The sequence below is a fragment of the Abrus precatorius genome, unplaced genomic scaffold (assembly GCF_003935025.1).
Source record: "Abrus precatorius isolate BTA unplaced genomic scaffold, Abrus_2018 Scaffold8, whole genome shotgun sequence".
Taxonomy (NCBI): domain Eukaryota; kingdom Viridiplantae; phylum Streptophyta; class Magnoliopsida; order Fabales; family Fabaceae; genus Abrus; species Abrus precatorius.
This window is the reverse complement of record NW_020874428.1, coordinates 24027408-24153723: the sequence shown is the minus strand read 5'-3', so window position 1 is coordinate 24153723 and position 126316 is coordinate 24027408. Positions and strand designations below refer to the sequence as shown.

The 126316-nt window shown below is 29.7% G+C and overlaps 17 protein-coding genes and 1 non-coding gene across 22 annotated transcripts; 10 read left to right on the top strand and 8 right to left on the bottom strand.

Annotated features, from left to right (window-relative positions):
- The first annotated feature begins 5967 nt into the window (after window positions 1–5967).
- Window positions 5968–8487, top strand: LOC113845872 (ferritin-4, chloroplastic). Its single transcript, XM_027473533.1, has 8 exons — window positions 5968–6365; window positions 6500–6583; window positions 6801–6861; window positions 6965–7052; window positions 7659–7720; window positions 7842–7907; window positions 8061–8124; window positions 8258–8487. The coding sequence occupies exons 1-8, from the start codon at window positions 6067–6069 to the stop codon at window positions 8308–8310; spliced, it is 777 nt and encodes a 258-aa protein (XP_027329334.1). The 5' UTR covers window positions 5968–6066; the 3' UTR covers window positions 8311–8487.
- Window positions 8488–9321: 834 nt separating this feature from the next.
- Window positions 9322–11596, bottom strand: LOC113846342 (40S ribosomal protein S4-2). Of its 2 annotated transcripts, none has more exons than XM_027474476.1 (5): window positions 11452–11596; window positions 11123–11200; window positions 10863–11043; window positions 10386–10483; window positions 9322–10098 (listed from the first exon to the last, which is right to left on the bottom strand). In XM_027474476.1, exons 1-5 carry the CDS (start codon window positions 11452–11454, stop codon window positions 9664–9666), a joined length of 795 nt encoding a protein of 264 aa, XP_027330277.1. In that variant the 5' UTR covers window positions 11455–11596; the 3' UTR covers window positions 9322–9663. The 2 variants fall into 2 exon arrangements, with proteins under 2 accessions (XP_027330277.1, XP_027330278.1); XM_027474477.1 differs by having other exon boundaries at window positions 9511–10098; window positions 11323–11463.
- A 3549-nt stretch (window positions 11597–15145) lies between these two features.
- On the bottom strand, window positions 15146–17842 carry LOC113874499 (cell number regulator 13-like). The gene is made up of 5 exons (XM_027512721.1): window positions 17462–17842; window positions 15716–16050; window positions 15538–15635; window positions 15343–15425; window positions 15146–15193 (listed from the first exon to the last, which is right to left on the bottom strand). Exons 1-5 carry the CDS (start codon window positions 17840–17842, stop codon window positions 15146–15148), a joined length of 945 nt encoding a protein of 314 aa, XP_027368522.1.
- Window positions 17843–19381: 1539 nt separating this feature from the next.
- Window positions 19382–19454, top strand: TRNAK-CUU. The gene has a single exon. It is a non-coding gene; the product is annotated as a tRNA-Lys (tRNA).
- Window positions 19455–20421: 967 nt separating this feature from the next.
- On the top strand, window positions 20422–22432 carry LOC113847272 (peptide-N4-(N-acetyl-beta-glucosaminyl)asparagine amidase A). 2 transcript variants are annotated; one of them, XM_027476265.1, is made up of 2 exons: window positions 20422–21081; window positions 21151–22432. In XM_027476265.1, exons 1-2 carry the CDS (start codon window positions 20527–20529, stop codon window positions 22294–22296), a joined length of 1701 nt encoding a protein of 566 aa, XP_027332066.1. In that variant the 5' UTR covers window positions 20422–20526; the 3' UTR covers window positions 22297–22432. The 2 variants fall into 2 exon arrangements, with proteins under 2 accessions (XP_027332066.1, XP_027332065.1); XM_027476264.1 differs by having other exon boundaries at window positions 20422–22432.
- Window positions 22433–22461: 29 nt separating this feature from the next.
- LOC113847652 (probable methyltransferase PMT23) lies at window positions 22462–27414 on the bottom strand. The gene is made up of 8 exons (XM_027476882.1): window positions 26722–27414; window positions 25720–25869; window positions 24564–24834; window positions 24335–24445; window positions 23891–24062; window positions 23393–23647; window positions 22939–23133; window positions 22462–22850 (listed from the first exon to the last, which is right to left on the bottom strand). Exons 1-8 carry the CDS (start codon window positions 27199–27201, stop codon window positions 22658–22660), a joined length of 1827 nt encoding a protein of 608 aa, XP_027332683.1. The 5' UTR covers window positions 27202–27414; the 3' UTR covers window positions 22462–22657.
- Window positions 27415–31192: 3778 nt separating this feature from the next.
- Window positions 31193–32698, top strand: LOC113847805 (uncharacterized protein At3g28850-like). Its single transcript, XM_027477092.1, has one exon. The coding sequence runs from the start codon at window positions 31272–31274 to the stop codon at window positions 32001–32003; it is 732 nt and encodes a 243-aa protein (XP_027332893.1). The 5' UTR covers window positions 31193–31271; the 3' UTR covers window positions 32004–32698.
- A 7141-nt stretch (window positions 32699–39839) lies between these two features.
- Window positions 39840–44070, top strand: LOC113846698 (probable inactive receptor-like protein kinase At3g56050). Of its 2 annotated transcripts, XM_027475240.1 has the most exons (9): window positions 39898–39992; window positions 40077–40369; window positions 40662–40733; window positions 40845–40988; window positions 41085–41225; window positions 41376–41767; window positions 42340–42530; window positions 42630–42762; window positions 43145–44070. In XM_027475240.1, exons 2-9 carry the CDS (start codon window positions 40116–40118, stop codon window positions 43747–43749), a joined length of 1932 nt encoding a protein of 643 aa, XP_027331041.1. In that variant the 5' UTR covers window positions 39898–39992; window positions 40077–40115; the 3' UTR covers window positions 43750–44070. The 2 variants fall into 2 exon arrangements, with proteins under 2 accessions (XP_027331040.1, XP_027331041.1); XM_027475239.1 differs by having other exon boundaries at window positions 39840–40369.
- LOC113874498 (non-classical arabinogalactan protein 30-like) lies at window positions 43884–45396 on the top strand. Its single transcript, XM_027512719.1, has one exon. It carries the CDS (start codon window positions 44872–44874, stop codon window positions 45394–45396), a length of 525 nt encoding a protein of 174 aa, XP_027368520.1. The 5' UTR covers window positions 43884–44871.
- Window positions 45397–46105: 709 nt separating this feature from the next.
- LOC113846834 (sorting and assembly machinery component 50 homolog B-like) lies at window positions 46106–51781 on the top strand. 2 transcript variants are annotated; one of them, XM_027475514.1, is made up of 6 exons: window positions 46182–46822; window positions 47757–48242; window positions 50048–50560; window positions 51060–51118; window positions 51259–51404; window positions 51477–51781. In XM_027475514.1, exons 1-6 carry the CDS (start codon window positions 46298–46300, stop codon window positions 51524–51526), a joined length of 1779 nt encoding a protein of 592 aa, XP_027331315.1. In that variant the 5' UTR covers window positions 46182–46297; the 3' UTR covers window positions 51527–51781. The 2 variants fall into 2 exon arrangements, with proteins under 2 accessions (XP_027331317.1, XP_027331315.1); XM_027475516.1 differs by having other exon boundaries at window positions 46106–46822; window positions 51060–51774.
- Window positions 51782–52566: 785 nt separating this feature from the next.
- On the bottom strand, window positions 52567–54378 carry LOC113874497 (GDSL esterase/lipase At2g40250). The gene is made up of 3 exons (XM_027512718.1): window positions 53752–54378; window positions 52965–53238; window positions 52567–52760 (listed from the first exon to the last, which is right to left on the bottom strand). Exons 1-3 carry the CDS (start codon window positions 54376–54378, stop codon window positions 52567–52569), a joined length of 1095 nt encoding a protein of 364 aa, XP_027368519.1.
- A 2967-nt stretch (window positions 54379–57345) lies between these two features.
- LOC113874496 (U-box domain-containing protein 1-like) lies at window positions 57346–59406 on the bottom strand. The gene has a single exon (XM_027512717.1). The coding sequence runs from the start codon at window positions 59404–59406 to the stop codon at window positions 57346–57348; it is 2061 nt and encodes a 686-aa protein (XP_027368518.1).
- Window positions 59407–67722: 8316 nt separating this feature from the next.
- On the top strand, window positions 67723–68433 carry LOC113847693 (LOB domain-containing protein 21-like). The gene has a single exon (XM_027476933.1). The coding sequence runs from the start codon at window positions 67812–67814 to the stop codon at window positions 68334–68336; it is 525 nt and encodes a 174-aa protein (XP_027332734.1). The 5' UTR covers window positions 67723–67811; the 3' UTR covers window positions 68337–68433.
- An 8323-nt stretch (window positions 68434–76756) lies between these two features.
- LOC113848227 (omega-hydroxypalmitate O-feruloyl transferase-like) lies at window positions 76757–78167 on the bottom strand. The gene has a single exon (XM_027477640.1). It carries the CDS (start codon window positions 78163–78165, stop codon window positions 76849–76851), a length of 1317 nt encoding a protein of 438 aa, XP_027333441.1. The 5' UTR covers window positions 78166–78167; the 3' UTR covers window positions 76757–76848.
- A 16145-nt stretch (window positions 78168–94312) lies between these two features.
- On the top strand, window positions 94313–95329 carry LOC113874495 (ethylene-responsive transcription factor ABI4-like). Its single transcript, XM_027512716.1, has one exon. It carries the CDS (start codon window positions 94313–94315, stop codon window positions 95327–95329), a length of 1017 nt encoding a protein of 338 aa, XP_027368517.1.
- Window positions 95330–107926: 12597 nt separating this feature from the next.
- On the top strand, window positions 107927–108457 carry LOC113874494 (RING-H2 finger protein ATL66-like). Its single transcript, XM_027512715.1, has one exon. The coding sequence runs from the start codon at window positions 107927–107929 to the stop codon at window positions 108455–108457; it is 531 nt and encodes a 176-aa protein (XP_027368516.1).
- Window positions 108458–116203: 7746 nt separating this feature from the next.
- On the bottom strand, window positions 116204–117251 carry LOC113874493 (transcription factor MYB77-like). Its single transcript, XM_027512714.1, has one exon. The coding sequence runs from the start codon at window positions 116945–116947 to the stop codon at window positions 116204–116206; it is 744 nt and encodes a 247-aa protein (XP_027368515.1). The 5' UTR covers window positions 116948–117251.
- Window positions 117252–121694: 4443 nt separating this feature from the next.
- On the bottom strand, window positions 121695–123211 carry LOC113847949 (transcription factor bHLH51-like). Its single transcript, XM_027477284.1, has 2 exons — window positions 122809–123211; window positions 121695–122325 (listed from the first exon to the last, which is right to left on the bottom strand). Exons 1-2 carry the CDS (start codon window positions 123124–123126, stop codon window positions 121849–121851), a joined length of 795 nt encoding a protein of 264 aa, XP_027333085.1. The 5' UTR covers window positions 123127–123211; the 3' UTR covers window positions 121695–121848.
- Between the last annotated feature and the right edge of the window lie 3105 nt (window positions 123212–126316).

Here is a 126316-nt window from a genome sequence, read left to right as displayed (position 1 = left end):
TTTTTTATAGTATTAATCAATTAAAAAACTGATTAATATATATTTTGTGATCTAATTCAAATGGCATAAAAATGAATAACATTAATTAGTAGTAAACAGAGACACCCCCAGCCCAGGCACCACCCCCAAACTACATTAATGAGATTCCTGACATGCAATTAAGTTGTAGGGATTATTATAAATGAAGCTCATTTCGATGGAGATTACTATTGAAACATGAGTTGTAGTGCTCCTGTATATGGTAGAAACCCTAAGCTATCCTTGCATTAATTGCCTCACATGATTCCAAAGCTTCCTTTTCATGTTTTTCAAAATCAAACAGCTCCCCTTTCATGGCATGACGTGTCTTGTATGTCTGTTTTAAATGAATTTTTAACCACTGTTTTTGAATTTATATATATATATATATAAAATAAACTTTTCATAAAAAATTATAAAATTTAATGTATATTAAATTTAATAAGAATTATATATACACAGGCACAATGTTGCACAGTTAAAAATAAATAAATAAACTATATATATTAGCTCTAACTTGTGACTATACTAAATACGATGAGGCTAAATTTAGAATTTCAACCCATCGGAAGGTGAGAGAGCATGGAAGGTGATGCTGAGAAGGCTGTCTTTTGGATTCTCTAAAATCACAAACTTTGAAAAGACTAAAACATGAGACCTTCAACGGGAACATTAAATGCGTAGTTGTTGTGGATTCATTTTCGAGATGCATGCTGTTTATTTTTCTATCAATGGTATACTGAATGGTTTCTTAGCAAATTTGGTCATTTCTATGTGTACTTAAATAACGTATAAAATCAGTAAATAATAAACAAAAATAATTATAATATATATATTTAAATATATATTAAAAAAAATATTTATTATCATAAAAATATATTTAATGTATATTTTATAACAATTTAAATTATTTAATAAAAATATATTTAATATTTTTTAACATGTGTGAATAGACATTAAAAGAAATATTAGTTAATAGATACTATCTTTAATAATATTTACAAAAAATTAATTGATTCGTGAAGTATATCATAAATTTATATTATATTTTATAAAATGTTGATACTATTAAATATTTAAATTATTACTTATATATTAAAATTTAATTGTAAATATTATATAATAAATTTTTATTAATATTAATAAGATATTATAAAATTTAATTCATTAATTATATTTAAAATTTAATAAAACATTACTATTTCCTTTTTTTTAGCATATTGCATTGGACCTATGTTAAAAATTAAAAACAAATCATATGTTACTTTAGTTTACAAATTTTTTTATTAAAAAAATATTAATTAACTTTATCTACAAAAATTTTATCTCTTTACACATTTGAGTGGATAGGAGAATTTGAAAGTTAAAATGGTTTAGTATTTTTTATATTAAATAAATAAATATATTTATTTATATAAATAATAAATACATATTTTATCAACATAAATTTTATAATAAATAATAGTATAATTTTTTTATCAATTAATGTAGTTTTTTTAAAATTATTATAATTAATCAAAACAAAAATATTGAAATTATTTTTTATATAAAAGACATGAATAAACACTATTTTCAGTTATATATATATAATAATTAGTATAAGAATTTTTTATTGTAATTATAATAAAAAAATCCATTTTTAGATACATTAATTGTTAAATATAAAAATGTTAATTTTAATTATTAAAAATAAGTTTAAGTACTTAAAAGTGATTATTATATTTTAAATAATAATTCATCACACTTTAATAATATGTGTTTTTTATTTAAAAATTAATATTTTTAGATAATTAAACTCATTCTTAAAAATTAAAGTTAAAAAATCTTTAAAATAAATTATTAATTTTAATACTTAATATTGTGAATATTTTAAAATATAATATAAATTTATGACATATTATTACTTGATATATATATAATAATTTATTTTTTATAAATAAAATTAAATATAACAATAAATATTTTTAAAATTTTAATATTAAATATGATCAATATAATAAACATGGTCATGTAAATTATAATAAAATTTATTATTCATATATTCTTGTTATCTACCTTTAAGCACATTATAAAAATGTAATTAAGTTTGAATAACATGCGCATTTTATATTTTAATGATCTTTTATTATACATATGAGTATATAAGACAAATGAGTAAAAAAAATATTTTTTATTAAGAGGTATAACTTATTGCATTCAAATGGAAAACTATTAATATTTTAAAAGTTGTTAAAAATATCTAAAAGTAAAAAAATTAAAAAGTGTTATTAATACATTAATATCATAATCTCTTTTGCTTATATATTTTAAAATATAATACATATTAAACAATATAATTAACGTATTTATGTATATTGAAAAATTAACTCCCTAGATGACTTATACTATCATTTATTTATAATGAAAGTGTATAATTTGTTTGAAAATTATGTAGAGACAAGAGTATGATAAAAACAAATTCACAATTACTGTATTTTTTGACTTTTAAAAGGATAAAATTAAATACTTTTTCTTAAAAATAGACAGATGAAAATATATTATCTAATAATGATTGAATGAAATAAAATAATTATATAACAAAAAAATATTATTTAAACATTTTATGATAAAATAAAAGAACTCGTATATCATTTGAGAAATGAATAAAATATTGAAGATATTAGTAAAAAAATAAGATGGTCATCCCATATCTCAACGATATGATTTTGTATTAAAAAATTTTAAAAACAGAAAACTGTTTTAAAATCAGAAATAAAACCATGAAGTTTTGTTTAAAAATCAACAAACCCAAAAACTAAGCCCAAAAGCAATAAAGAAACATGCCCATACCTATTATAAAGTACAGAAATTCCATGCCAGTTTGTTCCTTTCAACCACCGCATGTTTTTGCCCATAGTGATATGTGCTCTATTTTTGGTCTACTTTATTTCTGCATTACAATTTACAATAGCACTATTTGTCGCATCTGATTTATTTATTTATTTTCAAAAACACTTCATTGGTAAGAGTTGTAACATTTGTGAAAGGCATCATTAAAAAAACAGGCCCAGTCAAAGTTTTGAATTGTATCTCAATGCTGCCCATCAAATAAGCACTGGGTTCATTTGATCCAGCCTGATAAAAAGATGATAAAAAAAACCATTTAGTAACAGCTGATGACCCTTCACAATACTATATTTTCAAAGTTAATTTTCAGCTTTGATGGTTTTATTTTATCCTCTATTATCAGTAATGTATTAAAATATGTGTTTCATAAAATATATAATTATTTGACTAAAATTTAATAGGTTGAAAAGACAAAAATTAAAATAGGGTAAAATTATAAGAATTTAAATTATGATAGAATAAAATTATAAAATCCAACACTTAAATTTGTAAAATTATAAAGATAAAAAATTTAATTTTTATAGTAAAAAAATTAAAATTAAAATTAACGACAAATAACTCAATATTATTTAAATAAAATTGAGTTTAATTTTTTTTATATATAAAAATATTTTAATAATAAATTTATTACCATGACTAAATTATGACTGGAGTTAAATATAAGTTAAATTAAATAAAAATAAAAAAATATTTTTTTTAAAAAAACTTCATCGATCATTTTCTATATATCATTTGAACATAAAATGGTTTTCCAATAGCAGCTTTACCTCACATCTCATTGATAGCACTAGTATTACTAATTAATGATGTGATGATTTGATTGCTTTCTCATCCTGCTTTTAGCTTTTATCGTGACACTGATCCGATAAGCATCAATCCAAGTCAATAGTTAGACTGTGGCGCTTTTATACATATATTATTGTGTTACTTTTAAATTTAAATGTGAAAATTAATTGATTCCATGTTAGCACACAGGACATTTATCCATATGTATCTTGTTATAGTATTGAGTCCTTTAAGTGAATAGTATGAGATAACAAAATTATTATTATTTTTTAAACATAAAACTACTGTTATGAAATAAATTTTAATTTTAAAATGTATATGATAAGATGCAAAATTATTTTGTTAATTTAATATATATTAAATATAATAAAATATATTTTATTATATTGTTATTTAACTCTCATGTTTTATGAATTTTTTATTTTATATTTATCATACAAATTCTTAAACGATAGCAAATTATATAGATATAATTATGGTAACAATTGCTTATGAGATTAAGATAAAATAGAGAATTTTATTTAATATAATATAAAGTAACTACGAATTTTCATTGTTGCTGTTATAAAATTTAATTATTTAGGTTTGTTATATAATTCATTTAAAGGTTTAAATTTTAAAAAATTTAAAAAGTGACAGGCTAATCAACTGATATACTCAATTCATTGCGTATCTTCTTTTAAACATATATTTTAATAAGTTTTTTTATGAATAATTAATTTTTAAAAATTTAAAATACTTGTGTTGTACGTTAATTATTTTTAAAATTTTTACTTTAATTTAAAAGAATTATCCACTCACAAAAATATTAAAAATATACATTACTAACAATTATCTTTAATTAAATTATAAAAAAAACATTTTCTCGAAACATAATAGGCTAGGCAAGAAAATGGTCCAACCCTCTTAGTGAATAAGTATCGTACCTCTTGGGGCAAAAATATTTTTCGACCACCCCTCTTTAAGTAAATCAATAAATATTTCTTTCAAGTTTCATTAAAATTGTATTATATTTTTAAAATATTTACAACATTAAATAATTAAATTAATAATTTTATATTACATATTAAAATTTTATTAAACATTATATAATATTATATATTATAAATTAATTTAAATATATTATCAGTATCAAATATTTAATTATAAATTACTATATCAGTAAAAGTTATTAAATTTTATAATAAATAATATAAAAATTATATTAACAATGTATTTTTATTAATTAACAGTGTAAACTTTTTTACAATAATAATACAAAAAAATTAATTTTTATATTATTAATTGATTTTGAATATATAAATTTTATATTTTAATTAAATAATGTTTCATTATATATCCTTAATATTTTAAAAAAAATGTTATTTGAATGAAGCAAAAGAGCAAAAAATCAAACTTGCACAGGCTTATTCCACTATTTGAAGCTCACTGACGAGGCGAAGATCGTCATTAGACCACGCTTTTCTTCTCTTTCAGCTCATTGGTCCTATAATTTAAAAAAAAAAAAAACGATGATTCTGAAATTAATAGTTGTCTTCATGTGTGTATAGATTAAATAAAAAACTAAAATATCAATTATTTAAATAAATAAATTTATTTATGATTAGTTGTCATAATAATTGATTATATAAAATAAAATTTGTATTTAAATATGTAAAATAAAAAATAATTTATTACATTTAAATTATACAAAATGATTAATTTTTATATTGAAATTAAAAGATATTAGTTCATGCATAATAATTAGTTTTATATTTAAAATTATTATTATTAAATATAAAACAAAAAGGCAAATATATTATTGGACCCCTTTTAAATTACTTGACACTGATCCAATATTTTGGTATATTGGCCTTTTCGTCGTGTTATGGGGATATACAACACCTGAAAAAGGCAACAGCAACACAACAAGAGGTTCCCTTAAAATAATGCAAATGAACCAAAAGAATAATAATTGTGATTTTTTTAATGTATATTTGAAAAAATATATTAAATAAATTTCATTACATATTTTAAATTATCACCAAAATATATTAATTAGTTTTCAAATTTTAATATAAGAAATAAATTCATTTTACATTTTTAAAAGATGATAAAAGAAAAAAGATTCTAGATATTTGAAGGGACAAGCACATTGTTCCCAGCTAGACCACGAGGACGCCACGCGCCCAACCCTACCTTTTGATCTGATCCCTCCACGTTTCACTCCATCCAACGGTTATAACACCGCCAACCTTCCCATATAGCCCCCCACACAGCACCGATCCGTCCATCCCTATCCGGTGCCACTGTCACCTCCCTCAATCAATAAGCCTTTTCCGTTCTGTTTTCATCTGTTTTCAATTTTCTGGTCCGTTGAAATCCCACAGCAACACCATGCTTCTCAGAGCCGCTGCCACTGCTTCTGCTTCAACCCTGTCTCTTTTCAACTCGAACACTGAACAGTCGCGTTCATTTCCCGTTCGTTATTCATACTCCTTTGGAAAAAAGGATAGTGGATTGGTGGTTTGTGCCACCAAGGGATCCACCAACAACCGTGTCCTAACCGGTGTGGTTTTTGAACCATTTGAAGAAGTGAAGAAGGAGCTCGATCTCGTTCCCACTGTTCCGCAAGTTTCTCTCGCTCGTCAGAAATTCGTTGATGATTCTGAAGCTGCAGTTAACGAGCAAATCAAGTTGCTCTCTCTCTCTCTCTCTCTCTCTCTCTCTCTCTCCCCTATGTGATTTATATATAATTTTTTTTTTATCGATTTTGTTTGTTAATTTTCGTTCTGATTATTATTTTATTTTATTTGTTTATTGGTTACAGTGTGGAATACAATGTGTCGTACGTGTACCATGCTATGTTTGCGTTCTTTGATAGGGACAATGTTGCGCTCAGGGGTCTTGCCAAGTGAGTAACGGTTTTGTTGTTTTCAGGATTTTTCATTTAAGGTGTGTTTGGATAAATAGTTTGATTAATCACTTATTGAAGTTCTTATCAAATGAAAGCTTATTAGCTTCTACATGAAGCTTATGGAAATGAGTTATTCCAAATATTCCCCTGTTTTGGTTTGATTTGTTTGTTGTGTGTGATTATTGGTTGTCAATGGTTGCGATTGTTTTTGTAGGTTTTTTAAGGAATCGAGTGAAGAGGAAAGAGAGCACGCTGAGAAATTAATGAAGTATCAGGTGTTTGGTTTTGAATTATTTCGTATAGTGTGTTTTCTCAATCTTGTAAGGTGATGCTGAATTCTTATTTTGTCTGTGTTACTGAATTTTGGTTTGGTTTCAGAACAAACGTGGTGGAAAAGTGAAGCTGCAGTCTATAGTGATGCCGCTTTCTGAGTTTGATCATGCAGATAAGGGAGATGCGCTGCATGGTTAGTGTCTCTGGCCTTCTCCTTTTGAGTATTTTGAGTTCATATTTTGGTTTCTATAATTGGAAATGGAATTTGTTTCTTTTTCTGCGATGTCCTGTTACCAATTCTCATCATTGAAATTGAAAGGGTAGATGAGTTTAAATTGTTAAATGAAAAGGAATTGAAGAAACTATTAAGGTGAAGGTCAATTTATTTGATTACTCCACAAGTCACTCACTCAGTTTATTGCTTTGTTTTCATTTTTGTGAAATAGAGGCTTCACCCCCTTAATTTTGACTTGGATTGTGTTTGTGACCTGTGGTCAAGTTCTTTTGTCATTACTTAATTGAAAATTATTACATTGAGTATTATACGTTGTTTATATTCTACAGTCAATACAATAGTTACCGTGTCTTACTTTAAATCTTGTGATTCAATAGTCATACAACAGTTTTAACGACTCGAAAACCTCCTTGATCTCACGATTTCTATTTGTTAATTTGATACCAGCAGTTATTTGGTCTTGTTTCTGATAATATCTGCATCTTTACGATTTTTACTTTCTGCAGTTCTCAAATGGATTTTCTATTTGTCAGAGAACTAAATATGTTTTTTCTCTTATTGCAGCAATGGAACTCGCTCTGTCATTGGAGAAGCTAACGAACGAAAAGCTCCTTAAGTTGCACAGTGTAAGATAAGTTTGTTGGGTCTTGATGCTGCATGTGCTATGTTTCACTGGTTTGATTCATGTCGACAAGAGATTGTTAAAATGAAAAATTCATTCGTTTTAACTTGATTATTGTTTGACAGGTTGCCACAAAGAACGGTGACGTGCAGTTGGCAGACTTTGTGGAAAGTGAGTTTTTGGGCGAACAGGTATGAATAACTTTGGTGTTGTAACGAATATATTTTTTTCTCTTACAAGTGTAAGAAATTGTACGTATTTATATTTTATGCATTGCATTTGGCAAAGACTGCTAGGAAACTCAAATCGATCCAAATTCTGATATTGAATTGATTATTTCGTAGGTTGAAGCCATCAAAAAAATGTCCGAGTATGTTGCTCAGCTCAGAAGAGTTGGCAAAGGACATGGTAAAAATTTATAATTCTGCTAAGAAACTTTTCCTGGATTTTTTCTCGTGAAAAAGTTGGTCTAATTTTCTTATGCACCAAAGTAAGATATTCTATATGTTAAGTTAGTGTGTTTCTTTTTTGGGACTTTCAGGTGTCTGGCACTTTGATCAGATGCTGCTCCATGAGGAAGGAGCTGCAGCTTGATGATTATATTCTGCCCCCCTCCCTCTTCTAGTCATTGTTTCTTTTGTCTATCTAAGAGACCTTTAAGTCTTTTTTGCTAGTAGTTGAAACTGAACTATGGCTGAATAAAATCAACGTGGATTGGTTTCGGTCATCTTGATATTTTGCAGTTCATTTACTAGTCGATGCATGTTTTCTACGAATCTTCCATCGAAATGCAACTTGAGTAGTTTAGCTAACACTGAATTCACCAAATGCCAGATAAAAGTGTTTTGACATGACGTCACTAATATCAGGCTTCCTAACACTGAATTCACCAAATGCCAGATGAAAGTGTTTTGACATGACGTCACTAATACCGTGCTTCCTTTTTGTTCAATTAGTTTCATGGCTCGTAAGGTCATTCTTATATATGGGTGAACTATGTGAGCGTTGCATATCGTTTTCTTATTAGCGGGTATTTGGAAATAATTGAAGTTATATATCATTGCTTAGAACTGTAGTTACTAGCAATTACGATTGAGTTTTGAAATCAAATAGTAGAATATGAAAGAAACATACTTTCGTTTCGGTCAAAGTATTGCCAAGCTGATGTCCTGAAATGCATGAACCCATATAATACTAAGCTTCGGTTTGTGTAGTCCCCTACATTCAAGTTGATTTTTTTTTGTAGTCAATCTGGCTATTTACTAAAAACATTCTCATTTTAAAATTGAACTACAAAGAAATGACAATAACCAGTTAATATAGTTTGTAACATTTCGTTATGGCCTGAGCAGTACAACTGATATTTATCCTCGTGAGAAAATACGTTTTTATTCTTTAACAAATGCGGCACACTTGGATTAAGTTGCAAATATAGAACAATTCTTTCCATATTAACTACATGTGAAATAAATGTACTTTTGAACCGAATTTTTCGATCAATCGGCCGCCAATGTTACGAGACATTTCATGAAATGAAAATATAAAACTTCCGGCAAAGCAAATGCCGCGAATGTGTCGGACTGAAAAAAAAATCAATGCCATGAAAATAGTCATGGCAGAGAACAACTCCAAGACTATAATGCTATAATGTGTTGGATTGAATCATTCTACACAAGTACGCAAATAACCTCATTCAATTCGACAGTAGCACGATCACCCTCCCAAGGGTTACGCCATTGCATTAGGGTAGACTTGACTCTGATTTAGTACGATTAAACTACATCGAAACTAGGAAATGAAAATAATACTTGAATATAGCATCCACAATAAAAGTTGTATGGTCCAAGAGTCAAAATTCAACGGATAAAATCTCGCAACAAGAGAAATTGGAAACCAAAAACATTGAATAAAACTACCAAACATTCAAGTCTAATAATCCAAAGGGTTTTAAGCAGTAGCTGCTTGTTGGGCAGCAATCCTTTTCCTAGCTTCCTCAATGATTGATAACTTAATACCTTTACCCTTGGGAAGTGATACCCATGGTTTTGACCCCTTGCCAATAGTGAACACATTACCCATTCGAGTTGCAAATTCATGTCCAGTAGCATCCTGAACGTGGATTGTCTCAAAGCTTCCCTTGTGCTTCTCCCTGTTCTTGATCACTCCAACACGCCCCCTGTTCCTTCCACCTGTCACCATAACTACATTCCCAACATCGAACTTGATGAAATCAACGATCTTGTTTTCCTCCAGATCCAGCTTAATGGTGTCGTTGGCCCTGATGAGAGGGTCTGGGTAGCGTATTGTGCGACCATCATAGGTGTTCAGGTATGGGATACCTTTCTGCCCAAACTGCACTGATCGAACCTTGCAGAGCTTGAACTGCCGTACACACAACATGCAAGGAGAACCCATGAAACCATAATCATTGAGCGGGAAAAATCAACAATTTATACATGTTGAAACTCAAAAATCAAACAATTAACTACACAAAATCCAGAAATTGATGTTTAAGGGGTTTACTAGCATAGTAGCATCAACACCAATTTGTTAGCTAATATATACTATAACTTGACACAATGAATTCAGGCTCATCATACACTGATATGACTGTAATCGCACCAAGGGGAAAGACATGTGGAAAATACAGAGTCAACAAATAAAAGTACCTTTGCCTCGTCATCCCTGACTGAGTGAAGACGGAATCGGCCTTTAGTGTCATATAGCAGGCGGAAATTCTCGTTTGTTTTAGGGATTGATACAACATCTGTAAAGAGATATAAATATAAAAGAAAAATTATGCCACCAGCCACATCTTTTAAACTATATAAGCATTTATCGAGACAAACAAACACACTCGAAGCAGGCAGGGAAAAGAACATGTATCCCTGGGAATCAGTTAATATCTAAACACCTCTTCAACAACCCAGATTTTACAATACAAACAACCAATATTCAAGAGGGCTTGCTCAATTAATCACAACTCATCGAGTTATACAACAAGTTTGCAGGGACAAGGCTGAGTAAATATACCATGGCACTAACTGAGAGCTTCATGCACCAACTACATCACCCTCCTATTTTAATATAGACTTGATAACATGATGTGAGCAATTATTCTAAAAATTAACAGGCTACATACATACCCATGAAACCAGCAGGATAAGTCTTGTCTGTCCTAACTTTGCCATCAACAAGGACATGTCGCTGCATCAGAATAGCAATGACTTCACGGTATGTCAGAGCATATTTCAGCCGGTTTCGCAGAATGAGTATGAGAGGGAGGCATTCCCTGGATTTGTGTGGTCCAGATGAGGGCTTTGGCGCCTATACAGGATGAAAATAATTCATGTCAGTCTTTTAAACCCTAGAAATCTGGTAAAAAGATTATGGAACTTTCACTTACAAATGCACCACCCAGTTTGTCAAGCATCCAATGCTTTGGGGCATTGAGCCTCTTCAAATGCTTCTTCAATCCCCTGGCCTGTTACAGTCACAAACAACCAAGTTTAAGGCTCAAACACGAACTAAAAAGGCGTTTAAACATAAAATCTAACAAAATGAATAAAAACGGGGTCATATTATATGGATCGCAATGCACCGAACTTAGAGTTCAAAAATAACACAGTAGATTAGAACGCGCCATTTCATGAAAATGGAAGATTAGATTCGAGTGAAATATAAAAGATGAAGACGAGGATCAAACACGTAATGAAGATAGAAGATCATACGAACCATTTTGGTTTGCGAACCAAGCTACTGCTCCACCGCGCACGAAACTGAAGAAACTGAATGATATGCTGCGGCCACCGCTACGAGGGAGGTTATGTCAAAACCTAATATGTAAGTGAATGCTGGATCATGGGCCTGGCCCATATTTCCATTATCGGGTCTTATTTCGGTCGGTCATTTTTTTATTTTTGACAAAAATATACTTTTTTTTTAATGTTTTAATCTCAAAAGTGTTTGTGCTCCCCGTCAAGCACTCACTACACTTGCAAGAGATTAATTGTCCTTTTTAAAAAAATAGAGAAGAAAGAAGATATACGTAAGAATATATTTTTTTATTTAGTTGAAAAAATAAATAAACAAAGGATAAATTCAGATCTTAAAATTTTCTTCCTCTCTTTCCATGAAAGTAAACAAAAGATAAATTTGGAAGACAAGTATATGTTATAACTTTTGTTTAAAAATTAAACATTAAAGTTATGATAAATTACGCATTTATACAATAAAATTATGCAATTAAATTTTTAACTATTATTTTTTATCAATATTATCTAAAATGTATCATTAGTTGAAAGCAAACAAAACTAAAAATTAAACTCCATTATGTGTTCATTGTTTAGGTTATTTTGTTTTTATTTTTTTAAAAGCTGTGGTATCATTGAGCTTGGCCTTTTTATTTATCATACATTAGGGGTTAAGTTACAAAATAATCTCTAATTGTATGAGGTAAACAACGACAATAACATTTTACGACAACAAAGAGCAATTTTTTTAACGAGAATTTAGCCTTTATCTTTTATGTTTGTAAATTTGAATTAAAATAAACTTAAATTTATAAAATTAAAATTTTTCAACCAACTATAAAATGAACATAATTATGTAAAAACTTATCGTAACAAAAAAAAAATACTAAGTTTGTAGAAAGACAATTGTCATTAAATATATTTAGTATAAAATTTTATAGATTTATCAATCAATTTATAATTGAATTAATATCATTGACATATATTTTTTCTAGAATATATAATAAATTAACTAATACATTAACATAAAATTATATAAAAACAAATAAATTAGTATAAAAGAATAAATTACATGTTTTAAGAGATATAAAAGTAATAACTGAAATTGTAAATAAATTAATAATTACCAATATTTTACTAATAAAATTAAATGTACTTTAATGTAAATATAACTTATAAGTAAATATTACAATTACTATTTTTAGGGGTATGCATGGATTATGTTTTTTAAAAATTAATTTAGATTTATTTAAAATCTAATTATATAAATTGGATTTTAAACTAATCAATTTTCATTTTTTTTAAAATAGTTTAAATTTATTTTAAAATTGATTTAAAATCTAGTAAAAACATATTATAAATATTTTTATATTATTATTAAATTAAAAAATATTTAATTTTTATAATAACTAATATAAATTTATATTTACATATATTTTAATCTATTAATAATATAATTTTTTTATTTTATATTATATTAAACTAATAAATATTTACATATATTCTTTTTTTTTTATCATTTATCTACCATACAAACTAATTATACAGATAAAATTTTAAAATTTTTATTTTATTTTTTAACTAGTTTAAAAGTAGTTTTAAAATTTAAATTTAATTTAAATTTTTTTATTAAAACTAATTTTAAATTTAATTTTTAAGAAAAAACTAGTTTTCAATACATTTATAAATTTAATTATTAAAATAAAACTAATTTATTTTACTCATCGTTATATTAAATTAGTGCGTTTTAAAAAAAAATTAGTAATATTTATTAATTATATTATATTTCATAAAAGTTTATAAAATATTTATTATTACTTTTAACTTATTTTTAATAAACGGAGTTGATAATGAAAGTTTAAATTAAAACTTGTAAAAATAAAAATTAATGATATAAATAATAATAAAATTACTATGTGATAATATTTTAAAAATTAAAAATAAACAAATATAAAAGTAATAATTGTTATTAATTTAAAGATATTTATTATATTTTAATATCTTTAATATAATAAATATATTTTAAAAATATTATTTTAAATATTTATTTTTAATTATAAAAATTAAAATTAATAAAAAATTATTAATCATAAAACGTAACAAGAATAAAATTTTATAATTTGATACAGTGTAGAGATTTAATAAATAAATATATAAAATAATACCTCTCGTATATATGAATTTAGATAAATTTAATAAATTTTAATTTTAATTTGAAAAAATATATATTCAATTAAAAAATATAATAAAAAACCAATTTAATTCAACTTAATTTTTTGCCTGGCCAACTATTTTCAGTGTGCAACAAATTGTATTCTGTATCTTTCCCTGCCTGTACTGCTCAATACATGTCATTTCCACAGACACCTTTGCGAGCAACTAATAATTGGACTTCAATTTTTCTGAACAGTCACCAATAAGTTAACAATCCGTGTACTTGTATCTGGGATTCTGGACTCTCCAGTCACCGATCGAAATGAATTTGGCAGCCATCAGTTCATATCATGCAGTGACATAGTTAATGCAAATCAGAGTCGTAAGACGAAGATTGATTGAATAATACTTCAAATATGCATTTTAGTTTAGTTTGATTTGCTGAAAATATCTGAACTATCCAATTTTCATCTAATTGCTCTTATTTATGTGAAAGTGTGAATGCGTAATTTCCAAACTGCAGTGAGTGACTGTATAAACACACGAGGAAGAGAAAGACAGACACAGAGAGAGAGAGAGAGAGAGAATTCACGGCTTCATGCGCTGGTTCGGAGGGGGAAACATCTTTCTTTCTTGGCAACCTGCAAAAGTGGTTGATTATTTGTCATTAGTTGCAGGCACCTCTCTGTCCTGCTTCAACTTCATAGTCATGAGTCGCCAAATAGTAATTAAATAACGTTTTTATAACATGTCACTGATAAAAACTTATATATATTAATTTTTTTATTGAAAATCACAGATCTAATGCATTGATATTATTAAAAGATAGTAGTAATTTTTACTGAAAATTTATTTTTTATTAATTTTTATTGTGTGTCACCATATACATATTTAAAATTTTGTTAAAGCAAAGTGGCTTCTCATGCATAATTAAAAAATTTTAGATTTTCTTATGTTATTAAAACAGAGGAAGCGTGTTTCTGTATATTAAACACTAAACAATTCTCAAAATTTGTTTAGATTAAAAATAGTTAAATAAATTTGGATGATACATCGTATCAGGATAGTACTCCAACAATTAACATGGTATAATGTTAGAGAAAAAATGTATATTTTTCTCTTCTCATATCCATATATTATAGGCTCTCCTTGATGCTTCATCTTAAGGCACTTGGTCGATATTATTCTTGATATCTTCTCTATTTTATGTCAGAAAGTAAAACTTACTAGGAACAATGTAAAATTATTTATAAAATGTTATTCGTGAGCTTTGTTAGGTAGCAGTTTTACTATGACGATGCAAAGTCTATTAAACGTACCTCCAAAACCTCTCAGCTCAATCTCATGCCATTCTTGAACCATTGCACAACAGCAACACATTAGATGCGTTAAGAAGTCATCACATAGACCTCCCTACAGATATATTAATTTTGTATAGTCACTTCTCGGTTCTTGATATTTACAGAAGGGTGAAATGGAAGAGAAACAAACCTCAATGTTAAATTGTCTACGCAATTTCCTTCTTATGCAACAAGAATAACAGCAGCAGCAGCAAAAGATGGAGTAAGCCACTAGATCAATCATTGCACGCAGTCGAGCTGTAACAACTTCCAAGAGGCATCAATAAGTAACGAGACAATACACTACATCAAAACTTTGTGATGCTTTTTAACAGTTTTTAATGATGTATCATATCTACTAATAAAATCACATTATTCACCATAAACTTACAAGTTTCTCCTCTCGTAACCACGTTAGCTATCCAAGAAAATGTTCCACAAGGGAAGAAGCAGGTCTTCAAGCCTGCAATGAACAAGAATATTTGCTTGGTTTATCATTTACCCTCTATGAAATAATGTAAATAGAATATAATATACAAGTAAGGGGTTCAGGTATTTACATAAGCAAGGCTCACGACAGCAACCAAAGAGATCAGTCTTCCATTCTGATTGACTTTTATCTCCAGATTCCAACTCAAGGTCCTCAGAGCCTTTTGCATTATTAATTATATGCCTGTTCCAAAATATATGAATAAGTATTTACTATTAAGATGCTTACCCCATAAAAATCAATGAATGGTATCTTAATATTACCCTGAAACCAAGCAAGTTGGTTCACTGACTACAATTTTTGTAACCTTCTTCTTAGGTGACATGTTGACAACATTTTTTGTGACTTCAATAAGATGTTCAATTACCCTGCATTGTTCTGGGTCATTATTGGTTCTTGATCTCTGTAGTTTAGCGTGTAATTTTTCTTTCTCCTCATCAAGAGCCTCGTGGAACCCCAAATCTGGGTACCTACGGGACAAGGACTTCTCCAGTATATCTGCATCCTTTTTAGATCGATTAGTCTTCAATATCACGTTTTGGGCCTCCATATCTTCTTCATCCAGAGTGTATTCCCTTTGATCCTCTTCGCTGAAAGGCTGCATTCCAAATATCGAATCTTGTAGTAAATATGATATTTCTCGCACCAGCTAAACAGTAAACACCGTGTGACTTTCGAAAATTTATTACTCTTAAACTATACCTATATACTTTGAATCAGTACTCAATACTACTACTTGGATTAAAGATCGATAATTTACAGTAAAATAGTTAAAATTTAAGAATTTTAAGTATTAAGCCAATTTCTTAATCATAGCATCTAACTCTTATAAAGTTTCAAGTACTACCGTTCGATATCATTGGACATTGGGATGAGATCCATGCTACTCCCTCCGAGTAGCAGAACCGAGCATTTTACAATTCCTTTACTCTCGAGTCTTCATATTCGTCTACCATTTTCAAAAAGTAAACAGTGAAATTGACATTCGACAACTTTTGTAACTTTGTCCAAAATTAATCGAAAAAATGGAAATCATTTATTATATTTTATTTGCACCGAGAATCGCTTCACCAAACTTACAAGAATTAGGTTGTTTTTTGGAAAAATGATTTAAATAAGTACTCGTCTACGTTTTTACTAAATGAAAATTTGGGATATAAATTAATTATGAGATTTATAAAAAAAAAAATTATGTTAATAAGTTATTTTTAAAAATTTGATTGATATAAACTTTTAAAACAAATTATAGATATAAATTTCATAAGTTGTTTTAAGTGTTCTTTTATTACTATTAATATTAGTTTAAATAAATTTATTAATAAGTATGTATAGAAGTTAAAACTTAAATTATGAAATAAATAAAATTATTTTAATGAGTTAAAAAATTATGATTTTTTAAGAAGTTATCATTTTTAATTTAAAAATATAAATTATATGAGAGAAATTTTATTTATGTTTTATATTGTTTTTTTCTCTCTTATACTTAAGTTAATTCTATATTCAAATAAGAAAAATCAATGTTTTAAATTAAAAATAAATAAAATAAGTATTGAAATTCATTTATACTTGAGCTTTACATTTTCTAAATAAAATTAAATGTCACTAACTCACTAGTTTATTGAATATTTAAAACGGCTTTAAATGTTTTATAAAGCATTTAAAAACAATAGAAAAAAAAAGTATATAAAAGAATATAAAGAAAAGTGATCATAATTAAAAAAATCATTTTCCTTACATGTGTGTTAGATGATAACTTAAACAAAGAGTTACTAATATATGAATTTTTTTTATGTATTAATGCATGGAGGAGAGAGAGTTTAGTGTTAATGTCATGGCAAAGAAATGTAAAAAGAAAAATGTCGTACATTAGTTTTGTCCAACATTTTAAATAAAGAAAATACACAAAAACAAGTATATGATAAAATAATATGTGATAGAAAAATATAAAAAAATAATTATAAAAGGGATAAAAAAATTGAAAGAGTAGTAAAGGTTTACAGCCTACAAACCTGCGTACGATAGTGATATACAAGAGAAATGAGAGGCACAAGTCCAAGGTAGCGATCGATCTGGGCTTGGACTTGACGGAACTGATGCACCACGCTCCAACCCATGGCAAGCATGTACAAGTAACTCTTATCTTTGCAACTCTCCACCAAATCCAACGCATTCTTCAGAGCCTCTTCTAAACCATCCAACGGTTCCTTCGTCGCCGGCAAGTTCGCCACCTCCGTCGATTTCAGCTTCTCCAACAGCTTTCCTATCATCCTCACCTGCGCCGCCATACGCTCGCAGTTCCCGTGGTGTGCCCTCGCGTTACGCGCCGCCGATATCACCGTGTTTGCCACGCTCGCACCGCCGAACCCCGAGACCGGAGCTAAGTTCTCCATGCTGTTTTCGGTTTTTCAAAGTGAAGGGAGAGGAAAAGAGTTTTAATTGTTTTCTTGGGTTTTGCTTTTGCCTATGGAGTTTTTCAATTGTGTGAAAGCGACGCGCTCATTTAAGCCTTGGACAGTTGAACAGAAATGGTGCATATTTGCCTTGGAGGGATGGGTTGTATACGGAGACTCGAGTTATGTTCCCTTTGATTGCCTTGTTTATTTTTAGGTGAATGAGAGTGATCTTAGAAAATTTGCTAAGAAAATTAAATATGTAAAATAAAAAACACTTATCATGTTAAATATTGTTCTGTATTTATCTTTCAATAATAAAAAATTAAATATCATCTTTGTAAATACAATTTTTATTTTTATTATTAAAAAAATAAATATAATTTACATGACAGGGTTGTGAAACTTGGCTCTCAAACTTTAATTAGTATCATGGATGATGCTTGAAGTGCGGTCACAAAAATACCTTAAACAAAAAAAATATGTTTTTGTTTAAGCTTATTTTAGAAATTTTTCAAAGGGAGAGGGAAAGAGTTTTGTTTTCTGGGGTTTTGCTTTTTGCCTACGGAATTTCTGAAGTGCGTAAGTGCGTGACTTGAACAGAAATGGTGCATACTGCCTTGTTAATCTATGGGTGAATAACTGTGATCTTAGGATATTTACTACCATTTTTTTTCAAAAAATGTATACTAAAAATGGTGGATAAAAAATATTATAAAAATATACTTGTTGTTTATCATTCGTAACATGCTCATTGCATGCGTTCTTTTTTTACTTATATGTATAGAAATCAAATTTTGACATGACGTGAGTGTTTCATTATGCCATAATCAATTTTGCTAACTGTTTTAAATATTTTGTTAACATTTACTGAGTATATTTTGCACACATATTTAACAAGCAATGTTTCCATTTAAATTTATTACGATATTCCCTCTTATCGAGTAGGTAGGCACCTAGGGGACCTTGAAAGCAAATTTTAAGGTGAAACCAGTCATATATATATAACTGTTAAGAATTTAATGTAGAGTAAAATGAAAAATTCAATATTATATTAACTCGTAAGCCTAATGAATTGATTTCTTGCATTGTGTTATCTTTTATGTAATTAAATCATAACAACTGTTATATTTAAAATAACTTGCAAAACAAGTAATATTTCTCTAGTTATGCATTATATACTAATTTCATTAAGCTGTGGTAACTATTATATATTTTTTATATTAATAAGATTATTTAATACATATTTTAAATGCAATTAAACTAAAATGCATACATAGTAAGTAAAACTTAAAAATCTATTATATGTTAAATTAAATATATAAATTATCACATAAATAAATAAATATATAAATCTCTAAATTAAATTAGCATCTAAATCAACATGCCTTAAATAATAATAATAAATCATAATTCTTCTTAAAAAAAATATTCTTCTTATGTTATTGCCTGATGCCTACTAAGTATACAACTACTTACTGCTTTATCGCAAACCAAGTGAAATCATGTCAAAGATTAGTTAACACGTTCGAGCAAGAAGCCCGTCTAGCTCAGTCGGTAGAGCGCAAGGCTCTTAACCTTGTGGTCGTGGGTTCGAACCCCACGGTGGGCGTTTTCTTTTTCAACTTTTGTCTTGCCAAAACGACGTCGTTTCACCTCAATTTTAATCTTAAACCCTTTGAGAGAGAGAATGCTATGCATTATCTGGTTTAATTGGTCTTTTGCTATTGAATGTAAATTGTATATTTGTTATGGCCTGGACAGGGGCAAGGAATACTTGTCCTTAACAATGGTATTGGTGCTTGCACTGCATCAACAGTACAAGGGTAAACTTTGTGAGGAGGATCCAAGAGCAGTGTGTCAATATTTTCTATATTTGCTTGAATTTCATTTTTCTAATATATATCAGTGTTATCCTCAATATGATTTGCCCATCTACAGAACTAAACCTTGTTTACTTTTTAGATATTTGATGATTCATTGTGATTCAGGTAAGTGAATGTGACGATAAATTGCTTACTAAGCGCATGGCTGAACAAAGAGGAAATCAGTCGTCATGAGGCAAAAGAAAGCAATGCCTTTTACTTTTACTTTTTTCTTTTTCTTTTTTTTGTTTACTTCTTTTCGAACTCTCCTTTTTTTAATGTGATTTTGTAACACGAGCCATTAAGAAGTCTATGGAAATGGATGTTTAATTTCAATTTCTAACTCATTATTTTACAGTTAAGCTTATGTCACTGAATTAGGGGAATTGCACTTTTGTAGATTTACAGAAGTGCCACCAACATCCAACACTGTTCATAAAAAAATTACTTCCTGCTATTCATTATATACAACCTTATTCATACATTATAATGGATTAGGAAAGATTTATTATTATAACATTACATTAGAGCAATTATTTGCAAATAATTACATAATTAAAATTTGGTGAATTTCAGCGTTGCAAAACATACAATAGAATAGAAGTACAGTGTATCCTAGGATGCCGATAAGAAAAATACAACTGCTAGTAACGTGTCTTAGAACCAAGAAATTTCCTGAGAGAGTGGTATTCGAGTCTATTATACATATGAAGCCATTTTTACAAATTGCAAATGAAGCAATCCACAATTATCCAAAGTGTTGCAGTGCGTGTATTTTTAACCTGAATCAATCCAATTCCATTTCACGGATGGTTCGTTATGATTCCTAAAATGGCCACCTTTCTCTGTTACCTCCTCTTCCTCTTCACACCCTTGTCCCACTCTCAACCAGATCGAGTCATGAGAACCCTCCACAATGGGCACCACAATGAGTACTTCGAAGTGAGTTACCCTCCACCGTCACACGAACCCACACCCACGTGTTCCCACCAAATCATTCACCACTCCTTCGCCCACACCATAGATACACCTCCTTACACCACCCCCTATGCGCCTCCCCTTGGCTGCCCCGCACCCTGGTCGCGTGTGGTGCTTCACTTCCACGCGAGGTGCAAAGGCGAACAGTACGACCGCATCGCCGCCATATGGCTCGGCGGCGCCGAACTCTTCCGCACCAGCACCGCCCAGCCCACCGCTTCTGGAATTGCCTGGAACGTCCGAAAAGACATCACTAAATACTCCTCTCTCCTCGCCAGGTCCGACCTAGACCTCACTATGATGCTTGAAAACGTCATCAACCGCGAATTCACCGGCGTTTATCAAGTCAGTGTTACTCTCTGGTACTACAACAAGTTCGCCGTTAGAGTTCCGTTTGTCCCTTGCCCCGAGAGTAACATTTTGAATCCACAGTCTCGATCGAGGTCTCTTATTCAGGAATCACAGGTAACGGGTTTATGGGATAATGAATCACCGGCTGATTTGATTATTCCGATTTCCGACGACGGAAAACGAGGGTTTTGGTTCAAGGTGGAGGAAGAGAAGGTTTTGAGGTCCCGGAAAATTCAAATTCCGCGGAATACTCACCGAGCTGTTCTTGAATTGTACTTGTCTTTCCATGGAAACGATGAGTTTTGGTACTCTAACCCGCCAACTTCGTACATCACGGCGAACGGTTTAACGACGGGGCGTGGTAACGGAGCTTACAGGGAGGTGTATGTCACGATCGACGGTCAGGTTGTGGGGTGGGAGGTTCCGTTTCCGGTGGTTTTCACCGGTGGAATTCACCCTTTGTTCTGGGAACCCATGGTGGCGATTGGGGCTTTTAATCTTCCTTCATACGACATGGATTTGACGCCGTTTTTGGGGAAGCTTTTAGATGGGAAAAAGCATGTTTTTGGAATAGGGGTAGCAAAGGGCATCTCGTTCTGGCTCATCAATGCAAATTTGCACCTTTGGATTGATCATGAATCCTCGGTGGTTCATGCCAACCCAGTGGTTCACCACAGTCCTGAAACAAACATTGAACACCAAGAAGAGTTTAGTGGGCTTGATGGGGCGTTTGAGGTAGAAGCAGAGAAGGAAACACAGGTTACAGGGTGGGTTATATCCAGTGCTGGCAACATCACCACCACCATATCGCAGGGATTCTCCTTTAGGAACTTCATCAAGTTCCAACATAATGGAACTACCAAGATGGTTAAGCAGAAGTTCAAAGCCAAGAAGAAAGTGAAGGTGATCAATGGTAGAGGTGAATCAATTACTACCTTGAAGGTTAAGCGCAGATATCCTCTGCGAGTGATTACTTCCACACAACAATTTCAGGATGGAATGTATCGGCTTGTGGCCAATTTTTCTCATGCTCTCGTCGAGAAGTATATTAGTGGGTGCTTCATAAATTCTATTGATAACGTCCAAAATTCGAAGGGCTGGATGGAGGTAAAGGGTCACTCTGTCGTGTCAGGTCAAGCAAGCACCACACAAAGTTATAGTTACATTGATAGGTTCAATTGCTACAATCGGAATGTTGCAGCATCTAACGGCAGGATTGTTGCGGATAATTCAACTTTTGTGTGTGAAAATTCTTTGTAATTCCTTTTGCTGGTAGTACCTATTTGTAGTTTTCTGTATAGTGTGTTCTTTTGGGAGGAGGAATGTGCAGTACCTTTTAATGCTCCATCCTTGCATTAATCTACAAAATTACTTTTAACTATTGAGTGCTTGCAGAGGTTACGTAAATTATCAATCACACAGAGGAACATAAGTTTCCGGCAAAATTATATTAGAAAAACAATAAACTTCTGTACTCCTAACAAATTCACTATAAATAAATAAATGTCTCGAATAAATATTCCTTTTCTTAAAATTATTTTTTTCTCACTTCTAAGTTATATCTAGAAGATGCCGATACACCAGAAATGAAGAATGCGTCATGTTCATTAACCCCATACATTCAAGAGCTCGCAGGACGCCAGAAACTCTTTCTACCAACAAGAAACTGATTTTGATGCAAAAATGCAGACCAGTGAAGTGAACGCAAGATTGGATTGAGCTTGCTAAGTACTTCTTTAGAATCGTAAACTACAAAATATCCACCTGGTCTCAATATGCGATCTATCTCCACAACCACATCTACAACATCACATCTGACAAAGATTGTAACTTATCAGGATCATATCGTCACTTATATTCTTTCAATAATCTTATAGGTATTGGTTTATTCAATAAGCATACCTTTTCTCAAGATATTTAAAAAGAAAACTCGAATGAAGGAGATCATATGTGCGAGGATAGGTATTAAAGGACTCGCACCAATCATGATACATTCCTGCTAATCCCCTGTCCAATATAATAGAGAGAGTGTCCGGTACATCAATCGGTACCACATTCATCACCCAGAGTGGTAGATCAATGAGAGCTGTGGCAAATCTGAAAACACAAACGCTGTCAGTTTCAAATTTCAAAAAAGCTGGCGAGTTTGTGATGATGCAACAAAGATAATGTAAATGTAAATATCAAAGATGATTGGCATTAATAAAGCTATATGTACATCTGCACAGATCCAGTATACAGGTATGTAAGTATATGGATGTACCACTACATAGGCCCTCAAAACGACCCGTATTCTACAAAATAATGTAAAGGGAAAGAAGAAAAAACGACTATTTTGTATGTAGGTATACTTTACCCTGCATAACCAGCATTCATGTCCATAACGTTTCTAACACTTGTCCAGTTTATAGAAAGACCGTTCGCATAAACATCTGAAACTAATTCAGACCAACGCTTACTGTCCTTGAAGAACTTGTTATTGGCATCAGAATCAGCAGGTAAGCTAGGGGGCTCACTGGTAAGCCTCTGGGGCCAAGGCATGGGCCAGCTCTGCAGGTTACCCATACCATCAACTGGAAGAGGTGTGAGACAACTACTAAGTCTGGCGTACCTAAACATAATCGTGCAGCGAAAGTCAGCAAAGAAAGAAACTAAACTAAAAATAGTGTTTAAGCATATCATTGCCACCAATGGTCCATGCACAATTTATCCAATCTAGTTTTTTAGGGGGCCAATGTTTTTTAATTCCTTTCTTTCATGTTGGCATTTCTTGGAAAGAATGAATTGACGGAAATGTAAATGTCAGAGAAATAAGACACCCCCCAGCAAAAAATGAGAGAGAGAAAGTAAGTACCACGAGCTGTTCTTCCCATCCTTATTCTCACACAAAGGCGGATTCTTCTCTTCACGTTTCTCATAGCAAGAAGTCGAGGTTGGCTTCTGGTATATAACAAGCCCAATTCCAGATGAATCGCGAGCCTTAGCCACTACCTTCCAGCACATAGCTTTTGTTATAGCCACCATGGCTGCAGTTTAATAAAAATAAATAAATGAAGTTTACTTCTCTAACACAAGGGATAAGAAGCCAAAACCATTGATCTCCCATGTAATAATAATTTGTTTGGTTATTTGGGGCATGGGACATTATTATTGGATCATACAAAGTCCCAACATCTCTATGCAATTATGCATTAAATAAGATATATTTTCAATGCAGATAAAAATACTTCAACTACAATGAAAGGAGAGACAATAACGCAAAGAAACAGACATAAAGTGTAGGGGGTGAAAGACAAACCATTCCATACTCCTTGATCTCTTTCATCAGCACGGTAAACTGGTGTTGCAGACCATGCAAAGAAACCTCCGGGTCTAAGAATCCTGTTGAGCTCAAACAAGGGCTTCCCACCTAAAGTTGTGACCAGATTTATGAATTAACGTTTCTATCAGAGATCGACGTAAATAGGCCATGGAAGGAAGTTATAGAAGGCAGTCCTGACATGGAAATAAGAAAAGAAGAGAGGTACCATTTGCATCCCAATGAACCCTGCATCTTGCACAATGGATCAAATCAAACCCATTGTCAGGAAAAGTCAACTTTTGTGTTCCAATGACAGAAAGTGTTGCAGGAATTCCTCGCTCCAAAGCAAACTGTATCTGAGCTTCATGTTCATCCTTTGGGGCAAATGACATAGTAATAACATTTCTGTCCAGCAGATATCCACCAAAGCTAGCAACACCGCAGCCAACATCTAGAACAACCCTGATATGCTTTCCCCATTGAATTGCCGGTAATGTCTGGTGTGAAAACAAAAAACAATCAGCAAACCACAAAATGTAGCAAGTACTCAAAAACTCGTCCCACCAACTTAACACATGTAATGAACTTGTGTAAATCAATGCAAAAATTAAATGGAACATTGCTTGGCACTCGTTAAATCAAAATGAAACAAAATATCATCATTTTTTATTGGATAAAACAATAAACGGCGCTAACGGCCATGAGTTAAAAGACGCCAACTCCTTATGTGAGATGTTAGACAACTTCCATCCTATGTTGCAATATTAGAATATGAGTACGACAATATATTAAGTAAAATATATCTACATATGTCATATTAAATGTTTCATTACAATTTTGAGCAAATCTTAGTCAAATAATAACTTTCTAAAAGAAAATTTCCTAAAAACAAACCCTAAAAAAATCACTAAATATAAAATTATCACACTAATAGAGTTTCCATCAATCCTAGAGCAAAGCAACAAATGCTACTATATCCAACTGGACTACAAACAAAAAAAAAAATTCAGCCTCACTATTCTCTAATAATATATACCTACTTCTCCAGCCTAATATGCCTAATCATAAGCTCCAAGCTTTTTGAAGTGTTTACAAGATATCAATGCGTAGGCCAAGCAAAATACAGTTGCTCATGTTTTACGGCAGGCTGGTGGCTGGGATTCAAATGCCTTGGTTCTTACTTCTTAGATGTATTGTTAAAGGAATAATCCATATCAGAAGTAAAGTTCCTTCTCATTCCCTCTCCAACTCCTCCTAGATAGTTTCTTTTTTCAACAATTGATTACAGTTTCTCCGTATCTATATCAGTCATACATGGAGAGAAAATATTGATGTGCATATCATAATTATGGTAATTTATGTGAATCCAGATGACAGCATACCTTTTCTATGAACTCAATATAATGATCAACTCCATCTTTGAATTGAGTACCACCACCTGGAAAGACCAGATATTCCCCAGACTTCACTACCCAGCGTTGGTCTTTCTTGTATTCGACTAGCTTTGGATAAGGAACGTTATCATACCAAATCTGAAAATAAAGGAAATATAAAACTAATAATAACCACATATTTAAATAGATAAAAGTAGAAATCAAATATTTAACTAATAATAACCATGATTACTTTCACAAGCAAATAAGATTAAATCAGATATGTGACAATTCATAAAGCAAAACCTATGCAGAAACAGGTAGAGCTGTTAAGAGTCCACGTTTATTAAGTGAGCCTGCAGAGTATGTAACCGATTAAGTAGAAGAGTAATGTCCAGAATATAAGTGCTCAAGAAGATTATAAAATTTTACTCCATCAACTTCAAAACATAAAATAACATGGTAATTTATTCAAAGTATATTGGAGAAAGATTAAATGACATTTAAACTAGATGGTGTATCACACCCAAAAGTTCTGATAAGGAGCAAAAGGCACCTTAAGGTTTTCTATATATAACATTACTCTTTTATATGCTTAAGGGTATGTTTATGCAGAGAGGGAACAAATATTTAATTTTTAAATTAAGAGAATTATATAGTATTTATAAAATAAATAAAAGATTAATACATTAGTTTTAAGTTCAGTTAGGTAAAATTAGGTGAAATTTTATAATTTAGTTTATAATTCCAAACTTATAATTTATAACTAACTAATCATTTATCTGTATAACTAGATATTAAATGACGAAAAAAAGGGGTTAGAATTTTGTGTTATTTTAAATTAATTAAAAAGTTAAGAGTTAAACTGTTACTTGATGACAGCTACGACAGCGAGACCGAAATTGATTCTGAGATGTCCAAACAAGATAGAGGATTGAAACCACTTTAACATAATCAATCATATGAATCCATTATAAACCACAAAATTTCTTACCGAAGTATCAATCTCACCATGTCCCTGCTCTTAGGCCAAGGAACTGGCACTTTATACCCTTTGGGAAGGGAAAGCAAACAGTGCAGACTATTCTGAGGACAATGCCTTTCCCTGTGCTCCATGTGCCTCCGAGACTTAAGAGCCTTAATCGCCTTAACATTATCTAAACACGGAATATAATCAACCGACACTGAGTCCTCACATAGCTTCCAATCAAATGAATCCATAATCTCATCAACCGACACAGAACTCTTCTCGGCAGTGACATTGGTCACGTTTGGGGGTAGTTTTTGCTCTTTTGGAGAATCAGGAGGTGCTTGGGAAGGGTTGAAGTGTGGTTGCTCTTTGATATCGGTATAGAAAGCAACAGGGTTTGAGGTGGAGGTGGAGGTGGTGTTGGTGAAGAGGAGGAGCGTGAAGCAAATGAGCAAGACCAAGAGAGTCAAAATGAATGGATATTTTCTCTCCTTGACCAAGACTTCAACTAAATTTGCCATTCGTTTTTTCACTCTGCTTAAGGGAGACAGAGAGATACACGGGTTAACGAGGAACAAGGGAACATGAACAAGATGAATTGGATTGTAATCTCTGAATCGTGTGGTTTTCCCTCGGATCCTAAAGAACGCAGCCTCAACTCAATCCTAGGATCTCGCACCATCCAAGACACGCGTTGACACAGATAGTCGCCGGCCTGTGCTTTGTTTTACAGGATCCTGCGAAAGTATTAAAATTATTATATACAGTAAGTTTGGCCTTTAAACTTTAGTTGAAAATTATATCAAAATAATTATGTACAGTTATTAATTGTTGTAATAATATAATTTTAATTAATAAAAATAATTAATTTTAAATAAAATAATGATATTAAAATATTGTATCATATTTTTTATACAAATATTTAAATTTTATTAATTTCTCTAGAATGGGGTTATTTAACATGTAAGATAATCTGTACAAAACTATTGTAGTTCAGTGCCAGTTGGTTGCACGAGCTTCCGGTCTTCTCCAACCGTGCATAACTTAGCTCCCCATGTTATTATTTTAAGTTAATGTTTTTTGGTGAAATATTTTAAGTTAATGTTTGTCCCATCGATTGAAGGATTGTTATTGCAATTTTAACAAACCAAACGTCTATCTATCTATCTATAATCTATATATACACCAATTACAGGTATTAACATAAAAAATTAAATGATTAAATAATAAAAAAGACAATAGATCTCATTTATAAATAATTATAAGAGCTGTTATTAGAAAATAAATTATTCTAAAATTTAATAATTTTTAATGATATATTAACTCATAATTCAATGATAATAAAATATATTTACAGTGTTAATTTGTTTTAATTAAGTTCATTGAATAATTATGAAAGTCTACAGAATTGAATAACTAGGTATTTTCATGTGATACATTCATTAAAGTTTGTTTCGATGCAATTTCGAAGGCAAATGAAGAAAGAAAACAGTTTTTTATTTTTTCAACTTCCATTTTCTTTAACTCCCGCTGTAATAAGAAATTATCTATCACTGGTGAATAGACACATAATGTTAAAATTTAAATACAACTTATTAAAGATTTAAAATACTTTAAAACCTTTAAATATTTTTTATAATTTGATATAATAATTTTTTTAATATAAATATTATTTATATTTATTACTTTTTTAAGTTAAATTATATATTTAATCTTTATAATTGACGTGTTTACAAATTAATCTTTATATTTGATAAAATTATATTTTAATTCTTGTACTAATATTTTATTTTTTACATTTTTAATTTACACTATTAATAATATTATAACAGCAAGAATTAAAATATAACCAAGCACAATATAATTTTTTAATTATAAAAATTAATTTATAAACAAGTATTAATCATACGAATCAAAGATATATTTTAACAAAAAAAAATTATTGTTAGTACATTTTGTTTAAAAATAAGTAAAAATGGGATATCAAATAAAAAATATATAACCTTTTGAAATTAGAAACTCATATATTTAAATTAAAAATTGTTATTTGTAATTTAAGATCATGCATATGTATTAATATAGAATTTATTAATTTTGTAAGTACATAAATCAATAATTTTTTAATTATAATTATTAAATACTACAAATAATTCACGTAGAACAAAATTTTTTTATTACAATTAAAAATGACTATATATATGTGATATTTTGTATGGATAAAATATTAAAAAAATATAATAAAGATCAACTAATAATATTTTGAATCAATGTAATGAAAATTATTTATTATATTATAATAAAAAAAACTTATAAATTTATTTGTATAATAAAATTGGTTCTCTTAATTTAAAATAACAAAGAAAATTTATATTTTAAATGTAATAAATATTTTATTTCTTCTAATTTTTTCAAAAATTATATAAAAATAATGTATTATATAAGAAGCTTATTATATATAAATTGAGATAATTATATATTAAAATATTATAATAAAAATATTAACATTTTTTTTGTAAAATCAAGATAAAGAGTCAAAATATAAATTTATTTATTAATAAATAATAATATTATGAAAATAGGATTGAGTTATAACATTAGTCTTTTTTCATCTAATTTTGGTATAATGCATTTTTTTAAAATTGTAATTAGTTAAAAGATACATTATGTTCATATTTTTACACGAATTACTCATTATACTTACAAAAAATTATATTTAATTCCGGTACAAATATTTTGTTATGTTAGTTTTTTCATTTGTTAACAATATTATAACGACAATTACTACAATGTAACAAAACACTCATGACTAAAGTGTGTATCTTTAAAGTACATAGATTAATTTGTAAACAAATGTCAAGTATAAATTAAATTTATAATTTAACTCATTTTGTATTATATATTCACGTAGCTAGCTTTATATATTAATAAAGTGAACAAGCTTTATATTTTTAAACATTTTTCATAACGATGAATAATTGATTTTTGATGATTTTTTTCCCACTTACTTATGACAAAAGCATATATATTAAGTAAAAAAGATCTTATAATAAATAGACAGTACACTTAGTAGGTTTCTTCTTCTTCTTCTTCTTTTCATGACATGTTTAGGACTATCAGAGAGGAATAATACCATAAAATAAACCCAAGCAGACATCTGAAGTATTTCGATAATTAAAAAATCACAAACATTGAGATCAAATGATATTTACTATGGTCTCTTTATTGGGCAAGGTGTTTTACTCGAGTTTCTTCTCTATCTCGCTTTTCTTTGTCCGGTTTTTTATCCAACTATTGAAATAATTAAAATACAATTTTTATTTTTAATTTATTAATGCTCTACACAATTCTAATGGCTAAGATTTTATCTATTTCTTATTAAAAAAGGGAAAAAAATACATTCATATTTTACTTGGACTATGATCATCTTCATTTACTGTAGGGTCTGTTGAGAAAAAAAAAAGTCTTATGAATGTTTGTGATTTTTTAATTATCGAAATATAAAACATCATTTGATCAGATTACATAATATAAAACATCTATGACAATATAAAACGAGAGTGAAGCTAATCAATACATAAAACATCTATGAAAATTTTTAAGATCAGATTCAATTTTTTACACAAATATAAAGGAAAAACACACAATCTGTGAAACTTAGGAACTTCTCATCTATTTGTTATATTTTTTACTATAATAGGTTCTAGATTTGTATAATTTTTACTGAGATAGAAAATTAATTGACACGTAATGCTCTTAATTAACCTTATATAATTATAAATATACTGATATAGAAGATTACATATGTTGCCCTTCAAAATGGAAATATTCGTGTAAAGAATTACAATTATTGTTCTTAAAAAATGAGAGTGAAGCTAATCAATACATATCGCTTTCAGTCTTTCCCCAACAGAAATCTTAGCCGACTCGAAAATATTGCTCGAGTGGAAAATATCTGTGATATAAACAAAAAAATATCAACTAATTAGGAAATAATTTTAACACAAAATAATATTAAAATAAAATATCCGTTGTTATAATTTTTTTAATATTTTAATTTGTACTCTGGACCACTTGAAGTTTAGAATAAATTTATATATAAAAAAAAAAACTCAAAATAAGTTATACCCTTGATTCTCATTACTTGTTATTATTAAATTTATATCATAGTATCAACTTTTAAAAGTTAATTTTAAACACTTAAAAATAATATTTTATTAAAAACAAAATATTTATTACAATTCTATATTTTAATATAATAAATATACCTTTAAGAAAAGAAATCATTTTAAATGCATATATCAATACCAAAAATTGATATGAACAAAACTAAAAAATAAAATAAAAATCTTCCCAACAGAAACATTTTTAAAATGATTAAAAAAAAAAAGCAGAAAGCAAGAAAGTAAAACGCACATGGTGCACTGGGTAGGTTTATGATTAGAGACGATAATGGATCATGAGATGACACTTACCTTAATAATAATCCGTTTTCCATTTATAACCCCCACACACTTTCGCTTCATCTCTTTGCCCACCACCACCCTCTTTCACTTCCAAAAACCCTTTTTCCCCTTTCCCTCATTCCCTTCTCATGTGGCCACCGTGGTTGAACTCACCCAGCCGGTTCCGAAACACTCCACCGCCGTCACCGTCGCCGCCGCATTCTCGATCTCGCTCTTTCAGCTTCTCTTGCTCTTCCTTCAAAGACATTCAAAGCCTCCTCCAAGACAAACCCGATCCGGAACCCGCTTGCCCCAAATCCCCCTCCCTCTTTCGCCGCGTCCGCATCTCCACCGCCGTCCTCCGCGCGTGGGGCGCCTCACGCGCCTCCGTCCCCGCCGCATTGCCTCCCGGCCTCGACCAAGGCGTCATCGTCTACTACACCAGCCTCCGCGTCGTTCGCCGCACCTTCGACGACTGCAGAGCCGTCCGATCCATCCTCCGAGGCTTCCGCGTCGCCGTGGACGAGCGCGATGTGTCTATGGACGACCGATTCCTCGACGAACTCCACAAAACCCTCGGTCGCCGGAACGTGACGCTGCCTAGGGTTTTCGTCGGCGGCGTATACGTCGGCGGCGCCGACGACGTCCGGCAGCTCCATGAGAGCGGCGAATTTCAGCGCTTGATCGAACGGTTACCGAGGTCGAATCAGAACGGTTGCGATTACTGCGGAGGGTTCAGATTCGTGATGTGCGATGAATGCAACGGAAGCCACAAAGTGTTCACGGAGAAGAACGGGTTCAGAAGCTGTTCCTCTTGTAACGCTAACGGCTTGATCAGGTGCCCTGCATGTTTCTTCGTGCTCCCGCGCCCCACACGATAGCTACTCCCGCAGTTAGTTACAGCTCATACACAACTCACTCAGTGAAGACAGAAATTAATCATTTATGTTGATAAATAAACTCAAGAGTTTTTAATCTATGTTACATATATTTATTAATCATGTAGCGTTGAGAATCTTCCGGTTTGTCTGAATAGGCTTATGTTATTAAATTATATAATATTATATTATATGGTATATTAGGAGGTAGGTTTGATTTGTTGTAATGGCTTTTCAACATTAATGATTTTCACATGGAGCAAGCCATGTACTGACAGCAACACTGCTCGTATGATCTTTGTGGGAGGTTCAATGAGCAGGGAACATTGTTTGAAATTATGTGTCTGCTAGGTGCTGCCAAATTTGCTCCGAATCATCAATGTTATTCTCACCATCTTCGATTCATTTTTTGTTCTTGCTCATGCAAATTAATCATTGGGACAGACCCTAGACAATGTCGTAGGAGGTGGGAACCGCGTATGTTGGACTTTGTTTAGGGCCTCGCCCATTCACTACCTCCTTGCCTTCTTTTTTTATTTCTGGGCCCACTTCTTTTATAGCACAAATTTCTTGATTCTCAATTCTCGTATCCCCCATGGTAAAGTGACCCCATCTTGTCTCTCAATTTTCATTTATTTTTTTAGCGTATATGAGATGAAATGGACTTCGATAAGGTTTAAATTAAATGCTATATTTTATGTTCCTAAAAATGTATAGATTTTTAAAATTAGTTTTTTGTATTTGTTTTTGGTTTTTTAAAATTATAAAAGTTCTGTGCTTCTAGTCCCTTGTGAGAGAATAAAATTGTGTTATTTTTTTGTTAAATATGAATAAAGTTCTGTAGGGATTAAAGAAATTTATATTCAAAATATTATACTAACGATGCGTCGAAGATAAAGTTTTGTTGGGACTAATATCATTTAATAATTGTTTATCTTAACAATGCCTCAAAGATACGATAAGTGTTCATTGGATAGTTAGAAAACCGTAATTCATGAAATGGTGAGTGTTAAATGGATCGTATTCATGACTCTAGGAATTCATTATCCACATTAAATCAGAATGGAAATGTGTAGAAAGTTATGAACTAGGATGGACATTTATCCAAAAATTTCTTCGAGGAAAAGTACATTAGTGCCTTGCCGAGCTCGATAATAAGACATATATTAAATGGGTTTTATTTTATTTACTATAATCTGAATTTTGTCCAGTAATATTAGGATGTTCTGTATTAATTAGAAATATGAGCAAAATACTTTATATGGCAAGGAACTACAGGAATCATAGTATAATTTCATTGAAAGAGGATGATTGGTGTTGCAAACTCTGCACATCTTTTAAAATTTATTAAGCTTAGTTTTTTTAATAAATGGACTAATCATGTAAATGAAAAGTTGGATTTAATTCAAGGATTGCTTTCAATGAGCTTTCTTTTACTAATTCAATGTGTTTAGGCTTTGTATTTTGGTATATCTTATGCTTGTATCTAAATCCTAAAGAACACAAAATGTGGCCATCGTGTTACTTGCGACATAAAGCAGAGCTCCTACCCACTATACTTTTTGATGCTGTATCACTGCTTTCCCGACTCATTAGACAGGATGACCGGTAATTGATTGGAGTGAAATTAAAAGGAAAAATAATGCATTTACACATAATATATGTTATTATATTTTCTATTTTTATTTTTATTTTTATTATCAGTCTTACCCAACACACTCGAATCTGGTATTAGAAAAGAAAATGTTACAAAACATTTCGACATAATATATTATTTGACCAGCAAAGTTTCCACATAATAAGTTTTATTATCAGAAATTTTTTGACATAATAGATGTGTAGATATATTTCTTGTCATCGTCATCACTCTTTTTTTTTTTTTTTTTTTTCCTTTGAAATTATCCCTAACTCACACACTTTGATATTTTAAAAACCGTAAAATCTTCTTCAGACTATAAGGCGCTTTTATATATAATTTTTTTATATCATTCATACAATTAAATAGTAAACGGCTGGAACATAATTGCTTCTGAGTAGAAAAAAAATCATATATTTTTTCTGTTTGTATATATGCATATTACGCACCGCTTTTGATTTTCATAACGAAGTGAGGAAGGAACCACAGTATATTGCAATAGAATAGGATACAGACATTAACATGTATTGTTTATCTCACTTTGCTCATGGCTTGATGGAAACAACGTAGTGTGAAGTTTAAACGCAGGCTTTGGTCAACCTTTTTGAACGCTTCAACAGAATGTGCAAATTAAACAATATGATAAGGTTAGTGTTTTTTAAGTGGATTTTTTTTAATGTACATAGTTTCAACTTAAGACTTTTCATAATAAAAATTCAGCATGTGTCACTTAAATCAATCACTTTTTAATATTTTTATTTATATTTTAATAAAATATTTCAGTAAATTATTATTTAGATTTGTTAAAAATACTAAAGGAGTAGCTTTTTACTATACTCTTTCTAGAAAATAAGTATAAGAATATTATCATATTATGCATAATATAGTGATTTAAATTAATCGTTCTACAATTTTATCTTTTATTTTTTAAAATGTGTTTTACAATATTGATTTAATTATGTTTTTATCCTTAAAATAATTACACTTTTTATATTTAGTTTTTTATAAAAAAAATTGTTCAAATTTAGTTCTTAATTTTTTAAACTTATCAGAAAACATAAAAGTTAAATAACAAAAATTCAACTCATCACTCTAACATTATTTACTTATTTTTATTATTTTGTTCTTTAAAAGTTAATATTTATACCTCCCTTCTTATCTCTTTCCCTTTTCTTCTTGCTTTTGTAACATGGAAACTATTTTTCTTTCTCCATTGAAAACTCCATCATCACTCCAAGGGTGCTAAAGTTGAGAAGGAACTCGACCAATAAAAAAACAATAACACTCTCAAGCTTCTTTTATAGATTCTAACCTTGAAATCTTTTTACTTCATTTCCTTTTTCAGCTCTTCCACCACCTCTCCCTCAGGCAGCGATGTCACACCACTGCCACCACCATCATTCTTTCCACCCTTTCTCCTCTTACTGATGTCTTCACATCGTTGGAATCTCTCCTTCAATATTGGCGAGATTTGTCATCACCACTGCCATGTTAGCAATCTTCATATTTCTAGTATTCTACAAATATGCACTTCTTGCAACCTCTTCATAAACGACACTAGTTCAAACATTTCTTCCATTAAAGTCTTTATCTACTTCACCTTCAAAGCCTTGAATCTTACCATTTTTTCTTCCTCAAATTTGTTGCTCTCCTTTTCATAATTGTTGGGGTTGACAAAGTCACTATTCACTGTTAGAATTTGTATGCATGTGAACGAGATCAATATTATTCAAAACGGTTCCTTGTGCATGAAGAATGCTAATGTAGAGACAAAGCTTAACAATGTTTTGGGGTTTGATGGAGGAAGAGGGTGACTAGTATTTGAGGGACATTTTTTAAATAACATAAATATTTCTAAGGACTTTTTAATATTGATTTTTAAATAATAAAATATTAAAAATAATTATAAAATACATGTGATAAAACAGTGATAGTGATGAATTGATTTTTTATTATCTAGTTTATCATTTAAAAAATTTTAATTAACCGTAAGGATCCATTTTTAATGTGTTTAAAATATTAGAGATTAAATCTTAACAAATTTTTTATATAAAAACTAAATTCACGTAGTACAGATTTTTTAGAATAAAAAAAATAATTAAGCATACAATATTTCATGAAACGTTGAATTGAGTCAAATTGAAACAATTTAAAGTATAATTGAGCTAAAGCCCAGTATAAATATGTTTAATTTAAATAAATTTTGAGCAACCTTGTTATAAAAATGCTCCTGATTAAGTGCTTATATACATGCGATTTGAAACGAAATTCACTCAATAGATTTTTTTTTGTTTGACAATAAAACATTAGAGAATTTTATATACTTATATTACACAAAGAAATGTGTAAATTCTGCTTGACCAATTAAACAAAGTTAAGTTGTGCATATTTAAAAGAGTGTTTGACCCACACAAACGTGCTTCCTTAATCTATAATTCCCCTTAATACTTGTTATTTATACTTTTTAGATTGTTAAAAAATTTCAACTCTAAATGAAATCGTGTGTGTTTAGACACGTTAATTAAAGGAAACAAATGTTACAAAAGAAAGAAAAAACCAATGCTGTCTTAATCAATTTTTGATGACATATTACTGAAATGACACATAAGTAACCCTCATCTAAACGATATCGAAATAAATTTTTTATTTTATATTTTACTTTGTTTTAAAATATATATTAAATTACTTATTTACATATCGTGCATAAATTATTCATAATTTTTAAACTAAATTTTAACTATATCGTTTTAAGATGTATCTGGGATATTCTATGGCTTAAAATATATTTTATGTTTTTATACATGTAATATTTTTTTTTTAAAAAAAATAGTCTTCCAAATTTTAATTTTTTTAAAATCAATTTTTATTTTATTTTATGATAATATGATATATTTCTAATTATTTTAAAATATTATTTTTAAAATATTAAAAATTTGTAAACTAAAATTTAATTAAATTTATGAATATAAAAAATATATAAAATTTATATAAAATAAGCCACTAATAAAAGTAAAAATTATTTATTATACATTTATAACGTTGATATAATAAATATTTGTTATTTAAAATTATTTAATTTCAACTTTTAACAAAACTCAAAATATGTTATATATTATATATTTTATTTATTAGCCGCTTATGCCGAGAGAGTTTGAGGAAATCAATGTCCAAGAATGATGATGTGTCAACATCTATGTACAGAGTAGTTCTTTTGTCATAGTCAAGAGCGAGGTCAGTGATTTAACTTTCTAAGCAAAGGGTGTTCTGACCCTATTATAACATCAACATCCCCAAACCAAAGTCATGAGAAAGCATTTTTTTCCCCAAAATTCAACGGTCACGTCTGCTAGTAAGCACCAATTATTCAAATTAGTATCTCCACATTTATGCTCACTTTACAAAAATTCTACACATAAACTTAAGAGATTAACCAATTGTTTATATTCAACTGACAATTTGGACACAAAAAAATTAAAGCAACTCTCGAAGAAAATATGCTTACCTTAATGCGCAGCCTTTGTTTTTTTCCCATTACTTTTTTAATCACAAATGTAGGTAGATACATAGAATTTGCTGTAAAGCTAGAAAAGAAAAATATGATATTGCAAGAGGAAGAAGAGAAGACCATGTCAAATTTATCAAATTTGAACAAGTAAAATAATCCAACTTGTTCCATCAGGCACGACCCAAATTGTATTCTCATTCCCCATGTCATATGGCAGGTTGTAATTGCAAGTTAGTTTGCAACCCAATTGCATATCAAGAACATGCAACTGAATTACATTTATAATAACATGGATTAATGTAAATTTTGAAGAAAAATAATACTATAATTTATTGTGAATGATAAGTCTATACATTATGTTACAAGTTTAGGGTATGTAGTGTGTTTTTATATTTTAATTTAGATTAAAAATTATATAAAAGACACTTTAAAAAACTGCAATTAAATCTTATTATTAATTTTATAGCATAAATTATCTATAAGTAATAAGAATTTATCAATAACTTAATTAAACGATTTATTTAAATATATCTTTTTTATGTCTTGTTTAAATATATCCTTAGGAACAAGTATAAATTCTTTCAATAATAATAAAAAAAGATGTATATTTAACATTTTGTTTTTAAGTTCACAATGTGGCACAAAGGTCTTTTAACAATTCTACGATAAAGACAAACAAATACACGATGTTTTGATGTTCTAGTCGTCAAGCTAAGTCAAGTCACCAGAGCATATGAGCCATTCGTTAGAAAAATCTGTCATTTTGGATACATAATTTAATTAAAATTTTATTTAATAATTTTTAAACAATAACTTATGCTATAAATTTATTTATAAAATTTATTAAAATAAAAAAATATTTTATTTTGATAAATTATACTAAAGAGATTATTAAAATAAATATTAAAATCATAAGATATCTTCGTGAGCTATTTTTTCTCTTCTAAACGGATTTCCTTCTCAGATACATACTTTTCCTTTTAAAAGAATATATACTTGTATCTGTATAATTTTTTAATTTATCTTTTAAAATTGAAATTAAACAGATACTAAGTAAAAAATTACTACAAAAAATATGTATCTGCTGAATTATAAAAAAAATGTACATCAAAATAAAATTTTAATTTTAACAAATAAACAGCACTTACAATACTCATAAAACAACACTTAAAATTTCTGCTTCATCCATCCAATCGTTTTCTGAATTCATTACACAACGCTATCGTTTTCCCCTTCTCTGTCACCACTCAGCAGTCAGCACCAGACTTCTGCAATAACTGCTGTTTTATTTAAGACTCATGTTACTTGTACACAAGGTTTTCTGCGGACGAGAAGTGCTACTATAACATTCTTTATGGTCAATTTATTTTACAAGAAAATTATTTATTTTTTCAAAATAAATTAATTATTATAATATATTAAAATGTATATTTCAAAAACCGTGTTTATTAACATTCTTTTTTATAAACTCTTTTTAGATTCATTGTTTAAATAATTATAGCTATTTCCCCCTAAATTATGAGTACTTTATATAAGAAATTATTTTGTTTGAATTGAATATGATTATTATAAATTATAAAATTATCTCTTTAAATATTTAATCAAGTTATATTTTTATTTTTATGATGAGAAAATTAAAAAAAATTCATTTTGGTGTGTAGAATACAAGGAAGACTAAAAATTAACAAAGTTACATTTTAAAATTAATTTATTTATTTCATTTTAATAATTTTTTTATATTTTAATTAAAAATCAAAATATCATTTTCATAAAAAAAAATTAAGACGAACATAAGATCTCTTCTTCACAGTCAATACCAACTACTAATTTTAGCCAAAATTTATTATAAGATTTTAGAAGAGGTCTATAAATTTTTACTATAAAAGATCATGCAATTGGTATTAAAGAAAAAAAATGAACAATTTGTGAACCCCACTTACTGAATGTATTTAGTGAAAAAATTGATCAAATCGACCAAAATTATCTCACACCGTTTTTACATATTTTTCTGTTATTAATTTTTTTTTTATATTAATTACACAATACAGAGTTCATATCAACTTACAAATATCCTTATATCATACAGGTGTTTATGATTACAAGCAAAATATGAAAATTATATAAATTTTTTAAAAATATTTTTTATTAATAATAAAAAGTATAAATAAAAAATTTAATTTAGTACATTATTTATGTAACATTTTATACGTTATCAATTAACAAAAATATATCATGAATATATATATTAATGAAAAATTTATTTATTTTTATTAACATGACAATTTATGATTGAATGGCAGCCTAAAAATGTTTTCCACTGCTAATATATTTAAAATATAATAATATAAACATCTAAATCCTTTTTAAAAAAATATATTCACTTGATATAATATTAATTATATAAATTTTCTTAAATACTATATTATACTTATATTAATTAAAAATATGTATTACTTAAAATATTTTAAAAAATATTTTTTTGTTAAATAGTTAACTAAATTAATTAGTATAAAAATCAATAAATTTAAAAAATCATTTTTTGTCACATCAGCCTTTTTATTCTACATTTTCTTCCTTTTTGTTTTCTTAAATTATAATTATTTTGAAAAAAAAAATAGTTGTGTAAATGGCATTTCTCTTTTCCCAAAGCTGATAATAATGCATTAGAAAAGTTGTGTCAATGCATGGTTACCCTTCCACCGGTTACTATTATGACTTGTGAACTCAGCAACGCGTTTTTAAACCTTGCGGGTCCATACACCAATTTGAGTTGCAGGGGTCAGACCATGTTAGAAGAAGAAGCGGTCCATGGTTTGGTTTAGATATCACACCTTCTGCTCCATTTCTTTAGGTTGTCCTTTTCATCAATTACGTTATCAACGTTGTTTCCTTGGGATTAAACTCTGTCCAAACTATGTTTCTTGCAAAAAAAAAGATGGCTTCTGAATAGTGTTTACGTTGACAAACAACAAGAATGAGCAAGAACAGGAAACTCATTCGGTTCAGCAATCTTTGTGGGCTTTCGCGCTTTCTGGTGGTGTTCTTGTTGTTTCACAACTTGGGTTTGTGCTGTTCTTTAAATGATGAAGGTCATGTTCTTTTGAAGTTGAGGCAGAGAATAGTGAGTGACCCTTTTGGTGCTTTGTCAAATTGGATTGACGATGAAGCAGTTCTTGACCCTTGTAATTGGTTCGGAGTTGAATGCTTAGATGGAAGAGTTGTGGTCTTGTAAGTACTGATTCTTTCTGTTATCTTTTTCTCTCTCTTTATTTGTCATCAAATGAGACATCCAAGTTGTGAAAGTTTCCTTTATTTTCTCTTGGCAAAATCTTATGCTCACTTTGCTCTTTAGATTGTCATAGTAATTTAACTTGTAACTCAGAAGTTATCAACTACACTGACAGTGGCAGTTATGATAATAGTTTTGGAACATTAGTCTCTTATATTAAATTAAATTACTAGTGTTCATATTGTTAAATTTGAGAGATTTTTAATCAACAAAAAAATTTCCTTCGATCAGGAATTTGAAAGATCTCTGCCTTAAAGGAACTCTGGCACCTGAGATTATGAACCTGGTACACATAAAGTCTATGTAAGTAATTATTTGTTACTTAGTTGCATTGTCTCCGACTATCATAGTTCCTTCCTTAATGATTTCTATTTTCGCCTTCATTCTAATAACATTATGATGAATACGCTGCAGTATTTTGAGGAACAACTCATTCTTTGGGACCATACCTGAAGGATTTGTTGATTTGCAAGAATTGGAGATTTTGGATTTGGGATACAACAACTTCAGTGGACATCTACCTGCTGATCTTGGGAGTAATATCTCACTAGCAATCCTGTAGGATAATACTCTTAGGACAGTTATTTTCTTTTCTTTTTCTAGAAGAAAAAAAAGAACTTTTGCCTCTATGTACTTTGTTTATTCTTATTGCAGTTTGCTAGACAACAATGAGTTTCTTGTTGGTTTCTCTCCCGAAATCAATGAACTGAAGATGCTTTCTGAATGTCAAGTGGATGAAAACCATCTAACTAATGCTGCTAAAATGCCAGTTTGTGCAGAAAAATCCAACACATGGTATGTTAATAATCTGGATTTATATTTATATGTGATTTCATGTACTAACATTTGAGCATTTTGTAGTCTATGTTGTGCCTATTTTATGCTAGTATAGGTTAATCTTTCTGATTTCTTTTTTCTATTTTTATATTTTTCTCATTTTTGAAGGCATATTGGTCAAAGAAAAGGTTCTCGGGGCCTACTAGAAAACAATATACAATATCGTCGTTCTCACGAAGACCCTCGTAATCGTGAGGCTAATTCCCCTCTTACGAGCCCTTCTCCTGCTGCTTCCCCATCACCACAAGTTCAGAATTCAATTCCTCCTAAGGAAAATGCTTTTCATTCTCCTCCTTCTCTGTCTACACCAGGCTTTGAACCACTATCTAAAAGCACCTCCTCAAGAAATCATCGAGTCCCTATTTTTGTTGGAGTTATTGGTGCTGTATTACTTCTTATTACTTGCATTGGAATATATCTTTGGAAAACCGACAAGGTTGCTAATGTCAGACCTTGGGCCACGGGACTAAGTGGACAGCTTCAGAAGGCCTTTGTGACTGGTAAATCCAACATTTTATTTCCCGTATTTGGAAGAGCATATAAATAGCTTACGAAAATAGTTTATGATTTCTTGTAACTCTTTTTTTGCTTATTTTAATTAGCTTCTTAGTATAACTTTTGAACTTATTATAATCAAATTTATAACATAGACATTCATGTAAAACAGTAAAAGGATTTTCTTAATAAGCAGCCGTTAATTTACATTTGCATACTGGGCGATTTAGATTCTCTCTTGTTCTTGAATGATAAAATGTAAGGGGAAAACACAACTTTATCGTGCAAGGACTTGCATTGTTCATTACAAGGTCTAGTAGTTATCTTAAAAAATTTATGTCTGTTTTTCTAGACCATGACTTTTTATCAAGATACTAGATATAAATCCCATACTCCATACTGACTCAGATTCCTGAAACATGACAAACAATAGGAATTTATTTAACTTGTTTTCATTGGGTCCTTTGGTCATCCAATTGGTGGCTTTGAATGACTGCATTCCCATGTCTTTATGCTATGTTTCTAATGTTCATATATATGTTTTATGTACATGCATGACAGAGTTTTACATTTTCAGGTGTGCCAAAGCTAAAGAAATCAGACCTTGACGCAGCATGTGAAGATTTTAGTAATGTAATTGGCACTTCACCCATTGGTGCACTGTACAAAGGAACTTTGTCTAGTGGTGTGGAAATAGCTGTAGCTTCTATTCCGAAGACATCATCTAAGAATTGGTCGAAGACTTTAGAAGCCCAATTTAGAAAGAAGGTATCAATTATCATAACAAGCAAGACAAACAAAAATAACTGTAGATTTGCAATTTAATCGCTTTAATTATAGCTAACTTTTTAACCATGATGGTTTCAGGTAGATACATTGTCGAAAGTGAACCACAAGAATTTTATCAATCTTATTGGATATTGTGAAGAAGAGGAGCCTTTCACCAGAATGTTAGTTTTTGAATATGCCCCAAATGGAACACTATTTGAGCATTTACACAGTGAGTACCTATCACCAATTAGGATTTGAATTTCGTTTCCACGTGAAATTGCCATAACCTATCTCTTTAGGAAACAAGAATTCTATTTTTGAAGGATTTGAGTTTTTTGGCCTGTCTAAAAGGGTTGATGGATAAGTTATGAAAATAACTTATGACCCTCATAAGCTATTTTTAACTTATTTTAAGAAATTTCTTGATATAACTTATTAAAATAAGCTGTACTTAGTTTAACCTACCAAATAGATTTTATGATTAAATGTATGACATAAGTCATCATTTTAAAAGAGCTTATTGAATAAGTGGTTAACTAAGCATTTATCCAAATGCACCTTTTATTAGGTTGGGAAATGGCTGATGTATTTGATCTTCTTGTGAATTTCAGTAAAAGAAGCTGAGCACTTGGATTGGGGAACAAGACTTAGAGTTGCAATGGGTATGGCTTATTGCCTGCAACATATGCACCAGTTGGACCCTCCTAGTGTCCTTATCAAGCTGAATTCATCAACTGTTTACCTGACTGATGACTATGCTGCCAAAATCTCAGATTTGAGTTTCCCTACTGAAATAACTTCTTCAGCTGAGACTAAAACTGGTGACAGAAAACACATTAACACACCAATAGCAAGTCCAGAAAGTAATGTGTATAGCTTTGGTGTTTTATTATTTGAAATGATTACTGGTCGTCTCCCTTATACAGTGGAAGAAGGAGATTCACGTGAAAACTGGGCATCACACTATTTGCAAGGAGACCAACCCATCAAAGAAATCGTGGATCCAATTCTAGCATCTTACCAAGAAGATCAACTTGAACAACTTGTTGCACTGATTAAATCTTGTGTTCAACCTGATCCAGAGCAGAGGCCAAAAATGAAAGATGTCAGTGAGAGGTTGAGAGAGATAACAAAAATAACAGCTGAATCTGCATTTCCAAAACTTTCTCCACTTTGGTGGGCAGAGCTTGAGATTTCTTCAGCAGAAGCACGCTGAAATCAGTGAAGCAGATTGTAATTAGTTTAAAGTCTGAGAGCTTTTAAGCATTGTGATCCTTTTTTCTTAGGTGAAGGCACAAAAAAGTTCTCATCTCCTGTATCTATTATAGGACATGATGGCAAATGACATGTGGGAGACCAAAAAGCGTGGTGAAGTGCTTTTTCGTGCCTCGTTTGTTTGTAGCTTATGGAATTGCACCTAGATAATAGCTTTTGTATATCAGTTAATTTCAAGTCAGAATCAATGTATGTGGTGAATCAAGAGAGTATGCTATTCGCCTATTCCAACTCTTCTTTCAACGGACCATAATTTTTGCCGACCAAACTAATAGTTTAACAACCATACTCTTCCTCACGTTCATTGATCAAAACTATTAACTATTAACAAGGGTGTCATCCAACTCTCACGTTCATTTAACTTGAGGTTGACATTCACAAGAGAAAAAAAAAATTATTAAAAAACTAAGCCTAACTCATTCTTAAAAGTTTGCTCATAAGAAGAGAGTTGTTCAACTTTTATAAGGAATACTGTGGCTCTATTTTTTTAACATACTTCTTTAATATGTAGAATTGGATATTTTGTACATTAAGTTTGCATAAATAAACATTTGTGGGTAGCTAGCATTCAAATTGCATAGATTCTAATACCACGTTACAAAATTAAATTTAACTCACTCTTAAAAATTAGCTTATTGAAAGAAGGTTGTCTAACCCTTATAAAAAATAGTCTGACTCTGTTCCTAACTTATACATATAAAACAACTAAAATTTACAGCACAGCAGGTTGTTTGAGATGTTATAAACTTTCTATATTTGAGACATTCATAGGAATATAAATTGCTTTGACACGGTAGTACTTAAAATATCTTTTTTACAATATGTTTTCCTAAGAAATTTTTTATGTATAAATAATTTGGAAACATATTTATTGTGACAGGTGGCCTTCACGTAGATACATGAAGAATGCAATTTATTGGTGCTTGGCAAAGCATGGTGGAGAGCACGTTGAACTACATCATCATTTATCAACAAGCTATATAGATATATCAAATGCTCTTCAATTGGTATAACTAAGCTTTTGTATTTGAAAATCTTTCTAGTTCCGTTCCACCTCTTGGAAATGGGTGGCAATACCTTCATTCTCTGTGTCTTGCTTCTTGTGGTTGGTGTTCCTTACATAGAAGCTGGTGAAGTTACTTCAAAAGCAACAGAGAAGAAAATAGAAGTGGTGGTGGAAGCCATGTTGTACTGCCAGAGATGTGACAACTTTGGAACATGGTCTTTGAGTGGAGCCAAGCCTATTCCTTCAGCAAAAGTAAGTGTTACATGCAAAAACCATAAAGGTCAAGTGAGCTACTATAAGGTCTTTGAGACAGACCAAAACGGTTACCTATATGCTCAACTTGAAGGGTTCAAGATGCAGCATTATATATTGGATCATCCACTCCACTCTTGCTATGTAAAGCCAGTGTGGTCTCCTCTTGAAAGTTGTAACCTTTTGTCGAATGTCAACTATGCTCTCAATGGGGCTCCACTTCGTTATGAAAACAAGAGATTGCATGCAAGCAATTACGAGGCTGTTATCTACGCTGCGGGACCCTTGGCTTTCCGTCCTTCTGATTGCTCGCAAACTACTATTCATTAGTGTGCCACATCTATCCTTAATCAAGCTTTGAGATGCATCTAATCATTATTTTTTGTGCCTTAAATTTGTGTTGATGATTTTGTATTCAGTATGAAATCGTTTCTTTTTAGCTTTTTTTCCTCAATAAACTAAAATTGCTATAATCCCCCCCCCCCCCCCCCCGGTATTAAAAAATAAAATTGCTATGTTACTGCATTTTTTCTTTTTTGTTTTCTTTTTTAATATTTGGTAAGAACATATGTTTGTACAAGTCAAAGAAGATGTTAAAACAACAACCTTTATATTTTATACATACTTTCTCTTAATGTATATTTATCCCTGCTTTCTTGTTTATTTCTATTTTTATAACATTTTTATTGATTATTATTATTTCTATTACTTTGTTCTATCCGCATTTGTTTTTGAGTATCACATGCAAAAACAGACAAAGGTCAAGAAGAAGCCCATGAATTGTTTATCAGGCCATGGTTTCTTGATAGTGTGAGCCCAGTAAAGGTAGGACCAGTACATCCCTTGATGGTGTCAGACGCAGAGCCCAAAGTCCACAGTTGACCAAGAAAACAATTCCCGCACCCAAACATAAGAATTTTACAAATTAAAAAATTACAAACTGTTTTTAAAATGTTAGTTTAAACTAAAGCCGAATACATATTAAAGACAAAAAAAAAAAAAATTTATATGAAATTATTTTTTTGTCTAAATAAAAATTATAATGGTTCATAAAAAAAAAAAAAAGAAGATGAAGAAAAATGAAAAGAAAAAGAAAAGATTACCAACTACAATATACCTGCACTGCATCGCCGTCTCTCACAAAGCGTGTCTGAACTGAACCATTTTTACTCCCACACTCAATCTCTCTCTCTTATCGCAAGAAACACAACACAAAAACTCCCTCTGATAAATGGCTAACACGGAAGATCCCAACCCTAACAATGCCACTCAACGCTCCATAAACACCAATGGCGATGCGGAACTCGACGACGAAGATGACGATGACATCGACGACGACGACGAAGAAGAAGACAACGACGACGTCGTTCGGGAATCGAATCGTCGAATTCCCCAATCTGCAGAGTCCAAGTGGCGGGAACAGCGTTTCAAGGTGGAAACCCTGTCCCGGCGGTTGTCGTCGGAGTTGGTTCCTATCCGAGTCCACGACGTGTTTATTAACGGCAACACGAAGACGAAGGATTGGGTGATTGAGGCGGAACTCAAGGGCATCGAAAACGCCACTAGCATGCAGGAGCTTATGCAAGCTTCGCAAATCGCCATTGCGAGGCTTCAGGGGCTCGAAATCTTCGATTCCTGCAAGGTTAGGCTTGAGTCTGGTCCCCGAGAGCTCCCTAACACTGCCAATGTCATCGTCGACGTTGTAGAGACCGATAGCAAAGTTTCCGGCGAATGCGGCGTTTATACCAAACCCTCCGTGAGTGCACATATTTGCTCTCTTTTTTTCATTTTTCCTAATACGATGAGTCAAAGTGAGACTTGTTACTATGATTTTAGGCGTTGCATTATGTAGAATTGCAAATAGATGAGCCTATAAGAGTGAGAAATGAGATAACTCATCTTGATTATTCAATCTTACATAGATAGTCAGGCTAAGATTTAAGGGAAATGTATTTTTGAATCACCAAATGGGACACCTAAAGGTGTCTCCATTGTAAGTGGGATGTATTTTTGAAATGCATGTATATAGAAAAGATAAAAAATTATAATTATCAATCTCGAATACCAACAGCCAAAAATGCTATAGAAGGATATAGCGTACAGTGGAATGACTACTATTTAAAAAATTTATATACAAATTAAATAATTTATACTATATTATAAGTGCTCAAAAATAAATTTATAAATCCATAACATATTCATAATTAAAAATAAAAAAGTCACAGCTCTTAAGCAAAACATGCAAGTTCAAATTTTGTCATGGCTTATGGCTGCTCCACTCCACTCCACTATTCTGCTATAGCGATGCTCCGCCACTGATAACTACTTAAAAATACGTGAAAGATATAAACAATAACGGTTTCTCTAATGTTTGTTTAAGAGCATATGTTCAAAAATCAATAAATAGTAAGTTTTAATTGAAAATTGTAGTATTTAATGTAATCAATACATTGTATCTTGTAGTATCTTGTGATTTCAAATAAAAACTTATTATATGTACATTAAGTGTGTTGTTAGAAACATGTTAGAAAAACCAAAACAATAATATACATTGTTACATAGTATATCAATTTTTACTGGTACAAATAACGAAACTCTCATATATACTTTTTCTCTTAGGTCTGGGGTGTGAATGCAGGATATGGGAATCTAATTTTTTTTTTTCTGTGGAAATTATGTGATTCTTGTAGACTAGTTCTTGGACTACTGAAGGTACTCTTAAGTATAAAAATTTGTTGGGTTATGGTGATCTCTGGGATGCTTCCTTGGCTTATGGTGCCAACCAAGCAACAGAGGTGAGTGTAGGGGTGTATGCTCCGCGACTTAAAGGGTTATTAACTCCTATTGTGGCACGAATGTCCATGCTTTCCCAAGATTGGCAAGATTCTTCCTCATACAAAGAGCGGTTGCTGGGTGTGTCTCTTGGCTTAGTCTCTACAAAGCACCATGACTTAGCATACACTCTTGGATGGCGTACCTTAACAGATCCATCCCGAATGTCATCCAGGTCTATAAGAAGGCAGCTTGGGCACAGTTTAGTGTCATCTCTGAAGTATACATTTAAAATTGACAGGAGAAATTCACCTATTAGACCAACAAAAGGATATGCTTTTCTCTCCACCACTCACTTTGGTGGCCTTACACCAGATCACCGGAGCTCGCGGTTTCTGCGTCAGGTGTGATTAAATCCTTTTATTGCCCTTCTATTAATCTGTTACTCTGCAATTTTATGTGTAAAGCATAAAACATAATTGCCTTTCTATTGAATGATATTGATGTAAGAATTATTGAATTAATTTTGAAAGTAGCTAGAATTTCCAAATTGGTGCAGATGAGAAATTTTAAAATGATTTGGTGGAATTAATAAGCAAAACATTATATAACTTTAGATCTTTTGCATTAATGCGTCATTTCCTTTGTCTGAGATGACCTGTTTCATTAGAAGAGAAGCTGTGCATTTGGGTGAGCTTAAAAAAAAAAAGCAGTAGTTTTATGATATAGCTTTCTTTTAGAAGCTATTTTTTCGATTATAGGAAAAGAACTAAAATTACTTCTTCTTTTTTTGTAGTTTTTGTATTTTTTATATCTAAAATTATAAAAAGAAATATTTTATTAAAAATTACTTTTTATTTAAAAAAGGCATAAATAAATGACCTCGTATTTGTCATTTGTTATCATGTTGACATCATGCAGTTTATATTTTTGTTGGTTGTAAAGATTGAGTGGCTACTTGTTACTTTTCCTTGGATCAATGCTCATATGAATGATCTATTTAGTTATTTTTCATTTTCATAAAATTCTTGGTACTAGAACTTGATTAGTTGCTTATTAGTGAGTGTGAGATTTTGGGACAATTTTCCATGGAAGGCTTTCAGTCTTTCACAAGCATGAGGTTTGAGGAACAATTTACCATTCGCAGCCCATTCTGCATGATTTGGATGCAAATTGCTATTTAATAATTTAAGGTTTGGCAAATCAGTTCTACGTGATTTTTGTTTCCTGATTTAAAACATTGCCATATATGTGCATGATCATGGAGGTGCATGTGAGATTAGGCTATAATTGAAGACACTCAGCCAAGACAAACCTTGATGACTGAAAGAAGTATTACCTTTTCAACATTAACTTGGAACAGCCAAACAATTTTTTCATCAGGTTGACTCTTTCTAGAAGGTAGTAGGTTCCATGTGGGGAAGTATGATATCTGTTATGGTAATGAAGCCATACCATGAATGTGTTTTAGTTAAAAAATAGTTCCCTCGTTCCATTTCCAGTGTTCCTTGGATAATGCTAGCAAATTCAATTTTTGTCAGGCAGATTTGTCTTTTCTGTAAAGGTAAATCCTATTGATTGAATTTTGCTGCTATTATAATTAATTGAGACCGTGGGTAAAATAATGAAGAATAGAAACAGGAAATATGGAAAGAAATAATCAAACCACCTCAAAATAGATTATTTTATGTCATGTGTTACTGGCCATCAGTATAACTAGCATTTGGTAACTGTTTCTTCTCTTCTTCCACTTGTTTTTTTTAGTGGTTTCACAATATATTGAGTTTTTACCTTTATTTAGTTTTTCTTCCTTATGCTCTGCCTTTTTCTAATAGCTGTAACCTATGGTTTTAGCAAAAGCACAAGAGGAAAAAAATCATTTGGTGTAGGTTTTTTTTTTTGCATAATAGGCAACCTTGCTATTCTCTGAAGCAGGAAGTTAAGTCTGAGGAAACTCATTATAAATAGTTAGAAAGGAAGATAACTTCAATAACTCTATGTTTGCTGTTGTATCTGGCAATAGAATCAGAGTCACTAGATGCATGGCCTACTCTCTCTCTTTTCCCCTTGTTCTCTCTGTTCAGTATGGGAACCATAGTCACAGTAACACACTAACACATACATGTAACAATTGCTGTAAAAGTTCCTTTTGCATCTTATTTGAAATTTTTTTTTTTTACTTTGTTAACTCTTCCAAGTTTTAATGCAGGAGTTTGATGTACGCCTTGCTGTCCCTTTTGGGTTTTATAATACAGCAGTAAACCTTGGCATATCTGCTGGTGTTGTTTTTCCATGGGGGCATGGTTTCAAAACCAAGCCATCTCCCCTTCCAGAAAGGTTTTATTTGGGTGGTGATTTTTCTCCAGTTTGCACCCTAGGAGGACCAACAACATTATGGGGATTTAAAACTAGAGGATTAGGTCCTACTGAACCACGGAGGCAAGATAGAGAAGGATCTAATGATGACAATGGTGATTCCTCTGGATGGGACTTCATTGGAGGAGATCTCGCTGTTACTGCTTTTGCAGACCTCTCTTTCGATCTTCCAATTAGGTGGTTGAGGGAACATGGAATCCATGGGCATGTTTTTGCTGGTTCTGGGAATACTGCTAAATTAACACAGAATGAATATAAGCACTTCTCTCCTCAAAAGTTCGTAGAATCTTTTCGAACATCAGTGGGATGTGGAATTGTTATTCCTACTAGACTCTTCCGGCTAGAGGTCAGTTTCTGTTTTAATTTCTTTTTATTTTATTAAGAAACACGCCAAAGTAACCAAAAGTTGGGGGATGCGGGGTGTTTGGAGTGAAATGTCAATGATTGGCAAGATATCGAGGACTTTGGGTAACCTTGTGATATTTGGGCATTAAAAAATACGAAGGAATTAAAAGAAAATTACAGAACCTTTTAAGCTTGAAACCTTGTTTCTTGTATCGTTTTCCTCTTTTATTTTCTCTCGCTTATTTAGTTCTGAATTGGGAACTTAATCCTTGCTTTTGATATGGCTGCACGTATATCTGACCCAAGGTATGTATTTGTCTACACGGATATGTCTGCACTTAATTTAGGTGAACGGCCTGTTGAATTGATCCATTAGCATTGTTATTAGAAATAGTAAATCTCTTTTTAGCTGTGCCCCAGCCCTCGCTATTAGTTTGCTATTTATGTGTTTTGTATCAAATCCTTCTATGATTACTTCATCAACATAGTTCTTGTTTCAGGGTAATTACTTCTACGTACTCAGGAAGGATGAGCATGATCGTGGGAAGACTGGATTTAGGTTTAGCTTCTCAGCTCCTTCGTAGCAGCTGGGTTCTCAGCTGGATATTCTTTTCCTTTCTATGTAGTTCTTCAAGCATTAAACATTTTTGCTGTCTATCTCAGCATTGCATTTTCATTTTCTTCTTCCCTTAATTGCAGACAAAATAAGAGAGGGCATTGTTTTATTATATTCACAGCGATCTGGTTTTGGAGTGATATTATCCATTTGGGAATCAAATTCATAACATATCAGCCGATGCTCATTGCACTGCAAATGTGCATGAAATTCGAAAATCATGCACTACGTAAGGCATTACCCGTGAGAGTTCATTGCTTTTTTTTTTTTAGCCCGCTTGTATTTTGAACTATATACACAGCTCACTCTCTTTTTCTTGGGTCAACCACAGCTTCCTCTTGTATTGGTTGATAGTGATGGATCATCCACGTGGGGATTGCTGCGTATTGTGTGTGTATAATGTTTTATTTCTTTTGAAAGAGCATCAATCAGGCCCACAATATGCAGAAATTAGGGGACTAATGTGTCAAAATAAGGAAGCTGGTTTCGTGGTTGTTTGTTTAATCTTTAGAATTAATTTCTTACAATATGGCATACGTTTTATTATACAACTTGTAATTAAGATTTACTTCTAAAAATATTTCAATTAGATTTAGTAGTTCAAATTTAATTTTGTTTAGATTATTTTTTTATATAACTAAATAACTAAAAAAATATGTTTATAATGATAAGTGCAACCTCTTGCAATTCACAAGCATTTATTGAAATTTGAAAGCTATGTGAGGCCTAAACCAACGGTGGTTTGTTAAGGCGTCACATAATTTTATATCGAGGGGAAAGCATCTGGTGACCAAAACGGAAAAGTGAAAGCATCTATAAGTGCCAATAACTCCGAAACAACCTGAGATTGTGACTGATTTTAAACGACTTTGTTAAATTTAGCTGTTGAAAGATGAAAATAAATAGTTAGTAATAGTAAAAAAATATTTATTATATTTTTATAATTTTAATATAATAATTATATATTTTTTTAATAATTTTTTTATTTATAAATATTTAAACTTTACTTTAAGAATTGAGGTTAACAATTTTTTTTTTAAAAGTATAAACGTGAAAAAATAATATCATTTAGAAGTATATTTAACACTCAATTCGGCAGCTCTAAAGTTTTTTTTCCAAATTAAAGGAGAAACATTTGGACTGAGTTATTTATAATTCGAAAGAACAATTTAATCAAATGCTAATCAAACAATAACTCCTAAAACATTAATTTATTAAACTGAAACAATCTTTAAATTTTAAATAACATAATCTCAAGATAAAACGTAACTCCTAAATTATGTTGAATAAAAATTATAATTATCCTAAATGGATATGTAGATCCATTTTATAGAATAATTATCTAGCCTAAGGGAAAAAAATGCATGGGTAAAATATAAAATCATAATAGCCTAATTAGTAAGGTATGGAAGCAGATTATGTCGACCACTCTCGACAAGAATGTGGTATCCTGCTTGTGTAAGGTGCACAGCATCCCAAAAGAGGAACTTTGACGAATCGGGGCAAGTTAGGTCAAGTGCATTGCACACTGGACCCATCTCCATAAGCCCTGTCCCACAGCATCCTTGAAGTGTTTGCACAAAACCTTCACAAATTTATGAGCAAAATTAAAACGGGCAAACACATAACAGAAACCCAATGTATATATATATATATATATAAACATACAATCTAAAAGTTACTAAATTCAATATATTAATAACATTAAACGTTAGGATCTTCAATAAAAAATTACTATTTACTAATTTCTAATTAAAACTTGATAAAAAAAAAAAAGGAGAGTTTTTACCATATTTGCCTGGGTTATTGACCATACCCAGAATGGGCTTGTATATATCGAAATAAGCAACCTTAGCACCATGGAGTCTGGCTTGGAGTGAATGGATATGGGTTTGAAGCTTGTTATTGTAGGCTTCAGAATCTGTGTTTTGTTCGTCGTTACACACACGCTGGAGCCAGTGTTGGCTAGGTAAGATACTGCTTACTGTCACTTGCAGTGGCAAACAACCAACTGGGGGAAGACCCGCCACCAAAATCCGCCGAGCTCCTGCTCCGTACAGCCTCTGCATTACCCAACATTAATCAAATCCATGCATTATTTATTTTTTATTTGCTATCAAAATAATAATTTGAATTTACGTGACCAAGTGCATGTTTTCATTTTTGTGAAGCTTTGTATATTAATTTTCCTATATTTTTAGTAAACAGTTCATTCTATAGGATAATATTAAATAATAAGAATATTAATTGTTGTTGGTCAACGTCTTCGTTATGATTATATTATTTCAAAAGACGTGAACTGAAATGCCTTTAAATTGAAAAAAAAATTATTCGATAAATCTCATCTGCAGTTAATTGATGGCAATATATCATATCGAATATGGATCCTTAACCCTTACAATTAGCTCTTCACGATAAATGATTTTTTTTAAGAAAAAGAGAGGAAAATCCAAATCTAACACGTATAAAAAATTAGAAATAGAAACCATAACAAATAAAATTAATCCATGCACTTCAGGCTTATTTAAGCATGACTCAAATGTGAAAACACAAAAAACTATAAACATTACACAAACCTGAATAAAATCATGAAGATTATGGAGCAGAAAATCTTGGTAAGCCGAAATAGAGCCATAGTGAATCATCCTTCCTGGGAACAAATATGCATTGTACAACACATCATTAGTCCCAATACTGATCACAAACAAAGCATTGTGGACGATATTCTTAGCCCTTTCATCTCCAGCAACGTCTCTTATCCTCTGCAAAGCCTCTTCAAACAAGTCAAACTGTGAGGACATGTTCATAACCTTAGCCAGGTTCACGGTTTCGCTATCCAAGCCAGAACCACCAGAACCAAAACTAACCCCAGTGAGTAAATCACTATCACTGACAAGTGGGTCAAGATATGCGGGTAAAACATCCTTAATACCCAGCATGTGGGTAAGATAATCGGTTGCTATTTTTCCATTTGAGAATCTCCCCGTTGGCACGTGATTAGGAAAGTCACGACCATAGGGTAAGTGGTCACCACGAAAAACAGTGTTGAAGTGGTTGTTGTTGCCAGAATCAACGGTGGAATCACCAAAGGCAAAGACTGCGGTCACATTGCCAGAGGCAGTGACTGAGTTTTGTATGCAAAGGAAGAAGAAAAGAGAGAAGACAAGGAAGTTCGAGGATGCTATTTTGGTCATGGAGGCCATGGCCGTGTGATGTAGGTAAGTTTTCGCTTCAGAGAAAAATGTAGTATGCTATTTGACGAGTGTTATGAGATATATATATATATATATAGCTTGGGTGGTTTGAGAAGAGAGAAATCAACATAAACTACTGAGTTTCTTGAATTTAAATTTTAAATTTCTGTTCATGAAGATTTTGTTCAGGTTCTATCTATGTTGAAAAGTTATTTGTTTCTGTTATCAGTTTATTTTAAATTGCATAAATATCTTTTCTAATATATTTATCTTTAACCCTAATTAGCTTGATCTTTCTTATGTATTAACTTAATTTTGTTAGCTTTTAAATCTATAATTGAACCGGTTATTTTGAAAAAAAAAATATGTTTAAGGCTTGAACAAGATTTTTTTTTCGTTAGTTTAAATTTAATTTATCTTAAGAACTTTAATTTTATAAATGTAACGATATTTAAGTTTTAAATATTTAAATTAAAATAAACTAAATATTTAATATAAGAAAAGCACGCAGTATAACAAAATAAGAAAACTTTCTAAAAGTATTGATTTTAGAACAAAGATTTAGGATTAAAATGTATAACCAATTTGTATAATTTACAACATATAGTCTGTCTGAATCATAACAGAGTAACTAATATATTTTCTCAGCCTTTTTTAATAGTTTTTTTAATTACAAAAATATGATTTTATTTTTTGCAAAAAATACATAGATGAGAAAATTTGTAAAATTGTGCTTTAGAATATTTTATTATTATTTTAAAAATTACTTTTCTTTTGATTTTTTAAAATTTTTTAATATTTTTAATAATTTATTATTGACTATTTTTGACACTTCATAATTTTTTTTATTCTTTTATCTCTGAATCTGTATCTATACAATGACAACTTTTAAATCTCATTTTTAATATTTTTTTAAAAAAATACTATACTTTTTATAAATTAATTCAAAAATCATATATAAACAATAATCATATTTTCTCCCTTTTTATCTTTATTTTTCCAATGAAAATAAAGAAAAAAACATTGTTGAAACGTACTAATTATAATTTAAAGAAATTTTTTCTGCAAATTAAATTTGCAGAAAATTCAAAATTAAATTTGTTTAAATATACGGATTAAGTTATTTCATACATATATCCTAATTGAGTTTTTTTACTTCAAAATTTTGTTGATGAAATTCCTTCGAAGTTTTATCAGTGATGACTATAATTCTAATATGGTTTTGTTATCAGTTTATTTTAAATTATATAAATATTTTTTTAATATGTTTATCTTCGGTCCTTATCTTAGTTATTTGTTTTAATTAGATCCGACGGAGACGTATATCAACACTTACCGTGGTTTTGTGACGTATTAACGTTTTCTGTTTGCTTTTAAATTTATAACTGAACCAATTATTAAAAAAATAATATAAAATAATACACCACTTTAACGATTGAAGGCTTCAACAAGATTTTTTTTTTCGCCATCCATGTACACCATTAATTAACTGATTAAGACTATAATAATTTAAAATTTTAATTTATCTAAAAAATATATCTTCAATTTGATAAATATAACAGTATTTAAAATTTGAACTAAAACTAAAATAAATAAATGAAATTAAAAAATAAAATAAATATTTAATAGAAGAAAAGACTAATAATATAACCAAATGAGAAAGACTTCTAAACATATTTTTTTTAAAAATAAAGATTCAAATTTAAAATTTATAACAAATTTGTAAAAGTTACAAAATATAGTTTATGTTTAAAGATGAATAGTAGAAGATAACTAAGTGATAAAGATAGTAATTTAAATTATTTTTGACGCTATGTGATAAAATTATTAATTTAAAATTATTATAATTTTATTAATTTTTTATTATTTTGATTTATATTATTTATAGTTACAAAGTTAAAATAATTTTTAAATAAAATTTATTAGTTAAAATAATTTTATTTTTTAATTATTAAATTGAATATATATTTATTTTAAAGTAAAATATCTACACAAACTATCAACTAGTAATTATTAAGTTAACATTATTTTTCTCTTATTCTAATGTACAATTTAATTAAAGTTAATTTTTAAATTATAATTTTTACTCACGTTAAAATTAAATAATAAAATAATAATTTATCATGTTAAATAACATTATTTTATGTATTAAAGTAAAATTTTTTTATCACTTTCGAAAAATTACTTTCTTCCTCATTCTGTAACTCTATTTCCACCAAGAATCAACCATCTATTTTCCGTAATATTTTATAATATGTGTAATATTTTTATAATTTAAACATATGTGACGCTTAAAATTGACTTAAAATATATTTTCATCTTTGTAGATTAACTAATTTTAATTTTGACCCTTATAGTATTTCTTTTAATCTAATCTTCGATTTTATAAAGATACATGTTTTTAATTTTTAATATTAAATTAGTGTTGTTAAACAATGAAACACTTTTACACTGTGAATATAATATATTATAATTAAATTAAAAAGTTAAAAACATATATTTCATACAAGCAAAATTTGGTACTCCATCTCACCGGCCTGACCATTTCTTTTTGTCCTTTCATCGCTTTATTAATTTAAGAAAGTTCATCCCAAAATGACAATTCATCGTACCACTCGAATCATGGTTTTTGATTCGCAAACTACACTGGCTACTGCTACTTGGTTGAATACCTTTATCAAATCATTAACTGCACATGAAGCTAAAATTTAAGAGTTTAAAAGTTAGACATTGGTGCTAACTGATCCACATTCTTAAAAGTTCTAGTAGTATGCATGCATGTAAACAAGTGATAATCGACTCATCCAAGGATTATTTCCTAAGCATCAGCAATCATTGGACAAAGCTCCAAGCTTTTCACATAAAAAAATTGCAAACAACAAATGAACACCAATTTGCATGTATAGCATTCACAAAATATACAACTCTGCATCTGTGAAGTTATCATGTCATTACAAACCATACTTGCTAGTGTCATCAAAGAGAATGATGAGGTTGAGAGCAGCACCTATTGAGCAACCGAAGCAGTGCATCTGCTTTTCTTCTAGCTCTCAAAGAACCATCAGCAGCTAAGCTTTGAAGTGAAGGAATGCTCCTTGGATTTGCCAATAGACGCCTTGCCACCACTTCCCCTTCTTCTTTGCACAATCCTAGTAAAAGGGTTATTGAATTTTCCTTTCCTTTCACTGATCCAAATCTCAAAAGATCAATGAGAAGTGGCACCAATCCTCTACTGTTCCTTATCTCTTCTAGCCCTTGAGAGCAACCAAGGAGCAAAGCAAGCACGGCTAAGGCATCATCTGTTATGCTAGCCTTATCATCCATCAACAACTCAACCAACACAGGAACTACACCAGCTTTAACAACACTTGCCTTGTTAGGATTGTAAACTGCAAGATTGAATAGTGCAGTTGCAGCATCTCTTTTCCCAATTGGAGTACCTTCTTTCAAAAGTCCAACTAAGGCAGGTATTGCCCTTGGTCTTGCTCCAATTTGTACCTTGCATTCATCTACCATAGACAAGCTAAATATTGATGCTGCAGCATTTTCTCTTGCCTCCATGGTCTTCCCGGATTCGAGTACTTCTACTATGTTGTCAACCGCTCCAGCTGCCATGATCAAAATCTTGTTGTTGTCAAAGATGGAGAGGTTGAACAGGGCTGTCACTGCATGTTCTTGGATTCTTGAATCATGAGATCCTAGAAGTGTTACAAGGAAGGGAATGGCCCCTACCTCGGCTATGATTCTTCGGTTATCCATGCCTGTTTTTGCTAGTAACCGTAGTTCATATGCTGCTTGTCTTTGTATATCAGCGGAACCAGTTGCCAATTTTCCAACCAGAAATTCTGCGGTCATTTTGACAGCATCTGCAGCTGCTTTGTTTGCAGAAATATGGTCAATGGCATCCTCATTCGACTTCTTGTTATTGTTGTTTCCCTCGCTCGTGGGATCATTCACTGGGACATTGTTGTCATAGCACCATTGCTGTACAAGGCTTTTCAATGCATAGTTGGGTATTAGTGCAGTGTGAATGAGCCTTTGCCCACTTTTGGGGCAAGTGTGGTGTCCAGAGTTTATCCATTGAGCAATTGAATTTCTATCATAAGTGTGCCCTGATGATACAATCACAGGGTCCCTCATTAAGTCAAGTGAAATTGGGCAACGAAATTCATCAGGAATATTAGGTGTCATGGACATGGAGTGAGAGGATGAAGAACTATCATGGACTTTGTTATATAAAAATGCAGATAGTGGCTTACACTCTTCTTCATTTCTATCATTCTCTGATCCATCTCTGAATATCATGGATTTGGAATAAGAAACAAGGGATATGAGATTGTTTATATTGGACACAACAATTAGTCCTCCTGTGCCTGCTTGATTCTGAGCTTCGGCTTCTAATTTTGATATTTCTCCATCATAATCTGATGGAGTTCTTAAACCAATGCTACTTAATATCTCTTCCACTTTTCCAAAATCAATAAACCCTTTGTTCTGCTTATTTTGTAAACTGTTGTTGGCCATTACTTGTAGAAGCTGTTCTCTTCGTTGAAGCTCTCGAGGATCAATTAGTAACTCAGTCCTCTTTGCTTGTTTGTGAAGAAGCTCCACTTGTTCCCTTATATCTGTTGTTATGTTGAGCAATTTTAGAGGCAAGATATCAAGGGCCCTTCCCATCTCCTTCACAAGCACATAAAATTGGTTGGAAATGAACTCTAACTGGATGAGACCCCAAAGAGAGCTTCTATCCTTGCTCTCTTGGATCAAAACCTTCACTCTACTAATCACAGAGAAGAGTTCTGTGAGACACAGGATTGAAGGAGGAGGAAGTGGGGTATCTGTTACTTGAATCTCTTCAAACAATGAAGAAAGAAGCTTGATCCTCCTTATCATGGATGAAATGTTCCTTATGTTAATGAAGGGAAACTTCTCCATTGACCCAACTTCATTTGACACATGAATCAAAGAATCTAGCAAAGATCCAGTTGGTAACAAGCCTGGGGAGATCATCATTGTAGATAGAACATCATCATTCATTGTGGTCCTTAATTAAGAGTGTTTCTGTTCATTTTTATGGTGGACAAGATTTGCTCTCAGCAAGGATTTGGATTATTCTGAGAGTTCTATGGCATTTTCTTTTTAACTTAAAATAACATTAAATAATTGTCAAAGAGGCAAGCTGTTTAATTAAATGCATGGTTCTTTGACTCTTTCTATTTGTGCAGTTAGTGCTAAAGACAAGAAGAAAAATACTGAAGGAGAGTTGAGGATTTCTAGTGTGCTGCCATTTGGAGGATTTTCCTGGCTTGCAATATTAGTTGTATTCCTCACCCAGTTTTTTTATTCAAACATGAATATTTTTTGCTAATGGGCTCTGTCAAACATAATTTTCAGCTGCTAAGTATGTCCACATTTGAACATCTTACTTAAAGCTTGGCTATTGAGATTTCCAAATGAATATTTTTTAGTACGACTTGATATTTGATATATATCTACACACACAGATGAGTCCAACACCACCACCAACCAAATGCATAACATTTCATTTTCTTGGTATGTCGCTTCAGGAAAATTGAACATTACTTGAAGATTATGACTCCTGCCAACCTCAACGGCTGATTCTAATTCTAAATCATCGTGCCATTCTGCTATCATTTTGGATATCATATTTGTAATTTGTCGTTTCTGCAGGATTCATTGCAGCCTTATAATATGTGTTCAACTTTCATGCTCCAATTCAACTACTGTCCCTCTTTTTTGCTCATATTAAATGCCAAAAGCCACTAAATGGTGATTAACAATATTGGGTTTGGACATACATGACAATTGGTGATCCATTTTATCAACAATTGGACTTATCAGTGCTAACACTAATAGCGGTAGAATCCCTTATAAAGCTTGAAGCAACCATACGATTCTAAAGTCAGACCAACATAAAGTGGCTCTACAGATTATTATAACGAATTATTGGATTTGAATGATTAAAGGGTCTCCTTAATTGCAGCAAAACTTGTTTGTTTCTGGCCGGTTCCTCTGCTTGGTAGGTCAAACTTTTTGCGCCCGAGGGTTCCTTTGCATACAATTTATTAAAATTAGAATCTGCAATTTTAATATTTTTAGTATTATTTTAAAAGTGAGTTAATACTTTATAGTCACTTTAAAAAGTTTACTATCACTTCTCTTTAATTAATTTTTATTTTAAATACTCTTTCTTTTATTTGTTAATTAAATTAATTATAAAAAATTTAAATAAAAATTAATAACAAATACATGAAAGTAATAATAAATACTCTTACTTTTCAATTAAAATTGATAATCTATGATATCTTTAAATGCCTTTTTCTAAAAGCACCAAAAACATTTAAAGAATAATACTTAAATTTTGTATTTTATAATCATAACTTATCACAAACAAATGTAGCTAATGTGCTCGGGTATAAAATTATGTTTGTGCTGTGACAAAGATAGTTTAACAATGAACTTTATTTTTGGCACCTAAGACCACTTCACTTCACAATTTTTTAAGTATGCTTATCTCCAGGACAGGGAAAAAAATTTCAATTGCCAATGTTAAACTTTTTGTTTTTTTGGTCAACTCCAAGGCTCATCTTAACCCTCTATATTGGAAAATCAATAGAACCTTCCTTGAAATACTATATCTTGTTCCTTGCATTAGTATAACTTCGCCTAATTTTGAGATTTGGGCTAAATTATCCGAATTGCTAACCGCTATGCAATTCTGTCAATGGATAGCAAAGCTGGGTAGGATGAATACAACAAAGCAAGGAATGATGGATACGACGAAAAGGGACTTATTTTACATATATTACCAATTTGAATTATATTATTTACACAACATTTTTGTAACACAATACGAAAATTAATAAATTTAAAATTATACTAATCATCATAAACATAGTAAAATGTTATCGTATACTTAAATATATACAGAATTATTAAATTATAAAATGCATTTAAAATATATACGACAATTATAAAATAATAGCTATGGACAACTATTTCTCTTTTACCTTATCATTATCTAAAAGGAAAAATGAGGTAACCTCTTTCAATTTTTTCGATCCAAATTGGAAGATGTTTTCGCTTTTCGGAATGTCACAGTTGTTAAAATCAAACTCAACTCATTGCATACGTAAGAAATTCACGAGGCAAAAAATATTTATATAAAAAAAAGTATCTATCTTGGCCATTTGGACATATGTATGATGTCTCATCAGAATTTATATAGATTCATCATATTTCAACTCTTAATCATTTTAAAATAACCCTGAAATCTTGCATCGCTATATACTATTATCAAACTTTATTAGGAGGAGAAAGGATGGGTGTGAGTGTGAGATAGATTTTTTTTATTTTATTTTTTTAATGAAGGGAATGATGGCAAAGGGAAGTGGTTAGCAAAGGCTCTGAGCAGAGTTTGACCTTGAGGTCGCCAGAGATTTATGGTTTGACATGGCTGAGAGGACACCATTCATGGCCATGGTTTGTCATTTGTGTGTTTCTCTGTTGGTGAATTGTTGTTGGTTCAGAAGGGGTTTAGGAGGAAGAAATATATCTTTTTTGTGATTTTCTTTTGTTTAGGGAATAACCTGTAAAATTAGTAATAAGAATCTTGTAAAATAAATATTCTTTAAAATTTTGGGTTATAATAAATTTATAATGTTTTTTCTTTCTCTCACATCACTCACTTTTACTCCTTTTTTTTTATCTTTCTATTTCTCTGAGTTGTAGCAAAAAATTGTATAATTTTTTTATACAAATAGCATCTTCTAAAATTTGCAACTAAACACTATGTAAAAGAACAAAGCTTTTGATCTTTTTTATTGATAAAAAAATTAAACAATACTTACAAAATATAAAATGTTAAAATACAAGAGTATTACCATTATAATCAATAGATAGTAAAAAAATTAAGCATGTGTGCTCAACTCTAATTATAAATTAACATTCTTAAAAGTTAAATATAAAATCACGTAGTTTCTTACAATAGAAATTGGAAAGAGTTCCCAAAATATAATAAAGTAGGTTTTCTTTTTCTTCTTTTTTAATTTTTTCTGAATCAGGACATATCCAACAAAATCAAAGCTATAGCAAATATGTTCATTCACAAATCTAATGATGTTGCACTATAACGCTCTGACAATAAGATAGCGACTACAAAAGACTAATTCAATGAATTATAAGAAAGTGATATAATTAAAAAAAATAACGACAAAAAAATTGAAAGAGAGGTGATAATCAAATAAAATAGGAAGAAGAAGAAAAAGACAACTTCTCATGTAAACAGAGTTGAAGCAAACTTTGAAGTGCTCAACCTCGTGGATCTCTCTTTAGGCCACATCCCTTGGATCAAGCCTACTTTTGGAATTTCAATAGCTAATGGCTTACAATTGACTTGGGCTTAAACTTCAAAGCCCTAGCTGCCTCAATCCATAAGCAGCCGAAGTAAAAACGACAAAGTCAATGCCACCCATTTACAAGTATTTGACTTGAGGTCAATTCTCAATGATTTCCCATATCTTCATCTATCTTCTTTGTTTCCCATATTCATTCCTCTCTCGTCAACTTTCATAATTTTTATTATAACAAAAGAGGTATACTATTTCAGTGAAAAAATATTGTTTTAAGAAAAATCTTTAAACATGTCTCAACTAAATTCCTTATATTCATTTAAGAATAGCTAATGTGAGTCAAGTAAAACTACTGTCAACAATAAAACTCTAAATATTTAATACAATCGTATTAAATTAAAGCAATTTTTGACTTAAAATATACTTAAATATAGTGATTATTATTTATTTCAAAATTTAATTAACCAAATATTAAATAACAAACTAAAAGTTGTTTAAACTGAAACAATACCCACACGATCTTTTCAGTACTGTGTGATAGTCACTACTTTGTGCAGGTCATTGATTTGGTAAGTAGTCAAAAATTCATGATCTGTTTTTTTCACCTTTTAGTGGCACTTATGAACCAAGAAGAATCAGCACTAGGTTAATTTGATTGGGAGGAAGAGAGAGAAGAAAAGGGAGAATAGAGTGTGATTAGGGGAAGGGCACAGTAGGGGTTTTCCATAAGTAAACGGTAATTGGTCTGGGTTAGTACCATTCCCCTACCTCTTCTCTGGCTGCTATGTTTTTCCTGCACTGATTGAATACAACAGAAAGATGCTACTTCCCCCAACCAATTAATTTGCTATTTAAAAGAAACAATAAAAAGTAATAATAGAGAGGGAGAGGGAGAGGGAGAGGGAGAGGGAGAGGAGCTTTGGTACGTTACCACTCACAAGGGTATGACCGAGTCAAGCATAGTACAGAGAGAATCAGAAAATCTGAACTCTGAGCTCATCGCTTATTTGATATGTCTCCATATTTGCATTTAAAACACAGAGATTAAAAAAATAAAATAAAGAAAAAGAGATAGGAAAGTGGGACTCATCTTCATCTCCAATCATTCCTGGGCCGGCCCATTTTGCGGAAGCTATTATCCGTAGTTCCGCGATCCACTCGTGCGCGTGAGGATCACCGACCGTCGATCTGAATCCAACGGCTGGCATGGAAGGTTCCTTCCCCCACACTCAATTGTCCATTGTTTGTTTTAAGGGAAAACGACGCGCATTAAACAAGTGGGGTTTTGGGGTCTTGGAAGTTGGAGGGTGGGTGCATTATCATCTTCCATCCCTTTCCGCTCTCTACCACCATGACTTTGAGTTTGAAGTGACATTTATCTTCCCCTTTTTATCATGCCCCACTCCCATACCTAATCAAAAAGTTTCCTTCATTTATCTTTTCTTACCCTTTCTTTCTTCCATCCCCATCTTATCATCCTTCAAGGGTTCTATTTAATTATGTTTTTTATTCTTTTTTTTAATCATTTTTCAGTTTATTCAAGCAAGACATTCTTCCTATTCAGATCATTGCGTCAAGATCAAAATAAATAAATTATAATGTATTTTATATAAAATTTTTAACTTTTTTTCATTGAAAATTAGTAAACTTTTTTTTATTGTTCTTTAATGATTTCAGACAATAATTAAATTAATTTTAAGCTTTGGTATTATTTTCAAATAATATTTACCTCTTTTATAATTTTAATGTTTCATACCTCTTCAATCTTTATCCCCAATCGAATAGTATTACTTGATCAAATATTTGACAACGTTACATAAGAAGATGAAAATAAATAAATAAAAAGACTAAAGTAAAATTCTAAATACAAAGGATGAGTCCCAAAATCGAACCGATTATGATTGATTTGGTTTGAGTTTGATGTGAAACGAACAAATTATTTAAACTAATCTAAGTTGATTTGATTGGTTGATTTTAGACTTTTGAACTCAATTCATCAATTTGATTCAAAAATCCAACATGTCTCTTAAAATAGAAAAAAAAAAAGGTTATTTATTTTATTTTAACTTATATTTATTAAAAAAATATTAATTTTATAACTTTTTATTATTTTTAAATAAGATGATAAAAAAAATTATTTTTTTAACAAAATCTAAACACAAATAAAAAAAATTATCTTTAACGTCATAAATACATGCATATTACATAAAAAATTTGAAATTAATGTAAAAATTTATATAATTTTTTTTATTTTATAATCTTAAACTTTGAAAAGACAAAACTCTTGGCATAGTAACTTTAATTTATGTAAATTACATGTATATTACATATATGTTTTTAATGGATATTTGGACAAATTTTTTTTCAAAATTTTAATATTTTTTCCACTTTTCAAATTTTGTTATGTTTATTACTCTCATTAATTATTTTTTTATAATCAATGTTAGCAAATTTTTATAATTTTCAAAAATATCACTGTAATTTTTGTTAGATCAATTAATTATTAACTGATGTAAGTTTATTCTAAAAAAAATTATACTAATAAAATAAAATAAAATAAGAATAAAATGATATTTTAATTATTTTTTTATACCCAAAAGTGTTTTGAACTGATCGAAAATCATCAAAATGAGTTTTGCCTCTCTTAAAAATATGTTTTCAATATACAAAATGAAGAATAAAATTTTTGCTAACATGTTTAAAAAATATATTATTAATAAAAATATATTAATTGTTAAAAATACCATTTAGGACATGGTTCTTTTCCTCTCTCCCTTAAATCTCTTACACTTTTCTTTTTTATGTATATGATAAAAATATGAATTGGGTCCTTAAAACTCATCGATGTCAAAGTATCCCTCAAGTCTCAAAGAGAAGTTACAAAAGTACTTACATGTATTTAATTTTATTTAAGAAAGATCTCAAATATAAATTATATATATAATAGTATTAATCTCACTATATTATAATTATTTCTGAATTAAACTTAATTATCTTTCATAAAGAATAAATATAGTCCCATACCCTAAAAGAATATCATAACAATGAATTCAATGTTTAGATATAGAAAAAAAAATTAGGGAAAATGTTTTTTAAACCTCTATAAGTATGGCTTCATTTGATTTTGTGTCTTAAATTTTTTATTAATTTTTGTTTTATAAATTTAAAATTTCTGTAAGAATATTATAGCATGTAGTCAAATAATGTTATGTTATACACCAATTTAGAATTATTATTACATGTTATGATATCACTAAATAATGATAATTGTTTTTTAAAGCAATAAAATTTATGACCACTAAATTTAATGAAAAATTCAAAGGATTAAAATCAAATAAAATCATATTTACACAAATAAGAAACATATTTGAACCAAAAATGAATAAATTTAACAATTTAAAATTGTGTCAAAAGATTGTCAGAGAACCAAGAGATTGGTTTAACCAAGTGATGCAAGTCCCTCCAAATTTTGGGCTATCAGTCCACCTAACAATGAATCCTACAATTATTATATTAGATTCCATAACGAGATATGAAATCTTTACATCCACTCGCACAGTAATATGGAATGATAGAAGGTCGTTATATGAATTTACGACTAGGTTGAACCTTTGAATATGTTAATACAGTTTAAAGCCTTCTTTATCAAGTGATCAATAATTTAATGTTTTAATCCTTATCTTTGTAAGTATCAATTTGGGTATGAGTAAGCCTCCTAAAGATAAAATATCAAATCTATATACCTAGCATATCATCAACGTTTTTGAACTTAAACTATTTTTTTTTCCTCTAAGGCATTACTAAAGATAAAAGGATTTTTTTAATCCTTGGTTTCAATTTGAACTTTTGAATCTATGAATTCTTAATCTAATGATAAAGTCAGGTTTGTCCTTGCTTGCCAAAAATGGAAATCAATCAATTCATGATTACCACCAGGCTTTGCTCTTTGCTAAAGAAACAATTAATGTTCAAAATCTTGATAGATGGAAGTTTTAAAATGGCCTTTTTCATATATTATATACACATAGTTAAATCCCAATGAAAACACCATATTATAACAATTTAACACAATCATGGATCTGATAATACATCTTAAGAATTTAAAATAATAATTGAAATCTTGAAATGATTTTTTGTCTTCCACCAAAAACTATTCTAGCATTAAGGGTGTATTCCCACATTATTCATGTATATGGTGTATCATTTAATTCCCATAGAACTTAGTAATAATATGCAATTAATTTGGTAAATGTTAATAATAATAATAATAATAATAATAATAATAATACACCCCACACCTGCGTTGTGTATTTCTTCTTTTAGAAATGAAAACGTACTCATGTTAGGTTCCTATGTATGTCCAGAAGATGTTTAATTTGATGTGGTTAAATTGGACATGCACCCATTTTGTTTCCATATGCTATATAGCTTCACCTTAAACTTCCAGTTTCAGTTGTTAGAAAGCAACTACAATTGAAAAAATAATAACAGAAAAACGGAAATATCTAATGATAGAAAGCACAAAAACAACATCTCAATAGCTTTATTTTTGGCTCCACTATGCTGTACTGAAGATTCCAACTACATTTAAAGTACTCAATTTGATCCCATTGGTTTCCTTCTAGTGACCATACCTCTCTCTGCCAAGGGATAATTTTGCTTTTATTGAGAATATTTCTTTTCTCCAATCAATCAAAATATCCCCATCTTTATTCATGAACTATCATGTCTAACTTGAAAACTACCAACACATACCACCCACTGTCCACATGAATCAATTATTTGGACCTACTTTTGCACTCCCAATTTGAATGAATGATATAAATGAGAAATATATATAACTAGCTAGAAAAACCTAAATAATAAAAAATAATTAAACTTGTCAAAAGCAAATAATAAAAAAAATGCAGTAAAAAGACATCATTGGCCCATGCATGTCCCGAACCTACGACTCGAGCTAAGCTAGAAGGCAAGGAAATGTGGTTGCCCTTAAATAGCGATTCAGCAAAACACCTATAGAGAGAACCATACACTTATCCGTGCAAGAACTAAGGATAGAGCAAAGTTGATATGAAGGGTTACGAACCCCGTTCAAGCTCTTCTTGTGCAGCTTGCAAGTTCTTGAAAAGAAGATGCATACCCAATTGTATATTTGCACCATACTTTCGTTCTGACGAGTGCAAGAAATTTGCCAAGGTTCACAAGGTGTTTGGAGCCAGCAATGTGAGCAAGATCCTCATTGAAGTGCCAGAAGAGCAGAGGGAAGACACGGTGAATTCACTGGCTTATGAGGCAGAAGCGAGGCTTAGAGACCCAGTTTATGGATGCATTGGTGCCATAGCTCTTTTGCAAAGGAAGATGGTGGAGCTTCAACATGATCTTGCCATTGCTAAGGACCGTCTTGCTCGCTATGCTGCTGCTGCTACCACCCCTTCCACTACTGATATCTTGAATGCCCATGTTAGTTTGCCACCTTTCCCTGATATCTTCACTACCACTGATTTCAATGACAGCTTCTGCCACAGCTCTTCATCTCAATCATTGAGCAGACATGAAACGGTGGATGATTTCATTCAAATCCCATATATATTTTGATGTTATGACCCCACCCCTCTTTCTCTTTTGTTGTAATTGTTCTGAATTCTCATCAATCAAAAGTAGCTACTGTGTTGTATATGCTAATTAAATAAGAACTCCCATGAATGAATTGGTCTTAATTGAAAACTTTTGCTTTCAGAATTCCTATACTATCATAGGAAATAGGAACTGCGGGAAAAAATTGTGATTTTTTTGGCCTTATGAGTTTCACTTTTGTAATAGTAACATAAAATTTCAGGTTTGATGCTTCTCTTGATATGGTGACCATGAAATTTTGCTCCTAAACCATGAAATTCTTTTATCCCAATTCTGATTATCTCCCACAGGGCACAGGTGTTGTTTGGTTAGTAAAGACACGACCATATGGCAAAAATGAAAAGAAAAAAAGAGACCCCTATTGTGAATTCAGATAACCTATTTGTGATGTAGACAGTACACCAGATAAAATTCCGCATTCATTGCTATCAGCTACATGTGTGGAACACCGTTTAGTACCAAAGACAACAACGCTACTAGTTTGAACCTTGCTTATCTCTGAACGTTTCTGGCGAAGGCAGTGGGTCTAACCGTACTGTTTTATTGCATCCATTGTGATTTTCAGAGTCACGAACCCCACCAAAGTCCTTAAGCTTTACCGTCTCGTGGGAATCCAAAGACTAATGCCAAGACCATAAAGGTTGAACAGACAGTTTTTCTCCCGTATATAGCACATCAATTCCTTTATGCCATGGCCCAAAAGAAACGCTTGCCATTCAAGCTACATTAATCGTCTCTTACACCCCCATGTGTGCATTCTTCCAAACCCCGCAAACCATGCATGAACTTACCATATTAATTGATTTCGTCGTTAATGTTACTGTTGATATAGCAATTTCGGATTTTGTGCAACTGTATAAGATAACGCTTTAATATATTAACAAGCTACCGACAATAAAACAACGCATGAACTTACCTTATTAATTGATTTCATAGTTAAGGTTATTGTTGACTTAACAATTTCTAAAATTGCAAGTGTACACGATAATGCTTGAATACATTAACAAGCTACCGACATCAAAATCATGCACCAACTTACCTTATTTTATTTATTGATTTTATTGTTAAGGCTATTGTTGATTTGACAATTTTAGAAATTCCAATTGTATTAATGCTAGAATAGATCAAGAAGCTAAGATTTTAAGCAATTAAAATTTATTTTTATTAAGTTAACAAGTGAAAATAAAAAAAGTCTCATATTAAATAGAAATAAATAAGTTGAGTAACATATAAATATTAAAATCTTACAGCATAATAGTCTTAAAGTTTTGAATGTGATATTATTTATTTGTGTGATTTGTTTTTGATCCATTGTTAAGAGATTTCTTTGTTGTTCTGATCTTTTTGTATAACTTAACAATGGTATTAAAGACAATAGTTCATCTAGGTGACTAATCAAGAAAGACATTTAAATAAATTTGAAGGCGGTGAATTCATATAAAAGGATTATTGTATTAAAATTTTTTGGTGATGTGATAATAACTAATGAAAATACAAGTTAAAAAAGTATAGTAGACAGTAATTCTAGTGCTTTCTTTTTCCGACAAATTTAATGTTCATGTGTTATCTCATAAATGAAAAATTAAATAACATATAACTCACAAAGATCTTCCTTTCCTCAACTTGCCTAGAGCTTTGTTTGAGAATTAATTTTAAGAAAAAAAGAGAAATGTTTGTTTAATAGTAACTTTGATTTGCATGTGTTTAAAATGTGACCAGGTGTGTTAATAAACCCACCTATAAACTTATGTTTTAAGTTTTTTTAAATTGAGTAATTTTAATTAATTCTCTTTTATTAACACTTCTTTCTCTCCTCTTTTACCTTTTTTTCTTTCTTATCCCTCTCTTACCGTTCATATCATTTTCTTAGCCAAATCTACTTAATATTTTCTTAATTACTCAATGTTTAAGTAATCTTTTTAAAATTTTAGTTGCGTCGTATGACCCAACAACTTTATAGTTTAATATTTTTTGCTATACCTTACTTTTAACACTAAAGTTAAAATTGTTTTATATTCTTAACTATGTTTTAAAGCATAAAATTTATTTTTAAGTTAAATTTTTAGTCGTGTGTTTTTAATCTTGAGAGTTCGAACAGAAAAAGAAATAAAAAAGGAAAATTCTAGAATTATTTTGTCAAAAAGTTTTTAAAAACTATTTTTATTCTTAATAGTTTTTTTCTTAAAATTGCATATGGTCTAGTTCTTCCATTTAGTATGATTAAAGAGTGCAGACGTTCGTCTGTGTTGTGCTACATGCCACATATTAAACTGTCTAAATATTTGAAAAAAGAAAATTCTAAAAAAGAAAAGTTTGAGGACCATTTCTGATCCTAAATTCTTTTTGGAAAACAAGGCTAATCATCAACGCTATTTTTTTAATCAAATTTCATCTATCATCGCATAAAACAGGTGAATATATTATAGCACAGAAAGCATACAACAGGCAGTGATACATTACATCTCAGTACCGTCAAATTACAGCAAAATATTAATCCTACGCTGATCATAAAGCATACAAGATAAAAAGAAGTGGAAGCAAAAACAAGAAACACAAGAAAGAAAAAACAACGGTTGCATTGTAGACACATTAGTTTCAAAAACTTTGAACTGAAACTACAAGCAATCTGAAGGAAGACAATCTTTGAAGTGGCTTCCATGAAGTAAAGATGTCCAAACTTCTCCCTACTTCTTCCACACGTAAACTTCATCAAATTTCAGATTACACCTTTCCCTGTTTCAAGATAAGTATAATTCTTATAGAAAAAAGAAAAGTGAAAGTACAGCAATTTATTTTATCAATGTGTTTCAAGACACAAACACACGCATATAGGGCATGGTTAAAGGAGAAAAGGAAGAATCACTTGAGAGATACCCGCTTATGTAACCTCTTCTTCAAACTCATTGTAGCTAAGATTACCTTGAGGCTCTTATGCTACCTAAAGCAATTGAAATTTTCATAAAATAGGCTAGCCAAACAGAAGGTGATAGAAATTAAATGAATCCTAATGGGAATTTGAATCCTTCTGCTCACAAAGCTACCTCAAGCTTGGCAAAGACGGATGGGATGCAGTCATGGTTAAGCTCAAAGAACAGATAGTATCCATGGAAGGATATTTTTCATCCAAACTCAAATGTTTCAAGATCCAAGAACTAGATACATGAGATAATGCCAATCCAAAGAACTATATACTTCCGTTTAGAGTTGAAACTTGAAAGTTATTACAAGGTCTAAGGGACACAGTCAGATACTGATAAGAGAGAATTCCGATTAGAAAGTACCACTCAAAACCCAGCGAATAAAAATTTCCCCCAAAAAAACAACCACAGAGCCAAAAAATTTTAAAATGAAGGCCTAAAACTATGCAGAATCCAGATATTAGGAATATCACCACTACATACTGGTATCAGTTTAATACAACCCAGTCAGATAATTTAAGAAATTAGAGAGCAGCGATGGCAATTCACAGAGGTATTATCCTATATAACATTTCCACATCACTTTGCCACTGGAAGATAACAATTAAGTAAAGGATATAACAAGTTTTTCCATAGATCATATCTCCTATCATCTTCTATTATCCTTTTCAATCCAAAGGAGCAAACAATGTAACTGAATGGATTGCTTTTAATATGATCACCAATTTCCCCTTCTCTTCAATTAGACAGTAACAGAATGATGGGCATTGAACAAAATTCAGCGATACGGGTAGAAAAGTTATATAGGTCCATTTTGTGTATTCAGAAAGATGCTCAAGCTCTGCAACTAGCCTCCCCAAACCAACCCTAATTGTTCTAAGTCTGTTGTTATTCAAAGCAATAAGTAGTTTTCCCTAATGCTTCTCATCAGTAGCCAAAGCTTTCATTCTTCATAATCAAACTACAAAAATACAAGGTTTGATTGGTTCCTTAGTAATTCGGCTCAATTACGTTAGACATAGATGCTTAGCCAAAACTCATTGCATTTCATTGAGAACTTATGGCGTTATCATTCATTAAAAATTGATAATCATGGTTATCATTTTGGTCAGAAAATAACACCAAAGGTACCTTGAGAAGCGCCCTAGCCAATTGCTTGAGAACGTTAGGATGGCCGTTAATGGCAACTGAGATTTCCATTCAGTAGGTGTGACGGAGGTTACGGCCGACCTAACGATGGGCCGGCCCATTGGACCCATGGATGAGTTGAGATGGGTAGGGAAGAGGAATTGGGAAGCGAGGCGTGCATTGTGACCGGCGATGACGTAAGCAACCGTAAAGGACGGCAACGCCGTTTGTGGCTACTGGTTTTCATAACATCTTTGCTCCACCATTTCCTTCCAGTAACTCTCACTTTGATTCAATCCACACAACCCCACCATAGAGAGTTTAATTTTTTATTATTTTTATTTTTCAAAAATTAATAGTAAATTTGGTCTATAATATCATTAAATTCTTCTATTTAAAAATTATTAATTAATATAATTCTTTATATTTAAAACGATGTGCTTATAATTTCTATGGTGCCTCAAGATTAAAAAGGCATAGAATGAAATGATGTTGGGTTCAAATCCTCCTGAAGAAGTAATTAACCGCAAAGATTGACCTTTTCTTTCTGGACTATCTTTTAAGAAATTAAATTCTATAGGTTATTAATATCTTTTTAAATTTTACTTTTGAAGGATAAAAGAAGGGGAAAAAGAAAAGTGGTAAGTTTTTTCTTTTAGTCGTGAGAGTGATATGGTTTGAAAAACTGTGATGTAAAAAGTAAAAGCCCAATGATTTTTGTTCCAAGAACCTGGGCCATCATACATTGATTCAGGAAAAATTGATCCACTGTACTCGCTACACAACAGATGTTCACCAAAAACAGATATTGGTATAATGGTTATCACAAAGATGTTAACCAAAATCTAAAATTTAAGTCTAAATAATATTCGATAGATTAGCTTTTTAATTTACAATAATGGTATAATGGTTACTTCTTGTTTCTTGCATTCACTCTGCTTGACATAAAACTAATATTAAAACTATGTATCGACTATGGCAAGAAAGTTCAAGAAGTAAGGGTAAATTATTAACAAAGAATTTCAGTAAGAGAGAAATTGAGGATAAAAATCATCCGCTAGAAGATAAACACAAAAATATATTTCAAGATCATGGGAAACATTAAAACTCATATTTCATGTTTATAATTGTTGTTTTTATTTTAATATCAACAACAATTATTACGTAAAGTAATGATATATATATATATATATATATATATATATATATATATACTTACATTTTCTTAATTTGAATATAGTTTTTTGCAAGGACAAAATTTTGATGGTAAAACATAATTGTTGTTATAATACTAACGTTAACGATAGAATGTTAATTAAAAAATTATTGATTAGAAGTGAAGTATAACTCGGTTGAAAAAAATTTCAAAAATTATTTAATTTTTTAACTATAAATTGTTAATGGGATTATTCAATTTGATTAAAATTTACTGAAAAAAATAAAATATAATAAAAATATTATGCAAAGTACGATTAGTGTCATGCTTGTGATTTATTATTGAGTAATCTATAAAATTTTATACTTGTTAAATGTTATTTGAAGGATTATTTGGTATTGAAATAGATTTAGATGGAGTTTGGAATTATTCTTAAAAAAAAAAGTGAATAGTAACGCATGAACAGTGTCAATGAACAGTAAAACTGCCTATGAACAGTGAAACCGCGTACAAACCGCATATGAACAGTAAAAACTGTGTATATACAATGACCGCTGATGTCATCAGTGACATCATCCTGACATCATGGCTGACGTCACATACGCGTACAGTACACGTGCACAATATTTCCGGCATGAATAGTGTCCTGAACAGTGTTTCCAGCGTGAACAGTAAGGCGGTGAACATTGTTTTCGGCAGTGAATAGTAAATTTCAAAAAATTTCTATAAAAAGGAAGTTTCACACGAAATTTTTATTTCTTTACTCATATCCAAGGTTTTCAAATATTCCAAGGCCATATACCACCATTTTCTCTCATATTAAACTCTCCTAAACTTAGATTTCTCGCCAGATTTGAGATTCTACATCTATTATGAGGGATTTGAAGAGAAACTCCGTTCTAAAGCTAAATCTTCAGTGAATCTTGCTATAAAACAAGTAATATTCGGTAAATCTAGTGTGAATCATCGTTTTGAGGTAAGGAAAGTTTACTTTAACCTATGAATTACGTTTTGAACGGTTTAATATGCTATTTCAAGATGTTTTGATATGATTTTGTTAGATCTATTGAATAAAAGTTATTTTCTAAGCTGTAACTGTTATTAATTGATTTAAAATGCTGAGATTTTGGCTGATCTATTATAAACTTGCCTTAGTTGAGCTGTTAAAATAATTTTGACGGTGTGCATCATGCTGAGATATATGTTTTGCATCATTATAGAGCTGAGTTACATGTTTAGGTGGGTAGATGTGTAACGGTAAGTTCATGCTGAGCTGCTGTGCTGTGCTGTCTGAATCCAAATACCAGAATGGGTCGCTTCCGGACCGACTCGATTCTTTCTGGATTACTTAGGTTGTGAAACCAGTTGAAAACTGTTTTCATGATGTGCATTAGATGGGCTGAAAATGCATGGGGCTATTAATGTGAGAAATATTTTGCTCTATATATATGATTTTATTTTATTTTTTAGGTAAGTTCACCCTTACATTTCTTTCTATGTCATTGTGTGCGTGTGTACTGCGATGATCGTACGGTAGTACGTGAGCAGATGTAGCAGGTGTTGCATCTACTTCACAGGCTAAGGGGTCAGTGGAGAAATATTAGAAGCTGGAGTCGAGTAATATTGCATCAAAGTCCCTTTTTCTTTATATTTTGAGACCTCATATAGAGAGAGCTATGTAGTATAATTTGGGTATTTCAAATATTATGAACTAAATATAACATTATATTGTTCTATTGGATATTTATTGTAAAAAATTTTATTTTATTTTGAATGAGAAGTGAATTTTATACTTATATTCTCTATTATTTATTTATCTTAAATAAGTATGTGATGTAGAAATAATGTTCTCAGTTCCTTATAAAAAAGGTCGTGACAATTAGGGTTAGATATTGCATACAAATGCTTGCAAAATTTTTTTATAGTTATGTATACTTAGATTCAAACTTATTTGATGGATAATTTTTTCTTATTACAAATAAATTATTTAGATTCGTTTGTCATCTCTAAAGCTTACTTAATAGGAATGATTCTTAACTGTATTCATTGAGTGAGTTTAGTTATCACTCTTAAGATTGAAAATTTTTCTTTCCAAAGCTTAAGTTATATATGATAATTATTTATAGTTTAATAAAATTTGCATATTAGTTAATGATATGGTAATTGAGATGTATTATTATTGTTTATTTATGTATTGTCCTTTATCTAGTGCCTTTCTCAAACCAATCGACTGTGGGAAATTCAATAAATTCTTTGTATTGGAAAAAAAATTGTAAGAGTAGAATTATCCCGTTTCATAATCAGATTTTATAAAAATAAGTTTTATGTGATATATAAAAGAAAGAAATGAGATAAAAAATTAAAAACAAATATATAAAATAATTTGTACAGAGTATTTAGTGAACATTTTAGAATTGTATCATTAAAAAAATTACTTAAGTTAGATAAAGTATAAAAGAAAATGAATGATGTGTCATGATAAGATTCATAAAATACTATAAAAAAAACAAAACAAACTTTAAAAACTTCTGCTAATTGCACCAATAAATTTCTCACATGTCATGAATATATAAACAAGTTTATATATATACCGACATCATCATTGACAAGTCTAAAGTAATTAAAAGAAATTAATTATTAAAAAGCTACAATGTAAAAATGATGAATTTCCCACTCATCACCCAATTTCCTTTTTCTTTCTAATGCAATGTTTGTACTGTGTTATTTAAATGTTTTAAAGTGGAAATTACTTTAGATGCTTGAAATTGATCAATGACCTTAACCAAAAAAGAAAAATCTTCACTGATTAACTTATAATAGATTTAGACAGAGTTGGGAATATCCGAGAAATGGCGCATAAACGGAGTGCTTCATTGTTCCATAGGAAGAGTGTCACGGTGATGGGCATTGAGAAGGCAACTGAAGCTAATTCCAAATATGATGAGAAGGTTGATGTGAGAGACCGACGGCATTCGATGGTGGGCATTTCATTTTGCAAAATGCGAACGCTACCATTACCACAATGTCACGATTCTTATTCTCAAGAGGTGAAGCATTTAATTTAAATTTTGGTAAGAGAAGGCGCCACGTCAGTAACCTGTCTAATGAATTTTGGAATATTCGTCTAACAAAGGGCATATAAAATAACTTATTTACAGTGATGAGTTAGAAAGGAGGGTCAAAAGCTAAAAAACAAGCGACAAACAAACTTGTGAGGACACTGGAAAATGGGAACGGGAGAGATTCAGAATTTGGATTCTCTCCCACACAGTCACAGATGCATGAAAAGCTCGTAATTGTCAACGGCAGGTGTAGGGACAGCGAGCATGACATTCACACCCACACACTCATCTCTCACAGGCAAAAACAAACAGTACCTATCACAGCAAACGGGTCCCACATGAACGGCCTTCCCCATTCCCACGTCAACGCTCTCCAAACCCAGCCTTGACCACTGTGACACTATCAACACCCCAACCGGGTCAGGACACGCTCTTCTCTCCGACACCAAATCCATCACACCCCTCACGTGCTCCTTCCCCACTCTCTCCTTCGCCTGCTTCACCAAACCCGACCCGAACCCGATTCCCCTCTCCCCCAGCTCTTCCGCACTCGCTTCCGCACACCCCAGAACAAATGCGTTCCCATAATACCCCTCGGGTAAACACGGCTTCACGCGCTTCCGCACGTTTATACTGAACAACAGCTTCAACATTTGGTTCGGCGGAAACCTCAGTGCTCTCGCCCAGCTCCTCCACACGTGAGCCGCAAGAACCTCGAACGACGTGTAAACCACCGACTCGCCGGGCTCACTCGTAATGCAAGCGAGTCTCTTCAGCTCGCCGAGTCGCCTTTTGTCGAATGTTATAGAGGTTGGTTTAAGCCCGGTGGAGACCCGGTTCATGAAACCGCAGAGGTCGGGCACTCGTTTGAACTCGGGGTGACTCACCGGGTTAACTCGCGTCTGTTTCACTTGTGGCGGGTTCAGAAGGTGGCGGTCCCAGATAGGTTTGGGCCTAGGAGCTAACTCGTTGAGCGGCGCGTGTTTTTCACGAGCTAACTCGGCGAAATAGTTTAGAAACTCGGCACTCCCGATGCCGTCGCAGATGCAGTGGTTGATCCCCACGCCGATTGCGGCGGCTCCGTCGCTGAGCCACGTCAGCTGAACGACCAAAGTCGGCGAACCCTTGAGAACATCTGCCACGTGGAGCGACAAGAGAGTTCTCCAGTGGGTAACTGTTTTAGGTGCTTTCTCGAAGTCTATGGCGTTGTAACTGTCAGCAAAGGCTTCTATGAACACCGCGCCCTGGGCCCCACATGCCACCTCGAGGCCCAAGCAGTCGGGCCTGGGCCTAACCCTCCCGGCAAAGGGGTAATAGGGTACCAGTGCTTGCGCTAATGCTGCTTTGAGACGGGCCGTGGTGGCATCCTGGTCGACGGGAGGGGAAGGCTTGTAGAGGAAGAGGTACTCTATGGTGAAGCGAAGGAAGAGTTGGGAGTCAAGAGCCGATAGAGCGAGGACAGTGGATGGGGTGGTTTCAGAAGGTGTAACCATTGATGCTTCTTTCACACGCACACAACTTCCCATTGGTGAATCTTTCTCTGATCAATATGGGGCTAAGATGGGGCTGTTGATTGAGGTGCGGACAGTTAGTTGAGAGAGGCTTAGAACAAACAGGTTGTGTTCAAGGGTGAGTGCGGGTGCAGTGAAACTACAAAATGGATGATATTTGTAAGGACTTGGGAGTGAGGAGTATCATTTATCGTACCTTTTACCACCTTGATTTTATTTCATATATTAAATTTAAATTTTATTTTTTTTGAAGTAAAGTAATTTAATTTTTTTTATCTTAATTCAGCGTTGTTATTTTGAACGATATCACTATACATTTGAATTAAATTGTAGAAATTATTTCAGGTTAGAAATCTCAAGTTGAAGTACAACTAAATATAGTTGTGTTAAATATTTTCAAAGATGATTTGAATTAAAACACAAAATTAAACATGTTAAAAAAAATAGTAAAAACTTATTTTCACTCTTGCGGCTTTGAGTTTCTTTTCTAACACAAATTCAAACCCTCCATCGCATTGATTAATAAGAAGTAAAACTCATGTTTTTATATTTTTTATTATATTTTTCTTTTTTATCAAATTTTTACTTTAAAATAAAATGTAAAATAATTTTAGCTTAATTAAATATTTGATTCCTATAAATTATATAATTTAGACTTAATTTTTATAAATATTTGATCAGAATAAAATTTTTATTTTTAATTCATATAAAAATAATAAAAAATAAGTTTAAATTATGCAATTCCGATAGAACCTAATACTTAAATGAACTAAACAATTTTTGATAAAAAATGATTGTGGTAGAATGCTTTTTTATTCTGTTGTATTAAAAAGAAAAGAGGGATTTGTAAATTTCTAGAGCGAACAAATTGATGTGTGATTGGATTTTGTGTGTCTAATCGTGAAAGAATGGGGCAAGATTCTCCGGGCATATCGCTTTATCGAAGAAAATGAATATCAAAACAAATACAGTACACTGTAGAACAGATGTGCTCGCTTTGCTTTTTTGTCTGTGGGGTTGTACTGATAGCTTTCCCTCTCTCAATCTCAATCTCAATCTCAATCTCCACGTTGCCAAATTAGTTTTTAAATTTTGTCCTTTGCATCACTTTGATATTACTCATACTTGGTTATTTGTCCGTTAAATTTCCCATAAACTTGTATGGTGTAGTATAAAGTTAAGTGTAAAAATTTTGATTTACATACCCAAAAGCTTCTATATTTTTTTAGTAACGTTGGCACGTTTGTGAATTGTGATGAGGTTGACGTAAGTCGTTTTGCTTCACTGCTATCTGTCAGTCATTCTGTCCAATTCGTGTCCCCATAGGCTATACCTGGCAGAATTTTTACGAACAAAACTACTAAAATTCAAAAAAGTGAAAATTAAAGCACTCACAGAGGGTAGGCACAGATAAGGTTAAAAGCATTGCCTAAATATATACTATGTTAGGTTAGGTTAGGCATGCATATATGTGGAATTTGGTATGTACACATATTATAGTTGGAGTAAAAAGTTTCATTTTTATTTAAATTTTGAACACATAAACAATTTGTAAAGGAACTTAATATTAAATTATTTATAAAATCTAATAAAATTGAAACTCATGTCAATGTATTTACCTACGTGTTGATATTCCTATCGCTAACCCGGAACCAGAGTGAGACAAATCAGAGTTGCATGGATCCACATAATTGAGAACAACTTTGGGAGTGGGGCCCTCGGTGAATTTTACATTTTACCTTCATCTCTTCTATAAATATAGTTTTGAGCCAAAATTAGGGCTCGTGAATTTTTGGGTCATATCTCAAAAGTTATTCACACAATTTTATACAATTAAAAACTTTGTCAGAAACAAAATGATATATGTGTAATATAAGCTGCTTAAAAATATATGAGCCAACAAAAAAAATTATTATCATAATATTAATTTATTGTATTTACGTGTCATATATTATGATTGTAAATTATGCATAACGAGAAAAATGTTAGTCATCTGCATTTTTTATTCTCAGTATTCTCGTAAAAAAATATAGAAAATATAATATAACGTAATTCAACTCTTTTCATTTATATTTTATGTACTTTCAACATAATTTTATTATTTTATAGTTTTTAATTAAATTACAAATAATTTTATCTATATTTTTTATGAATAAAATTGTAAATTCTTTTTTGAAATAGATAAAATTATAAATTTTCATCGGACATACAACTGTCCAAACTTCTATTACCTACTGCAAGTTTGTTTATTTTAACAAAAAAAATGTATAATCCTTTTATAGAAAATTTATCTCCGTTATTTGAGTAATAATCAAGAAAGAATGTTGTTTATTACACATCTTTCACTAAGTGTAGCTTATTCTATTTTTATATGAAGACTTTTTTATATATAAAATACATATATGTATCCTTTATCAAATAAATGGTTTTAAACGAAAAAATAAATATACAATTATCATTTTTCTCTGTGAATTATGCACATGGATCTAAAAGGTATATTAATGAATGGTAAAAGTAAACAAACTTTAACCGACATAATAAATTATAAAATTATATGTTTTTTATTTTAAAGTATGTGTTGGGGCTGACACCTACCTTCACTTTTCACCTTGAACCCGTCTCTGGGTTGTAATATTGTTAACCTTGGTTACAACTCTGCTTTCTGATCACTCCGAGGGGAAGCTTTAATTTATTTTTTTGTTTATTTTAACAAAGTGTTCAATACAAAAACCAAGAAAACATAAGCTTTGAATTTTTAATTAAAATTTTTTAAATTATGTCTTAATAAAATATTTTATTTTATTTTTTAAAATTTTACTTTAATTATTGAAATATGTAGTATTTTTAAATTAAATGTTTTAAATTTAAAATTTTAATTTTTAAATTAGCAATCATCAATTATTTTAATTATTATTGTTAAATAACATTAATGTTAAATAACAGAATAATAATATTGCACATTGAGTGATACTTGACCATTTATTACAAAAATAAAATGATATAATTTTATAATTTTTTAAAATAATTTATTTTTCTTCACTAACTTTTAATATTTTTAAATAATAAAATATATATTTTTAACTTCTACTTCGCTCTTCTTTTATGTCATTCTTTTTTTCATTCGATCAATTCTCCAAAGACATTCACATTACAAAAGTTTTTTATTTTGAATTTTGTCACCTAAAACAAATTAGATGAAAAAATAAATAAGTTAAAGGCTAATTTATCAAAACTGGAAAATAATTTTCTATATTTGGAGGTAAAAAGGTTAAGAGGACAGTAAGAGTTTAAGATTTAAGGTTTAAAGTTTAATAAAAATATTAAATTTGAAAGTAATTTCAGTGAGTGTAACAGTTGAGTGAGAGATGATTAAAAGATAAAATTTAGGTTAATAAAAACTTGATCTTGTTCAATTGTGTTTATAAGAGAAAATATGAGATCTTAAGTTGAATGAAATAAAAAATTGTAGAGAGACAAAGAGAGTAAAGCTATTGCAGTAGAAAGAAAATAAAACATGCATCACGTTGTAACAGCGGTTGGAAGCAAAAAAATACCATAAAAAGAAACGAAACATAATATTTATTATTTAAAAATATTAAAAATAAAAGATAAAAATAAATTATTTTTAAAAATTATAAAATAATATTATTTTATATTTAAAATAAATTATCATATTTCACTTAATACGATAAATTATCATTCTATTGTTTAATCTTAAAAAATTTTAACGATAAAATTAATGATAATTAGTAATTTAAAAATTAAAGTTTAAAATTTTAATAACTAACTTCAATGGAGTTACATATTTCACGTACTAAAATAAAAATTTATCTTATTATTAAATAAAACTTATGTAAACTTTACTATAATTCCACTCTATAACTAGATTTAGATGGCTAAGAAATGTCAATTTTACATATTTCTTAATGTCAAAATGAATAATAAGTAGTTATACTGTGTATTATCCATTTTCGTATAGATTAGTTGAGATTTCATGATTTCTATCTTAATTTCATTAAAAAGATAAATTGTATTTGCTTAATACAAGAAGCTCTCAATGGAGAGAGGAAGGAAGCAATATAGCGGGTTCACCTGCGGGAGTAGTAGTGTACCCATGCGGCCATGGCAGACAAAAAAAAGATATGATAATTTTTCATGATTAATTATTTTCTTGATAAATAAATATTATATAATAATAATATTTTTTGGTGAGTTGACAGAAAACATTATACAATTATTTAAGTTACAAAAATATTTATTCTCAATATGTTATTATAAATTTAAGGTGTCAATATTTTATTTATTTTTATAAATATATAATTCTTTAAAATAAATTCAGAACCCAACTCAAGTATACTTTAAAGAAATTACTTTTGTGTCAATAGAATTATTATGTTCTTACAAAAAAATTTACAATAAATCCTTAAAAAATATAAGACAAAATGGTATTAAAATAAAAAATTCTCTAAAATTTAAAATTGCTTTATTATATTCTTATAATTTCATCTTACTGTACTTTTACATATTACATATACAAATCAATTAATTATAATATATTATCAATATACAAATTTCATATTACTGAGTTCTAATTTTAATAAATACAATTGCATTAAATATTTAAAGGGAGAATTTTGTTATCCAAAATAATACTACTTAGATTTAAACAAAATTATCTTAAATGAAAGATAGATGCAGTCTAAACCAAAAAAAATATAAAAAATGATTAAATGATAACAAATTTTAATTAAATTTATAATAATTTACAAATTTTTCATTTCAGCATTAAAAAATATTATTCTTAAAATGGCGCGAAACAATACTTTAAATTTAAATCACCTTAAAATAATCAAAGACGTCTTTCCCGATTTTCAGCAAAAAGTAAAGCTGAATCTATTATAAAAAGTTTTGCCAAATCTACTTTTGGCTTATGCTACCTGATTGCGGATGTTTTGTTCTCAAACTTCATTATTTACATGAAAAATACTAGGCAAAACAGATCAACGTTAACATTTAAAAATAACAATAAAAGACATAATATGATGTTAATGTGTAAAAAGATTGATTTATTTTCTTTTTTGTTTATTTTCTTTTCTTTTCTTTTCTTATAGAGTTTGTTGAGAAGTGTGATCTTGACCAACTTGCAAAATTCAATACAATACAAAAAGGCTAAACCAAATTTAGAAAGCTTCATACTCCTTGAAGAAGGTATTGAAGACAAGTATGCAATTAATCACAATTATCCTAAAACTTTCAAGGTGGACTTATATACTGACTTGAGCATAAAATAACTTTTGTAAGTTACACACCCAACCACCGCTTTGAGCTAGAACAAAGAAAGCTCAAACATGGCATTGAAGAAAATAGATGAACAAGCTTGGCATGTTGGGTTTAACCATTACAGTTAAATTGATAATCTTGTGCAAATACACCTTGTACAATTGGAGTCATCTGTGATAATTAGCCGATAAAGACAATCTCACTAGTGTTATTGCTAGAAACATGAACAAGACCACCAAAAGTTCCTCCAAGTGTGCCACACTTGCCATTGCCCCCCTTCTACGAAAAGCTATAGCTTATCAACATCATTGTAAGAGGTTTTGCTTAGTGGCCAAAGCACAACCTCAATAAAGCTGAGCCACTACATCATGTGTGCGCACTCTTGAGTATACTTCCCCAATGGGGCATACATGACAGGAGAGTTGTGTATTTGGGCTTGTCCCTTCAGAAAAAAACAAAATGTCCTTTTAATTAATTATTGAACTCTGATTTATACTTTTTACGACCATATGTCATTCGCGCATTTATTTTTCTTCCACTTTGCTTCTTAATTTATCATCATTTTGAAATTTCTAAACTCTTCCAACTCCTCCTCCTTCTTCCTTGATGAAGCCTTCTTCCTTGATCAAGTAAACCTTTTTTTTCACTATAATCATCCATATATAATAGGTAAATGATTTATTTATTCCTGTTGTTACAACATTTACACTCCAAGTCACATTTGAGCATACCATATACAATAAATCAAACGTTCTTGGCTATACTTTTAGTTTAAAGGACTTCCTTAAGTATTCTACATATACATAATCCTCACAAATACCATTTTTCCCTAAATTTGAAGTAGACCCAACACCATTTTCTGTCTACTCAAATCTTGAAGGTTGCTCTAATTCAAATATTCATATCTTAAATGCAACAACTAATTCTCATTGCTTACAAGCTATCAAGCACTTGTATTTGCTACTTTGTTTATGAATCTTGATAGTTTACCCATAGACAAAGGCACTTACATATTCATATCTTTAAAGCATTTAATAATGAATTGCACACTTAAATATCTGAAAAATTATCCTACATGTAATATATGTTTCTTTAATAAACAAATTAGAAAGTTAGCTGCTTAATATTTATGTCACATTTTGTTATACTTCTAAAATGACTTGATAGCATGATTAACTGTGTTCTTATGTATATTAAACACTTAACTTTCATGCTCTAACCTTTTCCAGCAATTGATCAAAAGGCTTACAAGACTATATACCTTATGGTAGCAACACAAAGAACATTACAGATAAAGAATTGTTTAGGGCTTTTATTGAAATATAATTTTTAAAAAAATTATATCTTTTACATGAACTTTGCTAAATATTTTTAAAATTTAATATATACAGATACTTAAAACATAAAATAAATCCAAACAAGCTTGGCTATTTCACATGGCATGGATTACCCGGCATGATACTGACAATGACACAACCACATCCCTTACCACATAGTCAAATCCTCAACTTAGCAATCACCGGCCAATTAATTCTCCTTCAGATTCTCTCTTACGTGGTCTCCTTCTTCCACACAAGACAAAAAAATGGCCAGTGCAGAGATAGAGATGCATATGGTTCTTAATTAGCACACTATAGAGGGTAAAATGTTCAAGGATTAGAATCATACGTACATAGGAAAAGTGAACTTTTTAAATATTTTGTTCATTCATGAATGATTTATAATTCAGGGGCAACGGGACCTCCCCTCCCCCCACTTGGATCCAATTTGGGATTAAGATGATGTGCATCTTTCTCAAAGGTCGGTCTAAATTAAAGTGTAGTTATATTTAAAGACCATAGGGCTTATCATAAAAGTGATTAAAATGTAGTTGGCTTTGGTTCTTGATGTATATGCATGTAAAACTTGGTAAAATTAGTTGCACTCTTTTCTGATTCCCGTGTTGCTTTGGCTACCTCTTTTGTCCTGCTTGCTGCATACCCATCAACGTCTATTCACAAAAGCAATGACAAGAAAGATAGAGATAAATAGATGTTCAAACTTATATTATATATTTATTAATAAAGAAACAATATTTACTAATCCATTTGTTACCATTTAGAAGAAGGAGAGTTCGAAACTTTTGTTCTCAATATTATTTATATACAATAATATATTGCTTAGCTTGGCAAAAGAGGATCATATATGAGGATGAGGATAAAGTGAAAGTCATGATAAATGAGAGATTAGCAAGGTATATGGGGCCCGAGAATCGAATTCAGATTGAATAGCTTCTCACAAAGGTTATCTATAATGGATAAGATTTTGCTATTAAACAAAAAGATCTGAGTATATCTGACAATTTTGCAAAAATGAATAAAGATACACGAGTAATATAATACTCAATATTAATTACTTATACTTGCATTATAATTTGTTATGTTTTATGATTATAATTTTGAAAGCTTTAAATAATTTTTAATCAAATTAATAACTACCTGAAAATTTTTAAAATTAATAAAAAATATTTTAAAAAATAAATATCAATCAAGTTATATATTATATTTTTAATAATATATATTTTTTCTATCATTAATGTAAATTATCATTTTAATAACATTTGAAATTTATTATTTTTTAAAAATAAACAATTTTTGAGTAATTATATTTAAATTAACTAAAATAGAAATAATGAGTTCTATTATGCTTGTATAAATACCTAACAAAAAAAAAATAAAGATTTAACTTGCTAGTCTAGTCATTAATTGTGATTTTTTATTGTTTTAAATATTTATGTTGAAACTTGTGAAATTTGAGTAAAATTAAGAATACAATCAATTTTTTAAAATTTTATAAATTTCAAAAATATGCGTTACATTAATTTTAATACATTTTAGTGAGTTGCCAATTAATTTTAAAATAATATAAAATTTTGTAGATATAATTAAAATGATAAATACTCGTCATCTAATAGTTGATTTCAGATACAACATTTTGGTTTACTGTCCACATTATCATCTAATTTTATTTTAACTTACGATAATTTGTTAAATGAATTTAAATTAGATATATAAAATATCAGATTAAGTGACGCGACAACGTATTACCAAACATAATTTTTATTATAATTGTATGAATGGAAAAAACTTTAATTTTTGTCTCTCAAAAAAATTAATCCTCAACTATGTTGAGAGATACCTTGTTTATATTTTACCAAAAACAAAAAAAAAATATATATATATATAAGTGAATAGTTGCATCGCATTTTGAGCATTTTAAAATATAAACTGAATTTGTATTCTTCTATGGTAAATAGCCATTTAATAACAAGTAATTTGCATATAGTGAATCGGAAGATACTAAAAACTTATTCGGGCAACAAAGGAAAGTATATAAATTTTATTTAAAATTGAAATTATTAGTACAATATACAAAAACTTGTCCGTCATTATTCACTTTCGTGAACTTTGTCTCCCTTTCATTTAGATTGGATTTGATTCTTCTGTAAGAGTTGCACTTCAAAATATGAAATACATTTACAACCACACATTAAAAAAAAATAAAAATCTTTGAAACAGTAAAAGAACTGCTGTTTGGTACAAGACAAGCATCACGAAAAGTAACAAACAACTTATATTTATATTTATATTGTTTATTATTTAATGATTAGATATAAAATATATGTATGATAAACTTTAAACTTTATTAAAATCTTAATTATTGATTTTTAATTTTTATCAATGGTTGAGATTATATTTTATCTTCTAAAATAATATAAATGAGTATATTACATATCTTTCTTGTCTGGACGAAAATGTAAGGGATATATTTTTAGTAAAAAACAAAAACTTACATTGTATTGGGCCTGACTCTGCGGAAGCCGATATAATAACTGACCTCTTCTTGGACCATGTTGGACCTACTACTTGTGGGCCATTACAGTACAGTACCACATCCATCACGGTAACATGACAACTTCGGCATAACAGTTTTATCCTGACATTGATTTACAATTAGACAAAACTTATGTGTAGGTACTCTTGAAATTTTTTAATTAAAATTAAATTTTATTTTATTAACGTTTGTTAACTTTTAATGTTGGTATATTATTTTTATTTCTGATTGAAAAATATTTTAATTCCGCTTTTTATTAAAAATTTTACACAAACAGTTTACCCTAAACTCAAATGCTAAATACTTAACTTGATTAAACCCATTTACACCTCCAAATTTACCCTTTTGTAATATATGGTCCTCTTTTCTTACAACATGAATTTTAAAGCACGCAATCTCGTGTGTTATTGTAAATGACAAACCATTAACGTGCAACTCAGTTTATGAAAGAAAGATAATATATATAATTAATTTTTCTGTCTCTCTTTTTATTCACATCCATAGTTTAGTTATTGAAAGAAAGAGAAATACTAAAACTCATGGTTGTGAAAATCGGATCATGTCAGTCAGTCCAATAAACTGAGTATAGCAAATGATTCAAGTTCAAATTTATGGTAAACCGACTCTTAATTAGATCTGAATGGTTTTTGTCTGAACTAACTCTATTCTTATTACAACAAATAAAGTATAGCAAATGATTCAAGTTCAAACTTATGACTATTACTAACAAATAAAATTTTTAAGGATTTTGTTAGATTAAGGATAAGTAATTAATAATAATAAAATTTTATTAAAAAAAAGTATTTATTATATTTTTATAACTTTAATATAATAACTGTATATATTTTTTTATAAAAAATTTTTATTTATAGATATTTAAACTCAGCTTAGGAGCTGAGATTAACAAAATTCAAAACTTTTAATCACTTAACAATTAATTTTTCTTATTTATTTGAATATAATGAAAAATAATTTAATATAACAAAATATTTAATATATACAAAAGTATATTAAAATAAATATATATAATAAAAATATTTACAAAATAAAATATAATTTGTTATTAATATGTAATTAATATAAAATTAAAATGTTACTCTATTATATTATTTTTTTAATTTGATATATTATATAAATTAAAATATACATATTCAATTATCATCAACTCAATCATACTTTAACCACGTTAAACCAATAAATTATAAACCAATATTTTCATTGATTCGATGACTGATCCAATTACAGAAACACCACAAAAAATACATATTTTAAAACACTATTTTTAATACTCTTTTAGTTAATAATCAAAATTTATTGAAGAGTATAAAAAATATGTAAGTTTTGCACGCTAAGTTAATAATTATTGTTCATAATTTTAATGATATTTTATAATTTTAATAAAAAGTTTTTTAATCTATGCAACCTTGCACGTAATAAATCTTAATAAATGCATTACATAATTAGTCTGTAGTAATTATTTTATTATAGTTTTTTCAAAAAAAATTAGTTTTTACTTTACTCTTATTGATTAAGTGGTTTAGGAATTGAGATTAATCTGTATAAGATTGCACAGGTTAAAAAACCTGTTTTAATAAATTAGAATTAATAATTAAAAAATGTTTTTAACACTGATCTAAAGAAAGTAGAGTTCACATGGGAAGCAAGCAAAGAGAACAGTGATTGGAAGGGGGAGGTGCTTAATTAACCAGTGGGATGCTGCTTTGAGGCTGAAGTGGAGGCATAGAGACAAAGACAGCAAATGCAAAAGGTTCCCACTTCTGTTCTGCTTCTGCATCACACACACTCTCTCCTCAGCTCGCTAGTGCTCCCATTTTCTTTTCTCTTTCAATTTCAATTTTAATTTTAATTTCAGTACTAAACTATAATTTGAGGATACTAAGAAGTGGTCGTGGCTACATCTAGTAGCTGTGTTGGCAGGCTGGGGTTGAAGATGAGTTCCAAGGCGAGGTCAGCTTCCCGCCCTGACACTTCCACATGCAACCTGTTCCAAAGTCCAAACTACATAAATCCTTTTTCAAATTTTATTATTTTCAAGTTAAGAGTTCATTTTAGAGAAAAAAAAAATAGTTCTAATGTTTTAAATCAATATATATGTGCACACTAAAGCTTATTAAAATATACTGTCTCTTTATCTTTTTTTAATCAATTATAGATTTACAAATTTTTGTTTTCTAAAATATATCTTTCCTGTTGCTTTAATTTTCTAACATTTAAGGATTCAGAGCGCGGCTTATCAAAGTTACTTAAGCCAAAATAAAATTCATATATATATATATATATACACTAGCTTTGTTCTTACTATTCATGTTAGAGAAAAAATTGTTTTTATTTATTTATTTATATAAAAGTTTAGAATATTACTATTAATGTTAATTAAATGATTTAAAAGTTTTATTATAAAAAATTTAATAAATATTTTTAATAAAATAATTAAAATTATATTTTTAATAAAAAATATTCTTCACAAAAATAAGTGTATTCGAATAAGATAGATGTATCGTATTCTTTCAAGTATTTTGCAAAATTACATTCATTGCACTTGAATTTGATTATCTAATTATATGCATTTAAAATTAAAATAAAAAGTAATATATTAGTGTTTATAACTTGCATTGTCATTCACTCTATGCACGTGGCATATTCTCGCTTTGCATGCATATAGAAAAGTCACTCATTACTTTTTCCGTGTGAGTGTGAATTTTTCTTAAACATACGGTATTTCTATTTCTTTAGTTTCTTCCCTCACGTATAGTACAATTGCCTGTTTATCTCGATAAAATAATTTAAATCAATGGAGCGACTATCTGTGAGATGCTAAAAAGTTGACTCATTATATGTTTAAATTGAGATGTTCAAAAATAATATCATTAATTTTTTGAAAAAAACTAAAAACTACTTTAAATGTATCAAACCTTATCCGTCAAAATTGGGTCTTTTTTTTTTCTGTATCTATAGGGAGAAAATAACACAGTAAACAACAAAAACTACTCCCTATAAAATGGATTTGGCCATTTGCATTTGCTAACGAGTTAGCAAGGATGAAAGGTGTCTCCAAAGGCCATCTTTTGGTCTTGGCTCCTTCTCTAGCCTACCAATCCGTGCAAACATTAAATTCATGATAAATGTGCTTAAATTAACTACCTAATTCGAAAAAAAAGAGACAAAACTAAAATATAGGATTATATACAAGTATTTTTAGTATTTTATTTTAATAATATATATAATAAAAATCAACGTTAAAAATTAATATGATTAAGGTGAAAGTTCAATCTGATCAATAAACAACACAAAATTTCTTAAAACACTCTACCAAAAAAAATGCTTGATGCTTTTAAGATAACGGTAGCTAGTGAGTCAGAGTACGTGGCCAATCAAACTTCGGAGGTTCCAATTAAGCGAGTTTCAGGCCACACTTGAGAGCCATGAATACAACATAAAGGATTACGGTTGTATATACACCAATGATGCTAAAAAAATCATTCAACTTATTCTCCAAAGTTATTCCGAAATAGGACTCCAAATTCAAATCAACTCTCTCAGGGTTCTCGAGAATACTTCCGTTAGTATAGCCTTAAAGTAGCTACATAGGTTCTATCGATTTAAATGACTGTTCCTGGCACAATGCATGTTTTTCCCATCATATGATAAATGTTTACGATTTATTAACTGAGTTTTTCTTTATACATCTGACAGTCTAGTGGTCACTACCAACGATGGAAACATTTATGTTTTTGTGGATCCACAAAACGATGGAAGGAACAAGGTTGTATTGGTGCCCTGCCCTATCTAGTGTCAAAGGCAGTTCTTGATGTTTAAAGGTTGAAGTAAATGAAGTCCAACCGTTAGCTAGCGAATGTGACAATCTCTATTGCAAGTGACAGGGGGATGCATCCTGGATTGGCCAAGCGCATAAAACTTGTATATATTTCTATGTCCAAACCCTCCCACGCATCCAAATTCTTCTTAAACAAAAAGGATATATAAATGATAAATAAAAATACGGTGATGATTTTATAATTAATTTTTTTAATTAAACAATTCTTAAATTTTTAAGCTGATACTGAGTTTCACAACCTATAAATTAACTTGATTATTAAGTACTAAGAACATCTTTAACAAAAATTGTCTAAGTTACTTTGACAGTCAGAAACATTATTAAATTGAATTAGAACTAGCTCAAGTGGCAGTTGCATACATGGGGTTATTTTTTGTTTAAGCAAATACTGGTCATCTTAAAAAGAAGTGATGAATGTGTCATAAATTATGAATATAAAAATTATAAAATTAAACTATACATGAATTGCACAATTAAGGAGAATTATGCAAGTCATTTCTCCTTTAATCTTATTCAAATTAAGAAGCATCCAAGCCAAGCCAGATCAGAGTAGTGGGAGACTATTTCTCATTGCATTGCATTGGATGGATAATATGAAAATCAAGCATGCTGTGGTTATGTCAAATGAGGCGTCTGGGGGAAGAATGGCTAGTGTTATCTAAAGTCCATATTACCGTGACAAACTTTATTGATTACATGTTTGGAAGTTGGAATGTGAGAGGAATAATAGCAGATGAATATTTTATTTATAAATTAAATAAGTTGTATAGATAATATTTATAAAAATAATAAAAACATAGTATTTAATTAAAAAAACAAATTACCTTCCCTTTCTTTTTTTTATTAAAACATAATTTTGATGCAAAACTTCGTTACAGATATTACTCACCTGGGGTGATAACAGAGATGGATTGGACTGGAGTCTTCCACCATCCGGTTACTCCAAGTTGAATGCAGACAGCACTTCTAGTGGTAATCCTGGAAAATCTGGATTTGGAGAAGGTTTGTTCCGAAACAGTATTAATGGTGATTGGGTCTCTAATTGGATTTTCGATTGAGCTTTATAGTAGAGGCAACTAATCTCCATGTAGATTTGAAGGCCATTTTCAAGGGGTTGAGGATGGCTTGGCTTGGAAGCTCATATATATATATATCATAGTGATTCTAAAATGGTGCTGAAGGTGGAAGAGGAGTCTCAATACTATATACATACAATTAAGCATATAAAAAAGCATTATACAAAGTAGAAGAAAGCTCTTAATGGCGCTTGATTGGGAAGTCACCTTTGAACATACCCTGCGTGAAGCCAGTTTGTGTAGATTGGCTGGCCAAGAAAGGTTCAAGCATTGAGAGTATTCCTATTGATAGGGATGTAGATATGGAAGACACTACTACTCTTTTTTTATACATCCTAAGGAAAATATGTTTATGTCTTTTGAAGTTTTTGTGTATTTTTAAAAGGTATATATAGAGTATCACATACCATGACAATTTTAATGATTGATCAAACTGGGACTGAAAAATGCCAATGACTCACTTTGTCAACGGTGACTTGTCATGTCATGTGCGAACTATCCAGTATAGAGAAAGATGCAATGTTTGTTGCTACAACATTCGAACTTTGTGGCTCCGACCTAGATGTACGATTCTGCAAGTGTTGCTGTTTCATGTGCTTCCAAGCTGTGTCATTCAATCTTGGAGTCTAGAGTGTAAAAATCTTAAGAAAGCTTTACTAAATTCAATAGTTTTGAATGGAAGCGAGTCACAAGTAGTAGATGTTTTATACTTGGGTGTGAAAAGTACTTGAACAGCTCAAGTGGAAAAGCTACCAATACATGCTTTGTATGAACAGGATTCAGATAAAACCCTACTTAATTTCCCTTCCCCTTGCCCCTCTCCCCGATGATTCAACAAAAAAAGAATCTTGGGTGTGAAAACAAACAGTATGCACGGGTCAAATTCGATTCGAGTTCATTTCTTTTAAAATGTGATCTATTATCGGATAAATATATTACGATTCTCTTTGTTGATATTTTTTTATCAGCTTAAAAATTAAATTGTTATTATAAATATTATTATTTTATATCAATAAATTCATATTTTGATGGACTGTTTTTTATATTAAAAATTCTTTAAAAAGTAAATATATTATGGTTAATATAAGTTTGTAACATCTATAATAATCTCTATTAAACAACAGTTAAATATAGTCATTATTTAATTTCGCTCGTAAGATATATTATAAAATCAAATGTGACAGACAAAGTCCATACGGATGAAATATTACTGTTCAGGCTATATTTGGTAAGATAAATTTCCAGTTTATTTAAAAATTTGTAATTTATAGACTTACTCGATAAATTAGTAAAATTATTTAATAAGTAAGTAATATTTAATCTTAATATTAGTTATATTAATATAATGTATTATTAGGATTATTTTTTTATATATGGTATTTAGAAATTTTTAACATATTTTAATTAATTATATATGACTAATTTTTTAAAATACCTCTGCTTAAATTAATTAATATAATAATTATAGACTTACAAGTACAACTTCTAATTAATTTTACATTTACAAGATTCAAATTCACAATTCTTAGCCTATTGAATCAAATATTCTAATTCAATCAATTAATTACACAAGCTTAGTGCAAATGCAGTGCATAAACCCTATTAGAATACCATGTACAGCCTGAGGTGGCAGTATCATATTATGATTAATGAGGTTGGTTGCCTGGGAAATGCTAGTAATAATTTTTGGTAAACGCCTAGGAATTAACTTATCCCAAATAAGCAGCACTACACTAGTCTCGAAACAAAACCTGACTAAGAAGGAAGAAACGAAGAAAATGAACAAAAGTGAGTAGTGATTCCAAATTCCCAAACCAATGTGCACCTGTGGTGGCCTGTTTCTTTATTCGCTGCACATCATCAACCCCTTTCTTTTCTCTCTCTCCTATTATAAATACAAATTGCATGTTAGCAACAACAGCACCGCCCTATTCAACCATTCACAGAAATGACATTGAAACCACTTCACCAGAGCCTCCTCTTTGGACTAATCAACATCAACACTGAACGAGGTAACCAAGGGTCTCCATCTTTCCCTTCACTCTTAACTTAAAAGCTCCACTTCAGGACCCAACCAATGGAGAACCAGCACCCACCCCAACCTTATCACCAGCCTCAACCCCAAGAAACCAAATCCACCGCCACTACCGCCATAACCACCACTCTTCATCAAACATCTAACAGTAATAATAGCAGTAGTAGCAGCACCACAACCGCTAACAAAAGTAATCGTAAATGCAAAGGCAAAGGTGGCCCTGACAACAACAAATTTAGATACCGTGGAGTGAGGCAACGAAGCTGGGGCAAATGGGTTGCGGAGATCCGAGAGCCACGTAAGCGAACCCGTAAGTGGCTTGGCACCTTCGCCACCGCCGAAGATGCCGCCAGAGCCTACGACCGCGCTGCCGTTATTCTTTACGGCTCTAGGGCTCAACTTAACCTCCAACCCTCAGCTTCTTCTACTCAATCTTCCTCTTCTCGTTCTTCTTCTTCTTCCTCTTCTTCTCAAACCCTTCGACCCTTGCTTCCTCGTCCTTCGGGCTTCGCCTTCACCACCGCTTCCCATCTTCCGGTGCTGTTCAACGCCACCTCCAACATGCCTTTTGGGGTTTATAACAACAATTACACCCCATCGGTGTTGTGCCCTTTTGATAATAATGTAGTGCAACTTCATCAGCATCATCACTATCTTCGTCCAGAGGAAATGGTGCAAGTACAACAACAGCAGCAACAACAGTGTCAACACTCGGAATCTGATGTGAGTGTAGCAGCTGGGATTATTATTGCAGATGAAAATTCTATGAGAACAACCTCGTACCAAAATCAAAGTTATCAGGATCATCTCGTACAACATAGTCATGTGTCGAACCAACAGCAGCATCAGAATTGCATGGTTGATGGAATGAATTCGGTGGTGGGGTCGGTTGGGTCAAGCTTGTCTTCTCAGGTGGATGTGGATGCAACGGTGGATCCGGATCCGTCGTTGGTGGGGACAGTGGGTCTTGGATCTCCGTCTATGTGGTCGTTGACAAATGAAGACGATTATTCTGGTAGCTTATGGGATTATAATGATCCTTTTTTCTTCGATTTTTAAGGATATTCGAGTTGCAATTGCTTGATACTTAGGTATGTTATTCGAAGTTATTTCACACTGCTTTAGGTCAATTGGTTTGAATTTAGTAATGGTTAGTATATGCCGAAGCAAGAAGATCGAATTTAGATCAATACTAATGTGAATAAATGTGTTGGGCAGAGGCTGGAAGTTGTTAGTATTAATTATTAATTAATTGTGGATAGTGAGGGTGGTGGAATTAAATAATTTTCCATTGTTGAGATTTAGTGCAGCTGAAGAGAACCCTAATCGATTCAGTTGGTGCTTTCTATGCTAGCAATCAACGAGCTATATATCTTGCCATTTGTCTCGTCTGATTGTGTGGTAAGTTTTTTTTCCATTATTTGGAGTTCAATGCATAGAAGATTGATTGATCTGTGATGGTCTGGGTTTCGTCAAATTTTAACCGTGGCAACTAGAATTTGGGAAATTGAATGTAGGTAAAAAACATAAATTGGATTATCATTTTTTTCAAACGTTATTGGTAATGTGTAAAATATTTACTTTAGGTTATCTTTGGATGGATGTAAAGGAATGAAATAAAATAGACTTAAATTAAATCGTTTAATTTTTAATTTAGATTGTTTAAATTATAATGAAATGGAATAGAATAGGAAGGAATATCTTATTCTGTTTAATTTTTAATTTGGGTTGAAAGAGATGAAATATTGTTTTCCATCATTCCATTATACATTTAAACAATGAAATGATATGTTCATTAATTTCATTATATTTCATTTTAATTTATTAATTATAATTTATCTCGGTCTATTCTACTCTATTCTCCATTTAAACAATAGAATAGGAAGGAATATCTTATTCTGCTTAATTTTTAATTTGGGTTGAAAGAGATGAAATATTGTTTTCCATCATTCCATTATACATTTAAACAATGAAATGATATGTTCATTAATTTCATTATATTTCATTTTAATTTATTAATTATAATTTATCTCGGTCTATTCTACTCCATTCTCCATTTTATGTCCAGAATATTGGCTTAGGCAATTTTGATTAGGTAAATCTTATATAATTACTAAATATCATAATCGAAATTCTATTTACTTTTTTTTTTTTCCTGATGAATTATCCTCTTAATGAAATCGTTACAAGTTTTTTAATTTGAAAGGGAATATAATGGATGTTTAAATTGGTACCTTTTTAATAAACAAAATTGAAATTATCGTCTTAACGATGTTGAAAAAAAATTTGAACTAAGTTATGAAATTATATTTTTCAAAAAATAAGAATCAAGTATTTCATTGTATTTGATTTTATGCTTTGACTAATATATTTCTTCATGATGAAATAAAAAAATGGAAATTGTTATAATTTGTTTTTGAAACACTAAAATGATGTGAATCGACAGGCACTGAGTAATTGTCTACACTCAGATGAGTTGGTATAAAAGTAGTATTTTACTCGAAATAAAGCTTTTTATTTTATTGTGGTATAGCCGCGCACTAGTTTTATCAACTATATTTCTTTACACAATTTAGATGAAACACTTGAAGTATTTTTATATTGTTTAATTAAAATCATAATTTTAGTTTACTAATCCATAAAAAGTCAATACTATTGTAGAAAAGATTCTAAATTTAATTAAAAATTGGAACTGTAATCATTCAGTGACGCAATATGTTAAAAATATAAGGCTTTTACAAGTTTTCTTATTTCATGACTAAATTATATTACACGATATATTACCTTTTTTAAAAAAAAAAAAAAAGTTGTTCTACCTTTGTCTTTATTAATTTATTTATTTTTAGTTGTCTAATTACGATTCAAAACTTCTCAATGTACCGTAATATGCTCTTTGTTGGCAGATGGCCCAATATTGATTAGGAAGCGTTTGAAAAAGATTTGATAGAATTACTGTAAGGCCTAAAAAAAATAAATTTACGAAACTAATATAAAATGGGAAATTTTTTATTCAAGTTAGTAATTTATTAAAAAAATTATAAATATTTTATTTTCTAAAATATTTAAAAATTATAACTCTTAATTTAAAGTGTATATAATATACCTCAGTTTAGAATCACTACAGCGAACATCTAAAAATAACTGTTGGTATTGCGAATTCATTGAGTAACAAACTCACTTTATAAAATAATTGCCCTTGATTTCCGTATAAAATTGTTTCGTATTATAAAGTATTAATGTTTTTAAAAACGTTTTTTTAACTTTTTAAAATCAATTTCTTTAAAAATTTTCAAATAAAATTTAGCATCAATAAATTCTCAAATAATAGTTTTATTAAATGAATGTTTAATTATACTTTTTATTTGAAGGTGAACTCAATGTCATAGTCTAAGCGTATCTTGTGCCTTGATAAATTGCATTTTATAAACTAACTCGTAAAAACCATAAGCTCTTATAAACACATTTTTAGATTTTTGACTAAAAAAGCACATTCGTTGTTTATTGATTATAAGCTAGCTATTAGAATAAATATATTTAATATTTAAAAATAAATAAATTTCTTGACCAAGACGCCGATTAATATTTATATTTAATTTTGATGTTGAGTCTTCGCTACTCAAAATTCAAATTTTGAGGCGATGGGTGCTTTCAATATGTATGCATTTCATTATATAAATTTTATAAGAAAATATGAAAACATGGTCTCTCATAAGACATTTCTTGGAATCCATTAATATGACTTTTCCATATCAATGAAAATCATGTTCACGTGAATCACATTCATTTATTTGTTTCTGTGCAGTGTATATATTTATAAAGCATAAAATGGAATGGCTATAATACTCATATGTTTAACACGGATTACTCAAAAGTTACATAAGGTGTCCCAAATTGAAGAACTGAATTTTTATTTTATTTTATTGGTCGAGGGAGAACATTATTATGTATTCTAAAGTTATTTAAATGTCCTATTTTAATAGTAGGTCTTTCTTCTTCTTTTTTGGTCAAAGGTTATTTTATTTATTTATAGTAGCTCTCTGATTTCTTAGGTTTATTTCAGGGGATGCTCATGGACCGCGTTGTATCAGATTTAACTTCATTTGTACCCGGTACAGTGTCTTTGTTAGGTTAAATTTTTACCGTTTCACTAATGGTATAAGGGTTTACTACCTCAAAAGGTTGTAAACCCGAAAGCCCCCTATGAAATAGGGGTCTATTTTGTTTTTTTAAGCCATAAAATCTTCGAGTAGGATGTAATGAAATATAGTTTTATAAATAAATTATGTTAATGTAAAAATATTAGAATGTTATGTAAAATATATTTATTTAAGTTGGTGTAATTACAACTATCTTTAAAAATATGAAAATGTTTAAATAGTAATCAACCTCAAATCAGGTTAAGTTGACTTTAAAAAAAATCAATTTGAAGCATTACTCCTATTTTTTAAAATCTTTTATCTGTTTTTCTGTGAGGACTCATAACTTGAAGATATTTTTGTTGGTCCATAAAGTGAAAACATTATTTAATTTTTTTGGTTGGTCAGAAGTTAACGCATTATTAAGACTCTAGAAAAAGGCAACTGAGTTTAATTTCTAGTCATAAGCTCAGCCCAAGTAACTTTGAACCAAACTGGATTATTGTGTGGGCCACATTGAATTCCATACTTGGTAAGGCACTTTGCTAAAGGAGTTTCGTTGCATTTTCTTATATATTTTAAAATATTTTTTATTATTTTTATAAGGTAAATAATAAATAAATAAAAAAGTGTGTATTTATTGTCTTAAAAATATAAAAATAATAATTTTTCATTTGATAATTGAAAGGATTTATATGCATATAAGATAATTTATTGGTGTAATTATGGAATGTTCTATTAGGCTTAAAGTCAACTACCAAGTCCTTAAACCAAAAAACAAAACAAAAAAAAACCTTGTCTTTATGCCTTGCATACCCATGAACAATACGTAAAGGTGTTTGTAGAAGAGTTGACAAAAGCTTGTAGGAAAAAGTTATATTTTCTTAATTTATTTTAACAAATTTTTATATAACCTATAAAAATGTTTTTTAAGTTCATTTAAAGCAAGTTTATAACTTAATATATTGTCTACCCGAATTTGATCCTAGCATGCATGAACCTTCCATCATACACTTATATATATGAATGATAGATAAAGATTTATTAAAAATTATGTAAATATTTTATTTCTCATTTTAATTTTAGTGTTTCTCAATCATACTTTTGTAGATTTATATGATTAGTCAAAAATTAAAAAAAATGTATTAGAAATGCATGGAGAGAATATTGTTAATATTTTTCATCTATAATAAATTACTTTATATATTTGTGTTGGATCGATATAATTTATTAATAAATTATAAGCTAGTATTAGTATAATTTTTTTAAAAGTCAAACCATTAATATAATATCATAAATATAAACTAATAATATATTATATTATACTAATAAATCATTTCGTTAATTAAATATTTAATGTATATTATCAATACATGTTAGTACAGTGTATTAATTATTTATTAGTATAAAAAATATATTAATAATTGTTTTTTTGTTAGACAAATATTGTATTAATAAAGATTATCTTAATATTTGATTTTTTTGTTGGTTTAGTAAAAAAAAATATTTTCTTGCAAAAGTCAAAAAGTAAAATACAACTTTTTTGTATGAGGGATAAGTTTAAAAAAAAAACATTTCAAAATTAAATAAATAATATTCCATGTTTTTTTATTAATGACGACCCATCTTAAGTTGAAGCATTCTTCACCCAAAAACTATTAAAACGTTAAAACTATTCCAAAATAAGGCACGAACCAATAAATTATTGTTGATGAATTAGTAAGTCGCTTAGTTTAAGAATCGTGTAAAATTTCTTTTTAGTTTTTAAATTTACAAATGTTGATTACTTTAATATCTCATCGATTAAAAACGTTCATTTAAATCGCCGATTTTATCAACAATCTATACTTTAATTTTTATTATTCTTTTCATAATTGTAAAAAATTAAAGAAAATGACTGTAAAAAGAATAGTCTAAAATAATAATTTTGTAAAATTTTAAATTTAATATCCATATGTATATTCTAATATTTTAGTGAGAATTTACTCTTGAAGAATTTGTAGTTTAATTGACATCAATTTTCGTGTAATCTTCACCTTAAATGTTCAAGTAGAATAAGAATAATGATTTCGTTATGTGAAAATTTTTAAATGACACGTGTTTGCTTTTATTAGGATCCATTTGGCGAATAAAATTATAATTTTTGTTTAAATTTATAATTTAAAATATAGTTATATGCAATTAGAACAAAATCACAATTTTTGCACTTGGGTTTAGAAAAAATAAATAAATTTCAGATTAAAATTTAATACAAATTTGATACCTCTAGATACAGTACTGAAAAGGTAGATAATGATAATGGTAAGACTGAAAATTTATAATTATGTGAATAACAATTAAATGAAGGGCGATAATGATAATAATCAATGGTTGTGAGATAAAAGAGTGACGGTGATAATAGTTATCACACATGTGGCAACACAATATAATTAGTAAACGTGATAAAAATACTGAAAACTACATTGATAATAACAATTACACTTATTAAAGTTAAAAAAAAGAAAGGAGAGAAATTATACGAAGATAACTGGAAGTTGTAATGTAGGCAATGTCATAAAAGGTAATGGATTAAAAATTATTAATTTTTTATCTATAAAAAATTTATAGAATTTGTTTGGCACGTCAAAATAATAAAAGGTCTAACTACCTATAAGAGTATTTCGTGCTTATAGCATTTACTAACATCTGAGTATTCAAACAAGCACGAAGATTCTTCCAAACACATAAACAATATTTATTTGAAGATTTTATTTTTTTACTAAACTATTAGCGATTGCATTTTCTTCTCTTAGGATATACTCGAAGGCTGCAATTTCTATTTTGAAATTGAATCTTAAATTACAATTTAAAATTTAAATTGGTTTCCAAATATTATAACTACAATTAAAAAATAATGTCAAAACTTCAATATCATATTATTTTAAAAAATAAATATTTTATTGAGTTATAAGGATGAGTACTAGACTTCAACTAAATACAGTGTAACTTCGATGTCTATATTTTGAATAGTTATGGATATATAGAAAAGACTTTGAATATTTGAAATTCTGTTTGAAAGAATCAACCTTCAACACGTTTTTATGTTAATAGATGAGAAATCTAACTCTATAAAAAAAAAGGGCATATTTCTATAAGTTTTTATTATTTCAGGAAACGCTTCAAATTTTGTCAAAAAGGAAACATTTCAATGAATTTTCTTTTAAGGTTAGAACATCAAACTTAAAGTTACAATATTTATCATTGGTTGCAAGATCAATAGTTATTGACAGTTATCATCAATTGAAAATAAAAAATACATGAAACAATTACCAGCGGTTATGATCAATTAGAGATCAAAGGTGTGGACAATAATAATTATGAAAAATGTACGATCATAAGTGGCAGCATTTATTAGAAAAATAAACTAAGGAGTTATCAAAAGATAAATGTAAAAGAAGGGGAAGTAATTAAACTTAATTTATCTATAAATAGTACTAAGCTTTACATTCTAAATAATTACATTTTTGCTCTAGATACTGACGCCTAAATTATCTGCACATTGAAAGTTCTGCACTAAGCTAAACATCAACAGCTAAGAGATTCACAGTTTTTGTTATTCTTAGCGGTAATCTACGTTTGCATTTCTGCAATTTAATTAACATTTTGTTTATTTCTTAATTTTTACTCTTAATATCAACGTGTTCTATCATTTTGCTTTTGTTTCTCCTGTCAATTTGCTTGCACGGTAATAGTTGTAATGTTACATTCCAATATACTTAAAAGAATTTAAAGAGAATATAAAATCTATTTTCATATTGTTCTTGAATTTAATTGTTTATTATCTATAAATTTTATCGTAAACACATATCTAACTCTATGCACTTTATTCGAAAGAGATTTTGACATAGAAGAAGAATAAGCTTTTTATTTTAAATAAAATACTTTAATTTCATATTTTTAAGATTAAAATATTAAATATTAAATTATCATAAATATAATATATCATATATTTATTATAATAAATAATATATAATTTTATTAATTTTAAAATATTTTATTCATCCTTTTTCTATCTTTCAAAAAATTATTCCAAACAATTCTTACAAAAATAATTAAAAAAATGTTAAAAATTGTCATGAAATTATTTTAGTGAAACAACGTCTTAAAAACCATAAAAGTGTGATGATTATAGCATTTTCCTTATTTGTTTCAAAATATTTATGTACATGTTTTTAGAATTTATTTAGAAGGTAGTTTTGAAAAGAAAAGAAAAAGAGAAGAAGAAATTTTTATTTGAAATTAATATTTTTAAAAATTTAAAAATATAAAATAATATATTAACATAAATTTAATGTATTAAGCCCAATAAATGAAAAAAAAACCTTTCTTAATTTAAAATATTTCTTAAATTTTAAAATGCTTAAATAACAAAAAAAAAATATCGATAGAACTGTATAAAAATGTTCTCACGTATCTGACCCCAATTTGTAAGAAATAATTCGTTATATTTACACCGAAGCGTTTCGATTTTATATTTTTTTGTGATACCATTCAGTTTTGTTTTTTCCCTTCTTGAAATCGCCAAATTCATGCATTCATAACAGATATTAATTAATGGATTTTAATAATGAATTGTGGATCAATATGCAGTTTAACATCAAATTAAACTGCATACATCGTTTTAAAATATCTGATTGCCATGTATCAATAGAAAATATCTCAGTTAAACAAGTTGTTCGACACACAAGTCATTCTAATCTAAATAATGACTTTTTAAAATAAAATTTGCGCCGGTTATTCCACGCAATCTAAAATTTACGGTGTTCAGTCAAATATCTCAACTCAATTAATTATGGAAATTCCACAATTTTCATACAATAACGTAAATCAACTGAGCGTGAAACTAACACGACTTGAACCTTTTAATTACACTTTGGGCCACTCATTAAATCTAATTTATGTTATTCAGTCAAATATGACATCTTATTTGATTGCTTAAATTCCCCGATTTCATGGAATTTCTTTTAAAAATAAAAAAAATTGTAATTTTTCCAACTTTGTTCTTGTTTTATTATATATCCAATAAATGAAACAACAGAAGGGTAGCAATACGAAAGTTCATGTAAATTAAAAAAAAAAACATATTTTTCAAACAGAAATGTTTAATGATTTATTCTTTTATTGAATTTTAAATAATAATTATTTTAAAACGAAAATAGCAAAATACATGTACGACTGTTGAAACCACATAAAACATGATTTTAGTCATTATTTTCTTTTTATTTGTTTTTTGGCCAGATAAGTAATTATTTTATTCAATTATCTTTTGTCTTCTTACTCCATCCTTTCATGCTCAATCAAAGTCAAAAGTTTTTTTTTTAAATTAATTCTGAAGTATCATATATTTTATTGTAACAATTCTCTTAATTACTAAGTAAAAGAGACATTGAAAAAATTTTATATTTTAAAAACATTAAATATATTAATTTTTAATTAATATTAAAATTATCATGGTTTCAAGAGGATACAAAAGCTTTATTATATGTTTGTGTATTTTCTGTTCTAAGAACAACACTGAATCATAATCCTCTCTGATTATAATATTTGATGTGCTAATATTAAGCTATAAATGAAAAATATTAAAAACCTTTGCAATTTTATAATATTGAATACATTTTTATCCATCGGTTATGATGTTATAAGAAAAAGTATAAAGGAATATATGATTCCCATATTGAAAATGTCTGTGTCAGTCACTGAGGAGCTTTTCCATCGTAGACAATAGTATCAGCTAAGGTATTACGCAAATCTAGTATATAGTACTATTAAATTCATCCCTCTAAGCCTAAAATTGCGTGTAAGACAAAAAAAGTTGAATGCAGGACGTAACACTAGATCCATTGGCGAGTACGAATTCATCCAGTAAAATGGTTGCATTGCATATCCGACATTGTTATGGATAAGCCACCCACGCTGTTAATGACCAAGTCCTAATGGACCGAAATCTCGTACGGTACATGCATATATAGAAATGGTTCAACTTTGGACGACGGTTGACCCAAGTTAAAATAAAATTACCCTCCCAATAATCTTTGATTAGTTAAACACAACGAAATTGCGAACGACAAGAATTTTCACCGTCCAATTTAAACGCGTAAATCGAACATGTTAATCTTATCTAAACTCGAACGTCATTTTCTATTTCGATTCAGATAAAGTTGAAGATTTTCTTTTAGCACATGCAACTGGCTATTAACAGTTGGAGGGGAAGAGTGTGATAGTTATTTATTGGTTAGGAGTTATTACTCCCCCGTTTTATAGAACTCCATACCCAAGAACTGTCGAGCCGGCCGCATATTGAACGCAACCTGTCCCTTCACTAATCAATATACAAAGACCAAGGAATAATCGTTGACCAAAAAAGAGCAAGTAATTATCCAAGAAGAAACACGTTGTTTATGGTATTAAAAGGAAATTTCTTTAAATATATCTAGTGTATTTATAAGATGTGTGTATGAAAAGATAAAATTAACAATATTATACACAATTTTAATCTTCAGTAATCTGAATAATAGTATTGATCGAACAGGTACTACGTCAAAAAATCCAACAAGTACAACAATGTCCGGCAGTGCTTTTTGCATTGAAATACATATTTTATTTCAAAATTTTACAAATTAGTTGTTGTGTTTAAAATATATATATATATATATATATATATATATATATATATATATTTTATCCGTGTATTTCTGTTTTAGTATCTAACTTTATAATACTGATGATAAAAAGTAATATTCACTGAGTTATACTTTTTTAATAATATCATAACGGCATGGACATGCACATAAATATATTGATACTGAGACTAAAACGTCATTCTTTATGTATAGAAATTAAATTATAAATAAGTTTAAATCTTAGCAGCTAAATGTATATTTTAATTATTTTTCCTTAATTTTTCAAGGAATAAACCTCACATTATTTGTTTTGTTTTGATGCATTTGTTTGGTGTATCTACCTCTGGTGAATTATTGTTAAAATAACATTTTTAAGAGTTTTTTTTTTAATTATTACATGTTATGATTTCTCTTACATTAATTTTTTTAATTTTTAATATTTTTTATAATTTATTTGTTAATTTTAAAAGTTTATCTATTTACTTTTAAAACATTTGTAACATTGTTCATTTAATTGCTTCTTTTGTTTTTCTTAATTTTCTAATTCCATTTGTATTTTTAAAAATTTTACATGTTTTGATCTTTCAAACTTTTATTTTAAATGCTACTTTTATAAATTTTAAATAAATATCAATTAAAGGCACGTTAAGTTTAATAAATTTAAAAAAATATTTTGGTAATTATCATTTTCGCTTTCTTTACAAAATTTATTTTCTTTCAACTTTCACGTATAATCTTCGAATTCTTCTTTTAATATTTTCCATGTTGTAAAAATATTCTATATTTTTAAATTGAAAATTAAGTTGAGCATGTTCTACTTCATTAATCTTTTTATACTTTTTAAAAAGAAAAGAATTTAACTCGATTGGTTGAGAACGTATTTAATTTTCGTTTTTCATGATTGACATATACATTTTGAATTACTAAATGCCTATTTGAATTTATCGTAAATTTAGAACCTTTATTTATTTTATTTTTAAATCAACAATTAAAATTTATTTTTAATATATTTTTGCATGTCATTAAATTTTACAAGTTTTAACACATCAATAACATTAAATGACACAATTTTCTAATAATAATTCGATTAAAGGTATGTTGATGATTTTCTCATAAGTTTGTGGGTTATATGATACTAATATGAGAATATATTGCATTTTTTGTGTACTGCGGTGTCTACATAAAAATGTAGTATATTATGTTTGAACGGTTTGGTATCAGTTTTTGCTTATTTAAAAACTTGTACAAGATATTACTAAGCATGTGCAAAATCTAATGTGGAAAAAAGAAATGAAGAAAAATTATAATGATATATTTTGTGATAGTATGAACAATTTAATTTTAGCAGAATAATATTCTTTTTAATGATATCATGTTAAATGTTAGTGAAATATTTTATTCTATAAAGTATCATTCTTATAAATGACCTGTAGTAGGACCTTTAAGAAAATTGATTATATATATATATATATATATATATATATTAAATTAATGATATCTTATCATGTATTGTTAATTTCTTTTTGAATTATAATAGTTAAAATATATCTCTTGTATTTTAAATTTATTCTTAATAAAATATTAATATTTAAAAAAATAAAATGACGCAATTTCAAATAAAATATACTATTTATTTAATTTTATTATATTTTCTTAAATATATATCAAAAAAATAATTTTTGAATTTATAATTTTGTTATTTTTTAATATAACGAATTTATTTATTAATAATATGTTAATTTCTTAATTATTTATCTTTATTCATTGATATTAATATTTTTCTTAGATTTAACTGCACAATTTAGAGACTAGTTTAAACAGTACAGTTATTCACAACTAATAATAACAATTGTGAGTTAATTATGAATACACAATAGCAATAATATTAATAATGATAATAATTATAAATAAAAATAATAGCAATAATAATAAAAATAATAATTGATTTATATAACATTATTATTTTCTTTATGTTTTTATAATTTTTTGTTTAAAACTTTTACATATAAATTAAGATTGTTTTAACTGGTGCAGTATATTATCATATTTTAATTAAAATATTTTTATTTATGGTTTTTACCATTTTATTTATTTTCAATAAAAATTAAAAAGTGACTATTAGGTAATGTTCAGAGAAAAAGAAAAGAATTAAACCCCTCCCTATTCATTGGACCTTCCATTATAAGTGAAAAATACAATTCGCTTATTAAATGAGTCTACAAAATACATATATTTTTCTTTCTCAGGAAAGGTCTTGTAAATAAAAAGATATACATTAAAAAAAAAAAGATAACTAGTTAAATTTAAATTCATCAATATTCATTCATTAAGGTACAAATAAAAAAATAAATCTTAAAAATTATTAAATAGCAATAAAGATGACAAGAATGATAAGTAAATCTTTTAAAACGATAAAAGTTAAATAATTCAAAATTATAGATAAAAAATTGAAGTAATTTGTAATTTATAAATCAAGGAAAAAAATCTAAAAAATAAACTAAAAATTAGTTCAACTTCACTTTAAATAAATAGACATTGTTTTAAAATTTAGTACATTAAAAACCCCAAAACTAAAAAGTGGATAGGTTCCACCATTGGGATCAATGCTACATCTAAAATAAAATTTCGACCATTAATTGGCCTACGAGGCTGGGACTATACCTAATTACTAAACGTAACTATAAATAATGTTGGATCGTCATTTCAAGTATGCACTCCTACTAGTCATAGCAACACCACCCACTCAAAAAGCCCTGCCCATTGCACACTTCACTCCACACTACTGTACGGCGATTCAAAACGCCGTCGTATTGCTCCGCCACCGTCGTCGTTTACCTCATCACAGGGCAATCTAATTCACGATGTCGAACCAGGACGCTCCGCCATTCAGTTGGCACTACGACGCGGAGCTCAACGACGAAACCCTCGAAATCCATGGCCGCAAACTCTTCTTCATCATCGTTCTCTTCTCCATTATCCTCCTTTTCACCGCTCTCTTTCTCTTCGCTCGCCGGATCTGCCGCCGCCACGGCCTTCTCCCAATCACCACCTTCCACTCAATCCAGCCACGCCACGCGCCGCCGCCGTCGCCGCCACAGGGACTCGACCCCGACGCGATCAAGAAACTCCCGATCATCCTCCACCAGGCGCCGCCGAGTCCGAATCGCGCATTGGAGGAAACGGAGTGCTGCATCTGCCTCAGCGCGTTCGTTGACGGTGAGAAGTTGAAGGTTTTGCCGGGATGTGACCATAGTTTTCATTGCGAGTGCGTCGACAAGTGGCTCGTGAATCACTCCAATTGTCCTCTTTGTAGAGCTTCCCTTAAGTTCGATTCTTCGTTTCCCAGGGTTTTGATCCAAGAACCACCAATTAGACATAGTGTCCCACTTTGATCCTCTTTTTTCTTTTTTCCTCCTTGTTTTTTGAGTTTTAATTGATTCGTAACTTCAACAGTAAATTAGTAATAGTAATTCACTCGCTTTGAGTAATGTAAATCGTGTTCAGAAAGGATTGTTACAGGCATGGGCAGTTTGCAAACGATGATGAGAAAATTGCCGCGATTAAGTAATTTTATTTTAATAAACAGCGGAGATGAATATATAATTAAAAACTATTGGCCTTAAAGTTTTGTTCGTAAAGTTGGAATGGATTGAAAAAGGAGTTTTAAAGGATAAATGAAGGGATGAGAAGGAGATTAAACTCTTTCTGCATTTCGATGTCAAATTTTGTGAAAAAAAAAAAATTCTGCGATTGGATTTTCTTCCATTTTTTATAATTTTAAATTAATTGTAATTTTTAGAAAAAAAAATTCCTTCTTTTCTCTTTATATCCTTAACTTGGTATTTAGACGGTGGAGGGAAATGAAAGGGACAGGAAGACCTTAAAATTCATTGTTAATTAAATTTAATTTACTGATTATATGATGAATTGGAGGAGAAAAATAAATGAATCGAGTAAATCTTTCTTAATTTAATAATTTCATTTTATTATTTTAAGTATATACTATTAGTTTTTTCTTATGAATCAAATAAATTTTCCCTTCTCTATTATATTTTTCCTTCCTTTTATTAAATTTTTTGCTTTGCCTTTTTTTTTTCTTTTGAATCGAATAATGCAGAAATCAAATTCAAAAGCAAACTTTACCTCTTCCTTAACTATAAGTTCTCAAGATCAAGTAAAAAGGAATTTTGTTTTATTTTAGCATTTTCAATTTGAGGTTTAGAGAATAAAAAATAAAAATTCATTCTAAGAATTTTATCTATTTAAATGAGTTTATTTAATTAAAAATTGGAATTTAAATAGGCTAGACTGTTATGACATAACTTCTTAAGATATAGTTTCACTTGAGCTATTTAAACAATAAATTTAATTTAAATTTTTTAAAAATATTAATTAAATAAATAAGTTAGATTTAAGTTTAAGAATTTTTTTTAAAGTTTATTAAAATTACTTATCTAAAATTTATAATAATATATTAAATAATTTTATATTAAAATTATAATATAATATTATATTAAATAAGTTAAATTTTAAAATAAAAAAATCTTAAATCATCCCTTTTTTTTTGTTGGAGCTGAAGAAGATTTATTTTTTTGAAAAAAATCTATATTCTTTTTTATGTTATTGTTATTTGTGTTGATCTACACACAAAGTTAACTTGTATTTGTATTAGTTTGATTATATATTTTAATAAAATAAAAATATATTTTTATTTTTATTTTATTGTATATATTTAAAGTGTTAAACTATTTTTATAATTTTTATGATATTTGTAAAGATATATTTATTTAAATAGTTTAATAACTTATAATTTATAAGCTATTAAAAAGACTAATTTATCAAAACAGATTTCTACAAAAATCAGGTTAAATTTGTTTATACAAAGCGTAACATATTTTTATTTTTGATTTAAATTATTAAGACTTAATATGTCATTGGAATATAAAAATTAGATAAACAGTGAATACATTTAAAATTATTTTGTTTTAAATGTTTAGTGTAAATTATTGGCTGTGGTTTTAATATTTGATAATTCGTTGAAAGGTGCCAAAAGAAAGAGGGTGCCCAAGAAATTCCCTTACATGTGACAAAGGTCCAAGAAAGTGGATTTAAATTCTTTTATTTTTATTTTATGAGTGAGTTTTGTTCCCACGTTGGATGATGGAAAAGTGGAAGACCCAGCTGCAAAAGGGTCACTCAATTTCCACTAAGCCCCCATTTGTTTGAGATGTAAAATAGTGCCCTTCTGGTTGGGTCTACCGAGACAGATAATCCTGTTTATGCTATGCAAACAGATAAGGATAATTCTGCGGCGCTTTTCTTTTACATGGGATATTTTGGAAACAAAAAAACAATAAATCCTAAGAAAAAATTACATAAGAAATTTTCAAAAATTACCATTGGTAATTTTTTAAATGTGCCGATCAATTTTAATGTAAATATCTTATTAACAATTTTTGGTATTTAATTTTTTAATAAATTAAATATATTTTTTTGTACATTAAATTTTTAATATATTTTTAAACAAATAATGATATTTTTAATATTTTATTTGTTTAATTGTTTTGCCGTTGTATTTTTAAATTTATACCTTTATACTTAAAAATTGTGATTTTTGAACCTTATTTTTTATATAATTTTTTAATTTTAATATTTTAGTATATATTATTTTTAAATATCATCTTAAAAAACCTAATTCTACACGTACATGATTCTTTTACAATAAAATCTAATTTTTTATTTAGAATTTTTTTAAAAAGGTGATAAAATAGTTAATAGGATAAAAATATTTTAAAAAATTAGAAAATATCTGAAGAACTTTTCGTAACTTGTGAGTATTATCATTGCTGAAACAGATAAAGATAGATTTTTCAATAAATTGGGACCCAAAAATAGTTATTTTAAAAACGGACGACTCTGCTCCGACCCGTACTCCTCTTACTCACTCTCAATTGGTTCATCACTTGGATTAAGCTCGTATTCTCTTTCAGCTGTGTCTGCTGCTGAGTTTGAAAATACATGTTTAAAGTTTTCGAGATAAACATGTTCAGGGCTTTTAATTTTAATATAACGAATTTTATAATAAATTTAAAATTCAGGAAAAAGTGCTATAAAATGAAAGGAAAATGTTTATTAAAAAAATTAGAATTATGAAAGAATTATACATGGTACTCTATTTTTTGGGTAGCAAACGTTATCACATTGTTGCGAAAGTGCCGCCCCTATTTATGGACACACTTGACATAATGGTTCACACGAAAAAGAAAAAATAGTATTAAGTGTGATTCTAACAAAGGTAATTTTGATACGATTGTTATATCAAGTAAGGAGTTTAATAGTAAATTTTAGCAAAGATAATACTTATATTTATTTATTTTGTTTTGTTTTTTTTATTTAGTCTTATTTGTCAATTGTTGTAATTTTTTATTGCCACAAAATCTGTTTTGTTGGTTAATTGTTACAGATTAAATAAAAATAGAAAATGATAGATTGATATTTAAAAAATAGATTGATGGTTAAACAAGTGAAAACTCAAATCATAGTTTCATTAATTGAATTTGTATTTTGAACTTTTAATTAACCTTTTGTTGAACTGAATAATATTCAATTACAAATATTGTTTCAATTAGTTCACAGTCCAAAGATTTTAGTTAATTAATCCGGGTTTAAGTTTTCAACGTCATTTTAGATTCGGGTGAAAGTCTAGACAAATCCTTATTTAACGATAGTCAATTGTATTACCTTCTTTCTTAATGGCAATATTGGTATCACGATTAAAAAAATGACAATTTTATAAACCATTAATTTGACTAATAATAATATATCTTATTATCTACGGAAACGAACAATAATTGTAACTTTACCGTTATTGGGTGCGTATAACATGGACAACTTCAAAAGTGGTCCATCATAAGTCATTAATTTTAAACCATCAGATATAACAATAAATAAATCAACGAATAATATACTGTAGCTTGGTTGGCTGGTAAAACTTAAGTTCAATAAAATTTATATAATAATGCATTAAAATCACAGTTCATGTATGCGGATATGCTGAGAGTTCGTCACTTGGTCACCCTTCTATCCTTGCATAGCTGAACTTCTGAGTTCAATGTTGGAGAAACTCATTGTTATGCGATGCACAATCCAACCATAATATAGTGTTAAAATTAGTAGTTTGCTAACTTTATTTGAGGAAAAACCTTTCCCTAATCTACATTTTTGGTCATAAGTCACTAAAAAAAGCTAATATTTTTATAGTGTTGCCAGAAAATAACATGGCACTGTTTAACACATTAATCATCAACTAGTGGCATTTCGTTTTTCCTTTTGGTCGAACTAGTAGCATTCACTTGAATCGATTCATAGGTAGAATTTGACTCAATTAATTTTAAATGAAAAAATAGGCCTAATGATTTTTTTTGAAAAATATAACAAAGATAATTTTTAGAATAAAAACCTTTCGAACAAGTTAATTTTTAGAATTTTTAATTTCTGCTTACGTTTCTCTTTGTTTCAAAATTTAAGATCTAAGAACACATACATAAGAAATTTTTATTTGAAACAACTTTAAACTTAAAAATTATATAATAATTGTCTATAAATTGGATACAAACACGATATATCTCTATAAGTTGGAAGTTCAGATTTTTTTCATTATCATAACATTTAACAAAAGTATTTAGTATAAAACTAATATGCTATATAAATTTATCAATAAGATATGTACTAGTAGTGTTTAATTATATATCTTAAAAATTCAAATAAATAAATAGATAACTTTAATAAGTTAAATAAGTTTTTTCAAAAGTTGTGCTTAATAAGACAAACTTAACTCTAATAGGGGATTTAATTTGGAGTAAAACGAAACAAATTAAATTGTAAAACTTGTTTTGCTGTCTGACCCATTCTCTGCTAGGATTGGTATGCATTATACACATGCTTCTCAGTTACCTCTAAACAGAAATATAACGGGCCATCCTAATTGTTTAGCAATCGAAGCCCATGTGCTCATGACTGAACCAAGATGGGCCTTGTGGTTAAAGCCCAATACTTGCTCGCAATTTGCTAGGGTTTCTCGTGGCTATAAATTGTTGCAACCATCTTTTCGTATGTTCCAAACCCTGTGACTTATCTTTTTCTGCGGCCATCGACTAGGGTTCTGAATCGGAGAAGGGTAGCGTGTTCTGTTCACCATGAGAGCCAAGGTGAGTTCTATTCGTCACATGTTTTGTTCGTTTTCCTTGCCTATTGTGGTTTGTGGTTTTATTATTAGTTTTGGTTTCTGATTGTTACTGACTTTTGCAGTGGAAGAAGAAGCGTATGAGGAGATTGAAGAGGAAGCGCCGAAAGATGAGGCAGAGATCCAAGTAGTGCGTTTATCCTAGTTTCTGATGTTATTTTACAGCTATTTATGTTGTCAAATGGGACACCCAGTGTTAGTGCTACTGGTCTATCCTCTTTGATATTTTGATACATTTTGTTGGTTTTAACTAGTTTATGTTCATCTTATCTTAAATTTAGCCGAAAACAATGTTGTCCGTGTGCGAATCGAAAAACTTTTATCTTATGCTTGTTATTGTTGCGGATTACTTTTAAATTTTTTTAACGATCTGATTTATTCGACAATCTCATCCTAATGTTAGATCCCAAGATGTTAGGTCATAAGATGATATATAAAATTTCAATTTTATTAATTCTATTAGTTTGTGACTTGTGAATCTTATCTCATGAAACCCTGAACATGCACATCCATATCCTAGCTAATTGCCCAGATAATAATTAGAAGATGACATGAAGACGTGTTTTTTTATTTTTCTGCTACATAATTTTTTAGGAATCTGAAGTGAAGTTTTAAACAGAATAATAGTTGCCAATGCTAAATTGCTAGTAGATATCTAGGCACGAGAATGTAACGGGTTGCAATTGAGGATTGAAGTGTTAGTTGTACGATCAGCGCTCTCGACATGCGCCATCTGAATTGTTGACCATAACTTGGGCGGTTGATGATATGAATCGTCTGAGAAAGTTGGGAAAACGGGTGAAAAGCAGTCTACTATTTCCTTAATCATTCGCACCTGACATTTAAATTGTTTGGGCTTAGAGTAGAGGCATCATCAAACAACTTTCTTTATTTTCTTAAGAAAGTCGAAATTGATAGTACGAGTGTTTATATAGGTGTTTCTTATTAAAAGTCTTAATAAAGTTCAAGTAAAATGAAACCTCGAATTGTGTTTGATATTCTGTCAAACGTATTACATCTACTAGTCTATTGGAAAAGTAGAGTTTAATTGGGGGGGACGAGTTCAAATCTATTTTTGGATCCATACAGATTTGATTATAAATTAATTTTATTTATTTTATTTAAAATTGAATTAAATTTTTAAATTTGGATTTTTATTGAACTTTATAACGTTTTATAAAATATTTATTATTATTATTTTAACAAACAGTTAATGACAAAAGTTTAAATTAAATCAATAAAAAATGATAATATTATATAATAATAAAAATATGTTATAATATTTTAGAATATCTTAAAACAAATTCAGATATAATAATAGTAATTAATTTAAAAATATTTTTATTTCATGTCTTTAATTTAATATTTGCATCTTAAAAATATTACTTCAAATAGAAATTGGTAACAGAAGTTTTGTTTATTCTCTTTTTTAATTTTCTCTCTCATCATGTTTCGAAAGTTGTAATTTCACTTCTTCTCTTTCTCAAAATCCTGGGATACTTTTGGTATTTTAATCAATGTTACGTGTACAAACAGTAACAGAAAATGGACGTGATAAAACTATTTTAATTAGTAGAAACGTCGTCACAAGATATCTAGCAAATCTTGTGAGTGAACTTGCAATCTGGGCACATATTCGTGTTAAACAATATTTCAGTCTCGTATAACAACTTCAAGGTCTTTCTCCATAGATTCAAACACAAGATGTATATTCCCTTTATGCGAAAATGCATCAATCAGCTCAATAATGTTTGCATCTTTGAAGTTTTTATAAATTTTAACAAGGTAATGGGATATTTTACCGACTTAAAATATATTTTTAGTAAAAGCTACGCTGATATGCTGTAAATTTTAGGGTTCTTAGGATTAAATATGGTATAATATTTGAATAATTAGAACATTTTAAAATTTCTTAGAACGATATCATTTCTTTCAATTAAATTTTAACTTTGTTTTTATTTTTGTCAACTGGACTTTTGATATGAAAGACGAAGGAACTAAAATGCAAGATACTCAATTTTTATTCTTCTTATTTCACATGATCCTTATAAGCCTTATTTAAATTATTTTGGTTCATTTGTAATAAAACTATTTCTAAACTGCAACTTTTGGACTCTAATAATTTTTTTTGTAAATAAATGGAAAAGTTTAGTTCTCTAAGCCAATCTGTTAACTAAGAATAGATATTCTTTTTCATTTTATCATTTTTGTATGATTTGCTTGAACATCCAATTGTTACTCTAAAGGGAAAGAATCTAAGTGCAACATACCAAATTTTGTATGAGGCGTTGCATTTATTTGGAGTAAAATTAAAATTCAAACATTAGTTAATGTGATAGGAAAATTAAATTTTAAATATTAATTAAAATGTCATAGAAACTAACATTTTTTAATTCCAATTCAGACATAAAACACATATATGTCACATATTAACTTTAGTGTGCCATATTTTAGTTTTAGTGTGCGAAGTATATGTGCTTTGAATTAAGATGTAATGTGTCCCATTAAATACTTTAATGTGTTTTACATATTTAAAGGGTATAACATATCAAAAAGTTACACATGTAACGTTCTTATGTAGTTCATCTAATTTTTTGGTTAAAATTTTGTTAATAATACTAAATTTACTTATTACTAAGAAGACCTCCCTTAAACGATGCAGGTGCATTCCTAATTTTTTCTGTTCATGTTCTAATCTCAATTTAATTCTTTTCATCTGTTTATTAAAGTTTTTTGTAGAGAATGAATGAAAATAATAATGTACCAAAGGAGGATTCCAAATTTAACATTGTACAAACTCAGGAAATAATAAACTATTATTAAATCGTGTCAAATATATGAAATGTTAGAGTGGAGAAGAGAAAATGTTTCTTTTGAACAAGAAACAGAAAATAAATTACTTTGGAAGCTTTGGATTAAGATCTAGCCCAGTTCCATGGGAGAAACTCTCCCTGTCACGGCGCAAACTTTCCACGTGATTTCTAACCTCGTCTGCTATCATGCGCCGCAACGTTTCCATAAAGTAAGTCTGGTCATCCGTCTTCGTATTCTCTTCAAACTCTTCTTCATCTTTCTCTGTTTTCTCGCCCGGAGGCAAAAGACTTAACGACGTCGTTACGGGACTCGCTAATTGGGAAAATTCCTCTGTTCTCTCGTCCTCTGTTTCCATCGAAACTTCGTCAACGCAAGGCTTCTTTAAAGGATAATTTGGTTCCAACGATGAAGGCCGCTTCCCCGGCGAGGACGCAGAGGAGACCGAGGTCGGGGATTGCTCGGCCATGCGACGGCGGCGGAGGGTGGAGTTCCAGTGGTTTTTAATGGCGTTGTCGGTGCGGCCAGGGAGGAGGCGCGAGATTGTGGCCCACTTGTTGCCGTGAACGGCGTGAGCGTCGATGATGATTTTGTCCTCTGACGGTGTGAATGGACGGTGCTGCACTTCAGGGCTGAGCTGGTTGCACCACCGGAGACGGCAAGACTTGCCGGAACGGCCGGGAATGCCGCTGCTTATGATGGACCAGTTGCGTGGACCGTGTTGGTCCACGAGTTTCAACAGCGTGGCGTCCTCCTGGGAACTCCATGAACCTTTAACTCGATCGCTGCCGTCAGAGCCGCCGCCGTTACAGTTGCTGTTGGCGTCCATCAATGTTCCCTGTGAAAATGCGAGAACAAAGGCAAAACTAAATCAATGAATCTGTTTTCGATCGGTTTTCTGCTTACATATAAATCAATCAATCAATAAATAAATAAAAACAACTAACGTAGAAGAGAGGGTGCAGTTGGCAATTGGGATGAACCTTGAAAATAAAACCGAACATAACCAGTCGGAAGGATCTCTGGTTCCAACGGGTTCTGTTCTGTTCTTTAACTTCTTTGTTTTTGTTTATTTATTATTTATTTTGTTTGGAGATGATTTTTGGGTGTGTTCGGTTTGGACTTAGGTAGGTGGAAGTTTACAGGTGGGTTTGAGGGTTTATGAAAGGAGTGGGTGAGAGAGAAACTGGAATATTAATAATGGAGGAAGTTATAACTTCCACTTTTGTCTAACTGATTCAAAATAACGCTTTTTCATATAAACTTTAGAATGGAAGGTGGCTTATTTTTGACTAATTTGTTCCTTAATGTTTCTAATACAGTTATTATTATTTTAAAAAAAAATTAGTGAGATAAGCATGATTTTCAAGAGTGTGGCAGTTAGGGTGGATTATTCAGATATAAATGTAATTTTTGACTTTTGTTTGTTTGTTGTATAATTGAGATTAATTGTTATTTATTATCATAATCTTGACGTAGCCAGGGAGGCCAACTAACTGATAGGAAGTCAAAATGAAAACATCAAGGTGTAACGGCCATCGGTTATTTAAGTGTGATGACATTTAGTTGCAGAATGGGAGAGAGGGAATTAGATGAATAAATTGAAATCCAATAAAGAAATAGTTTTTGTAACTGTAAGTTGTTATGACAGTTAGACACGAATATGGCATTCTCGATATTACAGGAGTTTTCAAATTTTAAATAACTAGATTAATTATAAATTAACGCCAGTTTCTTATCCTCTTCTTTTCAAGATAATTTAAATTCTATGAGAAGGTAATGATAAGATTTATGCATGGATCGTTGATAATATCTTTTTTTTTTATTTCTAATAATGATTTTAACAGTTAAAACTTTTACATATAATAATTTAGTTTTAATTTATAATTTTTTTAAATTAATAGAATATCAAATATCATTTTAAATATTTAAAATTTTTAATAAACTCTTTGATACGTAGTCTATGACTTGTAGAATTAAAATTTTCATATTTACTCTCACAGTTTTAATTTATTGTAAAAATTAACTTTTGTATTAATAGATTATTCAATCCCATTTTAAATTTTTTCATACTCTAGTTGTATCTACTTAGTATTAACTCATAGGATGAATATTACTTTAGTGATAATGAATTCATTTAAACAAAAATATTATTAACTTAAACAAAATTTATCTGACTTAAATAAAATATATAAATATAAGATTTCTATAATTTTAACTTATGCAAAAAATAATGACTTAAGTGAAAATTAATAATTTTGTATGCTCATCATTGTAGAAAATTAGCTTAAGAAAATGAAATTTTATTAATATTAGCCCTTCAGGCTAAGGATAAACAGTTAATAATAATAAAATTTTATTAGTAAGAGAAATATTTATTGTATTTTTTATAATTTCAATACAATAACTGTATATTTTTTTCATAAAATTTTATATTTATAAATGCTTAAACTCAATCTTAAAGACTTAGATTAACAAAATTCAAGAAAATATTGTATGACTCAAGCAAAATTTATAAAAAATAATTTTTTTGTATATTTTAGTATTCAACCACATTTTTTTAGTCATTATCCCTATTTTTATTTAGTCAAGTTGTTCGTTGTTAAGAAAATTGAGATGAACATATAATGTTTTCAAATTTAATTAATTTCACTTACAAAAATCACAATTTAAAGTATGATAATGCAAAGATAATATAATTATTTAGAGGTTGTTAGATTTGTAAAACAAGAATTGAAGTAGTATAAATATTAATTGAACAAAGTTTATATGATACTATTTCAATTGAGAATTATTTGATTCCACTCAATCTCTTATCTTATATATTTCTTTTAAACTTTTAACCTTAAATTTCAATCACACAATGAATCTATCAATTAGTTGTTAGAAATACAAAATAAATACTTGAATTATGTTTTTAAAAGATATTTACTTTCAAAAAATACTTTTTTTTAAATTCAAATTCGACCAAACTTTATTTAAATGATACTAAGTCGTTTGTTACTCAAACTAATACATGTTAATTAAAAAAAAAATTTAAATGATCTATTTTAAATATACGATATTTGATATTTTTATATTACAAAATTTATTAAGAATTAAAATATAAATATTATAACTTTTAAAATCTATTATAGTAAGTTATTTATGAATCATAATATACTAACTTACTTTAGTCACCGCTCTTACTTTTATATTTGTTTATCTTTTTTTTTTAGTAAGATTAAGATATATGAGAGATTAGAAAGTTAAACTTTATTTTTTTAGTTACCTGATATTTTCTTTAAATAAAGTGTAAAATAAGGGGGAAAAATCAGAAAAATAACTTAAATAAAAGAAAATCAGAGTATAAAAATAATTTTTAAATGAAGTAAAATAGTAAAGAAAAAATATAAAAAAACATCTTCTCTTATTTAAATTTTTTCATTTTAATTAAATTTTTGACTCCTAAAAAATTATATAATTTAAAGTTAATTTCTATAAAATATTTTGTTAGAATATAATTCATACTTTTTCACAAAGTATTATCTTTAATGTTTCTAATTTACATAGTCTATTGATATACTTTTGATTGAACTTTACCATTAAAAATAATAATTTGTAAAAAATTAAAAATTATATTTTAACAAAATATTTTATAGAAACTAAATCTAAAGTATATAAAAAAATTAATTAATTAAACTATTTTTATTATATTATCATTTTTTCTATATAATATTATATGATTATAATTAAATTTTATAATTTTTAAATGTCATTCTTAATAACTATCTTAAGAAAAGGTTTTGTTCTTATTTTTTTTTAAAAATGTTCATTTAAAAACACTAACTAGTTCGATGATATAAAAAAAATAAATTATATATGTGATATTAAAAAAAAAATTAAGTAAAAACTCAAAGGTAAAGAAGGGAAGTCATTATCGCTGGATTTGGAATAAGGTTACCAGCCCTCATATGCCACTTAGGTCAATGGTACTTTTTCAAACTTAAAATTGTTTTTACCTTGCATTTTTTGGTGATTTCTTAAGAGTTTTGATTCTTAAAAATGTTATTTTATTTTATTTTTAAGTATATGAGGTTTTACATTCTCTTTGTATTTAATTTAATTTTAATAGTACCAGAATTCATAGATAAATACTTTGCCCATTTTTTTCATATATATAATAGGCCAAACTTACTTTCTAGAAACAGAGTATGGAGTTCCCTAACTATACTGAAAAAATAATATAATACTCTAGGAGGTTATTAAATTGATTGAACTTAATGTTGGTTTTGTAGTTTGCCCTCTCAAAATTGATTGTTATTAAATTGCTATCTTTCTAGTCTGAAGACAACACTGTTCTATCCGTGATCAATTAAATTATACTTTGAACATGAACGACAGAGAAAATTTCGCAGTTCTTCTTGGGAATCTACTTTTGCAAAATCATCTCCCAAGATTTTATCTGTGCGGATAGCAAGTGAAAAAACCTTTCTGCTTGAGTCTTCTCCTTTTGTCCTTGCAGATGTGTTCCAATGTCATTGGCTTACAGTTGCAGATGTGCTCCAACACTCTCTCTCCATTACAACTTTGCAATCTGGCATGGAGGGTGTAAGTACCGCCTCAGAACAATAGGAACTTAGTTATGATCAATAGATTCTTCAGTTTTGAAAAGTTAGTAGGATGTTTAAAGATCAATTGACCCCGTTTAGGTTGTAATGTTGCGAACAGTGCAAATTTGAGCATCTCATCTGTAAGTAATTTGAACACAACTACTCAATCCATGAATTCTCAGTATACAGCCGGCAACCACGATGCCGACAAATCTGTGCTGCGAATGGTAACGACGCTCAATTAGGGAACGTATATAATGACAACAATTCTCTTTATAAGATTACGAGAACATTAAATATAGACAACAACTCTCTTTAAAGGTAAGATTCAAGTTGGTAGTGATCGTGTGATGAATTGAATAAGTCATGTGTAATTTTATTTTAATCTTAACTATTTGAATAAAATTTAACGATTTATTTTCATCATTTATAATAATTAAATGTTCTCATCTAAATCATTTACTATATATATACTTGAAGAGGGAGAATTTTATCACCTGCAATAGTTCTATTCGGCTTGATTGCCTCCAATAAAAAATACATGTTATAAATCAAGTATACATGTCTTTTTATAATTATATTTTTTTACCCAAATTAAAAGAGAAAAAAAAAAAAAAACAGATAGTGCCAAATTGTAAGGCATAAAAAATCATTGAATTTAGAAAGCACTTCCATAAAGATACAAATACCTTATCTTACTTCATTCGACCACTTCCCTCGACCAAATCTTTAAAATTTAGGATTGGTTATTTTAAACATATAAAAGTGATAAAATTTATTAAAAAACAAATGTTTATTATATAAAACATATAAAAATGAATCATTTCATTTGTAATTAAAAAATTAATATTTATGTGTGTTTAAAATCAACTCTCAGGACGGATACTGACAAACTCGACACAAAAATGATTTTGCAAAGCTATGTCTCAATTTTTAGAGTAACATAACAAATGGTCATAACTGGAGTCCTTTGAATATGCTTCACCGTGTAACGAAACCATATATAATTGGAGGCACAAAACCAACGCTTATGCTTATGTCTGATAAGTAAACAAATGTTGAAAAATGAAAACGAATTATATCACCTACTGACATGACCCTCCTAATAAGAAGAAAAGAAAAAAGATTTTGCAATAAATTATTGTACATAATGAGATGGCAAGAAGAACCTCTGCCTCTTGCTTCTAGTGGGACAATTTGTTGCCACGGATAAGGAAGCAATTTTGTTCACTGCTGATTTAAGGGATTGTTTGAGAGTGCTAAGGCAAACACTACCCTCTTCCCTATCCTTAGAGCAAAGTACCAATATGCTTTTGATTCTTCCACCCACACTTGCTATGTCAGCTTTAACTGCTGTGAGTCTCAAGCCTTTGAGGACTTGAACAAGCTCAGGAAACAGTTCTGGTCTATCATCACAGCAAACAGAAGCTTTAATGACTATGTTTTCCTTTAATATGTTTACTGTAGTGTAGCTTTCATCTTGAGCTGGGTGATAGTCAATTGTTACTTCATCAATTTCAGTTGGAACAGTAATGGCTTTGCTGACATCCTCGGCTTTTCGCTTTAGATCTTTCACATGGTCTACCACACTCCCTAGTAAAGCTGCCTTGTCCATCTGCAACCACATAAATTTACCAATTATAGTTTCTCTCTACTAAAGATGTGGAAGTTAGTGGAATTGAGATCTATATGACCTATCATACAACCTATTAAAGCTATACTCATAGTATAATTGAAAGTGACTATGCTGTATATCCATGATAAAAAAGACATCGAAATGCCAATAATTTACAATGAATCGAATCTGAAACAATCTAACTTAATGATATGATACCCTATATAACATATCACTTTTAGTGGGTAATTCACTAATTTCACTTTTCTTACTTGTTGTATAGAATAGTATCCAAGCTTAAAATAGTATACTTTACGGGAGTAACTATGCCAATTATTTTATTTTAACACGAATTGAAACAAGAAGCACTGAGTAGGTAAATAATTCCGTAGATGATGAAAGCAAGACCACTCTACCATTACGCCACTCATTAACAAAGACATATCATGGTTTTTTTTTTGTTTTTGTTGGTTGTTTTTTTACCTTATCAGATTTTGGAATCAGTTTTCTGAGAGTTGCAAGTTGTGCATTGATCCTGTCCCTGCGCCTTTTCTCTGCTTGGCTGTGGCTCTTGGAAGCACTTGCAGGTCTATCTTCTGCAGCCCCTTCAATGGGGGTAGGCCATGAAGGGAACTCACCAAATTGAAGAGAGGCAGGGTCAGAAGCAAGAGGGAGTATTTTTGTTGGGACTGAAAAAGGAGATTGATCACTGTTTGGTGCAGAGTTGCATTGAGCAACATGGTTGGTGGCCATAGGCCAGCCAGCAAAGTAGTAATTTTCCATAAGCACAATAGAAACCATTTAGTGGTTGTGCCTGGCTATGTGAGCTTTTTATTTCCCATTTTCAGCTACTGTTTACTTAATGGGCGATTTTCTTCTTATCTTTATGGTGATTGGTGTGATATGCAATAACCTTTAATGGGGTCAGATGAAAATCGATTTTGGCCGTATCCGCCTGTCATTTCAACAAGAATTTTTTTTCTCCCTAATAAATCTTACTAGACTTGGTAGAGAGAATCTCAAGTTTAAGAGGGGGAAAAGGGATGAGCCGAAATGAAAAAGCAAGGGGGGTGGCTTAGCCCAAGGCCAACAGGCTTATCTTAATGAGTATCCGTGCTGACTAAGAATTTGAACCAGAAATGAAATAGTGCATTGCAAATGGACTTGAGAAGCACTATTGGAACTTTGGAATCGCTTGACCTAGTAACAGTAATTGATGTAGTGGATGGACGACCAGTATCTTATTCTTCTATGTGAAACCATAAAGTTTTTTGTCTGTTCTGAGGGTAATTATAACTAGTTGGGGTTGGGCTCTCTTTGTGGATTGTAGTCCAGATCCCAATATAGTACTTATCTTGAAATTTAACTTCACAAGATTAAGGGTTGAATCAGTATTTTCATTATTCACCTCTCAAGACTAAGAGAACTTCGCTAGAAATTTCAGCTAAAAATAAAAATGCTTCTGTCTTTTAAATCTTAACTTGAACATGTCCCACAAATAAATGCTTCGTCAACAACCTTTATATATTCAAGATGATATACTTTATTAATGACTTCCACGTTGAATTTCAATTTGGTTGAATTGAGCTTCATCACTTGAGTTGCTGGACGATTGTATATTGTGCCAACCAAAGTTTTAGTCTTTTCCATGCATGATGAAGAAGAAGAGAAAGGGGTCTGGAAAAAAAAAACATTTGCACACAAAATCACAAAAAAGAACCCAAGATTTGTTCGTACAATTAGACAAATGCATGATGTAACCTCACTGATGAACGAATTGTCCTTTAAGTTTAAGACACCTCGTGTACCAATTTTACCAATCTGGGCATGTATTGGACAAACAAGTTGTTTGTCGAATTGTGCATGCATCCGTAAGAAAGGGTTGGTTGCTTGATTTCTTTCAATTTATTTTCCCTTGGGAATTCCTACATTGAAAGGTGCAAGTTCAAAGCAGGCCACTAAGTAAAAGTGGCTTATTTTGTACACTTTAATAGCGCTTTGATTGAAAAGCTCGCTTAGTCTGTCTCCAGCACAAGCTAGCAAACAAAGGAAGCTTCAATTACAATTACTTGAGGGTCCCATTTTCCCTTACAATTGTAACTCGTAATAAAGCACCTTAAAGAGTGATACGACTAGTGATCAACCACTCACTTTGGTAGCCTCTATTATCTCTCACAATTTTTTCAATTGTCTATACTATCATTATTTGTTTTATAAAATAATTTTATATGAGTCGAATAAAATAATTTTTTAACATAATGGGATTCTCAAAAACTTAAAAACAATTTCATAGATCCACATATTCGGTAGCAGTATCTGTCTCCCACAATTTGTGTGGTTTCTTGCGATTCCGTATTTTTTTTCTTCCATCTCTTTCGTTGTTCCTTTTCCCCCCTCACTCCATGTTATTTTATCTGTTCGAAATTTCAGGCTTTTGGGTCCCATCATCTTAAAACATATCTGCAATGTTTATCTATATATATCATTGGCAAAGCGAAGGTGTCACGATAAAAATGTGGCAAACCAGAACCATCAAAGTGAGACAGCACGTCTGTGTATTTGTCATGCAATGGAATGATAAGAAATAAAGCATTGCAGACACTGAAGCTAATTAAGGTTGGAAGCCTATGCGCTCCTCATTGTCCCTTTGGTGATAGAAAGGTGAAATCATATAAAGATAAGATGCAATCATAGACTCGTAATAGATGTCCCAATGGAGAGTAATTACGTGGAATTCACGGTACAGCCAACTGTTGTTCTTCATCATTAGTTTTCAAATTCTTAAGGGTGTAACAATGCATTTCTTGTACAAATTTATACCCGTACCGTATTTTTTTTATAAGAAATAAAATAATATATTACTAAAAAAATTAAATCAGTTAATTTTTATAAATATAAATTATATATAAAAAATATCTATAATATTAAATAATATAATTAATAATTTATATATTTAATGATATTAATAAAAAATAATATAAAAAAATTAAACGGTACAGTTGATGACTTAAATATTTAAATTTTTTTTCTTATGTTATTTTTTTTTCATATCACACCATTTATTATTATTATTTTTACTCTCTCTTTCTCTAACCATTTAACACCGTTATTTTCCATTTCATATTTAAGGTGCAGTTGAAAAAAAAAGAAGAAATAATTATGTGTGTAAATCAGAAATAAAAATAATTCGATACTAAGTTTTTTTTCTTTCTTTTAAAAATAAGTGTTTTTTTTTTACTTTAACTTCTTTTTTCCCTCTCTAGTCAGTACACAGTATATACTTTTTAACATAGATATCAACTGTTAGTTTAGAGACATTTCACTTGTAACCCATTTTTCTTTTAATTAGATTTCTAATTTACTAAAGTATGAAAATGAAGCCACTATGGATAGAGAAAGCGTTATCATTTGAGAGGTGACACTATATAGGATGAGATTAGTGTGAATTTCTTTTGCTTTTAAATTTTTTAAATTAATGTCATTTTTCAAAATACGGTGAATGTCGATTGTTATTTTTATTTAAGTGATTTTTAAAAATATTATTTTTCTATCTTATCACTGCAATAATTAATATTAATGATATTTTTTAAAAAAATTACTTAAATAAAAATGACAATTATATAACGTGAGATATTATAAGTAATTGTAATAGTAAATTATCTAACTGAGTTTTGCATTTAAATAATGAGTAGTTTTACAATTTTATTCTTAAAAGTAACAATTTGTTTTACTTTGATTCTTGAAAATTTATATGCAAATCAACATTTAATCTCTAAATTTGTTAAGTTAATATTAGCAAAAAAAATTTGTTAAGTTAATCTTATCTTGTGAACTTAATCTCCAAACCAATCAACTTCTTGACAATCAGTCCTCTAAGTTTATTCGCCTTCACAATAAAAAATAACAATTTATCATAAAATTGACGAATTCAAAAACAAAAATTGTTTACACATAAACTTTTAAGGATAAAAAAATACCGTGTCTCCACTTT

What these genes read in the sequence shown, in the direction of transcription:
- LOC113874498 (XM_027512719.1), top strand. Translation starts at nt 44,872, where the DNA reads ATGGGTGGCAATACCTTCATTCTCTGTGTCTTGCTTCTTGTGGTTGGT.
- LOC113846834 (XM_027475514.1), top strand. Translation starts at nt 46,298, where the DNA reads ATGGCTAACACGGAAGATCCCAACCCTAACAATGCCACTCAACGCTCC. An exon ending in GCGTTTATACCAAACCCTCC is followed by an intron (nt 46,823 to 47,756) that starts GTGAGTGCACAT and finishes TGATTCTTGTAG; the next exon opens with ACTAGTTCTTGGACTACTGA. An exon ending in CTAGACTCTTCCGGCTAGAG is followed by an intron (nt 50,561 to 51,059) that starts GTCAGTTTCTGT and finishes TTCTTGTTTCAG; the next exon opens with GGTAATTACTTCTACGTACT.
- LOC113845872 (XM_027473533.1), top strand. Translation starts at nt 6,067, where the DNA reads ATGCTTCTCAGAGCCGCTGCCACTGCTTCTGCTTCAACCCTGTCTCTT. An exon ending in TAAGGGAGATGCGCTGCATG is followed by an intron (nt 7,053 to 7,658) that starts GTTAGTGTCTCT and finishes CTCTTATTGCAG; the next exon opens with CAATGGAACTCGCTCTGTCA. An exon ending in AAGAGTTGGCAAAGGACATG is followed by an intron (nt 8,125 to 8,257) that starts GTAAAAATTTAT and finishes TGGGACTTTCAG; the next exon opens with GTGTCTGGCACTTTGATCAG.
- LOC113846342 (XM_027474476.1), bottom strand. An exon ending in ACAAACTGGGTGGTGCATTT is followed by an intron (nt 11,044 to 11,122) that starts GTAAGTGAAAGT and finishes CATCCTGTATAG; the next exon opens with GCGCCAAAGCCCTCATCTGG. An exon ending in TTATCCTGCTGGTTTCATGG is followed by an intron (nt 10,484 to 10,862) that starts GTATGTATGTAG and finishes ATCTCTTTACAG; the next exon opens with ATGTTGTATCAATCCCTAAA.
- LOC113874497 (XM_027512718.1), bottom strand. Translation starts at nt 54,378, where the DNA reads ATGGCCTCCATGACCAAAATAGCATCCTCGAACTTCCTTGTCTTCTCT. An exon ending in ATCTTCATGATTTTATTCAG is followed by an intron (nt 53,239 to 53,751) that starts GTTTGTGTAATG and finishes TGGGTAATGCAG; the next exon opens with AGGCTGTACGGAGCAGGAGC. An exon ending in CAATAACCCAGGCAAATATG is followed by an intron (nt 52,761 to 52,964) that starts GTAAAAACTCTC and finishes AAATTTGTGAAG; the next exon opens with GTTTTGTGCAAACACTTCAA.
- LOC113847805 (XM_027477092.1), top strand. Translation starts at nt 31,272, where the DNA reads ATGTGGCCACCGTGGTTGAACTCACCCAGCCGGTTCCGAAACACTCCA.
- LOC113874493 (XM_027512714.1), bottom strand. Translation starts at nt 116,947, where the DNA reads ATGGACGCCAACAGCAACTGTAACGGCGGCGGCTCTGACGGCAGCGAT.
- LOC113874494 (XM_027512715.1), top strand. Translation starts at nt 107,927, where the DNA reads ATGTCGAACCAGGACGCTCCGCCATTCAGTTGGCACTACGACGCGGAG.
- LOC113846698 (XM_027475239.1), top strand. Translation starts at nt 40,116, where the DNA reads ATGAGCAAGAACAGGAAACTCATTCGGTTCAGCAATCTTTGTGGGCTT. An exon ending in TCAGAAGGCCTTTGTGACTG is followed by an intron (nt 41,768 to 42,339) that starts GTAAATCCAACA and finishes TTACATTTTCAG; the next exon opens with GTGTGCCAAAGCTAAAGAAA. An exon ending in AAGCCCAATTTAGAAAGAAG is followed by an intron (nt 42,531 to 42,629) that starts GTATCAATTATC and finishes TGATGGTTTCAG; the next exon opens with GTAGATACATTGTCGAAAGT.
- LOC113847693 (XM_027476933.1), top strand. Translation starts at nt 67,812, where the DNA reads ATGAAGGGTTACGAACCCCGTTCAAGCTCTTCTTGTGCAGCTTGCAAG.
- LOC113847272 (XM_027476264.1), top strand. Translation starts at nt 20,527, where the DNA reads ATGATTCCTAAAATGGCCACCTTTCTCTGTTACCTCCTCTTCCTCTTC.
- LOC113874495 (XM_027512716.1), top strand. Translation starts at nt 94,313, where the DNA reads ATGGAGAACCAGCACCCACCCCAACCTTATCACCAGCCTCAACCCCAA.
- LOC113847652 (XM_027476882.1), bottom strand. Translation starts at nt 27,201, where the DNA reads ATGGCAAATTTAGTTGAAGTCTTGGTCAAGGAGAGAAAATATCCATTC. An exon ending in GGTTCATTGGGATGCAAATG is followed by an intron (nt 24,446 to 24,563) that starts GTACCTCTCTTC and finishes TCACAACTTTAG; the next exon opens with GTGGGAAGCCCTTGTTTGAG. An exon ending in ATGAATGCTGGTTATGCAGG is followed by an intron (nt 23,134 to 23,392) that starts GTAAAGTATACC and finishes TTGTGTTTTCAG; the next exon opens with ATTTGCCACAGCTCTCATTG.
- LOC113874496 (XM_027512717.1), bottom strand. Translation starts at nt 59,406, where the DNA reads ATGAATGATGATGTTCTATCTACAATGATGATCTCCCCAGGCTTGTTA.
- LOC113847949 (XM_027477284.1), bottom strand. Translation starts at nt 123,126, where the DNA reads ATGGTTTCTATTGTGCTTATGGAAAATTACTACTTTGCTGGCTGGCCT. An exon ending in TGATTCCAAAATCTGATAAG is followed by an intron (nt 122,326 to 122,808) that starts GTAAAAAAACAA and finishes ATGTGGTTGCAG; the next exon opens with ATGGACAAGGCAGCTTTACT.
- LOC113874499 (XM_027512721.1), bottom strand. Translation starts at nt 17,842, where the DNA reads ATGGAGAACTTAGCTCCGGTCTCGGGGTTCGGCGGTGCGAGCGTGGCA. An exon ending in TATATCACTATCGTACGCAG is followed by an intron (nt 16,051 to 17,461) that starts GTTTGTAGGCTG and finishes TTTGGAATGCAG; the next exon opens with CCTTTCAGCGAAGAGGATCA. An exon ending in CCAACTTGCTTGGTTTCAGG is followed by an intron (nt 15,636 to 15,715) that starts GTAATATTAAGA and finishes ATTTTGGAACAG; the next exon opens with GCATATAATTAATAATGCAA.
- LOC113848227 (XM_027477640.1), bottom strand. Translation starts at nt 78,165, where the DNA reads ATGGGAAGTTGTGTGCGTGTGAAAGAAGCATCAATGGTTACACCTTCT.